The 121,896-nt window shown below is 66.5% G+C and overlaps 3 protein-coding genes across 12 annotated transcripts; 1 reads left to right on the top strand and 2 right to left on the bottom strand.

The window, feature by feature from the left end:
- The first annotated feature begins 1,755 nt into the window (after positions 1–1,755).
- Positions 1,756–42,991, top strand: BRSK2 (BR serine/threonine kinase 2). 8 transcript variants are annotated; one of them, XR_008390229.1, is made up of 22 exons: positions 1,756–1,907; positions 24,779–24,873; positions 25,225–25,310; positions 26,920–27,060; positions 27,421–27,537; positions 28,012–28,045; positions 28,178–28,246; positions 28,339–28,485; positions 29,670–29,701; positions 29,989–30,153; positions 30,247–30,344; positions 30,431–30,581; positions 31,911–31,976; positions 33,451–33,511; positions 34,162–34,369; positions 34,856–34,904; positions 37,868–37,991; positions 38,941–39,121; positions 39,195–39,284; positions 39,449–39,543; positions 41,115–41,162; positions 42,700–42,713. XR_008390229.1 is itself a non-coding variant. In XM_053658077.1 (21 exons), the coding sequence occupies exons 1-21, from the start codon at positions 1,814–1,816 to the stop codon at positions 42,717–42,719; spliced, it is 2,076 nt and encodes a 691-aa protein (XP_053514052.1). In that variant the 5' UTR covers positions 1,756–1,813; the 3' UTR covers positions 42,720–42,991. The 8 variants fall into 8 exon arrangements, 6 of the variants coding, with proteins under 6 accessions (XP_053514052.1, XP_053514050.1, XP_053514051.1 ...); XR_008390230.1 differs by lacking the exon at positions 31,911–31,976; XM_053658077.1 differs by lacking the exon at positions 39,449–39,543 and having other exon boundaries at positions 42,700–42,991.
- Positions 42,992–47,965: 4,974 nt separating this feature from the next.
- Positions 47,966–76,162, bottom strand: MOB2 (MOB kinase activator 2). Of its 2 annotated transcripts, none has more exons than XM_037146288.2 (5): positions 76,054–76,162; positions 54,503–54,663; positions 53,789–53,882; positions 49,152–49,276; positions 47,966–48,966 (listed from the first exon to the last, which is right to left on the bottom strand). In XM_037146288.2, exons 1-5 carry the CDS (start codon positions 76,068–76,070, stop codon positions 48,662–48,664), a joined length of 702 nt encoding a protein of 233 aa, XP_037002183.1. In that variant the 5' UTR covers positions 76,071–76,162; the 3' UTR covers positions 47,966–48,661. The 2 variants fall into 2 exon arrangements, with proteins under 2 accessions (XP_037002183.1, XP_037002182.1); XM_037146287.2 differs by lacking the exon at positions 76,054–76,162 and adding an exon at positions 58,622–58,746.
- Positions 76,163–89,048: 12,886 nt separating this feature from the next.
- Positions 89,049–105,236, bottom strand: DUSP8 (dual specificity phosphatase 8). 2 transcript variants are annotated; one of them, XM_053658665.1, is made up of 7 exons: positions 105,197–105,236; positions 98,942–99,279; positions 97,320–97,461; positions 93,561–93,727; positions 92,940–93,099; positions 92,693–92,816; positions 89,049–92,440 (listed from the first exon to the last, which is right to left on the bottom strand). In XM_053658665.1, the coding sequence occupies exons 2-7, from the start codon at positions 99,170–99,172 to the stop codon at positions 91,375–91,377; spliced, it is 1,890 nt and encodes a 629-aa protein (XP_053514640.1). In that variant the 5' UTR covers positions 99,173–99,279; positions 105,197–105,236; the 3' UTR covers positions 89,049–91,374. The 2 variants fall into 2 exon arrangements, with proteins under 2 accessions (XP_053514640.1, XP_037002184.1); XM_037146289.2 differs by lacking the exon at positions 105,197–105,236 and adding an exon at positions 104,538–104,884.
- Between the last annotated feature and the right edge of the window lie 16,660 nt (positions 105,237–121,896).

The raw sequence follows: 121,896 nt of genomic DNA, 5'->3' as shown, positions 1-121,896 counted from the left end.
GCCCCAGTAACGATGGCCAGGCCCAGCAGAGGGAGACAAGGAGGCCAGGAATTACCTGGGAATTACCTGGTAGGTGCCCCTTCTCTACGAACAGGCCTGCCACCCCTGGTCTCCCTGCAGACGCCCCAGCCCGGTGACTCCAGGCCTGCCTCCAGGCAGGCCTCCCCCTGGGTAGTTTTCCTAGGCCAAGCTCCCAAAAGCTCCTTAGATGCGGCCACGTCCCTCCCCCAGCCTCTGCCTGTGGTGGTCTCGTTAATGTTGTGAGCCCTGGCTGGCTGTCTGGCTGGCATTTGCACACCTTTTGAGGCCTCAGCCCTTATTAGCACAGCCCCAGGGACACACAGTGGCAGAGACAAACCGACACTGGTAGGAGGGCTGCCTCCTCATGGCCTGTAGGGCCTGTGGGTGGGGTGCTGGGAAGATCCCAGCGTTCACAGAGCCCCCCGCCAGGGCGGGCAGGAGCTGGCTGTGGAGAGCTTTGGGGGCCAGGGGCACTTCATCTCCAGGACTTAGCCGCGGACTCCGTGCTCGGTCCAGCAACCCAGGGGCTCAACGGCTTCGCGACCCCCGACTTCGGCAGGGTTGGGGGGAGCTCCCTGCCCCCGAGGATTTCACCTCTCCTCTCCCACCACCCTCTGCAACACGAGTTTAAGGCAGGTGCGGGGGCGCTGGTTTCTACAGGAAATGGATTTGGCGGCCTGGGCAGACGCTGCTCCGGAGCTGTCGGTGCCCATGCGCCCTGGCCCAATGGCCAACCCAACAATAAGTGTCCGCAGGGAGGCCCACTGCCTGGTGACCTCAGATGAGTTCCTTGACCCCGCCATGCTGGTCACGTCGTATACCCGGGAAGACGGTGCGGAGGAGGGCAGCGTCCCCTGCACGGCCTCGGGAGGCGCAAGGTCACGATTCGGCCAAGCGCCCCCGCAGTGCCATCGTCCCGGGGGAAGTGAGGGGATGAGCAAGTCTTTCTGACGCCTGCGGTCGCGGCCAGCAGGCACGGGGCGGGAGCCAGGGGCCGCAGATTGTCCACCCTCATAGGCCCCGGCGGCCCTTGCGCGCTCCCGCCCCGCGCGCTCGCCCTACCCCCGCACCTCCATCCCCGCTGCCTGCACAGTCCCAGGGGCGCTTGGAGAGGCGGGAGGCAAGCTGGGAGGCGCGCTGGGGACGGCCAGGCTCCGCGCCAGCCCGGACTGCCCTCCTCCCGCAGGGACCTCGCCCGGACGTCGCCCGGACCTCGCCCGGGACTCGCCCAGGACTCGCCTCTCGGAGTCCAGCTCCCCCGGCCGCAGCCGCGGCTGGGAGGGCGGAGGGGGGGCGGCGATGCGGCCTCCTCTGATTGGTCAGATCCTCTGATTGGCCGACGCAGGAGCCAGTCGCAGCCGCCGCCGCTGCAGGGGGCTTCGCTCGTTAGAACTCGGCTCCGCTCGGCTCCTCTCGGCTCCGCTCGGCTCGGGGGCCCGAGTGCTAGGCTCTGCTCCACTCGTCTGCGCGGCCGCGAACCGACTGACGGGCGTGCGCTGGGGGCGCGGGGCGCGGGCCTCGGCGGCGGCGGCGGAAGCCTAGTGCCCCCGCCCGCCCGGTCCTCTCGAAGCAGCGGAGGCAGAACCCCTGGCCCTAGCGGAGCCGGCGCGGGGGACGACGACAAGGAGAGGCGCGAGGAGCGCGGAGCAAGCGCGGCCCACCGGGCGCCGCCGACCCGGCTCAGCGGACGGACGGACGGACAGACGCGGACGGACCCGGACGGACGCGGCCCCTCCCTGCCGCCGCCCGCCCGCCCGGGGCGCCCACCTCGCCGGCGCCGGGCCCGGGAGCGATGACATCGACGGGGAAGGACGGCGGCGGGGCGCAGCACGCGCAGTATGTGGGGCCCTACCGGCTGGAGAAGACGCTGGGCAAGGGGCAGACAGGTGCGTGCGAGCCGGGCCGGGGGCCGGGGGACAGGGGTGTTGGGGGGGCCTGGGGGCCGACGTCAGGGGGACCTGGACACTGAGGGGGGCCGGCAGCGCCGGGAAACTGGCGAGGACCGGGTCGGCGGGAGGACCGGAGGCACCAGGGGATAGGGGAGGACCAGGGGCGATGGGGAGGCCCAGGACGCAGGGACGCACAGGCCGGCCGAGATCGGGGAGGCCGTGCTGACCGCGCGCCGAGCGGGGCCCAGGAAGGAGGGCGCCCTGAGTGTGGTGCTGCAGGCCCGGCCGGGCTCCCGGCCGGCAGCCGCGAACAATGGGTGGCCGGGCTCTGGGTCCCGCCTCGGAGCACCGCAGGCCGCGCGGTTGCGGTCGGCCGGGCGCGGTCCAAGGACACGCGGCGCGGGTGGGGGCGCACGGGCCCAGCCAGCGCCCCTCAGCTCTGGCTGCAGGTGCGTGGCCCCGGCCGCATTGTGCGCGGAGCGATCAGGCCCATTGTGCCGCGGGAGGAGGGGGCCGAGCGGGCGCCCATCTGCCGTCTGCCGCGGCCGCGCTAATAGGCGTGCCGCCCGAGCAGCTGCGCCCCCGGCCGCGACCCCAAACTCCGGGTGGCCAGCAGGCAGAGAGGCAGCCCGGTGCGATCTGCGAGCCAAGGAGGCCACCCTGGCCAGGCCGGGACCTCTCTCCACGGTGGGAATGGGAGAGTGCCCAGGCCACTGAAAGGGCTGGACAGCGCCTTTTCCCCCTTCCAGCTTCTGCCGAGAATGTCTCTGCGACGCAGCGCTCCCCGGGGGAGGGAGAGGGAGCCTGGTACCTGGCCCAACCCGGATCCGGGCCGTGGGTCCTCCCAGACTATGGTGGAGCAGACCCCAGGTCTACGGGAGGGAGAGGAGGCCACCAGCTTCCTGGCTGGGTCCGCTCTTTTAGTGATCAGGTTAGGTCCCGACCAGGCATCCAGTCCCCTCCTCCGCCCGTGTTCCCAGAGTCGCTCTGTGGGAGGCTGGGCTCAGCCATTTTCTTTCTTCTCCCAGGATGGGCCTTGCCTGGTGCCCAGAGGCCCAGTTGGCAGAGATCTCTGGGCCGTCCCTGAGACCTGAGACGGGCAGGGCAGTGGAGGGTGGGGGTCCGGGAGGCGGCTGTGCCAGCGGGGGCCCGTAGACCCTCCCAGAGGAGCCGGAGGTGGTGTTTGGGAGGAAAGTGGGCCAGGTCCGGCTCTCTGAGGAGGCCGTGGCTGTGATGTAAGCAGAGAGCGTGAGGTGTCGTCGACAGCCCCCTGTGCCAACTGTGGGCCCCGGCCGTTCGGGCCGTGCCTCGGGGAGTGCACACGGCCAGGCCGGGTCCCTGTTGGAGGAGACGGAGGCGGCAGCAGACAACCAGGCTGAGTCCAGGCGATGCATGTTTCCTGGGAGGGACAGCTGTGGCTGGCGAACTCCTCCGCGGGGAGGGGCCCGGGGCAGCAAAATGCGGGAGGCAGTGCAATAACCTAATTATTGTGCCGATAAGAGGTGATGAGGAGACCTCGGTGAGCGAGTGCTGACAGGGACGGATTGCGGTGCGCACGGGCGCGCGCCGGCCTCCGTGAGCAGTCTGGTCCCGCACTCTTCACGGAGTCACGCTGTCGCGCAGTTAATTACAGGAGGCCTCCACTGTAATTAACAGTAATGAACAAAAACGGGGGTGCTGTGTGTGTGTGTGTCAACAACACGCCGCCATGTGCTGCTCGGGAAGGAGCTCCAGGGGCCCCCGGAGCCGGCAGCATGGCAGTTGCCAAGTGGGGGTCTGTCAGTCCTGTGTCCCCTCCAGCCTCGCTCTCGGGTGGGGTGCCCCTTCAACAGGAAGACCTGCTGTCCCTTGGGAGGAAGGGTCCTCCAGTGAATGGACTGGGGCCTCCGAGGGTCAAGCACCCGGCCTGGCCACTCGGCACCAAGTGCCAAGAGCGTGTCGACTCCCCAGCCTGTCCTTTCACCCTGGAAGTAAATGTCTGACCTAATCGGGGGGCCAGGCTGTGGTCAGGAGCCCCCTGTGCAGCCGAGGCAGCTGCACTTCTGGTGAGCCGCTTCTCCTGGTATTGGGCCGCAGCGGGGGCTCCCGCCGCCCAGCCCAGCCCTCCCGACTCGAGACTGTGGTCACATCAGTCCTCTCTGTTCTGCTCTTGCCCAAGTCCTACAAAGCGGAAGCTGTGGCCCTCTGGGAGCTGGGGGTTGGCAGCAGCACGGGGCAGCTGGACCTCTCAGCCATTCTGTTTGAAGCCAGGGCCAGTCAGAAGGCGGGCCCACTGCACAGCCCCAAATGCTGCCTTTGGGGCCTGTAACAAGGGGCGGGGGATTCTGTCCCTTGCCCAGTACAGGTGCGGGCAGAGCTGCGGCCCTCTGCCTGCTGGGTCCCCAGGGTGGGATGGGGTGGCAGGGTCCACTCTGCTCTGTGGTATGTTTGGGAGGCTTGCGGGCTGCTGGCCACGTTGGGGTTCGGTTGTGGTCCCAGGGTCGTCTGCCTTCTGCCCCCATCTCTGCCCAGCCGCCCTGGACGGCCTGCTGGGGCCTGGGCAGGCAGCCCCGTGGAGGCCCCCAGCAGCTGCGTCAAGGTTTCTGGTGAAGAGAAGTGACTCCGGGGCCTGTCGGGGCTGCTGTGGCTGTGCAGCCGTCCACTGCCGAGGCCCTGCCTGGCCTCCGCCTCCTCTTGGAGAGGCTTCTTCAGCTGGGGCAGGGGGTGGGAGGCACCCCCAGAGGGCCCCAGCGGGGACCCCCAGGCCCGGGAGGCGCGTTGCCCACGCTGTGCGGTGTGGTCCCTCCTGTCCCAGGAAACGGAGGCAGGGCTGGTGTCAGGCTGAGGGAGCTGCTCTGGTTGCCGGAGCCCCCAGGACATGGTGCGGCCGCCCTTGGAACCCCTCTGGTGGGAGGGCAATAGGGAAGGTGGGGAGCTAAAGAGAGAGGGTGGGAGTGAGGGGGCCTCCCTGCTGCTCACCTGGCTGGATCCCCTGGCCGGCAGGTGGGCCCAGGGGCCCTGGGATGCCGCCTCCTATGTTCTCCCCCGAGACCTCTGCTGAAGGTCCCCCTTTAGGGTTCGTGGGGGTGCTGGTGGCAGGCAGGCTGGAGGGGAGTTCGGGGGTAGGGGAAGCCTGTGAAGGTAGGACAGGTGAGAGAGGCAGTGACAGGTGACCTGGGGGGAGAGTTGGGCAGGCCCTGGGGTGACCAAGGCCAGGAGCTGGATGGGGAGGCGGAGGGAAGGGACGTGTCCAGGGTGGGGGGGTTGAGGCAGGAGAAAGAGCCGGCCTCCCTACACGGGCTGGCTGTGCGGCAGGGGGAAGAGGTAGTCAGAGCAGGGGGAGTGGGTCTGCAGACGCTGGCCATGGGTGCCCCGCCTGCCGTGTCTGACGGTCACCTCCAAGGGCAGCCGCTCAGTCATTGCCGTGTGAGCACGAAGCTCACAGGTCAGTACGTCCGGCAGGCCTCTGGCCAGGCCAGGAAGCCGGCTCGCATGCAGTACTTGGTCAAGCACCACAGCTCCTCCGCCGGCACCCGCTGGTGCACAGGCGTGGCCTGAGAGCCCGAGGGTGCAGGTTCCTGTGCTCAGAGTGTGGCCGCCCAGCTTGAGGAGGGGCGCAGTGGGGACCCCCGTCGATCTCCCGGACCCCCACGTGGTGATGGGAAAGGCCTATGCAGTGTCCCTTTGCACCCCAGCCAGCTCTGGGTGGGCTGTCCCTGTGGGTACCGGGTGAAGGGGCTCCTGGCAGTTTCCTGTAGGCAAAGCCGGAGGACCCGGGACCCAGAGCGGCCCCTGCCTGCCGTGACCCGCTGTGGCTCTGGGCACCTGCGAGTGGTCACATGTCCCAACTGCCTTCCCCCTGGTGGTAGTATCGGCTCTGTGGGGCCATGTGTCCTGGGAAGGGCCCACCAGACAGAGCACGCAGCAGCAGTACCAAAGAGGGACCTGCCCTTTGCTGGACCAGCTGCCCTGGTGTGGCTCTGGCTGTGGGTCCCCCCAGGAATCACCAAGGCCTGGCACCCCCGCCAGCAGACGCAGGAATTGCCCGGAGGCCCCTCTGTGGCATAGCCTCTGCCCTGCCGTGGGCCTGGGGTGCAGAGTTGTCTCTAGAATCATCTGAGCAGGTGCCCCCGGCTGTGCGTGTGCCGGCAGGGCCAGACTGGACCCTTGCTTTCCCCACAGATCCCGGCCACTCCGGCCACGGCCCCCAGCTCCCAAGGACAGACTGGTTGCAGCAGGTCCTGGGGCTTCAGGGGTTGAGGCCACTGGACAGGCAGCCACCCTGGACCGTGCTGGGGCCCCCACTCCGGCGCTCCAGGTCCCGCCCCTTCCTGGCTGGTGGCTGAAGGGCTGGGTCTGGCGGGGCGTGGGGACCAAGGGGAGGTGGGGGCGTGTGTGGACTGGGGTCTCCAGGGCTGGCTCCCTGACTGGCCACCTCAAGGAGCAGTGGAGCTTGTGAGGACCCTCTCTCGGGACGGGAGGCACCAGGGTCCCCGGCTCCCCACACCAGCGCCTCACCCGCACCAGCCCAGGGCCCGAGCTCAGGCGCCTTCCCTGCCGGGCGAGCCTTCCTCTGGCTCCCCATTCTCTTGCTGTCACCCACAGTGTCTGTCTGTGGAGTGACTGCTGTCTGCCCTGCCTGTGGGGCAGCCCACTCGGCTCCAGCTGGCTGTGCCCCCCGCGTCTGTGGGGACGGGGAGGGTCCGCAGCTAGCACTCACTGGGGGCACGTGCGGCCCCTTCCAGCTCAGTTTGGAGGGCACCGTGCCTTCGAGGGCCCTGGCCACAGAGCTGGCTTCACTGTGGGGCTGCGCCTGGAGCTCCCCAGGCCCCAGGGCCTCGTGCCTGCCCCCCCTTGGGTGGACAGTGTCCCCGAGGTCTCCTTGAAGGTGCAATGCCGCACTTGCCAGGCCTCTGGTCACCGGTGACGGAGTGGAGTGGAAGCCCTTGTGGCCGAGAGTGCCCTTGCCGCCCACCTGTGACCCCGTGTGCCCCTTGAGATCTGTTTCTGCAGCTACCAGGCCAGGGTGCCTCGTGGCCACCTGGTGGCCTCTGGGGGCTCTGTGTCCTGCTGTGGAGGTGCAGCCCATGGACTGCCTGACGGCCGCTTCGGGGCTCTGAGCCTCAGGCCCCCTCAGGAGCAGGGTGCCCTGCAGCTTCTGCAGGGCCTGGGGGTTGGGGACGGTGTCCAGCACATCTGCTGTGGTTGGGGTCTGGTGCGAGGACAGCAGCTGGCACCTGGCAGGGCGCACCTGGGTCTCGGGGTTCGGGGGTCGCTGTGCTGCCCAGGTCTCTGCAGGAAGTCCTCCTGCCTTGGAAGGTCAGCCGTCCTGGAGGGGAGCTCCAATGACCCTCTCTGGTGCCGCGTCCGGTCAGCTCCACCGTCACCTGAGGGTGGCCGAAGTGTCCCACACCAGGTGGCAGGCCCAGGCTGAGCCTCTGTGAGCCTGGACCGACGTCCCGGGTCCCAGCCCGGAATGGCCGAGCTGAATGAGGCCTTGCCCCAGGGGTGCTGCTGGCCAGCTGCCTCGGACTCTGGACAGGATGGAGGCTGGGCTGGGCAAGGACCGTGGGGACAAAGCAGGGATTGTGTGGCCCGGGCCCTGCGAGGCGGCCCCAGCCTTGTTCTGCGTCCTCTGAGGGGCCAGTGTTCCGAGCCAGCAGCTGGGAGTCCCCCACCCCTGCCCCCATGAGAGTCCACCCAGGAGAAGGGCCTTTTCCTGAGCGTACGTGCTGGGCCTCCGTGTCCTCCCTGTGCTCCCGATGACGGCACCTTTGGGTGCATTTTGGGGTCTTGCAGGTGGGCAGGCACCCTGGCTGGGGGGCCAGCCGGGAGGGCTGGGACATTCCAGGCCTGTGGTTCTGGGCTGGGAGCTGGAGTGATGGGGGTGCCCAGGGCAGTGGCACCATCACCACCCACTCCGGGCTCAGGCTGAGCCTGAAGGCCCTGGGGGAGAGGGCTGGCCTTCCTGGCCCCAGGGCACAGGTGGGCGGCAGCCAGAATGGCCTGTGTGGAACAGCGATGGAGCTGGAGTCCGGACGCTGCAGGCAGCTGCTTCGTCTCGGCACCGTGGGCGTTTTGCGGGGGCAGCGAGGCCACGGGGCGAGGAATGTGGTGTCCGTGCAGGGTGGTTTGGCCGGTGTCCCTGGCTCCTTGCAGAACCGCGGGGCAGCCGCTGGCTCGCCCAAGGGCTGGGCGGGAGCAGCTGCAGAGGCAGCCCCCGGCCTGCTCGGAGCCTGACATCCGTCCCCCTGACTGGCTTTGGCTTGGAGCACAGGCCGCCAGGCCAGAGTGAGGGACGCTGGGAGGCCAGCCCCCCGTCTTTAGGAGGGAGCAGGGCAGGACGACCCCGAGCTTGTGGTCCCCCAGGAGTCACTGCAAAGGTGCAGAGCACTGTGACCTTGGCGTCTGGGTCTGCCCGAGTGCGGCCCGGCGGCAGCCCCGCGGGGTGTTTGGTGCCGAGCCCAGACTCGGCGGGGGGAGAGTCACGCATCTCCACGCCCGGCCTCCTGGTTCGGGCTCTGTGTGACAGTGGGCGGGGATGTGCTCGCGGGGCTGAGCAGGGGCCCGTGTCCTGTGTCACCCCCAGTGGGGCTGAGCAGGGGCCCGTGTCCTGTGTCACCCCCAGTGCCTCCGATGGCCCCCGCTGGGGCAGAGCCGCGGTGCGGAGGCACCAGCCCAGACAAGTGCTGGGTGTTTTGTGAGTTGTCCCCCCGTGGGACTTTCAGGGGGCTCGTCCGTTCAGGCCTGCAAGCAGGGACAGCAGATGGGGACTGTGGCGAAGCGGGGAGTCCGAGAGCAGGGGGCCACGGGGCCCTGGGACCTGGCCCTGAGGGCTGACCTCCCTCACTGCCGCCGTCTGTCCTGGGGGTCCCCCCCGGTGGGCTCCTGCTCTGGCTTCTGGGGCTGTGGTCGGGCCAACCTGGGCCCGGCGTTGAGTGTTCCTTTGTGCGCGGCATTTTCAGACCCCGCCGGGAGGAGGGCCGGGCCGTCAGCCCACCCCAGCCCCAGGACCGCCGCAGGTTTGGCTTCATGCCCTGCCCTCGCAGTCCCGGGTGCGTTCAGCTGTACGTGCGTCTGACAGAGAAACTTAAATGGCACAGCACCCTCGTCACTGCCCCAAGAGGTGGCCACGATTTCCGAGACCCTCGGGAGGCCAGCCGGACACTGGGTTTTAACTATCACTGGCGGTCTCTGGGGGCCCGGGGGGCCGCAGCTGGTGCACCCGGAGGCCTCCCTTGGACGTCTGGGTCTCCGGTCAGGCGGCCCTGAGGCTCCACTCCTGTGCCTTTGTGAGGCGGGTGGTGGCAGAACCCCGAGTGGACAGAACGTGACCGCCCCTCGTTCCTGAGTTCCCACCCCCAAGCCCCGGGGGCTTGGACTGCCCGGTCTCCCTCTCCGCACAGAGTGTGAGGTGCTCAGAGCTCAGGCAGGTGCCGGGGCCCCACCCAGGCCCCCGACCACACGGCCAGCTCTGTCCTTACAAGCCCTTCTGCCAGCCTGTGGCCTCCACACGCGTCCTCACTCCGGAGCTGCCGATTCTTGGACCCGCGATGTTCTCCTGTGCTCGGGGCTCAGGCTGGGCACACAGAGACCCCCCCCACCCCCGTCCCACGAGCCCCCGGCCAGGGCCGTGCCCGACCTGCAGGTCTACCACCTCCCTGCTCACAGGGCTGCCGGGCCCTGCTCCTCTGCCCCTCGCCGGCCCACACGGCAGCCTGCGGCCCCGGCCCTGCTTCCCAGGGTTCGGGGAGAGCAGTGTGGGCTCCAAGGTGGTGGCCCCATCCCCGCCGTCGCACCCCCAGAGCCCGTGGTGGTGGGGCTGGGTGAACTTTTGGGACCGGGGTGAAGCCGCTTCCCGGAAGGCTGGGCTGTGGGTGGGAGCTGTCCAGTGCTGAACCCTGCGTCTCCCCGTCCTCCACCTGCCAGCAGCTCCTCTGTGCCACGGGGGGCTCCCTGAAGAGGGGCAGGCACACTCCAGTGAGGCTCCTTGTCTTGGTCTTTGGCCTGAGGTGGAAGCAAACAAGGAGGTTTTACAGGACACTGGGATGTCTGGGGGTGGCCTTGGGGTGGCGGGGGGGGGGCGACCAGCTGTGGGTTGGGCTTTGGGGCACTGGAGGGAATTGGGCCAGGCTGAGGGAGGCAGGCCCCTGGCCCCCACTCCACCCAACCCTCCCACCCTGAAGCACCCCCTGGCCCGTGCTGGGCCCGGGGCTCTCCCGCTGACGGCGGAGGCCGTGGGGGGAAGGGCATGCAGCGGCAGCAAGGGTTTAGTTGGGGGCTGGCTGATCCCTGAGGCCGAGGGCTTGTCTCAGACTGGAGGCTGCTGCCCCCCAACCTCAAATCCCAAAGGGTTTACAACTAACCGAGGGATCGTACAGACAGGGCAGACCCCAGCAAGTGCCGCAGGGCAGGGGGCGACTGTGTGCAGACCAGCGCTGGGGGCCCGGGGAGGTGGCACCGTGGGCTTGGCAGGGTGGCGGGGGTGCCCCTGGTGATGCCCCCAGACTCGGGGGTGGGCCCACGTCTGTGCCGCGTCCCCGCCCCTCTGCCTGGGGGGTGCTCAGACCCCTGCTCCACCACTCCCTTCTGGGGGCACCGGCCCCCAGGGTCCCTGCCCTGGTGAATGAGGGGGGACACGGGGCCCAGGTGGGTCACTTGGGGGTTGGTAGTGGTGGTCCCCATACCCAGCAACCAGGAATGTGGCCGGTCCTTGCCCCAGCTCACACCATCCCTGGTTCATGGGTCACAGTGGGGACCACCTTTCCATTGGGTGACACTGGTGCTGTCCCCATCGGGAGCCAGGCGGGGGGCAGGTGAGTAGCAGGGGACTCAGACTGAAGCCACGTCTGCGCCAGGCCCTGGGGTGCCAGAGACGCCCTGGGCCTGCCCGGGACTGAGAGGCCCGGGCCCTCGACCTTACCGTCTCACTCCCTGCCCCTCCATCCAAGGGACACAGCACCTGTCACCCCTGTCAGGTGGCCTGTGGCCTGTGGGTGACAGCCCCGCTGGGCCCCGGTGGCTCGTGCAGGGCTGGGTGCTGACTCAGGCCTGATCAGCAGGTCTCTCGGTGCTGCCCCGGCCTCTCTGGCCTCTGCTGGGGACGGTCCTCCCTGGGCAGAGAGACCCAGGGCAGGTCCCTGCCTGTGCTGCTGGGCCTGGGGCTCCGGCCACCGCCCCACACTCGCTGCAGGAGCTCCCTCAGCAGGCCTTGGGGAGGACGGCGGCCGCAGGACCCACCCGACCGGGCGGCCACTCTGCTGAGGGGCCGTCCAGCAACGGTGTGACCGGCCCTTCAGGCAGCTCCGCAGGAGCCCAGCAGGCAGCCAGGCCCCGGAGAGCAGCCGGGGCCGCGTGCTCGTCCCCACACACTGTCCCGGCTCCATGCTGGGCCTCAGGGACCCACCACTGCAGCTGTGCCTGGGGGGCTGCAGACCAGCACCGGCCCCCGTGGGGGCGCCTCCGCCCGAGAGGGGCTGACAGCCGCAGACACAGGTGGGGTGTGCAGGGAGGGCCGTGGGCTCGGGCAGGTGCACGGCAGGTGTCAGCTGTGTGCGGGGGACCTGGCGCCGGGGCTCTCATCCGGGCGGGCGGAACCAGAGCCCGGGGCCCTGTGCTGGCGGGATGGCGATGGTTCTCTGGTGAGTGTGGCCTCAGGACAGGCAGCCTCCTGGTGGCCTTTGGATGTGGGTTCATAAGCTGGGCCTGAGCCCGTGGGCCGGTGCTGGGACAGGGCCTCGGGCTTGCAGGCAGAACAGAGGTGTGCGTGGCACCGAGGGCCTTGCTGCCTGGCCCCCGGGTGGCGGGGCTTCAGGTCAGGAGGTCGGGACAGTGGCCCTGGGGTGCTCAGCAGAGGCTTGTGGGGCCGGGAGCCGCAGCCCGAGCCTGCGTGTTGGTGTGTGGCTGGCATGTCGGGGGGAGTGTGCTGTCCTGGACCAGACTGCTAACCCACATTCCCCCTTCACCTGCCTGAGTACCAGCTCGACTGGGAGGGAAAGAGGTGGCCAAGGCGGACGTCCTCCCCCCCGCCCCCCGGCCCTGAGACCATGGACAGCTCCACAATGGGGCAGGGGTCAGGGTGGGGGTCAGGGCCGGGAAGGCCATCCCGAGGCACCTCGCCTGGCTGACTAGGAGGGTGAGGACCCTCCAGGGTGGGCAGGCGGCCTCTGCCTCTCTCCTCTCTCTCTGCCCTTCGAGCAAGCTGCCCACTGCCCGCTAAGCAGATTCTATTCTTGCCACACTAGGATTACATCGAATAGACCCAGCTGGGCGGGGGTGGGGCTCGGCCCGGTCTCCCTTTTCCCTCACGCAGGCACTGCAGGCGGGGCCTCTGTCCATCTGGCTGTCTGGGGAGCAGGTCCCACTGGAGGATCCAAGCAGGATCCACCAAGCCCCATCCTGGGCCCCTTGGCACCTGGGCCGCTGGGAATGCTGCCTGTCTAGCCCCAGTGCCTTGGGGTCTGTCTCACGCCAGCACCGGCTGGGTTTCTGAGCTTGGCCACCCTGCCTGGCATGTGCCTCGGCCCCACTCCTGAGTCAGGCGCTCCGGAACCGGGCTGGCCGTGACATCAGGAAACCGAACCCGGGAGAGGCTGTGGCTCGTGTCCCCAGCTCCCACCCCTTCGCCAGGAACCAGGAGAGGCGAGGACTTGCCAAGGGACCAGGAGGGCAGGGACCTGGGACAGTCCGGTGGTTTCGGACTCTGTGTCAGCAGAGTTCTTTAAATGAGGATCCAGGATTTTTTTAAAGCTGAGTCCAAATTTGACAAAGCAGAGCAGCCCCTCCACAGACTCTGTTTTCCGGGACGTCCTCATGGAAACCTCACGTGGGGGCACCGACCAGAGGCACCGACCGGGGGCACTCGCCCTTTCCTCGCCTGCCTGCCGCGGTGCAGACGGCCGAGGAGCCTCCAGGGCCGACCTGGCAGCCCTCCTGGGTGTCCCGCGATGGGTCTGCTGGGGAGCCGGGTGGGCAGGCTGCGCTTTCCTCTGCTCGACCACAGGCCTGCGGCCAGCAAGGGAGCCTGTGTCCCGTGTCGGGTGGAGGCGCAGGCGGCAGGGATGTGGGGTGTCTGGCTTCTGGGGTCTGGTGGCCCGCAGCTCGGGCCTGGCGGGGCGGGGGCTGCTGGGAGTCCCGAGGCTTCTGGGAAGTAGTTCCACACCGGCTTCGACGGCGAGGCTTGGCCTGGCTCTGTGCCCGAGGGTCCCCCCTGTGCCCAGGAAGTATGTGTGCAGTGGTTGGGGTTGCAGCTGCCCACCAAGGAGGTGGCGGCAACTGTGTTGGGGTCTGTCTGTCTGTCTGTGTGAGACCCCCTCTGGCTTTCCAGGGGGCACTTCCACCCTCATCACCACGGCCACCCCATTGCCGTCCTGTCACTCCTGGGGCCTGGAGGGGTCCGAGTTCGGCTGGACCACAGGCCGCCCACCTCTGCCTGGGACCCCTGCACTCCCCAGCCAGACTCTTGTCACCGCCGCCAGGTCTGTCCCTGCATTACCCACCCACCCCTCACCCCCACACGGCCTGGGGTGGGTAGCTGCTGGCCATGCCTCCTGGTCACCCTACAGCCTTCACACCGCAGCCGTGACCCCACCCCCGGAGCCAAGACCCACGGCTTTCCCGTCACGGCAGCCCCTGCGCCCAGCCTGCAGGGCTTGGCCGGCCACCAGCATCCGTCCCCAGTCCCGAGGCTTCGGAAACTAGGGCACCAGCTTAAAAAAAAAAAAGACAATTCACCAGATTGAATTACCAAGTAGTTCCTGGATTCAATCAAAATATTTCACTGGTCTAATTTTACAGTATTGAATTGAAAAGCCTGTTAATAAACCTCTAATGTGGTCACGGGCCCCGAGGGGCTAGCGGTGTGACCCCTCCTCCAGCAAGAAGTGAGAAGTGGGGCCTTTCTGGGAAGGGTCAGCCCAAGGGGGGGCACCAAGGAGCCGGGAGGCCGGCCGCCTCCTGGGACTGCTGGGCTCCCGGCCCTTGTGTCCCAGTAAGGCGGTGGGCTGCCCCTGGGCCCAGGGTGGCCGGCAGAGTGGTGGGCCCGGCCCTCAGGGTGGGTGCCTAGCACCGAGGCCTGCGGGGCTGAAGGCCCAGTGGGTGGGCGCCCCTCAGGAACGCTGGCTGGGCAGGTGGGCTTCCCCTGGCTGAGAGGGTTGGGGGGGTGGGTCCTGCTGTGTCTGGGCAGCCCCTGCCTGGAGGCGGGGACACAGTGGGGACCACCATAGGGTGAGGAGGGTGCGTGGGCTTTCGTGGGGCCTCCTGGTATTCAGGGAGTCGGTGCTGGCGTGGGAAGAAGTGGGGTGGGGCGGGGAGGGAGGGGGAGGGGTTTCTGTTTCATCACACACCCCCTGGGTCTCTGGCGGGCTCTTCGGTCGCCATGGCAACCAGGGAGCTGCTGAGGCTGGGAGAGGCTGGGAGACCCTACTTGGCTGGGGAGAGGGAATCCCCACTCCCTTCCTGCTGGCACCCCTCCCCAGGGTGGGGGGTGTATGGCCTTCACCAGGGCCTCCTCCCCCTCCCGGGCCTGCACCCGCTGCGGCCTGCCTGTGAGACGGAGTCCAGGACTGCAGAAGGACCCCTCAGAAGGAACTAGGCCGATGTGGTTTTCGGGGGATTTTGAGTTTCCTGGGCCCACAGAGAGGTGGCCCTGGGACTTTGCCCCCCCCAGTAGGAAGAGAGGCTTGCTCCTGTGGCCCCCCACCTCTGCCTTGAGCCCCACCGGCCCCGCTCCCACTCCCAGGCCACGTGCCTGAGCCTGGAGGGCTGGCCTCACTGGGGACTGTCTGCAGGCCGGTCCAGGCCTGGGCCCTCTGAGGCTGCCCTGCGTGGGCAGTGGCTGCAGCGCCTGCGGGCGGGGCGTTTGCACGTCCTTCTGGGCTCCTTTGAGGACGCCGAGCATTGGCGGTTTCTTCGCCAGACCTGCTTCTCACCAAGGGTCCGCCCCCCGCTTGCCCGGCTGCTGCCCCCTGGGGAACCAGGCAGGTCTGAGTCGGCTGCCCCTGCACCGCCGGGAGGGGAGGTGCTTCTGTGCCCAGAGAAGGCCCGACCTGTAGAGGGGACCGAGGGGCGTGAGCGCGCCCAGCACTGTCCTGAGGGCCGTGCGGTGTCTCGGGTGCACCCCCAGATGGAGGCCAACTCTAGCCCCTCTAGTCCGGGTGGGGGTGGGGGCTGCTGGAGCCCCGGGGTGGAAGGAGCAAACCAGGGCCCAGAACACAAAAGGAAGAGGCAAAGCGTGAGCTCAGGCCTGTTGCCGGCTGTGTGCCGTTGCCTGGCTCTGCTGCTCCGGCGCTGGGCGCCTCCCAGCGGGTCGCCGAACCTCTCTGGGCCCAGGGCCTCGCTGCCCAAGGGGCACTCGGGGATTGGATCGGTGGAGGCAGCAGAGCTGCACTGTGACGGTGGTGATGTGCTAGACGGGTCTGGTGGCCTGGCTGGGGCTGTGCATTTTTGCCACCCGGTGGCCCCTGTCTCACCCTCCCGTCTCCTCAGTCCTGGGTGCAGGTGCAGCCACCTGCCGGTTGCCACCCTTTCAGCAACCAGGCTGTCCTTTTCCCCTGGAGCTGGCCCCAGGGTGGACAGGGCAGGTGGCTGGCTCCCGGGGCTGCTTCTTGATGGATGCGCAACAGGAGAGGCCGGTCAGTGGCCACCACCCACTTGCCAGTGCAGGACAGGTTGGCGCCTTGGCGGGGCCAGCGGACAGGACTTGGGAGGCTGAGGTCCTGAGGTCCTGGGAGGGCTTTGCCTGGCCTTCCTTGCAGAAAGCAGGTGTCCGAGAGGCTGGGCCGGGGGCTCCGGGTCCCATGGGGGCCACACCAGCCACCTGCCCCAGACCCCGGAGCCCCGGCCCAGGCCCGGCTAAAGGCACGGAAAGGAGGGAGTGAGGAGAGAGCTGAGGGCCGCCTGCCTCCTCGGCTCCGTCGCCATGGCAACAGATGGCGGTTTGGCAGGAGAGAGGAGGGGGAGGGCTTTGTATGAGGTGGCTGGGGCTTTAGAGACCAGCTGGGGATCCTTCAGGGCTGGGGCTGGGGGGCGCTGGCATCCGGGCTCAGCAGCCTCCCCCCCCTCGGGCCCCCAGAGCTGCCCCCGTGACCCTGCAGGGCGGGTTTTAGACACAAACCCATCCAAGCTCCCACGGTGCCTGGCCCCCACCCCCCGCCCTGGCTCGTGGGCCAGAGGGCAGACTGGAAAGAGGCTGTCGCTCCTACCTGGACACCCCAATGGCCTGAGTCAGTGGGCAGAGTGGGGGGCTGCAGCTGGGCCGTGGGCATGGCTCTGCCCCCATCCCATCCCCCACGTTGGAGAGAAGGCCTGGCTGGGGCACACTGACCGCAGGGGTGCCCACCCCAGGGCCAAGGCCCGCCCACCGTGAGCACTGCCCCCAGCCAACCCGCTGGACCTCCGGCAGGCTCTCCGGCACTCACTGCCACCCAGGCAGGGCCCAGTGGGTGCGGAGGGGAGCACTCTGCCTCCCCAGGATGGTCACCTGGTCACCCTGGGCCCGAACCCTCCCCTGCAGCCCCTTGTGAGGGCCCCTCGGGGTCACTGTCCCAGGACAGGGTTTCCCCTTGAGGCCTCGGGTTGGCGTGGTGGGGGAGGGGTGGAGTCACCCCCACCCTGGGGTGGGGTTCTGAGTCCAGTTCTGAAGAGTCCCGTGCTCCTCCCTCCAGCTGCACCCCCCCTCACTGTCCCCCACCCCGGGTGTGTTGACATCTGCCCCCAACCCAGCGGGCCAGTCCCCCCCAGGACAGGAGGGGTGTGGCATCGGGGCCTGTGGGGTGGGGCTCAGCCTTGTGTCCGGGCCCTCGTGTCCCCAGGTCGACGCCTTTCCAGGCAGAGCTGGTGGGGGTCTGGGGTCCGTGGGACCTGCTGTGCCCCCCCACCAGCCCCTCATGCCATCTTTGGGGACACTGGTGGTGGAGGGACAGGGAGAGGATGTGGTCCCCTGGGGCGAGCTCAGCCAGGGAGACCAAGGCCCCGGCCAGCAGCCCATGCTGCTGCTGCACAGAGGACTGGGACCCCTTGGTCACGGGGCGTGAGCGGGGCTGCCTGTGACAGTGGTACCTGGCCACCTGGGGGCGGGGTGGTGAGCTCGCCCCTGCCCGCTGGAGGAGCCCCGTGGAGAGCCGGCCCCTTCGCACAGCAGAACCACGAGGTCTGGCTCACAGCCCCCTCCTGGCCCTGCCGTGCCGGGATCTGGCTGTCCGGGGTCCTGGCATGGAGAGAGGGGAGCCCCCACCCGGATCCCACACCCTCAGACCTGACACACCAGCCTCTCTAGGGCCCCCGTTCCCCGTCACCTGCCCCTGCCCACCTTCCAGAGGTTTCCAGGACACTTTGAGATCTGGCCCTCCCATGCCAGGCTCCCTTTTCAAGTCCAGGGTGTGGGGCGGACCGGAGGCTACTCCAGGGAGCTGGTCCCCGTGGTGGTGGCACCCTCTCACCCCGCCCAGGCCCACACCCGTGCTGTCCCCTTCCTGAGCCAGCCCGGCAGAACCGCAAGCTCTGCCCCCTCTGTCACCTGGCAGCAGGGTCCTTGGGACGGCCTCCTCCTCAGCTTCCCTCTCTGAACTCGCACCTCAGGGCGGCCTGCTTGGGAAAGGCCTCCAGGCCCTGCCCCAGCCCCCCGTGTCCACACCAGCAGGGGCGGGGGCGGCGTAGGGCCTGCCCTGTTGCTGAGCCTGCAGACCTGGCACTTGGCACCCCTCGGCGTCCAGCGGGGCCCCAGCATCTTGCCTCTTCTCAGCTTCCACCTTGGAAGTCTGGCCGGGGTCACCTGGGAGTCCTGTCTGTGTCCCCAGGAGGGCCACACGCCCTCAACCACCCTCCGGGTCCTCCACCCTGGGGCTCTGATTGGCGGTCCCCTTCAGGACCTCCCCATCAGCCAGGTGCAGAGCCAAGAGGGGACTTTCAGGTGGGGTGTCTCCCGAATTTCAGGGGCTCTGGTCCAAGTGCCTGCAGACTTTACAAGGAGAGGGTGTTAGGGCGCCCCTGGGTCCCCAGGGCTCCCACCCCTGGATGGCCGTGCCTGGGCCCTGACCACAGTCCCGGGGCTGCAGCGATGGCACTCCTGGGGACAAGGGAGAGGCCTCGGGGACCCGGACAGCCCTGCGTTGTGTAAGGACCAGAATGCACCTCCCGCCCAGCACACACACATTTCTTCCTCGTTAGATCAGGGGCTGCGGTGGGGGGACCGAAAGCAGCATTCCAGTCTGTTCGGAAGAGGGGATGGCAACACCCCCTTGTCCTGATTGGGGGCTGTGGGTGTGTGTGTGTGGGGGGGCAGGGAGTGCGGCAGAGGCGGCCCCGCGCTGTAGGGCGTGTGAAATATTTCAGGGCTTAATTAATTTAATTTGAGAGATTCCTTTTCAGAGCGTGAACAGTTGTCTCCCAAGAGACGCGCCCCCCCTTCCCCTCCGCCTGCCTGGCGCTGGTGGGCGAAGGAGGCGGCGGAGTCTATATTGAGAGGCCCGCGCCGGGGGTGCCCAGCGTCCCCACCTCTGCCCGCTGCTCCCTGCCCCTCCATCAGGGGCTCCTTCCTGACACCGGGGAGCGTGCGTGGGCGTGAACCAGGGCCTGGCCGGTGGCGGGCGGTGGGGTGCAGCTGCGGCGGGTAGGGCCTCCCCCGACGGAAATGCGGGTGTGCCGGTGAGGTTGTGGTGGCGAGGGTGGGGCGCGGGGAGCAGGCGTTGCACCCCCGGCCCCCCCACAACGGTGGAGAGGCTGCGAGAACTGGGGCTCCTTCCTGCTCAGCCCACGACTAGCTGGCGCCGGGGGCGCGCAGCGGGAAAGGAGGCCGGCGGGCGCGGGCAGAAGGCCTCCGGAGCGCGCTGACGAGGGGGAACGAGCGGCGCTTTGATGTCCGCGCCGCGGGCTCCCGCCGCGCAGCCTGAGTCGGAGGAGCGCCCCCGTCGCGTCCGCGGGGCTGGGGAGCCGAGGCCCGAGGCGCGTGAGCTCCTGAGTTTGCAATGGGTCTGGTGACCCTGGGCGTTCCCCGGACTGGACCGGGGCACCCCAGGGTGAGCGGGCTTGCTACGCCCCTGATCTCAGCACCCGCCCTGCGCCCCTCGCTTCCCCGCGCCAGATCGGCGTCTACCTGCGAGGAGTGAACTGGGAGCCAGACAGAGCGCCGGAGCGCGGCGCTCCGGAGGGGCGGGGTGTAGCCGTCCAAGTTTGGGCTGGGTGGGGACAGTCCCCACACCTTTCTCCAGACCCGGGCCGGTCCCAGGTCTGGGCTTGTGGCCGCTGTCCTCCGGTCGGAGGCAGGGGCGTCCTGGGCACACAAGTCGCCGCCTTGCTGTGACCCCTGGGACCAGCGGGCCCCAGTCTAGGCCTCATTTCCAGGGTGGAGCTGGGGTGTGGCCGGAGGAAGCTCCCAAGAGCACCCTGCGGCTGGCGTCCCACAGACTGGAGTTCCTTTGAGCCCCGTCACTCAGCCCCGCGCGGGTAGCCCTGTCCACGGTGCTGAAAGCGGTTCCTGCCCCGGGCTCCCACAGACTGCCTGGCCCCTCGGTGGCCCTGGGAACTCTGCGCTAGCTGCCCTGCGCCTCGGCCACGCCCCACCTCCTTGCCCAGCGCGGGCTCGCCTCCCTCGGCCCGCACAGAGCGAGTAGAGGGGCGCAGTCGGTGCCTGCTCCCAGGGAAGACCCAGGACTGGGCTCGGACGGGCTTCGCCCGCACCCCTTGGGCTTGGACGCCTCTGACTAGGAGAACAGAATGGGGCCGTTGGGAGGATCCACGTTCAAATGCATGATACTCAGGGGCCCTGGTTCTGAGCAGACATTTCTGGCGCAAGGGGCCCCATCCGGCCCGGAGCCCACCGTGCCCCAGGCTCAGCCGTGTCTCCTGCCTGAGTGGCCTGCAGCCCGCTGGCCCTGCCCCTGCTGGCCCCGCACTGTGGCTGGTGCAGAGGCGCCGGACCCACACCCCTCCCCCAAGGCCCACCCTCAGTGTCTCCAGACCCGAGAGCCTGCCCCCACCAGTCCTGATGTGCTAGTGGCAGCTAGGACACTCCTGCCATGTGTGTGTGGGCACGGGAGCCCCCTGAGTACCGGCACTCCGATGCCATCCTCACGGATCCAATGTGCACCGTGTCACGGACACACGAGCCTCGTTCTGCCCATTCTAGAGGCTGGAGCCCGCAGGCTGGCACCCCCTGAGGCCGTGGGGGAGCAGACCCCGTGCCACCACGTCGGGGGACCGCCCTGCGTCCCCGCCCCCTCTCCCTGCCTTCAGCGGAGGCCTCCATGTGCTGTGTGGCCTCAGCACTCAGCCAGAGCCCTGTTTCCAAACGAAGTCGCCTTCATGGGGCCCTGGTACCAGGGCTTGGACGCATCTTTTTGGAGCCACGTTCGGTTTGCGGCTGGGGGGCCCAGGTGGACCCCACTGTGTCCCCAGGGCTCAGGAGAGGCTCAGCGAGCTGCTGTCCCCTGGACCTGGGCGCTGGAAACTCCCTCATAGGACCAGTGGGAGCTGCCCGCCCTGGCCAGGGCTTGGCGGAGGCTGCATGTCCCCCCATGAGACCGGCTGTCCCCTCCACTCCCCACCAGAATCTGGGCACGGAAGCAGCTGCCCTGGGAGCCAGGTGACTCCTGCTTCCCACGAGCGGCTGCCCCTCACTGCTCCCCCCGTGGGGCATGGCCCGCAGACCGGGCGGGGGGTGGGGAGTGGGGGGTGACCTTCCCCGGGGCTCTCTCTGGAGCTCCGGACAGCTAGGAGCCGTCCCTGCAGAGCTGCGCTGGAGGCGGGCGGGGCTGGAGGCCACTTGGCAGGATGCTGTGGGGGGCAGAGGACTGTGCGTCCTCCCTGCGGCTCCCTGGCCCCTCCGTCACCGCAGCAGTGCTATCCCCGCTCCGCCTGGCTGGGGGCCTCCTCTGGTGCCCCCGGTGCTGCCAGGCCGGCCACTCTGCTGACTCATCCTCTCCAGAGCTGACGATGCACCGCCACCCCCACCCAGGGAAGCCCAGGCAGGAGGGGCGACGCCCTGCAGCCCCAGCCGGCGGGGTGTGTCTGCTGTGTGCCCCAGGAACTGCCCCAGCGCCGGGCCCCGCCCCGCACAGAGGCCCGTGAGGCGGCGGGGGAGTGGGCCACCCTGAGCTCTGCTCACAGCCCCAGAGGCACAGCTGGGGAGGGCGGTCCATCCTCTGTCCAGGCGTCAGTGCCGCCCGGAGTGGTCCTGCTGGCCTTCATGGCCGGACCTGGGGGGGGCAGAGAGGGTCCACCCCGCTCCTCCTCTGGGTCAGCAATGGACTCAGGTGCTCCCTGTCCCCATGAGTCTCGAGGTGCTGCTCTCTGTCACCCGGGCCAAGAAGCAGGTGACACAGGGCCAGGGGCCGGGCGCACTGGGCCACAAGGTGGCAGTGTGCTGAAGTGTGTGACCCTCTCCCTGGGCAGGAGGGACAGGGCTGGCCTGTGGCAGGAGGAGACTCAGGTGGTGGGGGGCCCAGGCCTGCGGCAGGAGATGGAGGGAGGGAGGGTAGAGGGACTGGGAAACGGCTGGAGCAGGGCCCGCCAGCAGGTGACAGGACCTCTGTCTGGGGAGTGACGGGGGCCTGCCTGGGGGACAGGAACCGCAGGAGGGGCAGCTGTGCAGGGCCTTCAGAGTAGTGGAGGCGGAAACAGGGCCGCCCCAGGGCCAGCTCGGTTCCCCCGGTTGGGCCCACACCACAGGACGCCACCTGGGGATCTGGTGGCCTGAGTGAGGCATGGCCCAGGGCGGTCCTTCCCCGTGCTTGGCTGGCCCTGGAGGAGCCTGGGGCCCCTGCGTGGCCACCCACAGGCAGGCTGGCTGGGTCCCAGGGACGGTGCGGAGGCTGCCAGGTTGTGTCTGGAGGTTGGAGCGCAGTGGGCGTGTCCCCATCGGTGAGGACCTCTCGGCACGTCCTGGATGCCAGGAGTGTGGGGTCCCGCAGGTGGCTGTGCCGTCACCACACTCAGGACTCGGGCCAGCCTTCAGGGAGGAGACGTCAGAGGTTAAGTGCCCAAGTGCAGGAAGACTGGTGGATGGAGACCGGGCTGGCTCCACCCGGGACAGAGCTCTCCCTGGACAGACGGACAGGTGGCCTGCGCTGACCTGTTACAGGGAGGCTGGGATGCCCTGGGAGGGCCCTGGGGGCTGGCGGCCATGGGGTCACCTGCGAGGGCCGGGCCCAGGCAACCGGCTGGGAGCAACCACAAAGGTCTTTGTAAAAGGGGCGAAACTGTAGGAACCCATCCCAGTTCTCTCTGGGGGAGGCTCGCCCCCGGGGTCCGCCTGCTTTCGCGGGTGGGCTGAGGCTCCCCGAGGGCGGGCGAGCCCCATCCTGCAGGGGAGCAGGTGGCCAGCACCCTCGGGGGCCCCGCCCCTGCCCACCCCATCTGCCTCGGCTCCTCCCTCTCCCTGTTTTCTGTAAAGATGATAATTAGAGGTAAAACACCAGTTGGATAACAGCCTGAGCTTGTGGAGGGCTGGGTGACGGGGGCTGCCTGGACCTCCCCAGCAGGTGCTTTCCGCCCCCCGAGGTCTCACGCCCGCCCCAGGGACCAGCAGGAGGCCGGGAACCCCCGTCCCCTGCAGAGATCCGGGGCTGTGGGGGACCAGCGCACCGGGCAGAGCCACTGCCCAGGGGCGGGGCAGCTTCAGCAAGGGGCACTGCCCTGCTGGACGTCAAGGGCACCCAGGAATCTGTTGGGGAGGGAGCCACTGGAGTTCTGGGACACTGGGCCATGGGTCCTGGCCGCCTGGCTCTGGCCGCAGGCCCCCGAGCACCTCTGAAGGAACACCAGCCCTGGCCCACAGCCTGGAGCTCATCAGCGGCCATGTCCACTGTCCCTTCATCCTTCCCACCTTTGTGGGCAGTGTGCACCAGTCGGTGACCTGGCAGCCGCTCTGCCTTGTCTGTGAAGCTGGGAGGCTGCGGGAGCCCAGCTCACAACGTCCAGGGGCCCAGTTCTGCCTGGCAGAGGGCAGCCTTGCCTGCCTTTCTGCTTTCGGAGTGCCGGCCAGCAGGCACCGGGCTCTCTGCCTGTGGGTCCGAGCCCGTGTGTCCCTCTCTGGGAGCAGGACAGCCCCCTGCAGGTCTGTGGCGCTGCCTCCCAGGGACTCGTGGTGGGAGCATGGGCGCCTGTGCGTGGAGTCGCTGGGCAGGCCTGGCGCCCCGCAACCAGCGTCCTCCATCCCGGTCTGTGCATTTCGGGGGTGCTGCTGTTTCCACGTCTCTCCAGAAGCTGCTGACCGGCCCTTGCACTGTGCCGTGTGGAGACATCTCGGTGTTCCCACGTTTTGCCGAATGAATGGCTGTGCCCTGTGGGGTTTCTTGGGCTCACAGGTGGGCGTTTCTGGAACCTCTTCCCCAAAACCCACCCCGTCGGGCCTCTGTCCTGGGCACCGGGGACCCGCAGGACCCCGTCCCTCTCCGGCGAGTGGCCTTTGCCTCCCGGCACTGCTGTTCCCTGGTTCCTCTTGGCCGGTCGACCTTGTTTTGGGGACTCGCTCGGCAAGTCTGCCTTGAACTCCGGTCGCACCGGCCTGTTTCCTGTGTCTGGGCTGAGGAGGGGAGGGTCGGCGTCCGCCTGCCCTGCTGGGCCTGGAGGCGGGGAGTCCAGGCTGCTGGTGCCTCCTGCCCCACGGGAACCACGGGGCTCCTGAGCCGATCAGAGGCCACTGGTGAGAGGGCCCGGGAGCCTGCAGCGGTTCCCAGGCGGGCGCCGGGCTCAGCGGGCTCAGCCTGCTGGGCGTCTGTCCTCCCCAGGGCTGGAACTTTGGGGCCCCAGGCCAGGCTCCCCCACTCTGAGCCGGGCTGCTGTGCCTCTGGGGGACACGGCCTGACCTCCCCGCCACGGCCAGGGAGCGGCTGCGGCTGCTGGAGGAGCAGGCCTCGTGAAGTGTGCCGGGAGGAGACAGGGTACACGGCCGGAGAGGGGCTGGGACGGGTGGTCGATTAGAGACAGAGGACAAGGGCTCTGGTACGTTGGTAAGAGCTGCCCCCCGCCCCGGTGTAAAAAGGGAGGAGGCTAACCCAAGCAGTCGGGGACGGCGAGAAGGTGTCCCCGTCACGTCAACAAGGGAGGGGGAGCACGGTGGGGCCACCTTCTGAAGCCAGACATGAGAGAGTGGGAGCCCCCAGCGTTCCTAGAAGGGCGGCCCAACATGGCTCTGGTCCCTCAAGACAGCGGGCATCAGCGTGAGGCTGCGGCGCCGCGGTCACAGGTGGCCCCTCGCATAGCAAAAGGTCCCCTAACTGGGCAGGGGCAGGGTGCCGGGGTCCGAGGCCACAGGGAGGCCCAGCAGAGGCCAGCTGGCAGGGGCGGGTGACCGGGAGAGGCGGGAGTGGCACGTCCGGGCACAGGGGAGGCAGGCGCCCAGCCGTACTGACACAACTTGGGGCCGAGGGTCCTCGCAGTGTGGCCAGGAGCACAGGGTCAGCCGGACGTCCCCCCATGGAGGGGCCGAGGTGCGGCTGCCTGGACAGCCGTGGGCTGGGCCGAGTCCCACAGGCCGGAAGGAGGGTGGTGGGTGGGGGCAGCAGAGTGGGGAAGGCCGAGCCCGCTGTGGGAGGGACAGTGGGGGGGGGCAGAGCTGGACACAGGCTCCGCAGCGGGGGCGTCGCGGCCACTGAAGGCCTGAGGGAGGGACTCGAGGCTGGGCGGGGCGCGGGAACACAGAGCTGTTCTGGGCTGTGACCAGAGTGGGGGGGGCAGGCAGTAGCCCCAGGGGTCCAGCTGGAGGCCTGTCGTGGGGGAGGGACGGGGCAGGAGCCAGACTCCGAGTGACAGTCTGGGCTTGGGAGCCAGGGGGGTCCTCCCTGGTCAGGGCCCTGGGTGGGGGGAGGCCGAGGCCACCCCCAGGAACACCCTGGTCCTGGAGGCCCTGGGCACAGCAGCCCAGGGCGCGTCTGATGGGCTTCTCTCCCCTCCAGGCCTCGTGAAGCTGGGGATTCACTGTGTCACGTGCCAGAAGGTGGCCGTCAAAATTGTCAACCGGGAGAAGCTCAGCGAGTCTGTGCTGATGAAGGTGAGGGGGGTGGGGGGCAGGGGGCTCTCTTCGGCAGGGCTGTGCCCCCCAGAGCCCAGCCTGTGGGGTGGCTGCTATTCTTCCTCATCCACTCTGAGTGGGGGCTGGGCACGTGGGGGCAGGCGACGGAGGCAGGTGGCGGTGACGCCGCCCTGGCACCCACGGGGCTGCGTGTGGTGCCACGTGTGCTGTCCCGTCCCACTGGCTGTAGACCCCGAGGCTAGCCTGGCCCCACGAGCCCACGGAGGTGTCCCCAGCAGCCCAGGCTCCTGGCCTGGCGGGCAGGGTGGGGCAAGGTCTCCGGGGACCAGCCCCCACCTGACATGACGCACCCCCCCCACACACCTGCAGGTGGAGCGGGAGATCGCCATCCTGAAGCTCATCGAGCACCCTCATGTCCTGAAGCTGCACGACGTCTACGAAAACAAAAAATATTTGTAGGTATTGCTGGGCGTGCAGGGCTGGGGTGGCCGGGGCGGGGGGCCTGCGGGCCTGCGGGGGGGACAGGCGGCGGGGCTGAGAAGGGCAGTCTCAGCGGAGCCCAGACAGTGGTGGTGCTGGTCCTTGACCAGACCCCGGGACAGGGCTTCCCGGAGGAGGGGTCAAGGGCCAGGGGCCCCAGCAGGGCACCAGCGGCCTGGCCCGTGTTCACCTTCGGATGGGCGGGTGACCAGCTAGCTGCCTGTGGGGGGGGCTGTGAGCAGCAAGGACACCGTCACCCCAGGCGGGTCCGACACTGGTGAGCGGAAGACACTTGGCCAACCTTCATACTGTGTCCAGGGTGCCAGTGGGGGGTTAGCTCACCCCACAGTGTCCCGTGAGAGTGGGTGCGGGCAGGGGCCGGGGCGGGCCTGGTCCGCCTCCTGCAGGACACGTAGGACGCTGGTCACCTCCTCACTACTGTCGAGATGCTTTTGAGGACGGACACCCAGGGACGGGGGGCAGAGCAGTTGGCTCTGAGGAGACCCCCTGGGAGGGCCCAGGAGGACAGCCTGAGGAGGGTCTGGCCTGGGCAAAGACCCCCGTGGCAGGAAAGGATGCTTAGGATGAAGGTGGGCAGGGGGCCATTTCGGGTGCTCTGGAGCCAGCCCCTCCCAGGGGGCCCCAAGTCCCAAGGCTGCCGGCAGCCTGGAGGCAGGGCCCCAAGGTCAGCGCCCCAGCAGGCCCCACTTCCTGCTGGGCCTTCTGCTCCCGCCGGGACCCCACCGGGGACCTCTGCCATGTCTCCAGCCCCTCCCCCACCTCTTCTCTGCAGATGGGCTCCGTAGGCCCCGGGGAGGAGGGCTGTGCCCCGCCACAGTTCTGCAAGACCAGCTCTGGAGGCAGCTGGTTCCCTGCTCCCCTCCCCCCTCCTCCACTGCCCCTCTGCTCCCCTCCCCAAACACTGTAGCCCACCAGGACCACCACCCGGGGGGCTCACCAGCGACTCCTAATGGCATCCATGCAGCCCCCTCGTGCCTTATCAAGCTCCTGAGGCCCCCCAGGCTTCAGTGAGTCCCGGGACCACCTCCTGCCTCACCCCAGACACCTGCTCCCTTGGGCTCCACCAGGGGAGTTTCAGCCCAGACAGCCGCTGCCACCCTCAGAGGAGCATGGGGTCCCCCCACCCCCCGCTGCCACCCTCCCCCAGGAAGGCTTCCTGCCCTCTACCTTTCGACCTCTGTTACCCCACCCCCTGCCCCCTGCCCCCGGCCCCAGCTACACCCTGCTTCAACCCCCTGCGCAGGTTTGAGGGCCCAAGTGTATGACCCACCTGCTGCTCTAGGGGCTCAGCCTGGGCTGGCCAGTGTGGAGCCGGATGGGGAGTGGTTTGCCCGAAAGGGCCAGGCCCCAGCTCCAGGAGGGTCAGCGACCACTGTCCCCCTCTCAGCCCAGCGTCGGGGACAGCTGGGGCCCTGCGCCCAGGCCCTAGCTCCAGGGGCTCCTGCAGATGCTGCCCTGAAGGTGGGCCTGCCAGGAGGGGCGGGCGGGGGCCCTGGAGCTGGGGGCGGCCCCAAGGTGGGCCGGGTAAACGAGTGCGCCCACCTGACGCTCACTGCCCGGCAGATACCTGGTGCTAGAACACGTGTCGGGTGGGGAGCTCTTCGACTACCTGGTCAAGAAGGGGAGGCTGACCCCCAAAGAGGCCCGGAAGTTCTTCCGGCAAATCATCTCGGCGCTGGACTTCTGCCACAGCCACTCCATATGGTGCGGGCCGACCCCACGTGACCCACCCCACCCCCAATCCCCGGTGCCCGGGCGGACCACAGTCCCTCCCCTCCTGAAGCCCCTCTCGCACCAGGAAGCCGCCTCCTCCGCCGCCTGGTGGCGTGGGCCCCGAGGTGTGGGGGGAGCAACGAGGGGGGATGCTCCAGGGGAAGACAGCGCAGCGAGCCGCTTTGGCACGTGTTGGTCCCAGTCCCTCCCAGGCCCTCTGCAGCCAACCGCCAGGCCGGCGACTTCTGATTGGCTGCCTGTAACGTCACCAAACTGGACTGCCATTGGTTAGGCGCTGTGGGACCGGGCTTGTGGGAGGGATCTGGTTAGCCCTCTCCGCCTCCCTTTCAGCCACCGGGATCTGAAACCAGAAAACCTTCTGCTGGACGAGAAAAACAACATCCGGATCGCAGACTTCGGCATGGCGTCCCTGCAGGTGGGGGACAGCCTGCTGGAGACCAGCTGCGGGTGAGTGGGCACCCTGCGCTGGCGGCGCCCCCTCCCGGCCGCGGCCGACCCTGCAGCCCCGGCTCCGCTCTAGCACCCCAAGGCCTGGGTTGCAGGCAGGACCCCTGGCTCCGCTGCAGGCGGCGGCTCCGATGTGCGTTGCGGCGAGGGGGCTGCAGGTCACCCGGGTAGCCGCACGGGCTCTATCCGCTCATTGGTGGTGCTGGGAGGTGACTCCCGTACACCCACGTGGCCCGTCGAAGGACGTCTGTCTTCGCCCCTGAGTAGGGGGTGGGGTGACCGCAAAGCCCCTTTAGGCTATTGGTGGGCTTGAGGGCCCGGCAAGGGAGTGTCCTTCCCAGGCAATGTATGCGGGGCAGTGGGGAGGCGCCCCTCTTTCAGCGTCCACCTGCTGTGGGCCTGGGGCCACCCCGAGGTCCTGGCTGCGCGGACAGAGTCTGGAGCCTGCGCCCTGACCGCTGCTTTTGCCTCCAGGTCCCCCCACTATGCCTGCCCCGAGGTGATCCGGGTAAGTATAGTCACTCCGTGCATCAGACCTTGCCTGTCCCAGGGGCTGCCCCCCACCCCCGCCCGGGCAGTCCTGAGACCCTCTGCCTGGGCCCCTCATTACCTGCGAAGCTAACCGCACCGCCCTCCGCAGGGCGAGAAGTACGACGGGCGCAAGGCGGACGTGTGGAGCTGCGGGGTGATCCTGTTCGCGCTCTTGGTGGTGAGCGCACCCTGTCCACGCCCCGCCCCTCACCCCATGTCTCTGTCCGGTCCCCAGACCCCACCCGCGGTGACCCTGTTCCCTGCCTGCAGGGGGCGCTGCCCTTCGACGACGACAACCTGCGGCAGTTGCTGGAAAAGGTGAAGCGGGGCGTGTTCCACATGCCGCACTTCATCCCGCCGGACTGCCAGAGCCTGCTGCGCGGCATGATCGAGGTGGACGCGGCGCGGCGCCTCACGGTGCGTGCGGCCGCGGAGGCTCGGAGGGTGCGGGCCTGCGCTGCCAGCCCAGACTTCGGGCCCCTCCATGCCGCCTTTCTGGGCAGGGAGGCCTGCGCTTGCCAGTGTGGTGCAGGGAACCCCGAGTGTGCACGGGTGTGTGTGCTGTACACAAGCGTGAGTGCACGGACAGCTGTGCGCGCGTGCGCAGAGAGAGTGGGTGTGTGCCTACATGCATGCACATGTGGTTGTGTACAAGTGTATGTGTGGGTGCGCAGACAGGCGCGAGTGCGCATGTGCGTGAACCTGTGGTTGTTTGGACATGTGCTTGGGTTTGTGGGAGCACACGTGCATGAGCGCATGCACAGCTCTGGACACACTCGTGAGAACGGTTTGTGGGTGTGCGCGCCCATGCGCGGGTGCAGTGGTGGGTGCGTGTGGCCACGCACAGATGCATGCCCCTGTGAGGGTGTGCCGGTGTGAATGTGTGCGCAGACAGGTGAGTGGGCATGTGCACCTGCGGCCTGGGTCCTGCAGGGGCAATTGTGGAGCGATGGCTGGGCCTGGTCGGCCTTACCCCACCCCTTCCCGGCCAGCTGTCAGCGGGCGTGGTCCGGGCAGCAGCCCTGGGTCTGGGGCTTGTGGGCGGCGGGGCGTTGAGGAAAGCCCCACTTCTGACAGCAGCCTAGTCAGGGGCAGCTGGGGCCAGGGTGTTTAGGTCCCTGTGCAAGGGCAGCAAGACCCCCTGGGCTGGCCTCTCCAGGACGAGGGTGGCCGGTGACCAAGAGGCCACCTTCTCCCGCCCTCCCCAACCCGGCTGTCAGCAGGCTGGTGGAGATCTCCTGGGGAGGGGGGCCTCCGCCCCAACCCCTCCCGCAGGCGGGCCGCCCGGGCTTCCCTCTGCTCTCCTCAGCCTCCCGCCCCTGCCTGCAGCCCCCCCCCCCCTGGCATTCCTCCTCCTCCTTCCGAGGGGTAGACAGTCAGGGGGCTGAGAACACAGAACCCTCCACCCCCACCCTCTCCTCCATCTGCACCCTCAACCTCCCTTCACCGCCACCCCGGCCCCCCTCCCGCTCTCTCGCACTCCCACCTTCCTCCGTGGTGGTCCCCCCTCCTTTGCGTGCCCCCCTGCTCCTGCTCCCTCTGGCCTCCTAACGTGGGCTCCCCGCCCCCCCATACTAACGTCCTGTTTCTCTCTCTTGTAGCTAGAGCACATTCAGAAACACATATGGTATATGTAAGTAGCCTTTCCTGCCCCCCCCTCGCCTGCTCTGCCTGCTGCTGCAGCCCAGGGGGCCTGCCAGGGAAGGTGGGGGGAGGACCCGGCCCAGCACAGGCCTGTCCCGGCTGCGCTCAGGGGTTCCAGCAGGCCAGCCTGCGCTGGGCACAGCAGGACTCAGGAGGCGCACAGGGGCTGGGACAGGGAGAGAGCAGCAGGGCTCAGGGCCCCCAGGGGCGGGCTTGGGGGAGGAGGCGCAAGCTGGCTGAGGCCAGTGACCACTAGGGGCGCCCTGTCATCCACAGAGGGGGCAAGAACGAGCCTGAGCCGGAGCAGCCCATCCCCCGCAAGGTGCAGATCCGCTCGCTGCCCAGCCTGGAGGACCTCGACCCCGACGTGCTGGACAGCATGCACTCGCTGGGCTGCTTCCGAGACCGCAACAAGCTGCTGCAGGACCTGCTGTCCGAGGAGTGCGCGCCGGGGCCCCTCGGGCGGGGTGGGCGGGCCGAGGCTGGCCCGGGCTCACCGCACTGCGGGCCCCCCCGGGCCCTCCGCCCCTGCAGGGAGAACCAGGAGAAGATGATCTACTTCCTCCTCTTGGACCGGAAGGAAAGGTACCCCAGCCACGAGGACGAGGACCTGCCCCCCAGGAACGAAATAGGTACAAGGCCCCTGGGAGGCCGCCCTCCCCCCCCTCCCCGCGCCGCCCAGACCCGGGGCTGCTGGCCTGACCCCTGTGCCCCGCAGACCCTCCCCGGAAGCGTGTGGACTCCCCGATGCTGAACCGGCATGGAAAGCGGCGGCCGGAGCGAAAGTCCATGGAGGTGCTCAGTGTGACCGACGGCGGCTCCCCGGTCCCGGCGCGCAGGGCCATCGAGATGGCTCAGCACGGCCAGAGGTGCGTGCCTGCGGGGGGAACCGGTGCCTGCTTGGCTGGTGCCCTGGCCGCCTCAGCGATGGCCGTGCTGGGCCTAACCCCTCTCTGCCCCCCACCCCCTGGCCCTGGGGCTGGGCTGGCTGCACTGGGCCGCACGAGCTCGGCTGGGCTGGCCTGGGCAGGGCTCTGCTTCGTTGGGCAGGGCTGCGTTGGGCCGTCCCAGACGGGACTGGGCTAGGCTGGACTACAGAGGACCAGACTGGGCTGAGCTGGGCTGCACTGGACCGGCCGGACCCGAGTGGGCTGGGCCGAGCTGACGAGGGGTGGACTGGGCTGGATCCTGGTCGATTAGAGCGAGAGCCCAGCAGGCCTGTCCCCGCTTCCCACTGGTCCTGTGTTGGGCTCACCTGAGGCTGGGCCAGGGCAGGGAAGTGGGGTTCTGGGGGAGATGAGCAGGTGCGGGCTGTCCCAGCAGACCCCGGGGAAGGCCAGGCGTCCTGGCCCCACAGCCACAGCTAGCCCTGGGTCCCTCCCTCCTCACTGTGGTGTTCTTGCCCAGATGGAGGCTTCCGCTGGCTGGGGAGCACCTTGGGGGGGGGGGTCCAGCAGCCCCGGCCACCTCTCCTCAGCTGGGTGCACAGGTCGGCCAGGCCTCCTGAGGAATTTGCCAGCAAACGGGCATTGCAGGCAGCTGGGCCGCTGTTGGGATGGAACTGGGCCGGTGGCCCCCAGTGGTTCCAGTCTGTCCCCCTGGGGAACCAGGCTGGCCTGGCCCCTGGCCTGGGGTCCCAGCCCTCTGGGGCCCACTGCCGACCTGTTGTGGCATGGGGTGTGGGCCAAGGGAAGGAGCCGGAGGGAGGTCCGCACTCCTGCCCTGGCCACACTGCCCTGCTTGTGGTGGACGCTCCAACTCCCCAGCCAGTTCCCCGCCTGGCCCGTCTGAACTCCACCAGGGCTGAGTGCCAACCGGGCCATTGTGCCACCCTGTGCACTGCCTGTCCCACCTGCCTGGGCTTGGGGGCCCCTGGGGGCTCCTGTTCTGTTGCCCGGGCCAGGCCGCCGCAGGTGCTGGGGTGCAGTGACGGGAACCAGCCCTTTCCTCCCGGGCCTCCTGACCCTGCAGCTCCTGGTCCCTGGGGCTGGCGGTGGGTGCTGGGTGTCCCTCGAGGCTGGCCAGGCCACCCTGGCATCTGTGGCCCTGGTGCCCCCCTGCCCACATCCCCTGGCATCTGTGTGCCCCGGCCTGGGGCCGGGTGGGCCGCCGGCTCGGAGCCGGTGGAGGTCTGGCCTCCGGGCCGCCTGGCGGTGCTCCGGCAGTAACTCTGTTCTCTCGCTTTGTTCTCGCTGTAGTAAAGCTATGTTCAGTAAAAGCCTGGATATCGCTGAAGCCCACCCCCAATTCCGCACAGAAGACAGGTACACACCTTGCCCACCCGCCCCCGCCTCCCAGCCCTCTCCCCTTCGGCAAGGGAGCCTTCCAGAAGCCGGGGGAAGGGCTGGGTCAGGCCAGGCTGAGGCCCCGGAGGAGCAGGGCTGCCGGGCGAGGCGGAGGGGCTGGGAGACCCACTGTGCTCTCCCTGCCCCAGGCCTCGAGGGGCTGCAAGCGTGGGGCCTCTTCTGGCCCACCCTCGAAGTGGCCCAGGTTGACCTCCCCTGGGCGTCTGTCCAGCGCTGGCACCTGGGTCCTGGAGCTGCCCTCCTGCCCACTAGGGCCCCAGTGGAAGCCACAGCCAGAGGCAGCTCAACTGTCCCGAGCCCACTGCAGGCCCCCGAGCTGGTGGCAGGTGTTGTGACGGTCGCAGGGGTCTCTGCACCCCCAGGCCCCCGGAGCCCCCACCCTGCACCTGCCTGGGCACCTGCCCCACCACCCCTTGGCTGTTGCCCGTTGCGGCTCAGTCTCTGGGGTGTAGACGGTGGCCGCCCCCTTCCTCCCTTGCTGTCCTTCGCTTCCTTGTGCAAAACGACAAGCTCACGCTGGCTCATGGGGGGCGAGTGCCAGTCGGCCTGTGGCTGCTGGGGCATCAGCAGGGTCTTGCCGGCCCCCAGCTCTGCTCTCAGCCTCAGAACTGTGGGCCCAGGCCGGACTCTGAGCAGGCTGGGCTCAGGGGCCAGGGCAGGGCAGGGGTCTCGGCCTCTGTGCCTGTGTGAAGTGGGTGGTAGCAAGGTTGTGGCCGCCGGGGTTGGCAGAGCGGCTGGGAGCCAGGCCAGCCTGGCTCTGCTGCTCCCCAAGGCTGAAGCCGGGCCGGGATTGGCTGGGCAGGCTGTCCTTCACTCTCGTGTCCCCGCCTGGGGCTGCGCACGCTGTGTCCCGTCTCCCTCCCCTGAGGACAGGGGTGCGGTAGGCCCAGAGTCTGTCCTGCGGGGTACGCTGCCTGTCTCAGCCGGCACACTGGCACAGCATTCTCCCTCCGGCTGTGCCCAGGCCAGGTCTGCGGGCCAGTGCAGCCAGCGGTGGGAGAGCCCCACAGTCCCTGCCCAGGCCCACGGTGCGAGGGAGGAGAGGGCAGAGGGCTGGCCTGCTGCAGGCAGCCCTGGGCCGGGCGGGGGGACCGTGGTCTCAGGCTGGCAGCCCTGGGCCAGCTTGGTCTGGGGGTCAGGCTGGGCTCAGGGCAGCTGGAGAGTGGTGGGCAGGCCCGGTCCACAGGCTCCCTCCTCCCTCTGTCCACCCGAGTGCCCTGCAGGCCCCAGCAGAGGGCCCTCTGCTGGCTTGGGCCCCGGGCCGCAGCTGCAGTGTGGTGGGCAGGAGCCCCGGCTGCCCCCCTGGGCCTGGTGGGAGGCGGGGTGGGGACAGCGGGGGGCCCGGGCCTCCGGGGCAGTGTGCCTGTGGGAAGAGGCGCCGGGAGCCCGCCGCCCGCCCCGACTGAGCGCCGCTCGGCGCCTGTGCCCCTAGGTCCAGATCCATCAGCGGCGCCTCCTCCGGCCTCTCCACCAGCCCCCTCAGCAGCCCCCGGGTGAGTGAGCCCCCCACTGCCGGCTCCCAAGCAGAAGGCGCCCGGGAGGGGGGCCCGCGTGTGCTGCTGCCGCCCCACGGGCTCTGGCTGCTCTTGCTAACTGCACGTTCTTTGTTCTGTTCTGTGTGTGTTCTCGTGTGTCCCCCGTTTTCCTTCGTGGCAAACGCTGCCCCCCCCCCCGCCTGCGCCCACGGGTCTTCCTGGTGCTGTGTATGCATGCGGGGTGGGGCGGGTGGACGGGCGGGTGGCGGGCCCCTCCTGCCCTCCGTGCCGCCCTGTAGCCTGCTAGGAAGTTTGTCCTGCCCCCCCCGCCCCCCGAGCTCCCCTTCGTGGCCTGCACCCTGGCCACCTCCGTGGAGCCTGAAGCTTGCCGGAGCGCCTCGCGGCCCGGACACGTCCTCCCTCTACAGGCCGCCCCGCGGCCCCACCCCAAGACCCAGACCTTGCCGAGCAAGGCCAAGCTGACCGACAAGCCTCTGCAGGGCACCAAGTCCACCCCGCTCCCGGCGGGCTCCCAGGCCCGGCCCCCGGGCCCCCGCGGCCTGGGCCCCCCGCTGGCCTCGGCCCCGGGGCTGGCTGCCCCGCCTGCCCCCACCCGGCTCCCGCCCGCTGGGACGGAACCGAACACTAAATCTGTCCCCACCATACAGGTGACCCCTCACCCCTCTCCAAGGGGTAGTCCCCTCCCTACCCCCAAGGGGACACCCGTGCACACGCCCAAGGAGAGCCCGGCCGGTACGCCCAACCCCACGCCGCCGTCCAGCCCCAGCGTCGGAGGGGTGCCCTGGAGAACGCGGCTCAACTCCATCAAGAACAGCTTCCTGGGGTCGCCCCGCTTCCACCGCCGGAAACTGCAAGGTGAGCTCGGGGACAGGCCTGGGGGCGGGTGGACCCCCCCCAAAGCACTGACGGTGGCCATGTCCACTGAGCTGGCACAGGCCTGGGCAGCACCCCCAGGTGTCCGCATGTCCCCCACCTTCCCAAAGTGTGTCCTGCCCGGGTGGTGCAGACCTGCCCGCCCCACCTTGGGGGGCCCCCTGGGTCCCCAGCTCCTCTTCAGCCCAGTGGTCTCCTTGGGGGGGCTGCCCGAGGCCCAGGGAGAAGTGGCTGTGGGGCGGGTGTGGGCACAACGGTCAGGAAATCCACGGGGTTGAGGAGGCAGCCTGTCTGCGCGCCAGGTCAGCAGGCACAGCCCGGCCGTCGGGGCCCACAGCACCACCGAGGGGCGGGGCATGGGGCCCCTGCCAGCTGCTGGGGTGAAGGCCAGAGTGGGCAGGGGAGGTTTCAGCCCGGAGGTCAGGATGGTCACCACACCTTCTCGTCCTGTTGCTTCTGTGCTCGCAGTTCCAACGCCAGAGGAGATGTCCAACCTGACCCCGGAGTCGTCCCCTGAGTGAGTGGCCCTGCCTGAGGGTTGTCTGGGGGCTGTCTGCACCCTCCGGGTGCTGGGACGTTGAGGGCACAGGGGAGGCTGTAGGGGACCCCCGCCGCATCTCTGAGTCACCAGGCAGGGAGCGGCCTGCGTGGGGGACAGCCGTCCTGGGGACAGTCTGGTCTACTCCGAGGCCATGGCCTGTGTGGCTGAGCGCAGCCTGCACACGCGGCAGCCTGCGGGGCCTGGCCCACTCCCACTCCCACTCCCACTCCCACCGACAGCTGGGTGTGGAGAGGCCCCCGGGCCGGCCGGGCTGGCTGCGCGGGGCAGAGCAGAGCCTGGAAGGTGGCTGACGTGCGGGGTCGTCGGTGGCCTAGGCTGGGGGCAGCTCGAGCCCTCGGATCTCATCCCACGAGAGGGCGTGGGGGCCGTGATGACGGGCAGCGGGCTGCGCCCTCCAGACGGTCTGGACGTGGGGGTGTCCCTCACACAGTGTCTGCTGTGAGGCTGGAGAGTCCTACCTTCCCCAGCTCCCATCCACGGTGCGGACACAGGGTAGGGTGCGGGGACTGGCCGGGCCATCGCCTCGACCTCACGTGGGCAGCGAAGGCAGCCGGGCCGACTGTGCGAAGGAGAGGCGGGGACCCCGGCCCAGGCGGCGGCGTGGGCAGCGGGCTCTGCAGCCCTGTGGGGCGACCTTCAGCCTCCAGTCCCTGCTGCCGGGCAGGGTTTCCCGAAGGTGCTGGCCGCAGAGCGGCCAGACGTCTCAGAGGAGTTCCCCACCACGCACCAGGGCCCGCGGTGGCCAGCAGCGGCAGCCCCTCCTTCTCATCCAGTCCTGGCCGGAGGGCCTGGGGGCAACAAGCAGGTGCAGTGGCCCTGGGAGCTGGGGGCAGCGTCACCCCTGGCACCTCCTCCCGCGCAGGATGGGCCTGCAGCTGCCAGGGGCCCTGTGTCCATTGGGGTCACCGTGAAAACCAGGACGGAGCGGGCACAGGCGCGTGCGGCGGGGCTGAGATTGGGCTCCGCGGCTGGAGGCGGTGTGCAGGCTGGCGGGGGGGACCTCGGGTGGCTGTCGCGTCACTGTCTCGGGGGGAGGTCCCCCTCCTCAGGGAAACTCCACCCACACTCTGGAGGCCGGCTGCTGAGTGGACAAGGCCCACTGACGGCCATCAGCTCCACCCAGACTCGCCGACCGTTACGCCCGCAGGACGTCTCTAAGAAGCAACACCCACACTGGCACAGACAGGCCAGGGTGGCACCTGGGGTCGCCGTCACAGGCCTGTGCCCACACGCCCTCCACCAGCCTTTCTGGCTCAGCCGGGCTGTGTCAGCCAGGGGACCGATCCTGCCAGATGCCAGGCCACTGGGGGCCGGCGGCAGTTTCCATCTGTCCCCTTCAAGAGAGGAGCGGGCAGGGCCCGAGCTGCGGGCCCCAGGCCCCAGCACAGCCTGGGGGTGGCACCGGTCCGCTGGGCCAGGGCCCTCCCTCAGGGACAGGGCAGATGAGCCGACAGACGCCAGGCAGGGGGAGGAGGTGGCCAGGTGACGCGCCAGGCCCGCAACTTGTTGCCGTCCGTGTCTTGTGTCGGGATCGCTGGCCAGGCTGACAGAAGATGGGCCTTTATTGGCAGGCGGCTCGGTCACTTGTCGTGGTGGCCCAGGAGCAGCTCTGGGTACGGGCAGGGTGAGGGGAGATGTCACTCAGCCAGGTGACCACTAGCCACACCCCAGGCCAGCACAGAGCATCGCGGGGCACCCGCCACCACCGCGAGGCAGGATGCCGGGCCTGGCTGCTGCTGCTGCTGATCCTGGCTCTGGCCAGCGGGCGGTGCCCTGGTTGTGCGTCCACACCATAGCTGCAAGGGAGGCGGCCGGAAGGCAACAGGGTGTGTCAGCCAGCAATGGATAGCTGCGTGACAAAAGGCTCCAACCTGGCCCAGTGTGACGCGGTGCCCGCTCGCCCTCCAGTCTCTGTGGTCGACTGGGCTCTGCTTCAGGGAGGCCTGAGTGCGGCCGTCCCAACGGCCCAGGAGCAGGACTGCAGTGGGCAGGATTCGGGTCTGCGTGGGTCTCTTACCCATCAGTCTGCCCCACCAGAAGGCGGGACACCAGCCAGCAAGAGGCGAGTCGCAGTCTTGTGACCAGATCTTGGAGATGGCATCCACTTTCCCCATTTCTTCTGGTCAGACAGCAGCCACTGGCCCTGCTTGGGCCCCAGGAGGGCCGTCCTGGAGGGAACCAGGAGGCGGGGGGCTGGCGGGGTCTGTCGCACACTGTGTGGGCGGTCGCTGCGGGGGAAGGCTCTACCTCCAGGGGGGCCCCAGACCCAGGACACAGAGACGGGGTCGGCGCGATGACCAAATGGAAGCCCTGAGCACAGTGGTGTAAGGGGCCGGCTGGAAGGCGCTGCCAGCTCTGGGGTGTGGCCCTGCCCTGCGGGGTAGCTGGCCCCTGGGTCTGGTGGGACTCCAAGTCCCACGAGGTGGCCTGAGCTGGGGCAGTGGGAGACAGGCAGCTGGGTGGCCACCCGGCCCTGAGGATGGAGACAGAGGGTGGCCTAGGGGACTGTTCTGCACCAGGTCTCAGCTGTCAATAGCCACCCCCATTCCCCACCCCCCTCGCTCCCCGCTCCCCTTGGCCCTGGGTGGGGGCACTGTCCTCAGGGTGGCTGGGGGACGGCTGCCGACCCAGTACCCCAGGGGGCAGAGAATTTACCATGTAGGGGCGAGGCTGGGGGGTCAGGGGACACTCTCCTCCCCTTCCTGCTGGGGCTCCAGTGGGCGCTGCCTGGGCCCGGCCAGGGGAGAGTGGGCGTGAGGCCCCGGGGCCGTGGGACTGGCCATGGGGCTGCAGAGTCGGTGAGCAGGGGGTGTCGGAGTCCAGGGCGGATGCAGGTGGCGGTCGGGGGGTGGGGTCATGGTCGGGCCGGGGATCATAGGCCAGGGGGCAGGTGTGAGCAGCCCCCTGCCCACCCCCAGGCTGGCCAAGAAGTCCTGGTTCGGGAACTTCATCAGCCTGGAGAAGGAGGAGCAGGTCTTCGTCGTCATCAAGGACAAGCCTCTGAGCTCCATCAAGGCCGACATCGTGCATGCGTTCCTGTCGGTGAGCCTCCAGCCCAGCCCAGATGGGGTCCCCCCCACCTTGACGAGGCCCCCCCCCCCCCCCCCCCCCGCTGGCCCTGGCCCAAGGGACCGGCTCTGTGAACAGGCCCTGGTGGGGCTGCGCCGGGCCTTGGGGGCGGTGACCCGTCCTGGAGACCGGCCGAAGTGCAGGTGGGCTCCACGAGCTGCCCACCCCGGCTGCAGCCCCGGCCCCCTGAGGGCTGTGAGAACAGGTGGGGGCTCCCCCACCATTTGTCTTCAGGAGCCCGGAGAGCCCAGCACCAGGCAGGGTGGTACCCTGGCCCCTTTGGCCTCCTTCACCCTGCTCTGTCCCCCGGGGCTCGGGGTCTGGGCCTCTGTCCCCCCGCCTCCGCCCCCCAGGCCCTTCCCGGTGCTCCTGGGACAGAGAATTCCCCCGCTGAGTGACAGAGACTCAGCCACTGCCCTCTGCTGCCCAACCTGGGCTGGCCCTTCCAAGCCCAAGTGCTGTGCCCTCCGGGGTGGAGGGCCCTGTCCCGGGAGTCACGGTGACGGGACGCTGCTTGCTGGGTCGTTGGGGCCAGTTTCCTGCGCGGCTGTGGACGCGCAGAGGGGCCGGCCGGGCGCTGACTGCAGCGGCCGGGAGGCAGCAGGGCCCTGGGGGCCGCCTCGTGGTTGGCCCTGTGCCCCAGCCTCGGGGGGCCTGTGCTCGGGGCTGGTGTGGGCTTCAGCCCAGCCCTCCGTCCTCACAGCTAATCTGTGGGGGTCCCCTCTGAGAAGGCTCCGTCCCCGGGGGCCTGGGTCAGGCCTGGTCCCAGCTCCCGTGACCAGACCCCTGTGGGTGCTGCTGGCTGTGGCCTCCCTGGGTGGGTTTCACTGACCGTGCAGGGCGGGTCTGCCCCGTGGGCCCCGGGTCGAGAGGACACCGTGGCGGGGGCCGGGCCCCGCTCACCCCGAGCTGCCGCCCCCAGATCCCCAGCCTCGGCCACAGCGTCATCTCCCAGACCAGCTTCCGGGCCGAGTACAAGGCGACGGGGGGCCCGGCCGTCTTCCAGAAACCGGTCAAGTTCCAGGTGGACATCACCTACACCGAGGGCGGGGCCGCACACAAGGAGAACGGCATCTACTCCGTCACGTTCACGCTCCTGTCAGGTGAGCCGCTGGGCTAGGGGCACGGGCGCCGGCTCCAGCCGGCCTGCCAGGGCTCATCCCGCTGCCCCCCCAGGCCCGAGCCGCCGCTTCAAGAGGGTGGTGGAGACCATCCAGACGCAGCTGCTGAGCGCACACGACCAGCCCCCCGCCCAGCACTCATCAGGTGAGCAGGGCTTAGCCCCAGGCCGGCCCGCCACGCGCCCCTCTGCCCCGAGCGCCGCCCCCAGGGAGCAGGGCCCCTGCGAGGCAGTGGGCCAGCCCCGGCTATGTGCCCAGGGAGGTAGCGCCCAGCACACCGCACTGAAAGGCGCCTCTTGTCCACTGTAGAACCACCCCCACCAGCGCCAGGACTGAGCTGGGGTGCTGGGCTTAAAGGCCAGAAGGTGGCCACCAGCTACGAGAGTAGCCTCTGACACGGGCAGGTAAGGTGTCGGCCCTGCCGCTGGGGCAGGGAGGGGGCTGTGATCAGGCCCCTGGCAGGAGCCGGGCTGGCCCTGGGAAGGGCGCCCTGTGCCCGCTCCCACAGCCGGCGGCCAGCTCCTGGCCCTGGACAGGCTGCACAGGCCCCGAACCCAGGCAGAGTCTACGGACACAGGGAGGGCTGGCCCTGGGCCCCTAGCCAGAGCGGGCTCTGGGGGAGCCCTGGCCCCACGGGGCCCGCTGCGCTGTGCCCTCCAAGGCTGTAGCCCTGGTGCCTGCACCAGTGGACAAGAGGTGGGGCTGCTTGCTGCCTGCCCACCCTCCCCACGAAGAGGGACCAGTGACTGGCCTCGAGCAGGACAGAGGGGCCCGAGGTCCAGCCAAAGCAGGGGCTCCCTAACTGGGTCTGGAGAAGCCACCCAGGAAAAGGGGCCACCCGGAGGCTCAGGAGCCCAAGGGGCCTGGTGCCCAGTGACCAACGAGGGTGTGGGGGAGCCCGTGGCGGGGGCTGGCACGGGCCACCGTCCGTCAGGGAGGGCACGCAGGGCCCGTCCACGGGGCGCTGGGGCGTGGCATGGTGCTGGGACCTGTCCTGAGGTGTGGGGTCTGGGGAGTCAGTGCCTGGCCCAGGTCCTGCCTCTCGGTGGCCCCCGCCCTCCCCCGCCGGGTCCCCGTCCCCTCTCTGTGGGTCCTGGAGGCCAGGCTGGCCCGCGCGTCCACCTTGCCATCCTCATCCCATCGTCTGTCTTGCCACATGACACCCACTTCACCCTGTCACCCAGGCTGTGGGCCCCACCCCACCTGCCATGGGGGCAGGGGCAGGCAAGTCATTTCCACCAAGGACGGGGCAGTGCTAACGGGGAAACTGAGGCCAGGGAGGCACGGAGCCCAACTGGGGAGGGGGGCGGGCCAGCACGTCCGTGCCTGCGGTCACCCGAAGCGTGGTCGGCCCTTGCCCGGTTAGCTCTGGGCCCAAACCCATGTCCTCGGAGACTCCCAGGTACCCGCTGCGGTGCCCGCCACCTCCCTTGCCCTCCGTCAGTGAGTTCTGTGTTGGGGACCCCGACCTGGGACCCCACCCCCAGCCGCCCTCCCACACTGGAGTCTCGTGTCTACCGAGCTCAGTCCCAGAGTCACCATTGGAGGTGGAAGGAGGGACAGTTGTACCAGGCCAGGAGACCTGGTGCTCCCCAAGTCGAGCCCCAAGGGAGCAGCCCTCCCCAGCCTTGCCCCCCCCCCGCAGCCAGGGCCACACTCTCAGGCCCGGCACCAGGTGGGAGGGTCAGGACAAGGGCCTGCTCACTGGCAGGGCGGACACACAGGAGGCCAGCCTAGACCACAGCCAGAGGCCCGGGCCTCCCGGCTCCAGAGGGTGTGTCCTGGACCCAGGGCCGGACAGAGGAGAGGAGGGCCAGGCAGGCCCGGGGCACCCAGGGGCACCCCACTCCACACTGGATGCCTGCATCCTGAGCCCCTCCCACCCCAGGGCCCGGCCCCACCCAGGCGCCCAGCTAAGGCCCTGGCGGGAAGCCTGTTTCACACATGTCCCTCCTCTCTCCATTCTGTGCTCCAGACCCCACTAGCTGTGTGGAGGCGGTGACGGGGAGGCTTTCCAAGTGCGGTAAGAACCCTTGCCGCCCCGGGGGCCCGGCCTCTCCCCCCACCTGCACCTGCTCCCTGCGGGGCGCCGCCCCCGCCACCCCGGGGCTGTCCTGGGGTCTCTGTGGACACACGGCACGCCCAGCAGCCCACCTCTGCCAGAGCAGCCTGTCACCCACCCCAAGGGCAGCCACAGGCAGCCCCAAGGCCAGGGCGGGCCAGGGAGGGTCACCTGTGCAGGCTCTGGCCTGGTCAAAGTGGACTCCAATCTGGGCCCAGACGGCCTCAGGCCCTGTGTGCACTGCAGGGGTGCGGGGCTGCTCCTGCAGAGACCCGAGAGCTCCCCGGGCCACGCAGGCCTCCCCTCCCCACTTGCCAGCGGAGAGAGGCGGCCCTCAGCTCCAAGCTCAGGGAGGGCTCAGGCGCAGGGACGGGAGCTCCCTCCTCCCGACCTCAGGACATTCCCCACTTGGGCTGCCTGCCCCTGGCCATCCCACACCCAGCTGTCCATGCTTGTCCACCCATCCATCCACCCATCCATCCATCCATCCGTCTGTCTGCTGTGTCCACACTGCGAGCCTGGGCTGGCCAGGGGAGGAGGGCGGCAGGCCCATGGACTTGTGCAAAGAGCCAGCCATCGGTCCCAGAGTCCTGCTGGGCCTTGTCCTCATGGCTCTGTCTTCAGAGTGGGCTAGCTGGCCGGCCGGGCTGCGGGCTGACCAGGGGAGACTGGTGGCCGAACTCAGGGTGTGGCTGAGCTGGAAGGGGGGCCTCTGCCTGCCCTGGGCTCCGGCCCCACAGTGCAGAAGCCCACAGGCCCCATCTCTGGTTCCCCCAAACCACCACCCGCCCCCCCGCCAGCCCCTGGCACGGAGGACTCCCCACCCTGCTGGCGCCCGCCCGCTTGCTGTGGCCGAGCCCCGCCCCCGAGCCCGTCTCAGACCTCATCTCGCTGGGTTTTTCTCTCTCCTCCGAGGCCTCCTGTTCATTCGTTTGTTTGTTCTTTCTCTCTCCTTCCTTTCCTCTCTCTTGCCCTTTTTTTTCTTTTTCCTTCTCTTTTTTCTCTTGTCTCCTGTTCTGTGTGCCCAGGCAGCCCACTGAGTAACTTCTTTGACGTAATTAAACGGCTTTTTTCAGACGAGAAGAACGGGCAGGCGGCCCAGGCCCCCAGCACGCCCGCCAAGTGCAGTGCCCACAGTGCCCTCGGCGACTCGGCGGCCGCTGCCCCTGGCCCTGGAGGGGACGCCGAGCGCCCAGCGGGCAAGGACACGGCCAAGACGGGGCCGCCCGCCGCCCGCCGCCAGCAGCCTTAGCCACATAGCCCCTCCCCAGCCAGGCCCTGACAGTGGCCACCAGGGCCCCTGTGCCACCGGCCCGCCGCCCCCCTGTGTGGACCTGGGGCCACGCCCTCCCCTCCATCTAGACTGTGTGAAGCCAGGGAGCAAAGGAAGGGGTGCCGGGGACCGCAGCCCACGGCCGGGCCCGCCGCGCCCGAGCCGCTCTCTCGCTGTCCCCCCTGCCTGTCTCTGACGACGCCACTGTTTCCGCTCTGATACCAGGAATTATCCCGAAAAGTTAACATGTCGACCTCCACGAGGCCGTCCCCTGGGCCCCACGCCGGACGCCGGCCGACAGAAGGCAGCTGCGTGGACCTGCCCCTCCGCTCCCGCCGCCGCCACAGCCTGCCCGGGGGCCAGGCCCTGCCCGCCCTCCGCTGCCCCCGTCCGCCTGCCCGCGCGGCGCTCTGCCCGGTTCCTGCTCCGCATGGCCATGGGGAGGAGGACCTGGCTCCCGGGGGAAGCCGCCCCCGCCCTGCCGACTGGACTTGCAGCGACTAGAGCCCGGGCGGGCCCTGCCTGCCCACCAGGCCGCCTCCAGGGCTGGGCCCGTGCAGGCGAAGCAGCCACAAGGCGGGCGGCCGGTGCTTGCAGCCGCTCCTCGGCCCCCCTCCCCGCAGCACCCCCTCCGCCCTCGACACCGCGGCGCGCCCGCCCTGCCGCCGGCTGACACCTAGTCCTCTCGGCTCACCAGCGGCAGGTGCTCTCGGGCCTGGTGTTCGGTCCTGGCCCGGGTGGAACTGGACCGGAGGCAGTGGGCTGACCGGGAGATCAGTATTATTTATTGGCTGTTTTAACTTATCGAGTTCCTTTACTTCTCTGTTCAGGGAAGGGGCAGCAGCAGCATCCTCCTGCCGTCCGTCCGTCCGTCCGTGTCCTGGGCAGGGTGGGTCTGGGGCCGAGGTGCCCTGAGGACGGAGCCTTGGGACGTCTGGGGCGGCTGGTGGATGCGGCACTGGCAAGCTACTGTAAACTTTAAAGAATTCCTGCAAGATATTTTTATAAACTTTTTTCTTGGTTGTTTTTGGAAAAGGGCATGGGGGAGGGCAGCCGCCGGGTGGGGCGGGGCTGTGTTTGGTTCTTGCTCTCGGTCCCCTCTCTGCACACACACACCTGAACAGCGGCGCCATCGTGCCGCCTGCTCGTGCCTCTGCGTGGGCGCTGCTGCCCAGGGCCCTCGGCCAGGCCCGGCCGGGCACCCTCGTGGTTCTGGGTCCGAGAGCAGGGCAGGAGGAAGGCCCTCACCCGGCCCCACCCACTCACAGGATGGCTGGGGCACTGCAGGGTTTTTTATTAAAATGACAAAAAGTGAAAAAAAACCATAAGCAAGGACAGGAAGTGAGCAGGTCCTCTGCGGCGTGTTTTCTGCGCTCGGCGAGGTGGTGGGCCCGGCCGCCTCGCGCTGTCCCTGCCCCCCGCCCTTGCTTGTGTCCCCTCCCCCCGCTGGCACAGGCCCGGGCGTGAGGACCCCGGCCTGGCAGCATGCCGTCCCCGTGACGGGCCGCTCTGCTTCTGGCGTCGCCCACCCTCTGGCCGTGGGGGTTTTAACGCTGCTGTTACGTGGACGCCCCCACCACGAGCTGGGATTTCCACACGCAAGGAACACGCCTATCGACACCTCTCCCAGCGAAAGCGCACGGTGCCGCGGGAGGGCCGTGTGGAGGCAGAGGACACCGAAAGCAATATCTCGTTGACCCACCCCTTTCGTGCGTGGACGCGTGCACACGCAGACGCCACGGACACGGACACACCCCACCCCGCGCACCCCTGTCAGATAACTGTGAGCAACTTTATTTCCGGAACAATAAATTCCTTCCATAAAGACACCGACGTCAGTCTCCGTGCGGGCAGGGGGCGGGGGTGCGGGCCACCGACCTGGGCCGCAGCTCTCGTCCCCACGGCGTGCCCCTCCGTGCTCCGCCCCTGCTCCCTGTGCGGGCGTCCCTGAGCTGCAGTGCCCTCTGGGCCAGGCTGGGAGCGCGGGGACATGCAGACCTGCGGCGGACGAGGACCACCGCCCAGGGTAGCCACGCCACTCGGCTGCCACCCCGAGACCGCAGTGGTCAATCTGGCGCCTGGGCTCCTCCCCCAAGGGTTAACCGCCCTTTCGATCCTGTTTGGAAAAGTCAACAGGGTGCTGCAGCCCCTGGAAGATATGGGCCAAGGCCAAGGCCGGCTTCCTTCCCAGGGGGACCATCCGAGCAGCTACACCACAAAGGGCAGGCTCGCCCGTGAGGAGGGCAGCAGCGGTCAGGGGTGCCCTTCGGGGCCTGGAGGACGACCGGCCGGGGAGCACACCCCAGCCCAGGAGTCTGAGCACACACCGTGCCGCCCTCGGAGCCCCCGGCCCCACGCACCGGCCCCACGTGCGGATCGGGCCAGCGGGACCAGGGCCCCGCCACAGCCGCGTGGACACCGGGACGGTCCTCCATGGTGGCAGCATCTTGTGCTTTGGGCATGTCAGCACCGTCCCCAAGTCACCCACCCTGGCATGGCCACCCAACCTGTCCCCCGGGGGTGGAGTCGGCCGAGTCTGGCCCGTGTCTCCTGAGCTCACCCACTCCTCTGGCTTTGCAGGGCGCCGGCTGGCGCGGCAGAAGGCCCTTTGGAGAATGGAGGGCTCCACGCTCCATGGCAGATGCCCAGCGTCCTGTGGGGGGAACGTGGTGGCTGGGACCCAGCCCGGGACCCCAGGCTGCTGGTCGAGGAGGAGGGTCCCGACCCTGCTCTGGCTCTGCCTTCCCGGTGTGGGGCCGAGGGCCCACGCCAGCCTCCCTGTCTCCCCCCACCCCCGCCCTCTGGACACTCAGTCCTTTGTGCCAGGCACATGACTGGGGTCTGTCAAGAAAGTGCCACAGCACACCCGCCAGGCCTGCCGCCTGCCCCGCAGGCAGGGCCTCCTCCTCAGCCCCACCTCTGACCTGGCGCCCCTCTAGGCTGGACTCGGCAGGAGCCAGGCCAGTGACTGTCAGCGCTGACACTGACTGACGTGAAGTGAGGGACGTGGGGAGTGAGACGGCAGTCGGGGTGCACGGGGCGCCAGGCGCCGGGAGCCCGAGGCCCCGAGGCCCGGCTGCTGCGGCCTTATGCGTGTTCCGAGAGTTGGGCCAGGAGGGCTCGGGAAGGCAGCAACACAACCCGCACACGGCCGGGGCTGGGAGCAAGGGCCGGGGCCCCCACCAACGGCAGGGTGCCCAGCACAGCAATCACGGGGATGGGAGAGGAAGACAGGACGGTGGCTCGGTCCCTACAGGGCGGGGTGCCAGGGGCCGGCACCCGAAGGGCTGCTCCACTGGGTCCTGACTGGCTGTGCCCTCGGGTAGCCGCGGAGGCCGAGGTAGAGCAGCCCTGGGTCCCGCAGGGCCTCAGGACCTGGGGTGGGGCGGAGGGGCGGCCTCCACATTCCGCGGGTCGGCATCTGGCCACAGCAGCTGTGCCCACGCCACCAGTGCCAGGGAGCGACCGCTGCAGGGGGCCTGGCCCTCCCGCTCTTGCGGCTGAGGGCTCCCTTCCCTCCGCCGTACCCTGGGCCACCAGGACTTGAATCACCAAGTCCAGTGTCCCTTCATTGACATCTCCGCCCTCCCCGCCCACCACCAGCAGGTGGGTTCGGCAAGGGGCAGAAGTCAGCAGGACACAGGGCGGCCAGTGCTGACCTACGGGGAGAGAGGCAGCTGGGACTGGTGGAAACGCCAGCACTGGCCCCGGGCCCAGGCAGGACTGTGGAGTCTGTGCCTCGCGGCAGGGTCCCTGGGTCTGGCCCTGGGCTGGGCGCCACCCAGAGCACCCCCTCGGCACCTGCCTCAGGCCTGCGAGCTCCAGGGCCTGTGCTGCGGCCGTGAGCCTCCCGCGGCCCTGCCAACAGCAGCTTTAGCTCGGGGCCCAAAGCTGAGTCTTGTGAACCGAGCCTCACGGAGCCACATGAGGGGAGCGTGCGGGCCCTCGAGGCTCCGGGGAGCAGGCTGTTTCCTGGCCGTTGCCAGCTTCCAGGGGAGCCTGCCTTCCTGGGCGCAGATCCACCTGCCGCCTTCCCAGCAGCGTCGGCCACCTGCGAGCCTCCTGCTTGCCACCCGAGGGAGCCCCACAGTCACACCGGCCCCCACTCCCCCCACCTCCAGCTCTACCTGTAGCAGTGAGACACTTGGTGACCTTTGCAGGTGTCAGGGACCAGAATGAGGACACGTGGGGAGGTGCCCATCACCCCCCCCCAGGTCCCCACGTCTCGGCCCGTCACGACGGCATGTCAGCCCCACGCTCGTGGAGCTGCGCGATCGGGCAGCCTGGAGCCGCGCGTGCGGCCTTCCTGTCCGAGAAGGCCCCTCCCTTGGGGCCTCCAGCAGCACCCTCGGCACCTGCCTCCAAAGCCAGGGCAGACCAGGTCCCGGGTGCCAGCGGTGGGCACACTGCCCACCTGGTGCCCAGCAGGGTCAGAGCCCAGGTCTGGGAGCCCACGGTGGTGGGCGGCTACTGGGCCCGAGCCTGCCCTTCCCGAAGGTCCCTGCAGGGACAGGGACAGGCCAGTGACAGCTATGTCGACCTCACTCAGACTCCCCAAGAGGCAGGGCTGCAGGCGTTGCAGAGGTCTGGCCTGGACAGACAGGAAATGGGGGGCTGCCCCAGCCCCCCGAGGCCCTGGCGAGGCAGGGAGGGAGGCACACGCCCCAGAGAGATGGCCAGTGGACGCTGCAGGGCAGAGCAGGGCCCAGGAGCCTTCATGCAGGATGGCCTTTCCCAGGGGTTCCAAGCATCAGTCAGCAGGACACATGGGTGGAACCTTCTGGAACAACTCTTGACGTGCACCCTCGGACTGAGTGGGCAGGGCTGGGACTTCCAGCAGCTGGAGTTGGGTGGCTGCTGCCGCTGAGCCTGTGCACCCGCAAGGCAGTGCTCTGGTTCAGGCTGCGGAGGGGGCCACTGTGGGGAGCCCCAGGGCTCTCGGGAGGGGGACAGCCCTCAGGGGCGGGCGAGGGCTGCTGACGGTTCCAGGGAGACAGAGGCCAGGTCCCCACTGGGGAAAGGGTGCACAGGCGGTGAGTGTGTCTGAAACCAACCACCAGCGAGGGCTGCCCACATTGCCAGGAGTGACGCCAGACGGGGTGGGGGCCTGCCAGCGTGCCCGTTCTCTGGCCATCCGCAGCCGGGTGAGCCCCGGGGCCCAGTGGGCAGCCTGTGCCCACCTCTCGCCCCGTGCCCCACGGCCGGCTGCTGGGGAAGCCCCAGCCACTGCTGCCCACACTTGAGGGTCCTCGTCACCTGCACGGGAGGCACAAGGACAGTGGCCCAGGCCCCCCACCCTAGCTTCCTGGGGTGGTCTTACCGCAGACAGGGTCAGTGGGCAGTGGTGCGTGTCCATGAGAACACCAAACCAGCCCCAGGGCGTGAGCAGGGCCACCTGTGGGGTGGGGGACGACATGGGGGGAACGAGCAGTAACTGTGGGGCCAGGTCGCCTTCGGCCCAGCCCCCAAAACACCGAAGACACACAGGCGATGACCTGAGAGAATCTTTTTATTCAACCGCACAGAGGAGCCGAGCGTGGGGCTCCACCTCCTGCCCACGGCGGCGGCGTGCGCACATAGGAGGCGGCCCCCGACTGAGCGCAGGAGGTCTGAGCCCAGCCGGTCCGGGTCCCTCCTGGGCAGCGGGGGCAGGAGGGAGATGTGGGCTTGGGACCCGTGCAGGGCACCACCAACCTGCCCTCACCCCCACACCCAGATGCCAACAGCCAAGCCCCAGGCATGGCAGGGGCGGTGGAGGGACAGGAGGGTCTGATGTAACCCAGCCTGACACACGAAGAAACCAGCGGGGCCCAAGGCCCAGGACCCAGCAGGAGCCCATCCCACGCGTGAGCGATTTCTCTCAGAACGCACGCAGGCAGAGCGCCCAGGGAGGCAGGGCCAGGTGCCAGAAGACCAAAGGGAGGAGCCGAGGAGCCCGCAGGAAGTGGGGGAGCGGCAGTCCCGGGAGCTGTGCTGAGCGAAGGCAGGGGTCTTGGGCACTTCCAACAAGCGAAGCTCGCCCATCCTGCAGGGACAGGGCGCGGGTCCCGCGCCCCAGATGGCGTGGTCCGCCCAGTGTTGCTGCTCAGACCTCCCTCGAGTGCGCCCAGCACGTGAGCGCACACGGGCGGGCACACGCAGGCACACGGGCCATCTGCACATGCGCAGGCCTGCCTGGCAGTTCGGCTCACCTCTCCTTCACGTGGTTCTGTGCCCCCGGGCCCCCGCCGCCGGCCCCGCCCCCGCCGCCGGCCCCGCCCCCGCCGCACAGCGCCTCCGTGAGGTCGTCCATGACGGCGGTCTCTTTGGGGTCCAGCAGGCCGAACTCCCGGGCGAAGAGCATGAAGTGCACGTAGAGCGTGTTCAGGTGCCCGTGCAGCTGCAGGGCCAGCGTCTCCTTGAAGTGGGACGAGTAGATGTGCGCCAGCACGTGGAACAGGTGCCTACAGATGCGCTTCACCAGGGACTCGAAGGAGCCGGGGAACTCTCGGCCTGCGGGCGGAGCGGCTGCCATGGAGTCCGCGCTGCTGCGGTGCCCCGCCCGGCCCTCCGCCAGCAGCCCTGCAACCTGGGGGCCCAGGGGCTTCCCTCAACGTGGCCTAGGCTGTGGGGGCGCACAGTCCCTCCTGTCAGTCCCCGCCCCCCCCCACTGCACACGACCAGGTGCTGAGACCTACCGTACTTTGTGGGGAACACGTCCTCATCCGTCACCAGCTTTTGCACAGAGCTCATGACAAAGTCCACATACTGGGGGGCCGTGCACTTGACCTTCTTCCCCCTCTCGTCATACCAGTAGTACTGTCTGTGGGGACAGAGGAGGTGGTCACAGCATGGCCCCCCCACTGCCTCCACGGCCGGGGGGCGGCTGCAATCTGGAGGTGGCACCGCAGGGCTGGCCTCCCTGGTGGGGGTGCGGAGGCGCCCACGCCTCTGTTCCCAAAGCCCCCGGGGACCTGCAGCCGTTCGGAAGAGGGGGGTCCGCTTGCACCGACCAATCAGCGTCCAGGACACACACCCGTCTGGACACGTGCAAAATAAGTCCGCAGAGGCCCCGCCCCCACCACACCGCACAACTTCCGGTTGTCTGCTCCCCAGCGCGACTCCCCCACCTGCCCAGGAGGCCCCGCCGGGCGGGAACCCAAGGCCAGTCCACAGCCACTCTGCAAGACGGTAAGCAACCCTTCTCCCTCCTGCAGGGCCGTGGAGTCCCTGTGCCGGGCAGAGAGCCTGGCCTCTGGCAAGGAGGCCCCACGGGACAGGGCCCAGCACCCCGAGGGTCCTGAGCACAGGTCAGAGTCTCAGAAAAACAAGCGCGGCTGCCAACTGGGACACAGACTCCCACGCCAGATGCCAGGAGGCCTGAGGACAGCTCCCAAGGGACACTGGGCGCCAGGTCTGAGAGACAGTGTTCCCTGTCGCTGCTCCTGTCCCCATTTTATGTCACATCACACAGTGCAGCCGCCCTACGGCTGAGGTCCCTCTTGGCCAGCCTCCCAGCCCGGGCCTGGCCCTGCCGCTCAGCCCCCACACACTTGGGCTACTCCTGGGCACACCACGTGCCGCCCAGCCAGGCCACGGTGTGGGGACCCGGGTCCCTCCCCCTCCCTGCTGATGGGCTGCTGCCGGGACACACCTGCAGACAGACACGGGCCAGGCGTGCACACGAGCACGAGTCCCCACACTGGGTGCGGGAAGGTGTCCGGGAGCAGGGTGCCGATTCCGAGGCAGACCAGCGCCGCCCTCCGTGAGGAGCGCCACACTGCCCTCCAAGCTGCCATCCCAACGGCCTCTGCACCACTCTGTGTCCTCGTGGGCACCTGGCGAGCCGGCAGGCGCGCTCGCAGCCCAGTGCCCACCCCCACCCCCGCGCAGTTGTCTGCAGTCTCTCCCGGTTCTCTCCTGCTGCCCCCACAGCGCAGTTCCAGCTCCCACCAAGCCCGACATCCTGACTCGTCCCTGGGCCGAGGGCCTCGCCCCACGCTGTCTCGCAGAGCCCCTCCCGTGGCACGTCCAGGACCACTGCTTCCCACTCACACGCAGGGTCCCCGTGGCGCTCACTCAGGCTGAGGTTTGGCCACAGATGTGTTTTCTTCACACACTACCCATCTCTCCAACAGTGCCGGCGGGAAAGACCACCTTCTCTCCACTGAACTTCCTCCGCGTGGGCCAACGCCCACGGCCATGTTTGCGTGCGTCGGTTTCCGCCCGCCTGTCCCCAACAGCCGTCCTGACTGCTGCTCTTTCTGGGTGTCGCTGCGGCTCCTGCAGGGCCCTCTGTCCTCCGGGCGAATGCTGGGCTGGCCGCGGCTGCACAGGGGGACCAGCCCACGGGCGGGGTGTGCGCTGGAAGGGTTCTCGGCCTCCTCTGCGGCGTGCCTGCCTGCACCCCGTGTTCCTGCACGCTGCCGGGGCCCAGACTGACTGGTGCCTGCTGCCTGGCCTCGCTCACCCGGCTCGTTCTTTTGGTTCTCCGCTGGGTGTCCTCGGCGCTGTGCATGGTGAGGTACGTGGCTTCCCCCCACGGCTTTTGCTGCCCCACCTGCACTGCCCCATGGGATGCCTTCCACAGGGCCGGGCTGTCCACCCACCCTGCAGAACTCGGTGCCACCTGCATGCCGCCCTCCCACCCCTTACACTGACCACGGGGACGCTTCTCCTCTGTGTCTGTGTCTGTCCTGCAAAAGGCCCATCCGGCTCATTCATCTTTCCAGGGAATCAGCTTTTGGCTCCATCGATGTTCCCTCCTGTTTTCAGAGAGCGATTTCCGTGGTTCCTGACTGGCACGGGGGTCTGGCCTGGTCCGCTCGCCCTCCTCATGCAGCCTGGTGGTGCCCCACTCGCAGGAAGCCGCCACACTGACGCTGGACTCAGAGCGGACACTCGTGGGCACAGCCCAGAGCTCCCGGGCTCCAGTGACCCTCTGCCTCCGCCGCCCGGGCCGCCGCACCAGGCCCATCTCAGTGATTTCTGGGGTTTTTTTTTTCCCTTCCGCCCAATTTGGGTTTACTTTGTTTTTTCTCCAGTTGCTTAACATGGCAGTTTAGATCATAAGTTTGAAAGCTTTTTCTTCTAAAATACACATGTGACCCCATAAATTTCCCTCACAAGTTGCTTGTGCTGCACCCACAGTTCAGACCTGGGCTGCCGACGACACCTTCCTGTCACCCCGAGACCTTCTCCCCGACCGCAGGTCACTCAGAAGCCTGTTGACCCCACACTTTGAAGACCTCCCTGCTGTCTCTGTTCCCGGTGGCCAGATCAAGGCCATCACGGTTGGGAATCGCGTACCTCTGACCCGGCGGCAGGTGTCCAGGGCTGTGCCGGGAGCTGGGATCGGACCCGTTGTGGTGGCTCTGCCCTGTGCACGCACCGGCGTGCCGTGCTGAGGGCACGTCGTCTGGACCACGTGGCAGCTCGCCAAGCACGTGCCTGAGCCCTCCTCTCCTGGGGACCTCCCCACACCCAGGCCCGTCCACCACCACCAGGTGTGGACGCCCACCCGAGACAGCCTGCTGCCCCTGCTCCTGGCTCTGCCCACACGCCCCGCCCCCGGTCAGCTGGCTGCCGTGAGCATGCTCCGCAGTGCACCGCCCGCACTCAGGAGCCACTGGTCAGTCTCCGACTGCTGTGTGCCTGTCCACTGCCTCTGCTGCACCCACACATGCTCCTCCTCCGCGCTGCCCTGTCCCCAAGCTCAAATCCCACTCGGGAGAGCCCCCGGGGTTCCCGAGGGCAGGTCCGCTGCCTCGCTAGGGGCGGAGCTCTGCAGCGACCGCCGCCTCATTCCCGCCGCGCCTGAGAAACAGCAGGAGCTGCCGCTGCCCCAGAGGCCCCTGAGGACGGCCCTTGCCAGCGGCCCTCAGGGCTGCGCACGGCCCGCTGCTCCTCGGGCCTCCCGTCCCAGCAGCGTGATGAGGACGGTCAGGCTCTCAGAGTAGGCCCGGTGTCAAGTCCGTGCAGCTCCCCGAACCCACGGGCCTCCCCAGCGGCCCTGTCTTCCCTGGGACCTCACCACAGCTGGCTGCTGTGTGTGGAGGCAGCTCCAGCCAGGGACAGCAGGTGGCCCTGTGACAAGCTGCCCCTTTCTCTTAAGTGGCGAGTGGGGTCCTATCGGCCGTGCATCGGCCGACACACAGCTGGACAGCCAGCCTGCACAGGCCGGGGCAAGAGGCGGGCAGACGGTATCGGTTCCTCCCGCCTCCAGCTGCACACGGGCAAACCCGCACCCCCGTGCCTGTCGCCCGACACCAAACCCGTGCTCTCCAGTGGGACGGGGGTGGGGCTCTTGTCCAACACACGGGCACTGAAGGGCAGGTGGCGGGGCAGTGAGCAGGCCCGGCTTCCCCGCCTGCCTGCCAACGGGCCCCTCAGACAGTGCCTGGCCGGGTGCGTAGTTGGCCCGCCTGCTCCCGAGTGGGCTCCAAGCAGGACTCCCAAGGCCCGCCCCGCGCACCCGCAGCATCTGCAGCCGGTCTGCACTGAGGGGGCCTCTCCCGTCCCACGGGCGCCCTCCTTCCCAAGTCCACCTCCACTCTGCTCCCTGCCCTGCCCACTCTGTCCCCCGCACCGAGCCACGTCTCACTGCGACTAGCCAGGGACACAGGTGGCACCTCAATCATCTCTCGATGGCATTTCCCCGACAGACAAGGATGGGGGCCGCTGCTGGGCGCACCTGCTCCCACAGGACGGGCCCTGGGGGCAGAGAGCCGAGTGCCCCTGTCTGGGTCCGAGCGCGGCAGGGACCCTGGGCGGCTCGCACAGGGCCGCCCGAGAGGAGTGCCTAGGCCCCTGCTTGGCCTCCAGGCCCCTGCCAGCACGAGTCCAGCACCCTGGCCTCTGCTTCCAGAGGCTGGGACCCCTACCACACTGCACTCGGCAGTGGGGCTGGCCCCCCAGGGACAGCTGCTCACCGAGGACAGACAGGCAGGGGGGTTCCCGGGGGACCGCTGCCCACACCAGGCTGCCCAGGCCAGCCCACCCTCGGGGACAACTGGCTGGAGCAGGGAGGACCAGTGCCTCGCGGGGCTTGTGGTCTTGGGGAAACCAACGAGGGTGCCTGGCAGGAAGGTTCCCATCCCCAGAACAGGCCCTATTAGCCCATGGCCGCGTCCTGGTGCACCGCACACTGGGGGTGCACCGCACACTGGGGCTGCCCCGCGGCAAGTGTCCCTTCCCAGCCGGGCTCTGCTTCCTGCGCCTCCACTGGGCCAGGGCTCCCGCCATGGAAGACCTGGCTCAGGTCAGTGGGGGTCGGGGGCAGGGCCAGGCCCCGCAGCCCACCCGAGCCCAAGCCCAAGCCCAAGGCGGCACTCACGTGTTGCACACGGCCATGGTCTGGCAGGCCTCCGCCGTGCAGAACTCCGACACGGTGCCGTACTGCAGGTTCACGTGGTGGAAAAACGTGGTGGCTGTGGGAGGAGAGTGGGCGGCATGAGTGCTGCTGCGGGGCCCGCTGAGCTCTGTGCTCGGGGCCCGGGCAGCCGGCGCCTCTGACCAGAGACAGAGGCCCGGGCATGGAGCATCCGCCGACCACGGTCGGACTGCAGATGTAGCCTGGGCAGAGCGCCAAGCTGGGCGGGGGCCGGGGGCCCGTGAGACTGAGCCCCTCCACGAGGGGGTGCTCCCCACCCTGACCATAAGCAAGGTCCCTGACCACAACCAGCTGGATTGGGGGTGCCACCTGAGCACCGACTGAAGCAACTCCACCCTCTGCCCACCGAGCCCACCGCCCTCCCCGTGGAATCCCACCTCGAGTGCCGGTGGCCCTCCTGAGGCTTCTATGCGCCCCAGACGCCAGACCAGTCGGGGCGCCCACTGAGTCCCCTCCACACCCTGCAGGACTGGCCACGCCATGTGTCAGCTTCCAGCTGACCTGAGCAGGGGGCTCGCTGGGGGCTGCCGCCCGGGGCCACAGGCCACGCAGAGAGCCCGCCCTCTGCAGCAGAGCTCCGTGGATCGCCGAGGACCCAGGGGGTAGCCCCTTCACTGTCTGAGGCCAGCGGCCCACCCACCCCATGGCCCCACGCACTGTTGCTGGCCAGCCACTCATTGAGGTCGATCTCCCGGGGCAACGCCACCAGCTCCTTGAACTCGCAGTCAGTGATGCGGGATTTGGCGAGCTCCGGGTCCAGGTAGGCCTTCTTCTCCTCCGCGGCCGGCTTCTTCCCATTGGGCTTCGCTTTGGACTTCCTGCCAGAGGAAGAGAGCCGTCACCACATGTACTAAGTGCAGACGGGGGCTCCAGGCCCGCCCCCAAGACAAGCAGGGTCATCTCAGCCAGTGCGGTGGGCACCGGGGGTCTCCCAGAGGCAACTCGGGAGGCTCGGCCTCACCGGCCATCGTCTCCCTGCTGCTGGGAGAAGGGCATGCAAGGACACCAGCTGGTGGCCTGCCGCCTCGGGGCCAAGCCTGGGACTCTGTGCCCTCCCCGGCGTGTGACACCCCAGGCCTGCAGCCAGCCTGGCCTGTGCTGGGGACCTAGCCCCTCAAGGCAGGACCCCTGAAGCAGTGGCCAGCAGGTGGGCGTCCTCACTGAGCACCTGCTGGGGGCTGACACCCCGCTTGCCTGCCCTGGGGGCTTCCCCCCACACCTGTCCCGCCCCCCAAAAGCAGGGTGCGGGTTTCCAGGGGCTGGTGGGTGGGAGCCAAATGCCACAGAAATGTGCAGAAGTGGCCAGTTCTCGCTGAAGTTTTCTCCTGTTTAGGAAGAGTTCTTTCCCACAAAAATGCACTATTATTTACCCCAGAACAGCCTTGTGCGGCTATTTTTATGCAGACGAGTATGTTTCTCCAAAGTGCCTGTTCCCATGTGAGGAGTGACCCTAGGGACAGACCACTGTGCCCCCACACTCCCTCCTGCCGAGCTCCTCCCGCTCAGTGGGACCCAGGTGTGTGGGGCTGAGGCGGGCCAGCCAGGCAGTCTGCCCCTTGAGCTGCCACTGGACACAGGTCGGCGTGTCTGTCATATGGTGCCGGGCGCTGGGATGGCTGTGGGCCTGTGACCCAGGAGGGCTGTGGTCAGGGTGCTGGCCCGGCCCCTCAGTGCACTCCCGGGTCCCCGGACTCATGGAGGAGCGGCCACACGGGGTGGGTGGGGATGTCTGCGGGGGGAGGTCTCTGCAGATCCCCGGCCTGACCCTTTCTGTCCTGCTCTGAAAAGCTGCTGGTGGCTTACGTAAGAGACACAGGAAGGAAAAACGCTCCCTGAGCCAGAGAGGCTCTCCCTTCGGCTTCTCACAGCGGACCTTCTCCTTAAAAGGCGACATGCACTGGTCTCTGGGGACAGCACCGGGAGGGGCCGGGGCCAGGCAGGGCCATGCATTCTGGGGACGGGGGTCAGAACCTGACCCCTAAATCCTCACCCTGCCGGGGGGGGGGCGGTTCAGGCACAGCACAGACACAAACACTCACACGCCTCAGGCCCTTCTGGGGCCCAGAGTAGGCGAGGATGTCCCCTGGGAGCAACTCCCTTAGGCCGGCACAGGGAGCAGCACGCAGGGGGGACTGGGAGCCAGGGAGGGCCTAGTGCACCCTGGGAACCGGCTGGCACACTGGGCCGCTCCCCGGGAGTGGTGGGCGGGCGGCCGTCCTGCCAGCCCTGGGTCTCTGCTACGGAGCGTCAGAGGGCCACGCGGCCCGAAGGCCCTCATGCCTGTGGCCCTGGTAGGAAGGACCAGCCTGCCGGGCACCCCTGCCAGGCAGACTCTGCCCTGGGCCACACACCCAACCTTCCGGTGCCCGGCTCATACGGGCCACACGCGGCCTCGGCCTCCAGGTCTGGAGACACCCACAATCATGAGGACGGGGAGAGGCAAGGTGGGGGCCCAGGCTGTGACCCACCTCCCTTTGCTGCCATTTAGGAGCCGGGTCACCGGGGACTCACAGAACACGTATGAACAGCAGCCCACGGGTGGCCGTGACAGGAGTGGCCACAGGAAGCACCCCAACAGGGATGGCCACTGGTATGGGCACCGCCTGCCGGCCTGCTCGCCTCCCGTCTGCACGACCCTCCCCATGCTCCTCGGCCCCTCACCCAAAGGCTCCTGCAGCCGCCGGACACCGACTCGGACCCACCGGTGCTGGGCAAGAGCTCAAGGGAGGAAGTGGGGCCCACTGGGAGCGGCCCAGGGTGCTGTGGGTGCTGCTCTTGTGGCTCCGAGACAAGTCCAGCTCCAGGAGGCTGGCCACCCTGCGGCGGTCCCCACCTGCCCGTGCAGTGTGCCCGAGGGGGCCTCGCCAGCAGGCCCGACTTGGTTATCAGAGGGGCAACAAATAACGTGGGGTGCTGAAAAATGGATGCACCTTCAAGGCATCAGCCGTGCGGGGAGAGCAGCTGGAGGTCCCCAGGCTCAGAGTGAGTGGCACTGGCGGGCGCACCACTCCCTCCCTTTCCTAGGGGCCCACCTGGCCTGCTGTGTGTCTGTGTGTCCTGTGCCCCCCAGTCCGTCCCTCATGGGTGCTGGCAGAGCTAGGGCCTTGCCAGCAGGGGGGGGTCAAGGCAGGTCTGGGAGAGGGGTCGTGGGAAGGAGACATGTGGGGGCCTGCAAGCAGGGCGGGGCCAGGCCAGAGGCGGCCGTTTCCACAGACAGCCCCCTGGGGCAAAGGAGGTGGGAGGTGCAGGGGGCGGGGGCCCCCAGAAACTGCTCCACGGGACGGGCCCCTGTGGGCTGAGGGTGAGCTGTCGGGCGCAGAGGCGGGTGGGGGGGGCCAGTGGGCAGGTGCAAGGGCAGCACAGCCCGAGTCTAGGTTCCTGCGACCTCCTCCAGGACACAGGCCAGCACCGTACCCCGAGATGGCCAGGCCCAGACACGTGGGGACTGCTGGTCTGCGGATCTGCACCCCCCATGAACGTGCTGCCCCCAGGGCTGGTGAACACAAGGGCTCGCTGCCACCCTGACGCCCGGAGGCCTGATGCCCACCGGGCTCCTGTCAGTCCCCCACTGCCTGCGGCTGGCCCGATGCCATGGTGGCCACCAGGTCGTTTCTCTTGGCTTAACCGCCCCAGAGTCAGCACCCCAAACACAGTGGCTCTCACAAGCCCGAGTGTCCCACCGGGAAGGGACTGCCCAGGCAGCCGGACGAAGGCACATCAGCAGTGTGAGCGCCCGATCCCGAACTGCAGCAGTGAAGCGGCGGCGGTGGAGCACAGGTTCCAGGCGCTCGCTCACACCTGGCCGGGTCTCCCGGGCCCTGCAGAACGGCCAGGCCCGCCTCCCCCGGGGCCCATGGGACCCGGGCCGTCACACACCATGGCTGGTGGGGGGGCTGCTGCAGGGCTCAGCTCTGCCCACTGCGCACACAGGTGTGCAAGGCCCATAGCTTGCGTGCGTGTGAACCCCTACGCCACCCCGGACGGTCGCCGTTCCCGATCGGACCAATGCCACTGAGAGTGCTGCCGATACAGCCGCCCGATGAGGGCCCCTCGCTGGTGGTGGGGGGGGGGGCGCTGGTGTCCACCTGTGACTCAGCGGGAGCCCCTGGGGGGCGGGTGGCCGACCCACTGTGCACAAGAGCCCCGTGGAAGGGACAGTGGGAGGCCCAGACACAGACGGGTCCCTCCGCTAGGCCCCTCACTGGCTTCGTTCACTCACAGTGAAGGAGGAACTGGAGTGGGAAAGCGAGACCCTCTCATTTAAAGACATGGACCCAGGAACCAGACAGGCAGACCCTGACTGGAGCTGACTGGTGACACACGCCAGAGCTGACCACGGCACTGTCCCAGCCCCTCGAGGCCCCCAGCGGGGCCCACTGCACACACACAGCCGCTGCCACTCCGGCAGACAGGGTGCAGCGGGGGCCCCCCAACCCACGTCTCGGGCATGGGAGGCCCCATCAGGGCTCCGGACAAGGCCACTCCTGGATGGGCGCCCGGCACGGCGGTGAAGGGCCTGTCCCACAACCTTGGGAGGGGTGCAGCAGGGCTGCTGTGGCCAAAAACACTGCCTGGTGGGCCAAGCTCACTGCCCAGACGCAGCACGCCCTCCACCAGCAGCAGGAGCTGTGGGCAATTAGGGGAGACCTCCTGCAAACGAACTCCTGACCAGACCCCAGCAGTGGTGCCCCTCCTCAGCCTGACCCCAGGGGCAGGGACTGGGGGCAATAAGACAACCAGCCCTCGGCCCCCCCCCCCCCCGGCCCCAGGGTTCACCTGAGCACTTTGCCAACTGCCTGAAGCACCATTTTACAGCTGAGTCCGGTCTTGGGGGGCTGGCTGAGCAGAGCTCGGTCTGCGGGGCGGCTGCTGTGCTCCCCCAGCATGCTGGGGCGGTGCGGAGGTGCAGAGGGAAGTGGGAGCCCAGCCGCTGCACCGCCCCTGCCCTCCCAGGCGCCCCGCCCAGAGCACGGCAGCAGCCAATGAGGACGCGGGGAGCGGAGGGCTCCGCCGGGCGGCTCACACAGCCGCCCCTTTCACAGGCCCGGCCCCCAGGGAGATGAGGGTGTGTCCCGGTCGGCTTTTCAAAGTGGCGCCTGGCGGGCGGGTGCTCTGCGGGGAGGGCAGAGCCCCAGGGAGGGGCCTGTGTGTGGGGGGTGGGGTGGGGGGGCCGGGTGGCACACTCCGGGGAGCGGGGAGCAGGCAGCAGCCCCGCCCAGCATCTCCGCCGGCCCACAGAGCCCCAGGCCTGACCCCAACCCTGGGAGACAAGATGCCAGGCGGGCGGTGCAGAGGCCCGCTGCGCGCCCCCCTGCAGACAGCCTTGGGGAGACAAGGCCGGCAGGCTCCGGGGCACCCAGACCAGGTGCTCACAGGCCCTGCGGGGGCAGCAAATCCAGACGGAAGCGGCCCCGGCACCCGTTGGTGAGTGTGCACAACCTGGGGGCCGCCGCCTGCCTTCTTCAGGGCGCAGGGAGAGCAAACCCTTGCAGAGTCAAAGGGGAAGATTACGGCACTCAAAAGACGGGGAATTCCAAAAAGTACAGACGGCAAGTTCTAGAGCCTAAGGCTGCAACATCTAGAATGAGGTCTTGTAGAGCAGACTTAATAAGTTAAATGAAAAGTTCACAAAAAAGTTACATAAAATTTGTTGAATGTAGTTAACCTGGGTTTGGGGAAAGCTTATTACTATAAGTGTTTACATCAGAAAAAAAGGGCTTAAAACCAAACAATCTACAAACCCACCTGAATAACCTAGAAAAGAGTGTGTAGAAAACCCAAAGCAAGAGGAAGTAAAGATAATGGTAAAAGCCCGCGGCACAGAAAACGGACAAATGCAGACCGGAACACGAAGTGTCAGAAACAGATGAACTTCCCAGCCAGCCGGTCACAAAGGCAGAGACACAAAAACCGGCACCGAATGAGGGACACGCCCACAGGCCCCAGAGTCACTCGAGGACAGGGAAGGAAAAGGCACAACGAAGTAGCTTCCTGCACAAACACAAGTCACCAACACCGACACGGGCAGGAACGAGAAGCTCGAGTTTACAGCGAGAGCCTCTCCACGAGGCAGTGCCAGGTGTGGGTCCCGCGGGGGCTCTGCCGCCTCCCAGGGAGCAGCCACAGGGCCCGGAGAGCAGAGGGAAATGGTGACCCCACGCCTCCGCTGGGGCAGGGAGGGGGAGTGAGAGGCCACCCTCATGGACGCTGATGCCACACCGCCCAAAATACACCGGCAAACTGAGTCCCACCTATGAGCATGTGAGTGCACAGGTACAGGGGAGGGTGGTGTGTGTGTGTGTGAGCAAGTGGGAGGGGTGCATGCTGAGTACGTGTACGTGCGAGGGGTGTATGCATGTGGGCATACATGTGAGGCACATGTGTGCACACGCGTGTGAGGTATGTGAGCGTTTGTGTGCATGAGGTGTGAGCACATGTATACAGGTGGAAGGCGTGTGCAAGTGAGCACATACCCACACGTGAGAGGTGTGTGTGTGTGACTTCAGGCAGCTGGGCTCCGTCCCTCCTACCCCCAGGCCCCCCAGCTCAACCCCTGGGCCCGGCCCACCCCACCAAGTCGGGCTCCGCCTCCTACTCTGCCCGGTTTTCCCTGCTCCGCTCACTCTGCTCCTGGCGCACACAGTCCGGCGCATGCATTGCCATCACCACTAGCGGGAGCCTCGTCCAGAATGCAGGGCACTGCCCTGCTCGTGGGTGGCTGCACCCCAGCACCCACAAGCACCCCAGAATGTGTGGGGTCCGAGTCCTGTCCGACTCCAGCGCCTCCGCCTCTCAGCACTGCTGTCCCCGAGAACTGCCGACTGGACCGCTGCCTGGACTGCAGCATCCCCGTGCAGGGCCACCCGCCCGCCTGGTCATGGCTGTGCTGACGCCCCCTGCAGTCCATCGGAGCCGCCATACAGGCGGCGGGAAAGGCTGGGAGAGGCTGAGAACGCCCTCGCAGGGTGTGCGTCCAAGGGCACAGACGGGGCCAGGAGGGTGTGGGCGGTGGGGACGGCCGACTTTGGAGCCACTGGTGCAGGGATGGCAACAGCCTCCCAAGGCCGGACGTCCCCTCCACACGGTACACGGGACAGAGGAGGACTGATCCCTCCCACAGCGGCCGAGGCCATCTCTGCACCACCCCGCGGGCCCAGCCATCAGGGTCACCACGGACACAAGGCCTGGCTCGGGCCTGCCCAGGGCACCCAAGCCTGGCCCGTCCGTCCTACGCTGGGTGGAAAGAGCCTTCGCCTGCCCCCTGGAGCCCCATGCGTGCGGGAGGGTACGCAGCAGGAGGGCACCGCCACCCGGAGCCCCGGATGCTTCGCCTCAGCACCCCAACCCGGCCCCACTGGCCGCTGCCATGCCTGGGAGTGAGGCTGGTCCACAGGGCTGTCCCCAGCAACCCTGAGCACCTCCCAGGTGTTCGCTGCCTCACACCCCCACCTGCCGTTTCAATAGAGGTGGCAACTGAGCGTGGATGGCAAGGAAGTTCAGACGCAGTGGGGACAGCCCGCCCAGAGCCCGTGCCCTCGACCAACCCAACCCCACCCCCGAGACGGGCCTGCACACTCAGAAAGGAAGGAAGTCGATTTCTGCGCTGGCCCAAGTGCCAGGGCTCCAGGCAGAGAAGGCTGTGCAGGGGGCCTTTCCCCTGGAGCTGGCTCAGGGGCCGTCAGTTCCTGCTTCCAAGGGCCAGCTCACCCTGCACCCTCCCACCCCGGATGGACGGCAGGGTGGGGATCGGACAAGGAGAAAGCCTCAGCACACCCCTGCTCCCGCAAGCCCCCAACACCTTATGCGGAAGAGGAGACGCCACCAGCAGCACGGGCCCTGCGGACGGCCAGCCTGCGGGGGAGGCGGAGGGCAGACTCGGGCGGGGCCTGCTCAGCGGGCCACCCAAACTTGCAAAACAGCCCTGTGCAACTGGGCTCAGGAAGTCGGGGAAGACCTTCTGGGTGGCAGCAGAGGACCTGCAGGGGTCAGGCTGGAGGTCTAGTGCCCACTGAAGCCCAGCCACCGGGGTGACCGTGGGAACTGCAGGACACCAGAGAGCCACCGGACTACAGGGGAGGGAGGCAGGCTGCACGCTGCACCAGGGCTGAGGGCCCGGGTTGCAGTGCAGGGTTCGGAGGTGCATGAATGCCCTCACGACCATCACCAAAGCCATTCTGTTTCAAGTTCAAGTCAAGCCAAACTCCCAACAATTGAAGTGGCTGTTGGATCCTGCCTAGTCATCCCGCCTGGCCCCCGGCCACTGCCCGACCACAGAGGGCAGGGGCACCCAGGCCACGCGGCAGCCACCTCTCACAAGTCTTCCCTCCGGACCCGCACTGGATCTGCCAGACAGGCGCCTGCAGCCCCGGGCAGGGACGAGGTGGCCCCCTGGTGGAGGGGCCGAGGCCCCGGAGCAGCAGCAGAGCCCTGGCACCAGCAAGAGGCGGGCGCAGGGAGGACCGATGCTGGTGCCCTGCTCTCCTCTGTGAGGCCGCAGGGGCTCAGAAAACCCAGTGGACTCATGGCAGGGGGCCGACTGTCACTCCCCTAGCTGTCACCAGCCAAGCAGGCACCGAGCCCAGGCAGCCAGGGCCCCGGCTGCCCAAGAAAAGGGCCACGTGGGTCCTGCCAAGTCACCCCGCCCTCCCGGCTGGTATAAAAGCTTCGACTGCAAGATTTAGCCCAGGCTCAGGCCACAGGAGGACGGCTGGGAGCAGCGACTGGCGGGACTGGCTCTGGGTCCAGCAGAAACGTTGGGCATCTTTCATATTTTCCCCCAAACACTGAAATCCAAGCAAGAAAACAGCCCTGCCCCAGAAAAGCACTAGAGTGCCGAGGGCGGCAGTGCCCTCGCTGTGCAAGGCAGTGACAGCAGTGCCCTTGCTGTGCAAGGCAGTGGGGACAGTCCCACAGAGCCCATGGCCAGCCCCTCTGCAGGTCCCTGGGTCACGTCCCCGTCAGTCAGCTGCCCCTCAGAGATGACGCCCCTCCAGGAAGGCCAGCTCCCTGGCCGGGAGAGTCCGGGGAGCACAGAGCAGGGGGCTTGTGCCCGAGAGCTCACACGAGGCTCCGACCAGCACAGCCCCAGGAGCCCACGTGCACCTGGGGCTCAGCGCTGGCAAGGGCGCGGGGTTCTGAAACCACCAAAGGGCCCTGTTCCGGGAGCTCTGCCGGCAGCCAACCTGCAGCCCGTCGGGCCTCACCCCAGCTGCTTCCCCGAGGGAAGGAGACACGTTCGGTTGCACACAGGAGACGGCAGCCAGGCTGGGAGCCGGGGGGCCTGGTTGTCCTCCCCAACTCCCCGCTGTCCAGGTGAAAGGGCACGTGCCCCTGTGCTTGGACTCGGAGGGGAGGCATCCGGAGTGAGGGGCCCAGAAGGGAGTGGAAGGCCATGATACCACAGCCCGCGCTCCACACTGACCCAGGAAAGCCTGAGCAGAGACCCTCAGCTCAGACCAGTGGCTGGGGACAGAGGGTCTGGGCCACCCACAGGCCCAGCCCCCATCCTCAGAGGGCCCTTTCGAAAACCCAGGCCTGTTTGAGGTCACTTCTGGCACACGGTCCCCAGGCTGCCCTGCTGCAAGGGTGCTCAGACCCTCCGGCCTCTCTGAGGCCCCATGTGCCCAGGCCGGCCTGGGGGTGGGGGGGGGAAGCCCACAGCCGTGCCAGGACCCCGCCTCGCTGTGTCTTCAGCCCCACAGGGCCTCCGCCGAACCCCAACCCCCCACGCCCCTCCTGCTGCGTCCAGGGAGCTCAGTGGGAGCAGGGAGTGTGCCCGCTGGCCCCGGCTGGAGAGCAGGGGCAAGGGGTCGCCACGTGTTTCTGAAAGAACAAACTCCTGATCCACCAACTGGGACACGCACAGACCAGGGAGAAGGACGACCACCCCACCTGCAAATCAGCCATGGAGGCGAGACCTGCCCCCGGTGGTCAGTGGACCAGGGCGGGGAGGATGGGTGTGCCCAACTCAAAGGGTCTCCCCCCTCTCTGACCAGGACACAGAGGGCCCGATGCTCAGCCCACTCCCCGCCCCAGAGCGTGGAGCCCCTCCCCGCGGGAGGTCAGCTTCCAGGGATTCACGGAAATACCTGCTCAGGACGAGCCCCAGTCCCGGTGGCCGAGGAGGACACCAGCGCCCACCTGCAGGCAGTGCCTGCGGGCACAGCAACCGAGGTGACTAGGACCTTCCCACGGGACAAGTGGCCCTCCACTGTGGATGCCTCAGCCTCCAAAAGCGCCTTAGGAGGGTCAGCGCCGTGCGCACCGGGAGGAGAGTGAAGAAGGCCGGAGGCACGTCTGCGCCCATCATGTGGAGTGAGGTGTAACGTGGCTCCCAGAGAGCTGATGCCAGGAACGTGACAGGGGCTCAAACTCGTCTGAAACAGCGCGGACCGGCCTTCGGGAATTTCCGTGACGGAGGGCTGCAGCTTGCTTTTTCACCGCAGGGGTGTCCCACACTGGCAGGGGTGACCCAGGGGCCGGTGGGGCTGCCCCCTCAGTCCGCCGCAGTCCCCTCTGGCTCCCTCAGCCCTGGTGCCCTCAGGCGCTTCCTGAAAGAGGTTCGTGGGAGGAGGGGTTCCGGGAGGCAGGGGGTCACAGAAAGACGGGCCGCAGGAAGGGCGAGGTTTCGGGGAGAGGCTGGACACAGGAAAGGGGCCGTGGATGACGGGGTGTCAGGGAAGTGACCTCTCTCCGGAGCCGCCACGGAGGCTGCGCCCCAGCTCATGCGCAGCAGGCGGCTGGCGGGAGGCCCATATCAACACGGGTGCCGCGGCTACTGGGAGCCCGGGTCTGAGTGCCCCGCTGGAACTGCGTCCGAGCCCCTGCCTCGTCCACTCTCTCCGGGAGCTTCAGGGACCGCTCTGCACAGGGGCGCTCCGACACGTCCCGGCTGTGGCCCCTGCAGCCTGGACCCGCTGCCCGCCCACGTGGAGACACCCGGGCTCCTGCAGGCCCTGCGCCCACCCCCACCGTGCAGCCAGGTGCTGTGGGCACCGGCCTGCGAACCAAAGGGACCCCAGTAGGGGACTCGAGAGAGGCAACCACACGCTGATATTTCTCTCCCTCTCTTTCACCCCGGCCCCCTCTCTAAAACTAAAGAAATAAAATACATACTTTAAAAAGGGTCTCGTCTGCTTCCCGCTGTCAGGAGCCCATGGCAATGGCACCAACTCTCTGCTGCTGGGCCCCCCGCAGCCCACACCCGACCGGTTCCCCCACTCGCGGGGAGATGAGACCACTTCACTGCCGTCCCTCTGAGCAGGTTTCCGACGGGACGCGGCCTCTCGTGTCCCCTCCAACGCGTGCCCGAGCTGCTCTCTGCAGACCTGCCTTTCTTTGTGGGCACAGCGGCCCTGCGCCCTCAGCCCGCGCCACCTGTTCCGTGGGCCTTGGTCTCGGCCCTCCCTCAGGACACCTGCCACGCCCAGGCCGGGCACGCTTCGTGGCGGGCGTGGGGTGCGAGGCGATCGTCGACAGCCCCAAGGAAAGCACAAGCCTGCTGCCCACCGGACCCTCAACCCCGTGCTGGCTACGCCGACGCAGCTCATCTCCGCACGAGAAGGTGGGCACGCAGGGACAGGCACGCACACGCCTGCGCAGCAGACAGGGCCTCTGACCGGCTGCGACGCAGGCGGCACCACTCCCTGCCCCCCCATTCCAAAACGCCCCGAAGCAGGCCTGTCGGGCTCAGGGGCCCTGTCGGGGTGGCCCTGGCCGCAGGCGGGAGGGCACTGTGGTGACGTGCACACACCGTGCCTGAGGCCCTCAGTCCCACCCCGTGAAGCTGCCAGCTCTTGTGTGCAGTGTGGAACGACCCCCACCCAGGTGGTCTGGTCCAGAGCCAGTGCTCCCCCCCACAGCAGTCACCTGCATGGCGTGGGGGGGGGGCACTTGGCCTTCCTGCAGGGTCAACGGTGCCCCCTGGTGGACACGGAGTCCACTCCACCTGCAGGGCGATGGACTGTGGTCCCTGGTCCAGGGCAGAGAGGGGCTCTGTGGAGCGATGGAGTGGGGGCAGGCCTCCCAGTCCCTGTGAGCCTGGGGGTGGTCCCCCACAGCCAGCCAGGCCCACCCACTTTCTGCGCTCACACATCCCTCAGCCTCTGAGAGCCATGTTGGGAGGTCTTGAAGGCAGTGGGAAGATGGGGGCGCTCGGACACACCCCAGCGAGGACTCGGGCCTCCAGCCCAGCGTGTCCCAAGAGCGGGAAGCCGGCGCCAGCTCCCGGGTGGCCCTGAGTGTGTCCAGTCAGCTGTCCGAGGGGCAAGCGCCTGGGCCACCAGGGGCAGCCGCAGCTCCGCAGGCCCCGGAACGCCCGCTCCGGGCGGGCAAGGACGAGGCGCCGCTTCTGAACAGGGGGCTGTGAGCGGCCACTGGCAAGCCCACCCTCCCTGCTGTGCAGCAGCCAGGGCTGTGGGACGAGAGGCGCCAACCCTGCGCACCAGGTCTCGCTGCTCGTGGCTACGTTGCCTGTCCACCCCCCCACAGTGAAGTGCCTCACCGCTGAGGGAAGGGGTGAGCGACACGCGTCCTTAGCCGTGACCCCATGAGTCCAAACACAGTGCCCGGACGGTGCGAGTGGCCGCAGAGGAAAATGCGTGAAAGGTGACGAGACTGAAAACCACGCTAGGCCCACACATGATGAAACGCAGGTGACAGACGGTGTTCGCTGCGCCCACTGAGTGGGGGCCACACGCTGGCTGCCCCATGGCCCCCACCAGACAGGAGCTAACAGAAAACCCCTCTCGTGGCGTGTTCTCCGGTGTGGTCCCCAGTCCAACGGCAGAAAATGCGGAGGACGCAGGGTGAAGAGCAGGGTGTTGACCCCACGAGCTACACCCTGCGGCCCTGGGGAGCCAGCTTCTGGAAAGGCACCGCGAACCCGCTGAGCCCGAAAGTGCGTCCGCACCCCCAGGCCTGCCTCTGGGTCACGACGTGGTCCCCCTCTCACTCGTGGCCATGACTGGCTGCCTCTCCCACCTGCCAACCCACTGCAAGGCCGAGGCCTGTTCCCTGAGAGGGCTCTCAACCCAACTGGTGTGGCCAGGCCGGGCTGAGCTGGCCTGGTGGACACGGAGTCCACCTGCAGGGTGACGGACCCCCATCCGCTCCGTGCCCGCCCGTCACTCGGAAACCCTGTGAGCAGCAGCACCCTGTGGTGTGCAGGGAGGAGGGCAGAGCGGGCGTGCGGGGCAGGAGGCACGCGGAGGGTCCAAGCAGCCCCTCCGCTGGGCCTGCAGCACCACCAGGGCTCAGGGAAGTGCACCCGCGCTGCCTTCAGCACCTGCCCGCACACGGGGGAGGTGGCCGGCGCACAGCATGGCATGTCACGTGCCTAAGTCCCTGCCTGCAGGACACAACACTTCCTAGAACTGGGGTACCTGCAGGTGAGTTGGTGTGACAAAGGGGACGACATTGGAAGGGAGTGGCCACTGCCAGCAGGGAGGGGACATCTCCAGGAAGCAGGAGATGGGGGTTCTCTCTGGTTAGGGGACAGCAGTGCCAGGACCTGAGTAGCACCAAGGGACAAGCCCAGCAAAGATGTGGAGGGCACAGCCGGTGCCAAGTTCCCAGGGTGCAGAGGAGACGCCCCTGGCAGGGGCTGCTGCTGGGCAGGCAGGCGCGTCAGGGTGACAGGCCAAGACTGGGAACCTCTGGGGCACTGTGGGCAGCGGTGCCAGTGCTGAGGGCTGCTCTGCCGTGGAAACGGCTGAGGGGCAGGGCACCAGGGGGCCGCCGGGATCCCATGCCCGGCCAGAACGCAGCAGACTTGCGCTGTCTGGGAGGCGGAGCTGCCCGCCAAGTGAAGGCCTGCAGCCGGGCGTGAGCGGGGGAATCGCTGGAAGGTGCCGGCTGAGCTGACCTCATGCCATGGCGAGGTGTGGGTGTAGTCCCAGGGGAGCAGGTCCCAGCTGGGGTGGACGCAGCCACAAACACGCCCACAGGTCGCGGTGGCGGAGGAGGACCCGCGAAGGGGCCCAGAGCACTCTGGAGGGTGCCAAGCCGCTCGAGAAACGAGCCCAGCCGCAGCTCTGCTGCTGGCGGCGGGTGCCAAGGACGCCTGCGCCCACAGAGCGCGGTCCGTGTCTGGCCACCGTCTCCCTGTCGCTTCAGGAGGGGGACTCGTGGTTTTCAGGTCTGTGCCAGCTGGCGTGTGCGAGGCTGAACCTCGGGGACCAGAGCCCCTCCTCCTGCGTGAGTTCAGGGCGGCTGGGCAGGCACAGCCTCCCAGCCCCTCTCCCAGCCCAGCCCCATGTCCTCCACAAGGGCCATCCAGGAGCCCCGACAGCAGGGACAAGGGAAGGGAGCGCCTGCGCACTCCAGCGGGAAGTGCGTATCCTTTCACGGCCCCGCTGCTTCCCCGCCCTGTGCCCCGAGACCCCTCACCCAGCGCGCACCTGCCTCTCTCCCTCTGGGCTCCGCACGCAGCAGGTCAGACCGCGCACTGCCTGCCTCTCCCCGACTGACTCTGTGAGCACGACGGCCTCCCGGTCGGCCTGTGCTGCTCCTGGTGGCGGGACTGCCCCGCTTTTTGAGGCTGAATCACCCACCACGTGCCCCGTTTTCTTCACCGCCCGCCTCGGTGAGGCGGCACTCTCCGGGTGACGGTCCATTTGGAGGCCGAACCGGGAGTGGGGTGACGCCAGGTCGTGGGGCAGTCCTGCTTTTCACTTTCTGAGGCCCCCCTTCTCTGCGCACCCACCAACGCCTGCTGTCTGTCACCCTGCTGACAGGGGCCATTCTGGCAGGCGGGGGCAAAGCCGTGGTCAGCTGTGGTTTGCCCGCCCCCGACGACCGAGGATGCCGGCCCCGCCCCTGCCCGTGTCAGCCCTGGCATCTTCAGGGCGCTGAGCCCTGTCGGGCACGTGGTCTGCAAACCCTCCCCGGCGCCCCACCTGTGTACGGCTGCTTTCACCGCCTGGGCCTCGGTGTCACACCCAGAACTCGGCCCAGACCTTCCAACGGTCAGCTCTTCCAAAACCGTTTCCCGACAAGCCTGTCCTCCTCAGCAGTCCTGGCTCCTTGGCCCTGACCCGACTGACCTCCAGGGCGGGGCCCCATTTCTGGCCCCCCCCTACCGGTCCCATTGCTCCAAGTCTGTTTCTGTGCCGGTGCCACGCTGTTTTGAGGATGGCAGTTTGCACTGCTGTTCAGCGTAAAGGAGCGCGAGGCCTCCAGCTGTGCGGCTCTGTCTCCAGACAGCTCTGGGGGTCTGCTGTGGCCCCCGCGAGTGTGAGGGCCGCCGGCTCTGCCCCCGTGGGAAGCGCATGCCGCACAACAGGACCGTGCTGGCCCTGCAGGCCTCTGGGCTGTGTGCTAGCCACGCCCCCCACCCCCGACCAGGTGCACAGAGCGTCCGCGCCTGTCTGTGTTGCCTGCCGCTGTTTTCGCCAGCACTCACAGCTTCAGGGGCACGGCTCAGCCTGGAGACCTGAGTACTCCGCGCCTCCAGTGCTCTCAGAGACGGACTGGTCTCCGAGTTTCTCCTTCTGACAGACATGCGACAGGCGTCACCCTTGCTCCCACAGCACCTGGGTCCTGAGGCTGGAGTCCACATGCTCCAACAGGCCCTGGCTGGTGAGGCCGCCCAGGAGTCTGGCAGGTAGACGGGGCTCTCCAGGCCAGGAGGGTGGCGTGCACACTGGTCCTAGGGCCAGTCAGACTGCAGTGCTGCAGGTGACCACAGGGTGGGGGCCGCGGGCTGGAGGGATGGGGAGACTTGGACGTTTCAGGCGTGGGGGTCCACAGGGTCTTTTAAGCAGGAGGGTGGCACAGCCAGCTCTCTGGTGGTCTGTGGAGGACCCGAGTCAAAGAGAAGGGTCCTGCCCGCCCCTCAGCCCTGCCCCTGGTGCCCGGGGCCCAGCGAAGTCCGGGCCATGGTGTGGTCGTGCAGCCTCCAACCAGCTCTGGACGTGGCCACGGCCACACGAGCAGCCAGGACACACTACCCAGCCCGGCTCCAGGCCTGGGCACATGGGCACGTGGGCGGACTTCAGCCCAGGTCCCTACAAACACCGTTTTAGGGACATTTCATTGTCTGTATCAGAAATGAAAGGCCTGGACTCCTGGGAAAGAACCCACCGTGGGAAGCCGCAGGGGGCCCGGCCTCACCCAGCCTCGTCTCCCACAGACGCTCTGGGAGCGCAGCTGTGGGCGGCAAGCCCGACGTCCCCTCCCTGCCAGGTGACGTGGGGGACGCGCTGCTTTCTAGAAAGGGACCAGCCAACACCATGGACACACCCGGGGTGAGCCCCCTCGGCCCCCAGGCCTCAGCTCTGAGGGTGCCTGCTCCGAACCCCGACAGAAAGCTGCTGCCACTCCCTGCAGCCGCACACGCCAGAGGTCACAGGTGCTCTGGCTCACACTCTGTGCCCCACGTCACCATTTATAACAAGCTGCCTCACTGTGTCGTCCCCGGAGAACACGCCACAGCCCAGGGATGCGAGGTGTGCCAGGAGAAAGACCGCAAAGCAGCGCCCGCCAGCAGCTGCCAGGTGCAGGGCAGCACGGAGTTAGACCTGCACGGATAAGCCGCAACCTGGGCACCGCGGAGCTGGTGCTTCGGAGCACAGGCCACGCAGGTCAAACTCCGAGACGACGAGGCTCCGAGGACACACGTCCCTGGCGAACGGGCCGCCAGCCCAGGCCTGGCCCGGCGCAGAGGGTGGAGGGAAAGACAGCCGGCCGGCTGCTCTCGAGCTGCAAAGCCGCCTGCCTCAGCAGGACGCTCCGCCTGCACGCCACACAGAAAAGCTCCGTGAACGCCAGGGACGCACGGCCGCCCAACACCGCAGCCGTGTGCCAGACAAGAGGGCGTGGGCGGCAACTACCCACGTGATGCCGGGCCTCGTTCACCAACAGCTGCCGGTGGCCACAGCACGGCACCCACCCAGCCAGCGCGCACCTCACGCTCGCACTTGCAGGGACCCGGAGAGCAGGAGGCAACAACCTGGCGGCAGCCCAGCCCGAAGCCCTGTGGCTCCGCACCAACAGCAGCACAGGCCACAGCTGGCCGGGACCCCGCCTGGCCCACCGCCTCCCTCTCCTCTTCCCGCCCCCACGCATGTGGCCCCAGGCCTGTCTGAGGGGCCTGGACACCCATGGGGGGGCCCCGCCTGAAGTCTGTGGGGACGAAAACAAACACCACAAAGACAGACGCCCAAGGGACTCCCGCCCATCAGACAGGGACGCCTGTCCACCTCCCCGCCCAGCAGGGCGGACACCAGCAGGACCAGGACCAACTCCCAGACAGGCTCACAGGGTCAATGTGCCCAACGCCGGGACAGAGCCTGGGCTCAGCCTCCTGTACACGCAGGCAGGTCCAGGGCAGAACCCAGGACGTGGGCACAGGGCGCCTGTCTCCAGGCCCACTGCGGGGACAACACAGGAAATGCCAAATGCTGGCTCAAGGGCAACACCACTAGGGGCCTCCTGGACACACCGCCCAAGCCAGAGGCCGTGCAGCTGGCGACACCCTCTTGCACCTCGGGCACCATCCTGAGCCACCGCCAGCTCCTGACAACAGGGTCTGGTGGTCAGCAACACTCCCCCCACCCCCACCCCGGCCACCTGGCGCACTCTGCCCTTCCCAGGATCTGGGGAAGAGGCCTCGGTGAGCAAGCAGCTGGCGATGACCCCTGGGGGTGGTGAGGCCAGGACAACGGCTGGAAGCAGGCGGCTGGCAGGGCCAGCAGCAGCCCCCACCGCCTGGGGCTCACCCTGAAGGCCTCTGAGAGTGCCCCACCCAGACTGTCTGGGGGCTCCATCCTGCTGGTCTCTGACCAGCAGCGCAGCTTTAAGGATACGGTGCTCCAGGGGCCCCAGCAGACACTGTGGGCCAGCAATAGCGTGTGAGGCTGAGAGCACCCAGGCCCAGGGGCCACCGGACATGGGCTCCAGCCCCTGCGCTCCCTTTTGGGGGTGGGGGTGGGGGTCCTGAATGAGACACCGGCCACGGGCAGCCCTTCTGCTGACCCAGGTCCAAAGGTCGCTTGGTCGGAGCACCGCCTCCTGGAACTTCGGCCGCAGGGCCTGTGCACACCCCGTCCTGCCCCTTCTTCCTGGGCCACGTCCTCCCTCCTGCGGCGGCCAGAGGGAGCAGAAACTGTGCCACTGTGGCACGGGGACCACGACACACCCAGAGGGCAGCCGGGACCGAAGGTGCCGCAGACGAGGACGCGGCCCCTCTCATCACGGTGGCGAAGGGAAGCTCGGCCCAGATGCCCACGGAGCACGCACACGTCCACACGCTGGGGCGTCGCTGGGCCACACGGGCGGACAGCTGCCCCACACAGCAGCATGGCTGCGCTTCACGGGGTGACGCTGCGTGACCCAGCCGGAGCACCCGACGCTGCGGTCCCTCCAGGTGAAATGCCCAGGACAGGCAGATGCAGTGATGGGAGCATTAGGGGCTGCCTGGGTGGTGGCAGCCAGGGAGTGACTGCTGACAGACAGGTTTCCTTGGGGGCCACGGCGATGCTCTCCAATTAAACTGTGGTGAAGTCGGTGCAATCCTGTAATTTCACTAGAAACTGCTTAATTGCACGCTGAGAGGCGCCAGCTCCGTGGTACATGCGTTACACCTCAGAGGCCGGCGAGTTCAGTCCGGGTCTCCTCCTAATCTGACTCGGCTGCCAGCCACGCCATCCTCCGACCTCCCTCGAGGCAAGAGTCCCCACCTCTCCCTCCCGCAGGCAATGGATGAGGGCTCCACCTGAGCGCAGGGTCCCAAGGGCAGAGCCATACCCACCGGAAGCCACGGCTCCTCTGCAAAGACATGCCGCTGGCCCGCAGTACCACGGCCCCGCACTGCATGAGACGTCACCAACACCGGAGGCCGGCACAGGGAAGCTCTGACTGACACCTGACCTGCCATTCGGACGACAACAGGGGGGGCTGTGGCAAGCCATCCACGGCCCCACACAGGGGAGGGAGCTCCTGGGGTGCACCTGCCACCCCTGGCCGCGGGTCCAAGCTGGAGGGTGGGCAGGGCCCTGCAAACAGCACCCTGCTGGCCCCATGCGGGGCCAGTGGGAGGACACAGGTTTGCTCCCACCAATCAGGAGAGAGAGAAGGTGCATTTCCTCTTCAACTTTTCCAGATGCTTGTAAGCGTCTGGACTGTGCTTTCAGTTGCTAAGATTTAAACAGTACTTCCCCTGCCCTCTCACAAATGCCCGTGGTTGCCAGTCAAGGGTCGGACAGACGTCCTCCCCGACCGCCAAATGCTGCAGTAGGCCCCGCACTGCCGCAACCTTCTGGAGTCTGACGTGGCCCCTGCAGCCTCTCTTCTGGGGCTGGCTTCCCTCCCAGTGGCCAGGGCCACCTTGTCATCAGCTGCCCAGGGGCAGACAGCCAAGGACCGAAGAGGCACACAAGTGGTGACCCTCTGCAAAGAGACTCCCGCACACCTACTACAACAGCCAGCTCCCCGCCAGGCATGAGAAACTCCCAAGTGGCCGGGAGCGTGCCAGCCACACGTCTCGAAACGCTCCTCAAGCCAGTGCCAGCGACTCCGGCAGCAAGTCCCAACGTGCTGCTTCAGGCCTGGCTTCCCAGCAGGTTTCCTGCAGGGCCTCCCTCTCCTTGGAGGCAGCCAGGGGAGCGGAAGAAAAGCCGCCCCCTTACTTAGCAAAGCTGCTCCATGACAGAGACCATTCTGGTTTTGACCGCGAGCCCCAAAGAAGGGAACGTTACTGCCACTATACAGCTGAGTCCACACTTGGGCACCTGAGATGAACCGATGCAAAGAAACTACTTCTTTAAAAAACAAACACCCCCACACACACTATTTAAAACACAGAGACAACTACATCCCAAACTACCCAGTCACCAATGAACGGTGCGGATTAGTAGGAACTGCAGGAAACCCTAAGAAAACAGCGCACTTCCTGAGCTCTCCCAGGCTGAAACGCAGGCACGGGGTAACAGCCAGCTCAAGCCCCAGCACCAAGCACTTGCAGGGCACCCACGGGTGCTGGCGGTCCTCGCCTGGGCGCAGGGCTGGGCTAGGGGGAGAAGTGGCCCAGAGTGGGGGACGTCCAGGGGGCTCTGCTCCTCATGCCCACGCGGCTATACCTAGGCCTCCACGCCTTCCTGCTCTCCAGAAAGCGCCCGATAAAGGCGTGGGAAGGACCGGAGCACAGGCCCCAGTGCCTCCTGACACCGCTGGAGACCAGCTCTTGAAGAGGAGCATTGACAACACAAGTTGTGCCACCTTCGTTTTGGGGGGGAGGGTGTCGTAGTTAAAGAACCACTAAAGAACCAAAGAGTTACAGCGTCTGATGCAGTCCACTGAGTTTAAAACCACGCACACAGAGACAGTCAAACTCCCTCCTGAGCCCTCTGTGACACCTCCAGTGTCCTTTCGGGACAGCTCCTTCCTGTCCCAAGGGCCCGTGGGAGTGGCAGCTCCAAGCCTCGACCCTCCCGGAGCTGCTTCCCCTGGGCTGGCACCTGGGCCAGTGCCCCTGCCCTGAAAGGGGCCTGGGACAGGAGCGCTCCCTGGCTTACCCAGACGATGGCCCCAGAGCAGTCCCTAGAGGCCTCACTGGGTACTCACAACGGTGACAGTCGGGTCCATTCAGCACAGACCTCGGTCTTTCAGGAGATGGCCCACTGCTCCGTTTCCAGGCACTCGAGCACCTGCTCCGGACGGGCGGAGACGCAGACACATCGCACAGACAGCGGCCCTTCCTCGGCACCAGATGATCAAGCCCAGCGTCCCCCACACGGCCCTGGGAGGCCAGGCTGCCTCCAACACAGTCCCTCCCCACAGCTGCAGAAGGTGGGTGTCTACGGGTCGAAGCAAAGCAAACATAGCTGTGTGCCCTCCAAGGCCTCCTGCAAAACACCTCTGCTAGGACTGACACCTCCCGCACAGCGAGGCCGAGGCCGGCACTGCGAATGCCCTCCCTGTCTCCCTCTCTGTCTCCTCGGTTTCTCCTCCCCCCGCGGCACAAGTACTACAACTTCCGCCTCGTAAAAGGCCTTCAAACTCGAGGTCTGCAGCCCTGAGGGACCACCTGCAGCCGCAGGGAAGGTTGTGCTGGCGGTGCTGCCTCTGGAGAAGGGAGATGAGCCCGCCACCCCATGGCTGGTCCGCAGCATCCCCCACACGCTGCCGTGGCTGCCGCCACATTAAATGCTTCTCTCTGGCCTCTCAATTCATCCTTCGACCCCTTACCCCCCACCCCCTCCCCCTTCCCTAGACGCCACACCACCTGCAGGCAAAGGTCAGTCTAATCTCTCCTCTTGGTCATCCAACACTTTGCAATGGGGAAACAAAGACCCTTCTTCTTGCCCTCCCAGGACTTGGGCATCCAGACAAGCCGGGCCACAGCTCCAGAGCATCGGCTTCCTCCACCCCCAGCCGCTGAACAAGGACCTGACACCCAAGCGGTGCTATTAAAATTAAAGCTAGGGAGAGACGCAGCAGGACCCCGCAAATGGATGAAAGTGCCTCCCCTGCTTGGTCCTCAAAAAACAAAACGGTTAAGAAAAGATCAATCTAGCACATAACTTTTTAAGGGCGACGTGACATTTTGCCTCATTTCTCCCGTTTCCAGCTAAACACAAAAGCAAACGGGAGGGAAGCCCAGCCCACCGCTCCCGGCCCGCTGCTTCCTTCCTACCCCACCCCACCCCGCGGCCGGATCCGCTGGCCACCGCGCGGCCGGAGCCTCGCCCACCGCACCCTCCCCACCCCCAACCTCACCTCGCTCGCCCTGCTCCCCCGAGCCCGGCGCACGGGTTAGGCTGGGCTGCTTTGCTCCGCTTTCCTCGTTTTTAAGGAACTGTTTCCTGCCGGTCCCAAAGTTATTTCTTTCAGAAGCAAGTTCCCCGCGACGACCAGCTAGAGCAGCACCCTGTCCGACCTCTCCCCGCGCCCGACTCCCCGCAGCGCGGTGCGGCCGCCCTGACCCGGCTCCGCGGCTGGGGCGCGGCGGGGCGGCGCGAGAGGCGGTCTCCCCGCCCGGGCCAGGCGCAGCCCCGCTCCCGAGTCCCGACAGTCCCAAGTCCCGCTGCGACCCGCCGCGACCCCTGGCCCCGCGTCCCAAGCTAGCGCCCCGCTCCCAACCCCGCGGAGACCCCCCTTGCCGGCCCAGCCCGCGCCGCCCGCACCGGATGCCCTTGACCGGTGCTGCCCTCGGCGCGCCCCGCCCGCGGCCCCGGCCCCCCGCCCGGCCGCCGGGCCGACCGACTCACCCCATGAGCCAGTCCATGGCTGCGCGGGACCCGCCGCGCCCGCCGCCGTACACGTTCGGCCCTCAGCCCGCGGCAGCGGCAGCGGAGGCCGGAAGTAAACACTTGCTCGCACACTCCCACACGCGCGTCGCGGGCGCTGCCGGAAGTGACGCTAGCGCGCCGCCTGCTGGGAAGCGTAGTCCCGGAGGCGCCCTCGCCCCGCCCTGCGCGCGGGGAGCCTGTGTCTGGCTTTCCCGGTCCTCGCTGGGTCCGACCTCCGAGCCCAGACTGTCCTGCTTCGTCGGACTGCGCCCGGCCGCCCGGACCCCCTGGACTGTTCCCTCACGTCTGGTCGGCCCCTCGCGCCACCCGGGAACAGCCCCCCCCACCCCAACTTTCAGAGGAGGCCCTCCAGCCCTCCCCTTGCCTCCAGGTCCCCTCCGGGCACCTCGCCTTCTCTCCAGGCTCGGAAAGCCTCAAGTGTCAGTCAGAGCTCTGAGTTGCCAACCTCAGAAAAGTGTAAGGTGAAAGAAGTTTATTAGGGACGGATATTGGTGGCTCCCAGCATCACCGGGAGAGTTGGGCCAACGGAGAACTGAGCCGGTGCACTGATCCTGAGCCCTGGCGTCGGGCCACCCCCCTCAGAAGAGACTAGCAAGTGAACCCTTTCGATCCTGGGCCCCTCCAGCGGCGGGAGGCCGAGGACAAGGTGTGGCCAATGAGGTCAGCCACAGGTCCGCTGGGGAGGCCTCCCTCCCGAACAAGGACCATGAGCCGGCACCATGAACCGGGGAAGAGGCACCATGACCGGGGAAGGCACTAGGAGCAAAAGACAGAGTAAAAGACAGAGTTTGGGGCGTGGGCGCCTTCAAAAGACTGCCTTCCTCCAGAGTTCTAGCCGAGTGGGAGATGTAGACCCTTCTGCCAATGACAGCTGAGCCCTGCCTACCAGTATGTGAGCCACAGAACTGGGACAGTGGACTGGTCACAGGTGCCACCGCACCAATGCCCCCGATGCAAGGCTGGGGACCTGCACTGGAGCAGGGCTGCGGCAGAGGGGGCACGCTTGCTGGAGGGATTCCCGGCAGCCGGCCCACTGGGGAATGAGAGGCTGGCAGCTTTGTGGAGTAAGAGGCAGACACTGCCTGCTAAGTTGGGGATTCCTAGGAAGGAAGTCAGGCCACCCGATTTCGCTGCTTGCTTGGCACTAACAAACACTATTCCTCCCTCACCTACACTTCCACTGTAGTGCAACTGCCCTTTATATACTTGAAACTCGGAGGCCTGCTCCCTGGTGGGCTGAGGGTCGCCAGCGATGGCTAGGATGTGCGGAGACCTCCCGTCCCTTCGTGCCTCCGTGGCCCCAAAGCCCCTGGCAGAAACTGCAAAGACTCCCACCAGCAGCTGTGTGAGATAAAAGAGTGAGGGGAGACCAGGGGAAGGAGAGAATCCACGTGACGTGATGTCTCGGGAAGGAAGGACGTGGGTGGGGCGGATTCGGGCGGGTCTCCCTCTCTGCAACTAAAGAAGCTCCTCCTCAGCCCGCGTTCGCTCCGCCTTTAACCAGCCCCGCCTCAGGGTGTGTCTCTGCCTAGCTCCGCGCCCTAGACCACTGCGCCAGTGGAACACTGCCTGCTGGGACCTCCCACCAGCAGTTGTTACCAGGGCTTGCTAGTCCGGGGAAGTGCTTCAGGCAGCCACCCCGCTCCAGTCCCGGGCTCCTTTCTTCCTGTCCCCACCGTGCACCAGCAACCCTGAGTCCCCTTGGTGTCTCAGAGTCAGATCCCAGCTCTTCCACTGACTGGCTGGTGGCCTGGACAACTTGTTTAACACCCCTGTGACTCAGTTGCTTCATTAGTGTAATGAGAATGTTTCCAGACGTGTCGTAAGAAGCTTCGGGAAGTCACAGGTGGAGGCTGACCGTGGGGAAGCAGGGAGGTGCGCCCCACCTGCCACGCAGCTTACCTGTGCTCAAGGCCGATCCCACCCCCTGGGTGAAGATGCTGCCGGGCACACCCCACTTTGCTGCATCACGTCCCCCCCCCCCGCCCACCACGGCAGTTCCAACTGCACGGGAGCCCGGGGTCCCCTGGCCTGCTCTCGGCCTCAGACGGAGCCCAGGGACAAGCCGAAGCCTGCATCTCAGAGACTCCTGGTTTATTTCCGAACAGGACACGGCTCTGCTCCAGGAGCCCGGGGCCCTCCTGCCTCACGGCCTTGTCAGAGCCTGTCATGCTCTTCACGCACCCGGTGGCTGGTGGGTGCCAGGTGGTGGGACCACCTGGTCGGCAGCCTCAGCCCCACTGCCCCCTCAGTGGGCCCTTGCCACTTAGAGAGGGACAGTGCAGTCAGGGAGTACCAACTGGCCAGAGATGGTAAGCTGCCTGCCCCAGGTCCACCTCTGTCCCCTCCTTCCTCCCCCCTCCCCCCCCTTCCGGGGAACAGAGGAAGGTTGGGCGTCAGAGGTCAAATCGCCCCCCCCCCCCCCCGCAAAAAGACCTATTGAAGTCCTAAACCCAAAGTACCTCAGAATGTGACCTTATTTGGAAACAGGGTAATTGCAGATTACATCAGTTCAGGTGAGGTCATACTGGGGAAGGGCGGGGTCCTAATCCTATATGACCAGTGTCTTTAGGAAAAAGCCAAATGGGGGCCCGAGGGGGACAAGTGCAGAGGGCACAGGCACTATGAGTCCCAGGCAGAAGCTGGCCCCCAGAGAGCTGAGCAGGCCCGGGCCAGACCCCTCCTCCCGGCTCTGAGGCCTCCCCCCACCCCCTGCCGCGCCCCCGGGCTGTGCTGCCCCAGACGTGGCGGCGGCTTTCTGACCTCACAACTGAGACAGTTCCTCTCTGCTGCTTTCATCCCGCCCATCTGTGGGGCTCCGCCGCCCTAGGGAGCCAATGCCTGCCCCAGTCTTCGGCCTGGCCGTTTCCTGCCGGCACCTGCCTCTGTCCAGGTTCCTGGGGCGCGGGGAGCAGTGGGCCAGGGACAGCAGGGCTTGGCTTCCCTTGTTTTAGACTATGGACCCCGCGAGGGCAGGACCTGCAGGAATCTCCCCAAGGAAGCTGTCCTCCCCCGCAGGGTGGGCCACAAGGCTTCTGGGAAAAGGATGGCCACACGGCTGGGTGTTAGTGGGCACGGCCGGCTCTGTGAGGAAGGGCGGGCCCTGCCTGGACGCAGGCTGAGCCCTGCTGGGCCCCCTGCCTCCTGGCCTCCGGCCTCGGGCCTGACCCTGTCCGTCCCACAGCCCCGCCGACCGCCCCCACTCCCAACCTCTTGCAGGCCCCTGATCGCCCTGTGGTGGGGCCGAGGGCCCACCTGCAGCTGCCTTCCCTTCCCCCACAGCCAGTGGGGCCGTGGTCAGTCCATCTGAGCAGAGCACCCCCACCCCGTGCCAGCTGCCCCACTGGCAGGCCTTGGCACTGGGCACGGGGTGGGCCTCGTGACACACGCTGTCCTGCCCCCCCACCGGAGGCCAGAGAACAATGGCTCCTCTGGCCTCCCGAGCTGGCTCCTGTGCTTGGGACAGTCCCAAGCAAGGCCGAGGGCAAGGGCCGCAGTGCCAGCCGCTCGGAGAGCCCGCCCAGTCGAGGCAGCCACTCCTCCTCCTGGCCCCAGAGGGCCTGCATTTTCCTGGTCTCAGAGAGGCTGGGGTCTGCTCTGGGCAAGGCCCTGCAGAAAGCTGGTCTCCCTCGTGGCCCCCTCAGCCCCCTGCCTTCCCCCTCCTCGGTCACTGGCCCTTGTGGGCTTTAGCGAGCTCTGCCGACAGGCCCTGGCCCGGCTGTTCCGCAGGTGCAGGAGGGCTGAGCTGCCTGGAGAGATGGTGCCCGGTCCCCCACCCCACAAGGAGCAGGAGACCCCCTTGTGGTCACCTGGCTTCAGTCTTGCAGGGGGGACCGGTGGCCACAGGGCAACCAGGGCTCAGGGCCTATCAACATCACCTGGCATCACTTCTGGGGCGCACAGGCTTCCCTGCACCTTCCAGGCGGGGGACCCTCCAGGTGGGGGCCTCAGCGTCCCTGTCCCAAGGTGTGGCAGAGCCACCTGGCCCAGGCTGCACACCTGGCGGGCCAGTCCCTTTCTCCCCCTCCTCCTCCTCTGAGCACCCTTCCTGGAACCTGCGGGTGCCTGCAACACCCCTGTGCGGAGGTGGCCAGCCAAGGCCCCCAGGACAGCGTTTGTTTTCCTTTAAAGGTGTTATGTGTTGCCCTGGCTGGCGTAGCTCAGTGGATTGAGCGCGGGCCCGCAAACCAAAGGATGGAGGTTCGATTCCCAGCCAGGGCACATGCCTGGGTTGCAGGCCAGTTCCCAGCAGGGAACGCACAAAAGGCAACCACACATTGATGTTTCTCTGCCTCTCTTGTTCCCTTCCCCTCTAAAGATAAATAAATAAAATCTTAAAAAAAAAATAAAGGTGTTATGTGTTTATTTTTAGAGAGTGGGGAAGGGAGAAAGAGAAGCACTGATTGGTTGCCTCTCACACGCACCCGAACGAGGGATCGAACAAGTCCAGATGGGGTCGAACACACAACCGAGGCATGTGCCTGACCGGGAATCAAACCTGCAACCTTTCAGCTGCCAGACATTGCTCCGACCAGCGGAAACACACCAGCCCACCGGGCCGGGCAGGCCTTCCACTTTCAAAAGAAGATGCCATGAGGGTGGTCAGGGGGCACCGTCCAGGAACAGACCTGGACTCCAGCCCAGGGCTGAAGGAGCAGAGCCACAAGGGAGCCCAAGGCGGGGCACTGGCCCTCAGGGGGATGGGGTGGCTCAGTGCCTCCCTTGCCTCGCACTGGCCTCGACCCCCAGCCCCCATTCCCCACGGACTCCAGAGAGGAAAAGCCCTAGAAGACGGCAGCGCGGCCTGTGAACTCCAGCCCCATCTCCTGGGGGCCCTGCCCCTACTGCGCCTGTTGGGTTCAGTGTAGACGACTCCTGTTCATCCTTCAAAGCCCTCTGTCCAATGCCCCTTCCTCGGGGCCATCTTCCTGCTGTCCCCTTCCTCTGAGCAGTAGTGTATCCTGCGTGTACCTGTCCCAGGAACCAGGGAGTGTGCCACACGCTCATCTTCCACACACAGGGCTCCCCAGGGCGTGAGGGGTGAGGGGTCTGTCTCAGGTGGGTCCCCAGCACCAGGGGCCTCCGGTGCATGGGAAGGGAACAGTGCACAGAGCTGGGAGTGGGGAGGCGAGTCAGTGACACCCTCTCCCTGCCCCCGACTCCTGTGCTGCAGATGAGGGGCGGAGGCCCTGGGTGGGGCTAGGGGCGCTGGCCCAAGGTGCAGAGAGGACCCCGCGGGGCTGGGCTGGACACAGGCTCGGACTCCTGGTCAGGAGGAGGCCACGGGGCGAGTCTGTTCCCACCGCTTTCCCAGATGCGGCCCCACCGGCCAGTTCCGATCCTGGGGCCTGGGGGAGCCCAGGCCAACCCCCTACTACGCCCAGCCGCCAAGAATGAGCTAGAGCTGGACCAGGGTGCAGGGGCGTGGCCTGCAGGAGAAGCTGACCTGGAGGGAGACTTGTGCCCTGAGAGGGGCTCTCTGGAGACGGACACAGGGCGGCCTGGGGGCGGGGGGGTTTGGAGGTCAGGGCCTCAAAGCCTGTCGGTGTCTGGGTACCAGGATGGCTGGACCTGTGGCTCAGAGGGCTCAGCGGGGTGTTCAAGGGCCACCATCAGCCCCTCTCCAGTTGGGTGGGGCAGGGTACCCAGAAACATCTTGGGAGAAGGAAAATGGGCAGCCAGGCAAGGGGGACAGCATAGGCCTCACCCCTGTCACCCACCCCTGCAAGGGTTTTCACAGGACGCCTCCCCAGCCCCTCCCGGACCGGGTAGCGTGCCGGGTGGATGGATGTCATGACTGTGGGCTCCAACAGGGCACGGAGGTGCCTCAGGTCAGAGGTCAGGGGCCACTGCATGCCCATGCTCCCCTCTCCCCCAGCCCACCCCTTGTTCCTCAGGTGGGCTGGGCCGGGCAGGCCGAGGGTCCCTAAGCCATGGCCCCCGGCAGGCGGCAGTGGAAGGAGCTGGGTGACCCGGCCCTGCACGGCCGGCTCAGGCTGCCCCTCGTCACCCCATCTAGTGGGCCATGCCACTAGACGGGAGGTCCCCGAACTCTCCGAGTCCCCATCAGCAGCTGCCCTGACTGCCTGGAGGAAGTTGGAAAACACAGACTGCTGGGCCTTGCGCTCCTGAGGGCCTGGTTCGGAAGTCTGGGCGGGGCCCCGGGACCTGCACTCGAAGGTGTTCCCAGGGGCCTCTGACCAGCAACCAGGTGAAAGGCCCTGGGCCCGGCGGCCCCTGATGGCACTTCCTAATCAGCCTGGTGCCCGCTCTGGTCTGCAGAGAGTGCGGCCGGCTGGGATCCACAGGCTGGGGCAGGGTGCTGAGGGGCTCCCGGGGCCCTGGCAGAGTGCAAGCACCCTCCCTCCGTCCCTCCCTTCACTGACATCTGTTACGGACTGGATTGTGTCTGCCCCCCAAAAGATGTCCTGATCCCCAGCAGCTCCCAGTGGGACGGGACTTGGAAATAGGGTTTTGCAGATGAGGTCACTAGGGTGGCCTTGGTCCGATCTGAGCGGTGCCCTCCCAAAAAGGGAGGTTTGCAGGGGGAGGCAGGACCTCTGGAGTGCCGGGCCCTGCTGGGCCGTGTGGGGGAGCGGCAGACCCCCAGCAGAGGGTGGCAGGCGGGTGCGAGCGTCCCCGCAGCTGGCTTGGCAGCCGACGAGAGGCACAGAGCGCACTGGCAGGCCGGGGAGGGGCGAGTACCAGGAAGAGAAAAGGGCACGGTGGGGCAGAAGGGATGCTGCAGGCGCGTGTCGCCGTCCAGGGGTGGGGGCGAGAGCCAAGAACTGCACTAGGACTGCTTCCTTCCTGCAGGGGTGGGGGTTGTGTGGGGCGAGGGTTGCAGGTGTGCATTGGAGGGGGCAGGGAAGGATATGGAGGTGTTGAGACGAGATTCCATAAACTGTATGCAGCACCCAGCGGCTTGGCAATTCCGGGTCTAAAGGTCAGGGATGGAATCCGAGCTGCCCAGCAGCCGCAGGCGGAGCTGACCTGGAGGCAGAGAGGCTCAGAGCCCGTGCAGGCTGTGTGCAGTGTAGGCCGCAGGTAGGGCCAGTGGAGGGCGCGGGGCTGGAGGTGGCGGACGACCGAAACCCCAGCTGCCCTTCCTCCCAGTCTGCAGGGCCCCGGACAAAGGGGAGGTGCAGAGCCGGAGAACGGGCGAGCCTCGGTCCCCAACGGCCGGGCCCTCCCCGGGCACTGGCAGCAGATGGCGCTGCCGGGCTGCTCTCGGTTCTCCGGGCTCCCGGAGTGCGCCTTGGGGCGGCCCGGGAGCCCAGGTCGTAGCCTGAGACCAGAGAGGAGCGCACCCTACGGCCCCAGTCCGCAGGCTGACTCCTGTGGGCCGTTGGCCCCGCCCCAACCGGGCAGGTGTTTGCCCACCTGGGGCCAAGACTGGGGGCGCAGGGAGGGCCCGGATGCGCGGGGACTCCGGCGCGGAGCAGGTGCTCAGGGTGCCGCCCTCCGCTGTGGGCCGGGCCTGCGAGGGCGTGCGTGGGGGCGGGTGCCGGGGGCAGCGGTGCGGCGCTTTGAGGATAAAGGGTGCCCCGCTGGGGAAGGGGGTGGCGGGGGAGTGGGCGCGGCCTTCCCGGGGTGAGCTCATCTGGAGCCGCACGGCGCACCCACCGCGCCCAGCCTCCTGGCCCTAGAAGCCCGGGATAAGCGCTGTACGCGCTTGTCCGGCAGCGGCCTGGTCTGCCAGGAGCTGGGTCAGGGGACCGGAGTGTGATGAGAGCTCCTCCCCGAGGGTCCGGAGACCGGATGCGCCTGCCTCAGCCACCTGGGCGCCTCAGCCACCTGGGCGCCCCAGCCACCTGGGCAGACGTCACTGCCCTCCCCTGCGCCCCGCGGCTGCCAGTGGGACCGTGCCCACCGCCCTGCTGGTGGGGCAGCCACAAGTCCCCCTGCTGGGTCTTTGGCCTGGGGGGGGGCAGTCTGCCACCTTCGGGAGGTGTGAGGGCCCCGGAACGTCCCCTCCTCCATCCCGCCCTACTGCCCCAAATCCTGCCCTCCCGCAGTTTCCTGTTCGGGATGACTCAAGGGGAAGGGCCCTATTAGCTGGGCGTGCCATCCACTTGTTCTTTATCAGCCGCTCCCCTGCCCAGGGCTGCCCACCAGCGGAAAGGGAAGCAGAGAGGGGCAGGCGCCGGGGTGGGGGGCCTCAAAGAGGAGGAGGGGTGGGAAGGAGGGCTGAAGTCACTGGGGAGGGAGGAGGCCCTGGAGTTCCCCGTTTGACCTCTGGCCGAGGCCTTGGACACCCTGTGGCTCCGCCCTGGAGGCCTGGGGTCGCCCACTCTTGGCCCGGGTCCCTGGATGCCCAGGCGAGGGGCAGGAGGAGGGGGGGCCTGAGCAGAAGGCCACGGGCACCAGCAGCCTGGCTCTGGGGCCCTAGGTCCTCCCCGTCAGCATCGGGCAAGTGTCCTTGGGCAGGTTGGGGACACCGCTGAGTCCCCTCCCAGCCAAGGAGGTACCTACGCAGTGGTGCAGGGCAAGGTATGGAGAGTGGGCCCCCTTCCTGCCAGGCCTGGGCAGGCCCGTGTCCATCGGGCCAGGGCCCGGGTCCTGTGGGAGGTTCACTGAGGTGGGGGTGGAGGAGGGAGAGGCAGGCATCTTGGTCCACCTCTTCCTGGGAGGCAGAGAGAAAGGGCCACTGAGTCTGCAGGCCGCCTGGTACAGAAGGCTGGTGGGGGGGCTTTGGTGGGCACCTGCTCCTCACTCATCACCACTTCAGTGGGGCTGGCAGAGTTCTGGACTTCACCCCACCTCCCCAAACATTCCCCCATGGGGATGGCGGGGTGGGAGCGGGGTGCTGGGCAGTTGGGACTTCGTTTCCCTCCTGGGGCATCAGGTGCTCAGGCCCTCCCTCCCCCAGACTGGGCTCCGGGACCCCGGCCCCTCCACCCCCGTCTGTCCCCCACTTCTATTTCACGTTCTCCTTGGCTATTTACAGGCATGTCCGCAGACTGCATCAGGCCGAGCCTGGCCGAGCCTGGCCCTGAGGCTAGTGGTGCCATCACTCTCCACCTGGTCCCCCGCATCACCTGCCTAGTGGAGCTCATGGGGCCAGGTGAGTGTGTGCTGGCAGAGCAGGCCCCAGCTGGGGCTGAGGTCCTGGGAAGGAGCCGCAGGCTGGGGGTTGGGTGGGGGCCCCGGCACCCCGCCCGACGCAGGGCAGGGAACGGACTTGGGGGAGCTTTGCCTTCTGCTCCCCAAAGCCCCCGCTGGGCCACCCTGAGGACAGGCCTTGCTGCTGTGCTGAGTCTTACATCCCATCTGTACAGACGTCCCCCTACGGGCCACAGGGGGTCACCCCCATCCCACCCTTGTCCTTCCAAAGCTCCCTCACAGAACCCCTTCTTGGCTTTGGGGAGCCCCTGTCCTCCCACTTCCCTTCCTTCACCCAACCCTTCCCCTAAAGTTCCCAAGGAGGGGATGTTTGGGTGGCCTGCCCCTGGCCGCCTCCCCTGCCCCGTGACGGCCTGGGGTGGGGGCACCGGTCTCTATCCCAGCCCCGCCAGGACTCACTCTGGGCTCTGGGTACCGGCGCCATATCTCAGCCTCATCTTCTGCCTGACCAGACTAGCCCCCGGGCTCCCTTCTCCTTTCATAAAGCCGCTACCCCGACATCGAGCCTGGCCACTCCTTGGCAAAGGGCCCTTTGTCTGCAGACCCCTGCCCTAGCACTGACGGAGCAGTCCAGACCTCCACACCCCCTCGCCAGAGAGGCTGAGAGTCCTCCGTGGGTGGGCACGTGACCTCCGCCAGGTGGGGAGGACACCTGTCCTGGCCCAGGCTCCAGTCCAGCAGAAGGAACCCCTGCCAGAAGCCCGGCCCAATCGCCCCCCCCCGCCCCGGGCTCTCTGGGCTCCTTTCGGGGAGATGGGAGCCCAGCTGCCCAGTTCCACGCCCAGATCCTCAGGGGCCGGGCTTTCCCTGGATGGCAGGGGCCACACTGCTCAGGATGGATTGCTTTTCTGGGGAACACTGGGAACTCCCCGTCCTGCTGGCCATTCAGAGTCATGCAGAGCTGCACCCACTTCCCGTGGGACCTCACCGGGGCAGAGGCCCGCAGGGCGGCCCCAGCACGTGCCCCTCCGCTCTCCGAGGCCCTGGCGGCACGGCCCCAGCCTCTCCAAATGCAACCTGGCACGCAGGCACTGCCCCGCCCCTGGCCCAGGCCTCCCTGAGACCCAGGGGGTCTGCACATCAGAGGCACCGTGACAAATCCACGCAGGCACACCACAAGGGCTGTCCGAGTGGGGAGGGGCCTGAGTGCCACGGAGGCTGGCCCCTCCCAGCACACTTCCGGGGTCTGCTCCACCGGGCAGAGCACAGCAGGGACCTGAGCCCACCCTCAACTCTCTGGGGCCAAGTTGGCCCCCACCTTGCACCTCGGAGAGGGTTGAACCAGGCTTCTATGGTGGTGTCCAGCCTGGTGGTGTCCACAGGTGGTCTGTGGTTATTTGTTAGATGTCTGCGGGGCGCCTCCTTCCGGGCCCAGTGCCTTCCCTGGTCCGGTGGGGCCGCGCAGTAAGCACCTGGCTGCGATGCAAGGCAGACAGACAGAGTAATAAAATGTAGTAAGACCCTAACTATTCATCCGCCTTCTCTCCCTCGACCTTGCCTTCCTCCCATTTACCCGCCTGTCCACCCTCCCACTTTCTATCCACCCACCCCTCAGCCACCCATCATCCGCCCATCCGCCCATCTATACATTCAGTTACCTACCCACCGCCCTTCCCTCTGCTTGCCCACTCATTTATGTCCCGTTCAGCCACTGACCCTGACCCAGCCATCCAGCCACCTACTCGCCCGCCCTCCTCACATCCACCCCCTAGCCACCCACCCACGCGCCCGCCGCCCTAGTGGTACAGGTGCTGGATCCCTGGCTTCATTTAATTTAAGTGCCTGACCCTGAGCTCTGGGATTGCTAAGTCGGCTGCCTCCAAGGCGTCCATTGTGCTTAAACACATGGCCAGTTCCACCGGCCACCCCCCCAAAGTCCCCTTTCAGAAAGCCCTGGGTGACCTGGATAACTGACCACTCTGGGGGCCCTGTTCTCCCCTCCCTGCACCTTCTTTCCTGCTCTCCTGTTTTAAATGTGCGGAGAAGGAGCGAACCTGCAAAGCCCTAGGCACTCCCGACCCCGGTCAAGGTGGAGCTCCATCCACGCTGCCCCCGCACCTCTCCCTGTGGCCCTGGGCACCAGGTGGACGCACCCTCTATGACCTAACAGACCGACGAACCTCGTTTTCCGAAATTCCCCAGGGTTGGCGCTGAGGTGCGACTTGAGTCACTCTAAGAACCACGGGGTCGGCCAGCCCAGCCCTGGTTCTGGTCTGGGACATGTCTGTGGGGGCCCAGGGTGGTGGGCCAGATGTCCCTAACCAGCAGCACCACCACCGATGGGCCAAGACCCACACCATGCAGCCTGTTCCCACTCTCTACTCACTACCCCGAGCCTGCAAGGCCTACAGCTGTCACCTGACCTGGGGGACACAGAGGCGGAGGGGACTCACCCAGCATTTAGGGGAGCAGGGGTCACGCTTTGGCTGGAGCGGGAGGAGGCCAGCCACGGTGGCCCGGCTTGGTTGCAGCCTTGCCTCACTACCTGCTCTGCTCAGCCCTCCAGTGCGTGGAACCATAGCTGCCTGGTCGACCTGATCAGAGGTTGCCCACCCCTATTTGGGGCCCCGCACTGCCCCAGGGTCCCAGGTGTCAGCGCTCCAGCAAGTCACTGCCCGTGGGGACCCCGCCCCTGCTGCAGGGGCTCTCCAGCACCTGGCTGGGGGTGCCCATGGCCATGCTGCTGGAGACAGCCACCGGCTCTTTCTCGTCCTCCTTTTATTGACTCCAAGGGGCTGCCAGAGTTATAAATAGATGTTCTGGAGCTAAAAATAGCTTTGCTGGAGCTGCTGGCCGGTGTTTCCAGCTCTCGGTCTCTTTGAGAACTCTGAAGGATACAGGGTTCAAGGATCCTGGCTCCTCCAGCAGCCCCTCTGTGTGCAGACGAGCGCGCACGTGCGCTCGCACACACAAATGCACACACATAGGTCTGGTGGTGTCGCCAGGTCAGACCCCTACCAGGTCTCACACAGTCTGGGCCTCAGGACCACGGGAGGGGCCTGTCCCGAGCTGCCTGGAGGCGGAGTGAAGTTTCTGAGAAACACGTTGGGGAGGGGGTTGCCTGGCGCACGGGGGTGCTCAGCAGCAGGAGCCGCAGTGTGGCAGCGGCGGGGCAAACCCAGGAGGGACCCGGGGAAGTGCTGTCGCCACGCCCGTCCCCGGGAAGCAGCGGCCGCACTGCAGGCTCAGGCGCACACGCACGCATGCGCACACACACCCGCCCCGCCCCGCTGCCCTGGCACGGGGGGGGGGCCTGCAGGTGGGCGGGGCTGCCTCCAGGGAGAGGAGCCCAGAGACACCAGGGGCCCTTGTACCATGTAAACGCTGACTGATGTCAGTAAGTCATTTGCATAACATTTAAAGAGCTGGCGCAGACGCTCCAGTGGGCCAGGCCCTACCTCTGATGAGAAGGGAAAGCCGGGGTGAGGTGTGCACACGCGTGGGCCCCCGCGGGACCCCAGGAGGTCTGCGGGGACGCACCGGTTCCCAGTTGTGCCTCCAGGAGACCGAGGTGGGGGGGACTTGAAGGGCAAAACTGAGTTTTTGTTCACATGGTTGTAAGTTATTTACAACATTGCTAGCGGCAGCAGTGAGGGGATGCTGCGTCCGGGGCTCAGCTTAGGCCTGTGCTTCGCCCTCTGCACACTGGCCCTCCCAGCGCCTCCCCCAAGCTGCCCTCTGCCCTGTGGGTTCGGGGCCCAACATGCTGGGTTCCTGGCCTCAGGGTGTGGGGGTGCCTTCAGGACCCCCTCCCTGCCCTCCCTTCCCCCCACCCCCACGCTGAAGAAAGAGGCAGCCGGAGGCTTGGAGAAAACATCCATCTCAGGATTTATTACAACACGTTTTTTCCAAATACAAAAGAAGGGAACAGGACAGTGGCCGCGTTGGAGGAGGGGTCTGAGGCAGGGTTGGCGGGTGGTCCAGTTCAGGGACTGGGTGCTGTGCTATAGGGGTCAGGAGGGGCCTGCCGCCTCTCCTCTGCTGGACTTCCCAGCAAGTAACAGGGGGGGGCCTGAGCCATGTTGGGGCCACACCAGTGCCAGGCACAGGGCGGGGGGCACGGCAGGAAGGTAGGAGGCAGAGGGAGACGTGGAGAGGACTGAAGCTCCTCCCCTCCCTGCCTGGGACTGGGTGGAAAGGACCAGGGAGGCCCCCCCAGCACAGAAGGGGGACCTTCTCCTGCATTGCAGCTGCTCACTTTGGGGCGCCCAGTGCTTCAAGAGCAAGAGCCCCACACCCCCCAGGACAGACACCGCTGTGTGAGCTGCTGCAGCCTGGAGAGAGGGTGAGGGAGGGAAGGGCCAGCACTCGGACCCGCCTTCCGAGTGCTGAGCCCAACCGGCGGCCCAGACCACTGTCTCCTGGACAGCACAGGGGTGGGGTGCAGAGGGGGGGCCGGTGCATCCTCCATGCCCGGGTCACCTCAGAAACCCAACGCGATAGACGAACAGGAGGCAAATTTACATAATCAATAATAATAATTAACCAATAATAATAAATACTTAAACTTCTAATCCATAGATTGCAAATACAACAATGATAGCTTATTTCTTGGGGAACGGGGTGGGGACAGAGAGGACAGGAACGGGACTTCTGCTTAAAGGAGGCATGACAGGGACACAGGGCGGTGGGTCTGAAGAACAAACAGAAACAGCCAGGGGGGGTGGCTGGCGCGAGGCAGGCACCTCCCACCCTGCTCGGGGACTCAGTCCTGCTGGGGCCGCCCTCCTGCCAAGCTCCGGGCCTCGGCCTCTTCCCAGGGTGGTCGGGCCCAACCCTTAGACCCCAGACTTCTGAAGCTCAGGGGACATCTACTCCTGCCCCCAAAATGCTTGGGTCCCAATAACCCATGGGGTGCGGGCCAGGGTAGCTGGGCCCCTGTTCTTGCCCTGACTCCCCGGCCGGCCCAGCCGGGCCAAAAGCCTTCTGCGGTGGGGACCAGCACATCCCCCTGACGAGTCTGGGAGACCTTGGAGGGAAGAGCTCCTGGGAATGGGGTGTGCGGGAGTCTCCTCCTCTGAGGCCCCTGTGGGGGTAGGGCAGACTGGGGCCGAGTCCTGCCTCCGTTCAGGTCAGGGGTCTCCTGCCCCAAGCTGGCTCTCTCAAAGCTAAGGATGCCACCCCAGATGCACAGGGTCTGACCTGGCTTCCTGGCCCCTCCCCTGAGGGAATAAACCTGACTTCTGAGTCTGGCCTGGGGCTGGGGCTGGTGGAGGGAAGAACCCAGAGCAACACCCTACACTCAGCTGCCTGGGGAACAGGGGAGCCAGCAAACCCTCTTCCTGGGTCCCCACACCTGCAGGTGGTGCTGGGGGCACCCAGAGTGGAAGGGAGGGAAGCAGCCTCTGAACAGCCTTGCTGAGCATGAAAGGGGACCTGGGCTCAGGCTGGGGTGGGGGCGCTCCACCTCCGTCCCTGCCCTGGGCCCCACGCCATCTGACACGCAAGAGCCCTCGGCACGAAAGTCCTACCCGGTTCTGTTTCCCAGGCCTTCACACACACGGGGGCTGAGCAGGCCCCGTGCTGGCCAGCACCAGCCAGGCACGAGCCCAGGATCGGGGATGGGCGGCGGGGGCCCCTTCCGTGGCACCCAGACATGGTGCCTGGAGCTGGTGGCGGGTGGCAGGGACTCTGGGACCACCGCCCCCAGGGCCCCAGAAAGGAGTGGAGAGAGGAGAGGAGGCAGAGAGGTGGGCAGGGAGGGCAGGCGGGAAGTTTCTGCGGCTCAGTTTGTGGCAAAGTTTTTTTTTCTTTTTCCCCCTTTTTCTTATGTAAAAAGTGCACGAAAGCCCTGCAGCCTCTTTGCAACGGTTAGTGGTGTCATCTGGGGTTAGGGCTGGCGAGGAGGGGACCCCAGGCCTGGCACCCCAGCTTGCCACTTGCGGGTGGCCTCATATTGCTTAGAAACGTGTCTCAGTTTAAATACCGGACTAAAAATAGAGCTTGGAGGGCCACCCTCACTGTTGCCAAATCATGGCCAGAATGAACAGCTTCAATAAATAAAAAATTGAAATATTTACTTCTTGATAAAAATCGCAGTAAAACCATTTACCTTTCTTTGCATTATATATAATATATATTTATAGGGGGCCCGGCTGCTGGCGGCCCAGCCGAGGGCAGCGGAGGGCTCGGGGCGCTGGGTCCCGGCCACCGTCAGGACACCTCGATGACCTCCACGCTGCCCGAGAAGCTGGCCTGCTTGCCCAGGGCGGCCAGCTCCTCGCCGCGCGCGCACCCCTCCACCATGCACTCCTCGAACTCCATCTGGCAGCTCCGGCGCTTGAACTGTGTCTCCGGGGCTGGCTCTTCAGGCCAGCTGGTCCGCGCGTCCCGGGACTCGGCCCTCGCCGCCTCCCGCCTCCGCAAGTCGCTGCCGCCGCCCGTGCCCTGCGGGCCGGCCAGGCTGAAGGGCGCAAACCGGGCGCCCTGCGCACCCTCCGGGCTGAAGCACCAGGGCCCATCCGGAGAAGGCGTGCCGGGGGAGTCCAGGGGCGGCGCCCAGGCCCCGGGGCTGGCCGGCTGGCCGGGGCCAGGCAACCCGGGGGCGGACAGGGCGGAGAGTCCGTGCCGTGGAGTCTGCCGGGCGGCGTCCCCAAAGTTCAGGCCGAGGCCATATCCAGGGGAGCGTGCGGGGGAGCCTGCTGGAGGCCGGGGCCGCCGGCGGGGTCGCGGGCGAGACTCAGGCGCCGGGTCTGCGCTGTCGGGGCTGGGCGAGGGGAGGCCTAGCGTGCCCCCCGAAGGGCTGTCCAGCTTGCAGAGCTTGGGGGCCTCGCCAGGGTCGGAGGGCCCGGGGCCGCTGGGCCGCTGGCTGGGGGCGTAGGCGGACTTGATGTCCAGCGAGAAGGAGCGCTTGAGGCGGTTTGTGTCCTGGAGGCGGTCGGAGGAGAGGTGCAGGCCTCGGAGGCCCTGCTGCAGTGCGCTGGTGGCGGGGGCCCCGGAGGGTGAGGGGGGCTCCCCGCCGTCGGCGGCGCTGGTGGCACTGGGGGCGCCCTCCCCGGCCTGGCTGGCCGCTGCACCCCCCGTGGCCGCGCTCTCTGAGGTAGGTGGTGGCAGTGGCGGCAGTGGGGCCGCAGGGCCCGGGAGGGGCTCGGGCGTCCCCGGGAGCGTGGCCCCCCCGCCCTGCAGGGCGGCCAGCAGCTTCAGGCTCTGCTCGTACTCTAGCAGCTGGCCCAGGAAGTTGAAGTTGGGCGAGATGGACGGGCGCCGGTCCTTCACGAACCTGGGGTGAGAGGCAGCGGGGTGACCAGAGGGCTTCTCGCCAGAGCGGGCCACCCACCCGCCTCTCCCCTGCACCCACGGCCCATTCCGGAGCACGCCGGCTGCTGTGCAGACCCGCCGGGCTGGGGCCGGATTCAGGCCTCTCCGCCCCTCCCCCTGCCCGGGGCCCAGAGCCCAGGGCTGCGCTGATGCTCCAGGGCAGAGAGGGAGGAGGTGGTCTCAGGTCTCAGGTCTCAGACGGAGGGTGGGCTACCTGTAGGCGTCGTCCGAGGACATGCCCATGGTCTTCATGATGTAAGCGATGGCGATGGTGGCAGAGCGGGAGATGCCGGCTAGACAGTGGACAATGACTTGGCAGCTGGACAGCTTGGCTTTATCTGCGGGCAGTGGGGGCACAGGGACGGGTGAGTGCGGGAGTTGCCCAGCCCCTCCTCGCACCAGGCAGGGAACCCGCCCCGCGCCCCGCTGCCCGCGGAGTGGGGGTAGGGCGCCCCTCTCACCGATGAACTCGATGGACTTGTCCAGCCAGGGCAGCAGCTTTTCACAGTAGTTGTCGTTGATGGGGATGCGCATGAAGCGGCTCTCGCAGATGAAGTCGGGCTTGGGGCAGGAGTTGCTGGCATTGAGGACGTAGCTTATTCCGTTTTGGGTCATCAGATCCTGGAGGGGCCGGAGGACAGGTTGGAAGCGGGTGCAACCGGGCAAGGACCTCGCGAGCCCACGGCCCTCGGCCTCCGAAGTCGCCCCGCCCACTCCCACCCCGGCTCGCAGTCTCGGCAAGCCCCGCCCACAACCCCGCCCACAGCCCGCCCCTGCTCCCAGGAATCTCAGGGCTGCCTGGGCGGTGGCTTCACCCTCTTTCCTCGTCACCATTTTTAAAACACGGGATTCTTTTCAGCGCTGGCCAGGGGCCCAGTGACATCAGCAGTTTGGCATGTGGGCTCTGCCGCCCAGGGGCAGTGAGCTGCTTCTCCACCCTGTCCTGCCCGGCCCTTCCCCCAGCTCGACTCTGGTCCTCCTGTGCCCCCAGCCTGCGCTCGTCCGTCCCTCCCGTTAGCCTTCGGCTCCCTTTCTCCCCCAGACAAGCCCAGAGTGTCCTTGCCCCGGGGCCCTGCGCACACCTTGTTCAGGACATCCTTCTGAGAGCCCAGGTAGAGGTGGGGCAGGATGCGGGTCAGGCCCACGCTGGGCACGGGCAGGCAGGGCTGGGAGAGGCTCACGGGCAGCAGGGCAGCGGGCTTGCCCTCGCAGAGGCCGGGGAAGCAGGAGGAGAAGGTGGCGAAGCCCCCTGCAGGAGGACCGAATGGAAGAGACTGTCGGGCAGGCCGTTGTGGAGGGAGGGGGCCCGGGGCACCGACCACCGCGGGGTCGCAGCCACACCCAGCCCGGCCCCCCGCGGCTGACCCTCCGATCTGAGCACCCGGGCTCAGCGCCCAGGGCTGGAGGGCCATCTCAGCGCACTGTGGCTCCTGCGCTGGCGCGGAGCACTGTGTCCGCAGCCCGCCCCTACGCCCACATTCCTCCTCTAGCAGGACGCTGTTGTGACGCCAGTAAAACGCGGGGTCGCGGTGGCAGTCAACAGGCAGCACCGCAGGCCCGGGCAGGGGCGGGCTCCATGGTGGCGCCGGGGGTCTTCTGTGGGGCTACTGGGGCCAGGCCGGGGCTTCCCTCTCGCCCTGGGCTGATGCAATGCCTCCTTGCCTCCATCTGGCTCGGAGCCCCAGGCCCGGTGTGGGTTCCAGGACCCGGAGGCAAGAGTTTCTGAGGGCCCCCCCTCCTCCCGGGCATGACATCACCTGCTGGGATTGGCACAGCCCATGGGGTCCTCTGTGCCCCACGGTGGCTCCACTCCACCAGCAGAACCGGAGGAGCCGGGCACCCAGGGCACTGGGAGGACAAGGGGCAGGCAGCGGGCACTCAGGGTCCCTGCGGCTGGCACACACACTGCCACCCCTGGCACTGTCCCTGCACAGCACATCTGAGTCCTGGGCCACGGTCGGAGGAGGGAGCCCCCCACTGGCTGAGATGGCCTGAGCTGGGGTCTTCCCCCGTGTGCCTCTGAGTCAGTGAGTGCCCACAGGCAGGGCTGTCCCCTGTCCTGCCTGCCACATAGTGGGAATGGACTCACTTCCACCCAGCCTGGCCGGGTGACCACTGAGTTGGACCAGCAACTGGGCAGTGCCCGGTGGCTGCCAGCTCTTGGGAGAATGAGGAAGGCCTGCCTGGTGGGCCCCTGAGGCTGACCACGCTTCTGGGGGCACAAGCCCTGTGGCACCTTCGCCGCTCCCTGCCCAGCAGCTGCCATTTCCAGCCCCAGTGGACCAGCCTGTCTCACCAAACAGGGGGCCACGGCCGACCCTGCCCCACTGAAGGAGGCAGGAGCGTGGGGTGGGGTCTGGTGCCTGGGAGCAGCTGGTGCCAGAGACCTGCTGACTCCCGAGGTTGGAGATGCTGGGCGCGCCACCTGCACCCTGGTCCAGCTCCCCGGCCAGTGTACGCTGACCCCCCAACCAGAATGCTCCCAGAGCCCCCAGTGAGGGTTTGACTCTGGGCAGGATGGGGGGCATGGAGATGGGGACCTCCAGGAGGGGGAGGGGAGGCTCAAGCCTTTGAGGAGAAGTCATTTCCCTCCAGGGAAATGATTCTTGACACCATGGCTCACAGGTTACCAGGACAGGAAGCTAAGCTGGAGCCTGGAGTTGGCTCCTGCTCACCATCTGGAGCCAGGGACCCTTCCTGTTCAGAGCAGTGTGGCCAAAGTGTGCTGGGGGGCAGCAGGAGCCCCTCCCCAAGAGGGAAGTCTCCACGCAGGTGCAGAGACCTGCCAGCCTCTGCGGCAGTTTCTCAAAAACGCCCCCCAGGATCCTCCTGGGCACAGCTAACCAGCGTGGGGAGCCCCCCCCCCCCCATAGATGCCAGGTATGGCCAGAAAGCAGGGCTGCCACAAAGCTCTAAGCATGGGAGCTGAGGAGCGAAGCCGTGGCAGCAGACCTGGAATGTGCAGGTCCCAGCACTCCGAGGTACCGGACGCCGCCGCGAGGCCCTAGGCATCCCTAAGGGCACCTCCACTCAGAAGCGGCCCCTCCCCAACTAACCCGCTCCCTCTGCTGCCTGGAGAGTGCGGGAGGGTGCAGCGGCTGGCCTGCCCCTCACAATGAGATCCCGGATTCCTCGAGCAAAAGCGCGCGCCCGGACGCGCGCCCTGCCCGCCTGCACGCGCGCCCAGCCGCCGCCCCAGCCACGGCTTCTGCCACCGCACGCTCCAGCCCTAAAGATGTCCCCACCCCTCCCTCCATGGCGGGTTCCCACCCACCCTCTTTGCTGAGGCTGCTCCCGCTGTGGCCCTCAGCCCGGGTCCGAGGGCGATGCGTGCGGGGCCGAGCCGCAGGAGCGCACTGGTCCAGCGGCGGCGGCATCCCTGCATTCCGCAGTGCCGCGCGCGAGCAAACGCCGGCTCCGGGCTCCGGACGCTTAAAGGGCCAGGCTCCCCTTCCCATCCCTGCCCGCACTGGACGCCACAGCCTATCCGCAACGTGGGGAGGGGGATGGGGATGGGGATCACAGCCGCAAGTTCTCGCACCCTAGGGCGCCTGACCCCACTGCCTTCTCTCGCTTTCACCCACCTCCTTGTCATGGGTGGGGGTGGGGCCCTCTCCCGGCACGGTGGTCCTCATCTTGGGGCTCCTCAGAGCCCTTCTTCACCTCTCCCCCCAGGGGTCAGCCCGCAACTTCTGGCTCCTCCCTCTGTGCTGGGTTCCTGCGCTTCCCCCTTCTGGGTGGACAGCACCCACCTCCCTGCAGGGCTTGGACTTCCTATTCTCACTGCTCAAGGGTCCGCTTGCCTGGATGGGGTGGGAGCTGTGAGCAAGGCCAGGGGGCTGTCCCTAGGCCTGGGTCCTGACTTGGTGTCCCTGGGAGCCACCCTTATACCATGAGCGGCAGGACTCCCTCCTGGCTGGGCTCTGGGACAAATGGGAGCACACAGCTTCACTTTGAAGGGTTGGGCAGTGAGGGGCTCTGGCCCCTCAGGGACACACATCCTGCATGTCACCCGGGTGAGCTTGGGAGCAGCCCAGGGGGGACTCACAGGCCAGTGGGTGCTGACTGCCAGCGTCCCAGTGCCACCCACGGATGCTGACCCCTCCGACCACACAGGCCCAGCCATGCAAGCTCTGGGCCACGCCAGACACATGTGTGGAGGGCGGCACACGTGCCTGTGCCCCCCACTGACTGGCCGTGCTGGGCTCAGACCCGGCACCTCCTCCAAGGGGTCTGCCCTGAGCACTGTGGCTATGGAGCTCGGCAGGCTGACTCAGGAGCCAGCTGGGCCATCGAGCTGGTTTGTGAATGTGAGGGAGGGGGACTTTCCAGCCTCCGGGTTGGCCTGGCTACTGGGGGGGGGGAATAGGAAGCCCTGCAGGGACCCCTGAGGGTCTCCAGGCTGGGGTCATGAGCATCCTGGCTGGGAGGGAGCCCTGGGTGCCTCCCTGTGTGGGGACCATCTTAGGCCAGATTGGGGTTTCCAGATGCTGGGGCCTGTACCTTCCCCTGGGGCAGCTGGTGGGGGACAGTCCCCAGCAAGCCACACCTTTGCCTGGATGTCTCCCCCCCGCCCACCAGAGGCATCTTGGGTTTCCATCCATTCACCTCTGCACCTGATACTGGGGGGAGTCTTGAAGCATGGGAGTCCGGGGGAGGGGATGGTGGAGCCAGGAGAACTCCAGAGCTACCAAGGTCCCCCCCCATCCCAATGGACGCTCAGAAAGAACAGGGTGGACCCAGGACCCCAACTCCCGAGGTACCCGACACCCAGCCGAGCAGACAGTGGGGCGGAGAGGCGGAGGGAGAGGCACCCTGCATCCCCAGGACACCGGGCTCACCTGTGAGGATGGCCACACTGTGGAAGCAGCCATCCAGCTTGCTGAGCAGGATGGAGAGGAAGCTGTCTGCAGCCAGCAGGCTGGCGTCCCGGGTGCTCTGGTCGTAGACCACCACGTCCTGCGGTGGCTCCTCGGCCTCCACCTGGGGGCCGGGAGGGCAGAGGTCAAGGTGCCGCCAGGCAGGGGCTCAGGGGACAGGGCGGAGCGGGGGGGGGGCAGGCACCCAGACGCCCATCCTACACCGGTCAGGTGCAGGGCCCACGGGCTTGCAGGCTGAGACTGGGGATGGGCGGGGTGGGCGCAGGGGGGCAGTGCTGCCCGATGCAGCCTCTTCTCACTCACACTCACAGGACAGAAGGGCGAGGCCCACGTGGAAGAGACACGGGGGAATGGGACACGTCCCCAGGGGGCCCATGCGGGGACCCTCGGACACAGGATCACACAGCCACGGCCTGAGCTGGCTCCCACGTGGGCCAAGCACGTTTCCGGGATTCGGAGGCAGGGCACCTCTGGGCCAGGCTCTCCTCTTCCCACACCCCAGCCAGTCAGCTATGTGGAACTGAGGGCCTCAGCAAGAGCCCCCCAACTCCAGGAGGCAGCAGCTGGAGAGTGGGGCTCCACCTGCCCTCCTCCCCCTCCAAATGCCCAGACCGGGCCAGATGTTCCGCAGCTTTTGCTCAGAGAGCGGCTGACGCCCCCGCCCCCAGGCACACTCAGCCCTTAAGCCAGCTGAGCCCCTAGCCCGGCCGGATGATGTCACCAATAGCCAATGGGATGGAGCTCCAGCTAGGGGTGATTGATGACCGGATTCCCTCCCTGAGGCTTCGGGGAGCGGTCTGCCCAGTGTGGGGGGCTCCCGACAGCCGGCCGTGTCACCTGGGTCTGCTCACAGCCAGCTCTGCCCTCTGTACTGTGACCCCCAGCAGTCCCCGTTGCCCCTGCCTTTGCAGGTCACGGCCCAGCCGTCCCTCCCCGGCAGACCTGATGCTGCTGGGAAGAGACAAAACTGTCCACGGCAGGTGGCCTGCGACATTGGTGCGGGTCATAGAGAGAATTCTGTGAGGGCCACACAGGACTCCAGATGGGAATGAACCGGGGGCTGGGGACTGGGACTGCTCCTCATAAGCTTCTTGGTCCCTCCTGTCCTCCTCTGAGGCCTCGCGGTCCCCCGAGAGTGCGCCTGACCCGGCTGCCACCTGGGTGCATGGCCCCTGCCACTTGGGTGCAGCTTGCCCTGTGCCTGACGTTTGGCTCTGTCTCACTCAGCCGCACAGCGCCCTCTCTGGGCCCCGGACACGGGTTTGTCTGGACAGCTCCGTGTGTGTGTGTGTGTGTGGGGGGGGGTGGAGGGGGAGGCAAAGGCTCTGGGAGGGCGGCTGGTGGGGGTGGGTGTCAGGGTGGCCCTCCCTGGGGCAGGTGGGCCGTGCCCAGCTATGGCCAGCAGTGTGGGCTGGCTCCAGGCATTCTGACCCTGAGGAGCCAGGTCTGGGTTCAAGGGCAGAGGAGGGGAGGCTGTCCAAGCCAGGGGTCCCTGAGTAACGGGGTGAGGAGCTCAGCCCTGGACCCTAGGGCCCAGGCAGGGAGGGGCGCCACGAGCATGGGCGGGGCCTGGGCGCGGGTACCTGGCTGCGCACGGCGGGCTGGATGAGCTCGGCGATGGTCACCTTGCCCTGCTGCAGCCGCCGCCTCACCAGCTTGGAGCCGCAGATGTTGACGGAGCTGAGCACGTGCCAGCGGCTGTACTCTACGAAGGAGCGGCTGTCGATGACCAGGGGCCCCCCGGGCCCGCCCCGCAGCAGGCTGGCCAGCTTCTTGGCGTCCATCACCTTCCTGGGGAGCCGGTCCCCGGCCATGGTGGGCAGTGGGCAGTGGGGAGGGGGTGCCCCGTGAAGTGAGCGGGGGCTGCTCCAATGGCCTGGGTATGGCCTAGAATGCGGGGTGACCGGGCATGGCGCCAGCCCTGTGGGGAGAGGTAGCCGGTCAGCATAGGCTTCACAAGGGCCGTGTGCAGTCCCAGGACACGGACCACCTGGTCCCGACCTGTGCCCATGGTCCCCTCCCATCTGGGGGCGCATCCGTGCCCTTCTGGCTCTTCTGTGAGAGAGCATTGGAACCTGTGACACACGGAGCTGGAATGTTCTGGGAACCTGGGAGGGGGCCGCCAGCCTGCAACCTCCGGTCACCACGGTGGCCTCGGGGAAAGTGGGGGATCAGAGGGAAGGGGCTCCGGGCTTGGGCTGGGCCACGGAGGCGTCGGAGGAGGCCTGAGCATCCTGCCCTTGCAGCTCTATCAACCCCTCCCCTCTCGGGCCCCCACTCCTTCCCAACTCCTGGGACCCCTCGCTGTCCAGCCCCCTCCACAGCACACCCCCCCTCTCTGATCCCGAATAGCCCGGGAGCTCTATAAGCTGATAATCTGGGTGGGTACATGGGGGTGTTGGAGTTGCCTCCACAGGCTGGCAGACTCCGGGGAGCTGGCGGCCCCAGCAGGCGCTGGAGAGGGCTCGGTGGTGTGGGGGCCCCTCTGCAGCCGCCGCTCTCCAGCTCGCCGGGCCATGGCCTGGAGCGGGCCACGCCTGCCGCACAGAGGGTGTGCAGTCGGTGCCATCCCGCTTGGTGCGTGCCACACCCACAGCCGGCTGCTCCAAGCACAGTGGGGGCCTGGGGTCTGAGGGCATCATCTAGGGGCTATTAGGTCCCACAATGGGGGGTGGGGAGCAACCAAGGACAAAGGTCAGCATGGTGACCCTCGGGGGTGCTGGGACCCTCAGCATGGTCTCCAGAGGCCCTCGGGCTGAGGGGCGCACAGATGGGGGAGGAGGTTAAAGGGACTGCTTAGGGGTAAAAGACCCCTCCTGGGGGTCTGTGCCAAGCCTCTGCCGCTGCTGCCCCACCTGCCAGGCTCCACCTGGCCTGTCTGCAGGTACAGCCAGCCTTTCTCTGGGCCCCCAGACGCATCACGGGCCCTGGAGGTGTGCTGTGTCAGGAGATGAGTTTACTTTGCAGATAGGTAAGCTGAGGCTCAGGGAAGAGGTGGGACCAGCCCAAGGTCACACCAAGGAGACTGGACAGAACCCCAGGCCTCATGCCATCAGTTCTCCCCTCTGCCACACTCCCGCCAGCTTGGGAGTGACGGGCGGCTGGGAGAGAGGTATCCCCTGGGGCCCGCGGGGAGGGGAGCCCTTTAGCAAGCCCCCAGCCTGCAGCGCTGGGAACACTGGTCAGACTTCAGAGGGTGGTGACAGACGACACTGGAAGCAACAGTGGCAGCAGCCACTGTTTGGGGTCCACCCTCGGGTGAGCCCCCAGGCTGGCGGCAGTGATGCCGGAGTCCACAGAGAGGCAGGCGCAAGGCAGGTGTGGGCGGAGTCCACCCGCGGTGGCGGCAAAGGCGGACCACCGAGCGGGTGCTCAGGCACGTGCCTGGGACGGCCCTGGTCGGTGGGCGGGGCAAGGGGGTCCACCCACAGATACCTGCCTCCCAGGCTCCTCTGCTGTGGGGGTGCAGCCGGGGCTGTTGCCCCTCCTGAGGGGGGGCCTGCCTGCTGCGGGGTCCCGATTTGATTCCTTTGCGGGCAGTTTTGGGCAGCTGTAACCTGAACCTCCTCACGGTGTCACGGGCCACAGCCCCCGGGGCCCCTCCCACATGCCTCTCCTGCAGGTCTGGGCACAGCCTCCTGCCCTTGGCCGTGGAACTGAGAGTCCAGCTCAGAGGCCCAGGACCCGGAGCGGGGACACCGTGGGGAGGGGCGGCCCTCCCTCCGCATGCCCCTTAGGCAGCAGGGAGCAGTTACTTCCCATCTAACGCTGCTGCAGCCGCCATGGACCGCAGCGCGGGGAGGAGGGAAGGGGCTGGGAGGGCCTGTGCGCCCCTGCCCAGGGTGTGGAGGTGTCCACCCCGCAGACGGGAACGCAGTCGGCAGGAGGGCAGGGCAGAGGGGAGGCTGGGGCTGGGCTGGGCCGGGGCTGGAAGGGGTGTGGACAGCCTGCTTAGGCTGGTACCTGGTGCCCCCCTGCGTCCGCAGGATCCTCCAGCGTGGCCCTATTAACCACTACAGTATTGTTATTTGCAGCCAAGGGGGACTCATTAGCCAGTTAGCACCTCCGTTGTTGCCATGGCAACAGCAGAGGTGCCAGGCAACCGCTACTCCTGCAGCAGCAGCAGCCGCTGAGCAAGGCTGGCTCTGTGCAGCGCAGGTCCCCTTCCTCACAGTGACCCCTCTCCCTGTCTCCGCGGGTACCCAGGTGCTGGGGCCTGGGACCACCCCTGCCAGGCCCCAGGCGGCCCCTCTCCTTTCTGCTCTGCTTGGTCCTCACCCTCCTCAGGGTCTGGCACCCACCCTGCAGACTCCCACCCCTTGAAGAACTTCTCTGAACAGCCAAGCTCTGGCCCAAGCCCCTCTTGCGCTGAGCTGGCCTCCTGGGAGCACACTGCTACCCACAGGGCCTCCTTGGAGACCTCTCCCTCCCCAAAGTGGATGCTGTGGACTCGGACGCGGGGCTGGGCACCAAGTGGGGGTGGAGAAGCTAAGGGCAGCCCCGAGCAGACGACTGGGGCCGGAAGAGGCAGTTGGGCACAGCGGCCATAGGCACGACAGGGTCATGGGCCTCTCTGCCTTCAAGGACGCACCCCAGGTTCAGACCAGACCCCACTTCTGGGAACCACGGGGGGGAGCACCACCTCATGTTCCAGAGCCTGGGTGTGGGGCGGCGGGGGCAGGGGGAAAATGAGGGCAGCACAGCCCCTGCACCAGCTCCAGAGGCAGGAGAGTCCTCCCCGTCCCAGCTGGGTGCTGCCCGCCGCTGAGCCTGCTGGGACATGCCCTGTGCACACTGACTGCACACAGGCCTGTGCTCACTGCTGTCCCACGACTCCCCTCACCCCACCCCTGCCATGTGCGGTCACACGCAAATGTGTGTGCACACACCCGTGGTCACTGGCCTCATGCGTCCTCACTTTCTGCGCGCCGGATGCCCCCAAATCCCAGCACACCCCGCCCCTGGGGCCCACTCCTCAGCCTCACACCCTTGGCTCCCAGGGCCTGCTCCTCACAGCACGTCCATGTCCTTGAACGCACGCGTGACCGGGGAACTCCCAAAGGACGGCACCCTCGACAGGGCACTGCCACTTGGCGTCGGGTGACGGGGAGCTCACTGCTCCCTGAGGTGGCCGCCAGGCCTGGGAGGATGGGGACTGTGGCTCTTACTCAGGAGGAGTGGCGCCTGGCACACCTCGGTGGCCTCTCAGGAACAGCGGGCAGCAGAGGGGCAGCTCGCCAGCGCCCGGGGCAGCAGCAGCTGCATGGAGCCCTCCAGAGCCGGGGCCCGAGGGCTCACACCAGGTGAGTTCACGGTGCCCACCCCACGCTCATCAGGGATTCCAAAAGCTCACACCGCTGCTCCCCGCTCAGTTCCTGGGGCGAGCATCACAGGCCCCAAGCTTGTCCTCCCCCAGCCAGGGGAGGCTGCGGCCTTGGCAGACAGTGGGTAGGGGCCTTTTGCCCCTGGTTCCCAGGGGTCCAGGCTGAACCTGGGTGGGCAGGGGCTTGGCATGTGGGCGCTTGACAGGGCACGTGCAGGACGCTACCACATCTGGGTCTCCCTCGTTCCTGCCAGGCTCGTCCCAGCCTCACTGATCTGCAGGACCTGTCCCCATGTCACATACCCAGGCCAGCCCAGGTTCTGCCAGCCACTGCACACTGTGTTTCACATGGGAACCAGCTGCCCAGGCAGAGCTGCCCAGGAGAGGTGCCTCGGCTCACGAAGGGCCCGCTCCCCCTGCGTCGGGCTGGGCCTCTCCTCTCCATCCCTGTGGAGCTGTACGCGCGCGCATCTCAGAGATGTAGGGACGGGGACACCCTCGGACTTCCCTTGGCCACAGCCCACGGTCCCTGGAGCCCTCTGTGCAGCTGAAACTTCTGGCCCCAGAGCTACCAGGCCTGAGCCGGGAGGTGATGCGGGGAAGGGGCCCGGAGCACAGGATGCTCTCCAGCATCTTCTAGGAGGTGGCCTCTGGCGCCCAGGAACCTCCCAAGGGCTGAGGGCAGGAAGGGAAGAGAGTTTGCCTGCCAGCAACTCCCCCAGCCCAGGCCGACTGCAGTGGACCTCAGGGTGCGGCCGCATGTCCTTGGCGGGTGTGATGTGGGAGACATCTGTCCTCCCCAGCAGGGTGGGGGCGCTGGGTGCTACTCAGTGTCCAGCACTGCTCTTCTGTCAAGAAGACCTGGGGCCAGGAAGCACACTGCTCCCCCCGCCTGCAGCCCCCCCCCAACCGCACAACGAGAACACTGGGGACACCACTCTGCTCCAGCCCCCAGCTCCCCTCACTGCATCGCTGCAGCTCCTGGCCCCCAACTGCCCCAGTAGAAGCCGGAAGGCAAATTCTCCCGGAACGTGAAGACCTGGTGTGGGCCGGGCCCCGGGTGTCCTTTCCCCTCCAGGCCGGACTATGACATCCCCTCCCCCCAGGTGGGGAGATAGGCGGAAGGCGGCCGGCTGCACCCAGCCTGGCAGTGCCAGCCCCTCCCCCAGCTCTCCGGCTGCCTCTGCTGCAGCCTGGCCGAGCGAGGTCTTTATTCCGCAGGGGCCCGCCGAGCGCCCCGAGGTGGGGGTGCCTGTGGCGGGCTGGGCACACAGGGGAGATGGATCTGCAGCCCCCCCCCCGTCAGGTGGAAGTAGCCCTCCCCAAGGGCAAAGGCCCTCCGCCCCCATGGCCAAAGCCTCCGCATCCCCGGCAAGCGCGCGGCGCAGAAGACCTTCTCCAATTCTGGGCCCCAACGTGTGTGTGTGTGTGGGGGGGGCGTTCGAGGGGTGGTGGGGCATCATGGCCTCGCACGGTGGTCGGGACTGATCCCCGCTGGCCCTCCTGGGTCCTTATTCATAACCCCTCCCCCCACCAAGATAAGAAGCAATCTCGGGAAGAAAGGCGGCTTTTCGGTGGCAGGGCGTGGGCCGAGCCCGGGTCCTCTCCGCGTTGCGAGAAGCGGGGCAAGGTCTTCCCTGTCTAGTCCATGGCACCCCTGCGAGCTGGGTTTGGGGACGCCATCCCTCGAGCCGGGACCGTTCACCTCCCAGCCGCCTCCTCCTCCCGGGCGCCGGGCGGGCGCAGACCCCAGCGCTCCGGACCTGGTGCCCCCACCCCCGACCAGGCCGGGCGCCCGGTTCCGTGCCGGTGAACCTCCTCTCCGCCAGCGCCCCCCGCCCGGCGACCCTGCTCACCTCGCTCACGCTCGCCTCCGGGGCGCACCGGGGCACCGCGCCGCGCTCAGCGCGCCGGGTCCGCTGCGCCGCCCATGGGCCTGGCGGGGGCCCGCGCAGCCAAGGCAGGGGCCGGGGGAGCGTGCGGGCCGCGTCGCCGTCGCCGCCGTCGTCGCCGCGGCCGACGCGGGGAGCGCTCGTTCGGGCCGGGGCGCGCGCACTGCGGGCGGGCACGCGCACTCGCGGCGCGCATCCCACCCCGCGGCTCCGCGGGCGCGGCCGGTGTTGCTCCGGCTCCGGCTCGGCTCCGGCTCCGGCGTCCGGGCTGGGGGCGCGGAGCCGGTTCCGCTGCGAGTGACAGGCCCCGGGCGGAGGGCGGGGCCGCCGGCGGGGATGAGGTCATGCCGAGCGAAAAAAGCCCCTGACGTCACCTGCAGCCAATCAGCGTGCGCGGCTCGGGGGCAGGTGACGTCAGCCGGAGCCCGGCTTTGGGTGCCGTTGAGACGCAGCGGCCACAGGGGGCGGGGGCCCGGCTCGCCGCTGCCGCCGTCCGCCCTCTGCCCTCGCCCCGCACCCGGGCACTGAGTTTTAAAGGGGCCGCGCGGTGTCCCGATGCGAGGCTTAGGACCCCCACCTCCAGGAAGCCTTCCCAGCCCGGGCACGGGGAACCCAAGCCTCACCGCACGTAGACTCTCGGAGTGTTGTCCGGCTGATCCGGTCCCGCGCGGGGATCCTCTCCCCGCAGGACTGGCCGGAGCTGGCGCTCGCTCCCCGCCTCCTGCGCCTCTCCCCGTCCCCCCGGCCCCCCGCAGCCTTTGTTTGTGCGGGGCCTGCCTCCAGGAGAGCCTTCGCTTGCCCGGGGCCTGGCCCGGGAGTGCCCACCATGAGCCTGGCCCTGCCGAGCTCTCTCCCTGCAGCTTCTACGCTCACCCCTCTCCTCGACTCCCGGAGGTGGTGACCCCGGCCTCCAGGTCGCCTGGGAGGAGATTGGAAGTTCAGAGGCGAGACAGTTTGCCTCGGCCACACGTCTCGTGAACTCTGGTGTGTGTGTCGGGAGCAGTGCAGCGCTGTTCCGCCCAGTCCCGTGATGACCTCCAGCCCTTGACGCTTCCAGTGAAAAACAGTCCGTCAACGGCGCTCACCGGGGCCCACCCCGACAGTGTGCGCCCTCGCCCCATTACTCCCCCCACCACCGCCCCGTTCCCAATAAAGACTGGAAGGGCCCGCCCGGGGAGGGCCCGCCCGCCCCCAGCCGGTCACTGTGGGAACACTACCGGCCTACCGCTTGGACGCTCGGCGTCCAGAGCGGGAGCAAACATAGGTAATTACACCTTGGGCTAGTGTTGGGCCGGAAACAAACTGGGGCCAGAGACACACTGGAGCAGGTGGGTGTCCTGGAGGCCACCCCAGGAGGTGACCTGCAAACAGTGGCTGGCGGCAGAGCCGGCCTGTGGGGCGGCAAGCGCCAACTCGGGCAGAAGAGGACCTTGTCCCTCTTCCAGGAGGAGGCCGGGGTGCTGGAGGCAGAGTGGGCAAGCCGCCACACATCTGTTGATCCCTCCGATATCGACCGAGTGCCCTCTCCGGTCCGGGCCCCGGGCCACGCACTGGGACTTATTTCTGAGAACCAAGAGCCCAGCCCCAGGAGCTGACAAGCCCTGGGGGCCTAGAAGGTAATTGCTTTGGGGGGAGGTGTGACTGGACAGCCCCCAACATTTCTAACCCCTCCCCCAGGGCTGCCCAGCGGAGAGTATAGGTGATCACTTCTCCAGCCTGGAGCTCCAGCCAGCACAGGTTTCCCGGAGTCACCTGGGCCCTGAGAGGGGCTCCGGCCCCAGGATGCGCAGCCCCTTCCCATGGAGAGAGGTAGCTGGGGGTGGCCTTCAGCCATGGCTGGTTGAAAGGAGGGTCACAAAAATGAAGCGGGCAAGACTGCCCTGTCCCCTCCGGGCCCGGGCAGGCACCCAGGACCCCGGAACTCTGAGTGGGAAGGGGGGAGGGCAGCGGGCAGTGGGTGCGTGCTGGCCAGGGGTTAGGAGGACCCTCGCCTTCCCCGTCTCACACCCAGTTCTCCCAACCAGACTGTGCTGTCCCAGCCCAGCACACAGTAGGAGTCTAATGAGTGTGTGGGGCCTGGTCCCTTTCTGGCCCGAGGAGCATCCAGGCAGCTGTGTGTGGGGGTGTGTGTGTGTGGAGTGGCTGGCTGAGAGCCGGCTCGCAGGGGAAACGAACTTTTGGGGGGCTGGGGGACAAAGCCCTGAGAGTCTCAGGCTACTTAGCAAGGTTCCCCTCCTTCCCTGAGCCAGGCTGGGCGGCAGAGCTGGGAGAACCCTGCTAGCAAGAGGGATCCTGGCCAGAGGTGGACGCTGAACTCAGCAAGGGAGATGTCCAGCAAGGATGCAGGGCCGGGTCAGCAATGAGCGGGGTGGACAGTGCGGTGGAGCCTGGCTGCCCTGAGCTCTTTTCGTGTCTGAGAAGAGGGGGAGGCTGGGCCTCGGGAGGGGGCAGGTGAGGGCCTCGGGAAGCCCTGATAGACTGGGTGGGTGCAGGACCTGCAGGGGTGAGGCTGTCCCTGTCTTTCTGGGAGAACTGTCATCCGAGGGGTTGGGGGTTACCCAGCCCAGCTTGCTCCCCTGGCCAGGCCCCAGCAAGCCCAGTAGGGAGGAGGAAGGGGGTGTGGGGGTGTCCAAGTGGGCTCCCAGCCCGGGTTCCATCAGCGCCTGCGTGTGGCCCAGGGCTGCCTTTGGCCCCTAAGAACTCCGGCTGCGCTCTGGGGGGTGCCTAGCTAGGCCTGAGCAGAGGGGCGGTAAATGGAGGGGCTGGTGGTGATGTCCTCGTGGCACCTTCTGGAAGCTGCAAGTGTGTGTGTGTGTGGGGGGGGGAGTGACACACAGCCCCCAGGCTGTGCCTGGCCAGGGGAGCATGGTTAGGCCCTGAGCTCTGTATAACCCTGAGGGCTATTTCTCCTGCAAAGGGGCCCTTAGCACCAGGCGACACCGGGTGTTCTGTCACAGTCGGGCAGATGGGTAGGGAGGTGCCCTCTCTGGAGGGAACAGTGACTTTGCATGGCCCTAGGTTCTTTCCGGGGCAGGAGCTAGATTCCCTGCCTGGCCCCTGAGCCTCAGGCCCCCAGACCTTCTCAGCTCTGCTGGGCAGTGAGCATCTCCTCTGGGCACAGGTGTGGAGGGGCAGGGGCGCCCTGTGGAGGAGGCTGAGATGGGTCCCAGCGGTGGACCGCAGGTGAAAGGGAACTCCTGGGGGGCGGTTACAGTTTCAGGCGGGGCCTGGCTTGCCGCGGTGGTCGCCGTGCCAGGTGAGGCAACGTCCAGGGGCGCCCTGGTTCCCCGCAAGTAATCGCGGCCAAGCTAGCCTGGGCGTGCAGACCGTGCGCAGAGCCAGGGAGGCTGGAAGGCCGCGACCGGGGACGAGTCCCGCCGTCGGGCAGGTTGGAGCGCCGCAGTCTCCGCGGTCCGTGCGCGCCCTCTGCCGCCGACTCGCGCCCGCCGCGCTTGGGGAGGATGTCGGGACGCGCGTTTCTGAATGCATCTTCTCTGCGCAAAAGCGGGGTCGGTTCGCTTTTTCTTGATGATTTGCAACCTAGTAGGTATCTAGTAGCCGTTTACCCACCTTATCCACGTGGCACTACCTGCCTTTTTCAAAGTCAAGGCCTAGGTAATAAAATGCGCATCTGGGCTGAACGAGTAGATAGATAGCTTTGAAAGCTGAACGCACTCGCCTTACCAGAGCATTTCCGTCAGCTCAGAGTGTCCCCCTCCCAACCTCGCGCCTCTTTCCAGGCAATTGTCCCCTCACCTTCTGACCTGTCACCGCAGGGTAATGTCGCCTGTTCTTGAACTTCATAGAAATGGCAACATGCAGTGTGCATTCTTTTGTGTTTGGCTTTTTTTCACTCAAGGAATGCTTTTGAGATTCCTGCCACGCCGTGGCCAGTCTCTGTGTGGTATTTTGTATCTTATGGGTGTGTGGTGGCGTTCACACAGACTCCATTTTGTTAGACTTTCCCTGTGTTTTGGGTGTTAAGAACAGTACAATGAGCAGTATCCTTCTGTATGCTTAAGAAAAATCCGCACCAGAGGATACGTTTATTGATTTAAAAGAGAAGAAGGGAGAGAGAGAGAAACATTGACCCACTGACATTGACCCACTGTCTCCCATGTGCACCCCGACTGGGGTCGGACCATGACCTGGTGGAGCACGGGACCGCGCTCCAACCAACCGAGCCACCTGGCCAGGGCTCTGTGTGCTTTTAGTAACACATCACGGTTGGTTTGATTTCCAGTTTTCTATTGCAGTATTTAAAAACTTACAGATGAGCACAGAGAGCGTATTTCAACAAACCCTAATGAGCCCCTAGCCCCTGCACCCCGCGGTGTCCGCCTCTGCGTCAGGTGAGACACAGCTGGGACCCAGGTGCAACCCCGTTCCCCTGCTGGGCGTCTGCCCACTTCCGTCCTTCTGATTCACTGCATGTATGAGTCCCATGTACAGCAGCGAATATTTCCCTGTGTGTGTGTGTGTGTGTGTGTGTGTGTGTGTGCTTAAAAAAGATTTTGGAGAGAGGGGAAGGGAGGGAGAAAGAGTGGGAGAAAAACATCAGTGTATGGTTGCCTCTTGTGTGCCCCCTACTGGGGACCTGGCCTGCAACCCAGGCACGTGCCCTGACTGGGGATCCAACCTGAGACCTTTTGGTTTGCAGGCCTGCGCTCAGTCCACTGAGCCACACCAGCCAGGGCAGCACTTGCTTGTGCATTTGAAGCTCTGTGATTGGTCACCTAGAAACGTGGGCTCCTGCCCTCCTTGGTAGCGAGGACCCTCTGGGCGTTGGGAAAGCCTCCCTGTTTTCTCCACTCACGGGGGGCGGGGGGGTGGCCCAAAAGTCCGCATCTCTGACGGTGATGCAGTGACCAGGGTCTTGACTCGATGGTGTTTGCCTGGCACACCTTCTGCTTCCCACCTCCCTGGGGCCGCGTGTGTAAAGTGTGCCTTTGGTGCGCAGCAGGCCTTCCAGTTTTCTTCCCAGCTCCAGCCTGGCATTTGCCCCCGACCGAGTGTTGAGATGGCTTGCGTTTTATTGTAACTACCGTCGGGGGTTACCCACGCCGCTGGACTTGCCCGCATCTTCCTGCTGCGATTTTCTACTGCTCCCCCTTCCTTTTATTCCGTTTCTCCCTTCTGTTAGCTTCTGCGTTACACACTCGCCTGTCTTTCTTTAGTGGTTCTGCTGGAGGTTCCGGTTTACCTCCTGCACAGGCCACAACCCGCCCTCAGCCCCATGACTTCCTGGCAAGGCAAGAACCCGAGGCCTGTGGCGTCCCGTCCACCCCCCTGTGTTTCGCTTGCACACATGGGACAAGCTCATGGGATGCTGACGTGTTGTTCTGAGCAGTTAATTTTCTCTTTTGCTCACTGACACCCCCGCCCCTGCAGCACCATGCTTGGCGCGCGCTCCCGAAGGTCCTGCTTCGGGCGCAGTCCCGCCGCCTCAGCAGGAAGGGTGGCCTGTGGGCAGGGGTGGTGGTGCTTCTCACCTGAAAACGGCTGCACTCGACTTGCGTTTGAAGGTTGTTTTATTTCCTTTTTTTAAAAAAAGATTTTATTTATTTACTTTTAGAGAGAGGGGGAGGGAGGGAGAAAAAGATGGAGAGAAACATCCATGTGTGGTTGCCTCTCATGCGCCCCCTACTGGGGACCTGGCCCGAAACTCTGGCATGTGCCCTGACTGGGAATTGAACCAGCGATCCTTTGGTTCTCAGACCCACGCTCAATCCTCTGAGCCACAGCAGCCAGGGCTGAAGGCTGTTTCTGTTTGGTTATAAAATCCCCAGCCGGCCGGTGTTTTGCTTTCAGGACTGTAAAATGTCATTCTATCGCCTGCTGGCTTCTGTCATCACCATTCAAGAGTCTGCTGTCAGAAGTGCGCATGTTCATGTGAAAGGGTCTGGTCGGTGTCTGCCAGCAGGCGCGCCCGGACGCCTTCCTTGTGCAGGGCGGACGAGAAGCCGAACACCTCTTCCAGGCAGAGCCTGGGCGGGGCTTGGCTCACCGCACTCTGGCGGCCCTTTCAGGTGCAGCGCTCTGGGAGTTGCTTTCGGTTAGTAAGTAGCCTGGCTGGTCGCTGCCTCCTTAGCACCGCGAGGCTATGGAAATTCAGGTCTCCTCCTCCAGCGTTTTCAGCTTAGCTGCTTAGTTTTCTCTCTGGGCAGCTTCAACACTAAGAGAAAGCCTTAAGGGGCTAATGTGCACAGGTCCGAGGCAGAGACTTTTCTGCAGAAGGACATTGGGGGCTCTGTGCCACCAGGCCAGGGGAGAGTCGGGCCACCCTCTCTAGGGCTCGCTGGGGGCCGGACGTCAGCGACTGTCCCAGTTGTCGGCACCAGCCCCTGTGAGTGCCGGCAGCTCTCAGGTGTCCTTTTCTCCTGGCAGAGTGCCCCTCCCGGGTTGAGCCTGGCCATTGGCCCATACCCAGCAACAGCAAACTCCCTGCAGGGACACAACACGGCCCTGGGTGTTCCGTCCACCCCAGGGCAGCTTTGCCACACTAGGTCTTTCCCACCTGGTCCGCCTTGCGTCCACCGTTCTCCATCCTCACGTATAGATGTATTTCACTTATTTTTTAAAATATTTTATTTATTTATTTATAGAGGGAGGGGAAGGGAGGCAGGAAGGGAGGGAGAAAAACATCGATGTGCCAGAGAAACATCCACTGGCCCAGGGGCCGCAACCGGGCGGCCCACAACCGAGGCCCGTGCCCGGACCGGGAATTGAACTGGCGACCTTTCGCTTCTCTGGAAGACATTCGGCCCCACTGAGCGACGCAGGTCAGGCCTACATCTCACTTTTGAAAACCCTAAGATGTACTGATGGTTTCTAACCTGCGGGTTTTGCTATGCGTTTGGCCAATACTAATTGCTGCGGCGAGATCGTTGACCTTCCCGGCATCGCATCTCCTCCCGAAGCTGAGATCGGCGCCCAGCGCCACGGCTTTTCCAGGAGAGCGTCGCGCACCCCTTCGCGGTGTGGAGGTTAGGACTGGGCGCAGGGCCGGGCTGCGCGATCCGCAGCGGGCCAGGGACCAGGCGCTTCTGTTCCGGGGCTGTCCGAGGCCTGCTCTCCAGTGGCTCCGAGGTCAAGGCTGAGGCCACGGCACACCCTCCGCGGGAGGCAGGGCGCGGTGTCCCAGTCCGGGAGGGAGGCCCTCCGTGCGCGGGGCAGGCGCCGGCCTCAGGGACGCGCTTTGCTTTTTGCGCTGGGGAGGGGATGGGTTTGGGCGGGGGCGCCTGTGCAGGCTGGGGGTTAAGCGGCTTGGATCTCCCCGCCGGCGGCCTTGGGCTTTCTTATCAGCCTGCCCAGCGCTGGGGAGGGGGATCCCCGAAAGCTGTCAGAGATCCGACGGAAGACGGGGGGGGGGGCAGGCTCGGCGCACACGCTGGGTGCTCCGGGCCTGCGGAGAGCGCCAGGCCCACAGGCGGAGCGCCGAGGGGCGGCGTCCTCTCCGTCTGGCGGCTTCAGGAGGACGACTGGGCCGCCCCGGCCGCAGCGGAGCCCCGAGCCGGGAGCGCGGGCTCCAGACGCGCGCACGCGCTCGGGGTGCCGAGCCCGGCTCGCGGGGCTGCTTTCCCACCGCCGACCCTCTCCCGGGAGGGAGGAGCCAATGGCAGTCCACTCCGCACGTGTGCACCCTCAAGTCCGCGGAGGGAAAGGGTTTGCTCGGGCTGCTCCGCTAGTCGCCGCGGGGAGCGGGCACCCGGGGTTCGGGAGGCGAAGAGCAGAGCGGTGTCGGCAGAGGGCGCTGTGGGGCTCGGGCGGGGCCCCGGAACCCAGTCCGCAGCGGATGCTATTCCATCGTGCACCGGCCCCCACCCCGGAGGAATGGAAGCAGATAAATACGGCATCGCAATGTGCAGCAGTGGGGAAGCGGCTTTATTAGATGCTTAAAGGACAGGAAAGACCATTAGGGGCCGCGGAATAAGCAGAAAAGCCTGTGCTGTCCTCACTCAGGTGTCCTCATTGGAGAAGGGGGCAGACGGGCAGGGCTTGAGGACAGGCCTTTGCCGCAGGTGGTGGGAACGTCTCCAGCGGCTGGGAGTTGGGGGGAGCTCTGGAAGTCTTTCTCGTTCATAAATGCCCACGGAATTTCTTGCAACAGGTCAAAGAGAAACATTCATATGCGGCAAGAGAGGGGACAGGGAAAAAGGGCTTGGGTGGAGAGGGAGGGTCTTGTTCAGGGGGTGCTGGGAAAGGCGGGGACCACTGGGCTAGAACCTGTCATTCCTGACTGGGGGGGGGCACCAGCTTTGGGAGGAATCCCAGCAAAACCCTGAAATCAGATCTTGCACTGGCAGCAGATGGGGCTGCAGCAGCTGGTCTGACAGCAGGGTTTGCAGCAGCTGGACTGACAGCACACGGGCACACAGCAGCTGGTCTGACAGCAGGGTTTGCAGCAGCTGGACTGGCAGCACACGGGCACACAGCAGCAGGAGCCGCAGCCTCCACAGCTGCCCTTGCAGCCCCCACAGGAGACACAGACCCCCTTGCAGCCCCCACAGGAGCCACAGCTGCCACAGCCTCCCTTGCAGGCCCCACAGGAGCCACAGCCCCCCTTGAGGCCCCCACAGGAGCCACAGCCCCCACAGGAGCCACAGCCGCCACAGCCTCCCTTGCAGCCCCCGCAGGAGACACAGACCCCCTTGAGGCCCCCACAGGAGCCACAGCCCCCACAGGAGCCACAGCCGCCACAGCCTCCCTTGCAGCCCCCACAGGAGCCACAGCCACCCTGGCAGGAGCCTGAGCAGGAGCAGGCGGGCACACAGCAGCACACAGGCTTACAGCAGCAGACGGGCACACAGCAGCTGGGGCCACAACCCCCACAGCCAGAGCCACAGCCCCCAGCACAGCCACAGCAGCCCATGGTTCTCTTGAGTGTGGGTGGGTTTGGTAGAAGTGCAGGTGTAGAGGGAGGTGGTCAGGTGTGGGGCTTGCTGAGCTGCAGGCCTTTATATACCTGCCGGGTCAGGAGAGATGCTGGGCACATGGTCACTTCCTGGTTCCTGTTTGTGCCACATTTAGGAACCCTTTCACCTTGTTTTCCTAGATTTTAGGTGCATGTGCCATTACCTGCTCTCGGTTGTTCGTCGGGACCCAATCCTGCTGCTGAATCCAGGTTCAGACTTGAGGGAGCCCGCTCCCCCAACCCGAGGGCCCAGCACACTTTATTAACTACAGAGTCTCTTTTGGTTGTAAAACATGAGGTATTTTAGCTGTGGAAAGGGCATAGATAATATGTCAAAGAAGCATGCACAAAACATCCAAATTCTGAAGAACTATAAAGCTAGATGAAGCCTCCTTCATGCATCTGTCCATGTTGTCCATCCGCTCCCCCCATGGTGAATGTCTGAGTTTGGAGTCTATCACTCTTATGAGGTCTTTACATTCTACACAATATGTATGCTCTTTATTTTTAAAAGAGGCTTATTTATTATTTTTAGAGAGAGGGGAAGGGAGGCAGAGAAACATCCATGTGTGGTTGCCTCTCACATGTCCCCCTCCAGGGACCTGGCCTGCAACCCAGGCCTGCGCCCTGGCTGGGAATGGAACCGGCGACCCTTTGGTTCACAGGCCAGCACTCAGTCCACTGAGCCACACCAGGCAGGCCTGAAATGTGTGTTCTTTAGACATGGGTATTTTGCATGCTCTGCACTTGGTGGAACCTCAGGGCCGGGGAGCTGGGTAGGTGGTCGCTGGGACGCTGGTGGGCCCCTTTCCTCTAATCGCTGAATGGACCGCCTCATGTCCGTTCACCTGTGGGTGGACGCCTCGCTTCCGTTTCGTTGCTATTTCAGCCTGTCCTGGTTCTTGGGAGCCCCTGGGGCACCCGAGGGCGGAGCTGGTTGCTGCATGTGGTGCTCCACCAGGGTCCTGCGCAGTCACCCGCCCTCCAGAGACCCTGTCCCCTCTGGCGTCCCCGCCAGCTCTCGTCCTTGTCAACTCACCTGCCTGCCCATGTGGTGCTGTCTCCTTTGACCTCGCACCTCCCAGTCCCGGGTGTGCCCACGCCTTCTTTCATTCCTTCCCCGTTGGGGTCCTGTTAACTTCCTCTCCGCACCCTTGGCCCATTTACCCAAATCTGCTGCTTCTTATCTCATGGGCTTCTGAAGTTCTTCCCGTTTTTGGGTTCTGGTCAGTAACGTGCATTGAAACTATCTTTCTTCATTCTGTGACTTTTTCTCTTTTTAGTGCTTCCTCCACACCCGTGGTGGCTTCTGATGCCAGGTTTTAAAATTTGAATGTAGAAAAATGTATTTGTCTTTTGCTTCAGAGTTTGTATTTTTGTTTTTATTTGGAAAATGCCCCCCTTCTCAAGACCCTTAATTTGATATAATCCCCTAGGAGTTTTTTTTCCCCTGAAGGTTGAAAGATGGGAGTTAAAAAGTAATTTAATTTTGTGTGTTTCTGAAGTAGGGATTCCATCTACTCAACTTTTTCCCACGTGAGTGACGGACCTGCCCCGGGTGGCCGTCTCCCGGGGTCTGCGTGTGTGGCCTTGGCCTGTTCCCGGCCTCCCGCCGGCCCCGCCGCCCTCCAGGACGGTGTTCCGGCGTCCGAGCCGGACAGTGGCCCTGGCGCGGCCCCCGCCCCCAGTCTGCAGAGTCAGCTGTGCGGTCCCCTGAAGTGGCCGTGTCATTTTTGGGGCGCATGCTCTGAACCCACAGGTTCATTTATGGCAGAACTGGCAGTCGAAAGATTTGATTATTCTTATCCAGGAATGTCAAACGTTTCTCAGTTCATCTGGAAGGCCTCGGAAGATCTTAGGGTAAAGTTCAAATGCCTTTTGCTCCATAAAGAGCTTGCATTTGTCAGATTCACTGTTCTGCCCCTCCGCTGGGCGGGGCGGGGCGGCCGCCCTCACACACGGGGCCGTTTGGAGTTTTGGCTCTCAAAGCAGCAGGACCTGCGTTCGGTCGCACCTCCATTTTGGGGGCTCCTTCCTGTGACTGGAGAGGTGCTACTTTCCTGACGCCCATGTGGGGGGCCTCTGTCCTTCAGCGCGAGCTGAATCCACTGCTTCGACAGATTTAGAAGTGCCAGCCCGTGCTTTTCACGATTGTTTCAAACAAAACGCTGTAAATGCAAAGACACCTCTTCGGGCCCCGACCCGGCTGGGCCAGGAACCGGGCAGACGGCAGCCGCCCACCCCCTTCCGCGACACATCTCAGCGTCTCCTCTTCCTCTCTCCTCCGGCTCGTTATTTATTTACACAGCCAACGCGCGCTTCGGCACCCACGCGCCTGAGTCTGGGACGCGCCTCTGAGCTTGGCGGAGGGCCAACCGCGCTCTGTTAGCAGAAGCTTCCGAGGGTGCTCACCGCTCGGCTCGGCAGCTGCCCCGTGATCTCTGTGATCTTGACCTCAGAAACTGCCTCTGGCGTTCTCCTGGGAGTGGCTGGGACTGCTCAGTCGAGCGGCTGAGTGGGTGCAGGTCAGTGGAGCAGCGAGAGGTGCTGGGTGCTGCAAGGCAGAGCTGGGTGCTGGGAGGTGCTGGAGACCAAGGCGGGTAGAGCTGAGGCCTGGGCCTTCCACTCGGCCCATCTGGAGGCTCCGGGTGGCTGGAGGGGATTTCGGACGAGCCAGAAGGGGGAGCCACGGCTCAGACCAGGTTGTGCTGAGAGCCAAGGTCTGGATTCTTCAGGACCCAGGGAAAGGGGAGGAGTGTGGAGGACACCTGGCCACCTGTCAGGCCTGGACCAGGGCTGAGCAACCCAGCAGCCCAGGTCCTTAAGGCGATCCAGGTCTTGTGGGGCTGGAAGGTCAGAAAATGAAGATGCAGGAGCCCCCATCCCTGGACATTCCCAGCAGGGACGGCCCGGCGGGGAGACCTAGAAATCCGCCTGGGGGTGCCGGAAGCAGGGCGGGCTGTTCCCAGTGACCCCGGACTGGGATGGAGAAAACCGCCGTGTTCTTCAGAGGGCACCGTCCTTCGCCTGGAAAACCTCGGAGAATCAACTTGTAACAATACATATTCCCGATGTTTCCAGGTCAACAAGCAAAAACGCAGCCCTCCCCCTTCCTTCACCGTAAATAATTGGAAAATCTAGCAGCGTGCACAGCGTTAATTAAAAATAGCGACAAAAGCTATGCACAATTAATCCATAAGGAATGCCTGTAGCCTCTATGAGGAAAATGTAAAAATCTTAAAAAAGAAAAAAGGCGTGGGCAAGTGGAGAAATGCACCATGTCGTGGGTGCAAATGCCTGACCTTGGATGGAGGCAGCTCTCCCCGAATTAATCCGCAGGTTCTACGTAGCTCGGGGTGAGGTCCCAGAAGGCTTGGGTTTGGGGTTTTCCCCGAGGAGGTGAGGTTTACATGGAAAGCCCACAAGTAACTGAGACACTTAGGAGTGATCAACAAAGGGTTGCGTGGGCTGAGGTCAGGCCTGGTGCAGTCTTGGATACTAGAAGTTTGCCGTTGGCCCCGGGACAGATAAAGACAGGAAGCAACAGGACAGGAGCCCAGACGAACCCTGAGGGCTCTGGAAAGGTGATTTGTAATGAACTGAATAGGGCAGACGGCCCACTTCCCACCGAAGTTAAAACTGGGCGCCTACCTGACCCCCCCAAGTTTCGAATGGATTTAAAATCTAAAAGTAGGTGTTACAGTGAGAGGAAGAATAGGAGAAGCGTAGGAGACCGTGCTGGGGGTTAGGCTCGTTATTTTAAAGGTAGGGCAGGTCAAAGAACCCGTGCACCACAATGTTCATAGCAGCACAATTTACAATAGCCAAGAGTCGGAAGCAACCTAGGTGCCCGTCAGTAAATGAATGGATCCAAAAATTGTGGTACATATACACAATGGAGCTCTATGCTGCAGAGAGAAAGAAGGAGCTCCTACCATTTGTGACAGCATAGATGGAACTGGAGAGCATTATGCTGAGTGAAATAGGCCAGGTGCTGAAAGACAAATACCATATGATCTCACCTTTAACAGGAAGCTAAACAACAAAACAAACAAGCAAGCAGGAAAAAAAAAAAAAAACAAAGACACTGAAATAGAGAACAAGGGGATAGTGACCAGAGGGGAGAAGGAAGGGAAGTTAAGGGGAAAAAGGGGGAGGGATTTGGAGGAACAAATAGGAAGGACACAGGGATGAGAACTAAGGGGGGGTGGAAATGGGAGGGAGGTGGGGAGCAAGGGGCGGGGGAGGCTGGGATGGGAAAAATAGACAAAAAACTGTACTTGAAAAATAACTAAATAAAATTAAAAAAAATAAAGGTAGGGCAGAAATTCTTACATCTGACCCCAGCGCATGAGTAACAGCTAGGAAAATGCTGGCTGTGGAGGACACCGCTTCTAAACCGCGGAGCCACGCCGTCTCTGGTGCGTGCAGGGCACCTCCGGGCAGCGCTGCAGGTGGGAGGGCACTTGGGAGGAGGTTTTTGCCACGTTTACAGCCACCGGAGGGTTGGCGTCCAGATGACGCGCAAAGTCCTACCGGTGAGAGCAGCGGAGCCCCAGGGGGAAAGGGCCAGAGAATAGGACAGGGACCTCACGGGTAGCCAGCAACGGAGCATCACCCTGACTTTCGGTTGGAGTAAAGCGAAGGACGAGGAAATGACCCCTTGCGGTCGCGGAGGGGACAAGTCCCCGGTTCTGCGGAGGCTCGGCCGGGTGGGGTTCAGTGCTGTGTGCGCCCTGTGACGCGGGGAGGGGAGGGCAGACAGGTGCCCTGGGGAAGCACTCACACAGATCTGGGGAACGAGGATACCGGTGCAGGCGTCGCTCAGGCGGCGGGGTCTTCCCGGAGGGGCCGCGGAGACCCTGGCGCCCTAGTTCCCGGCCACGTCCTGCAGCGGCGAGGCCGGTAAACCCCAGAAACACCCGATTTGCTGGCAACGCGACAAAGAGAACACGCTTCGTAATCATCACGAATGTGAACAAACATGCACACGGAAAGTCACCCCACGCCTGTCACGCCGGCACGCGCGGGTGTGCCCGTGATCCGGAGGGAAAGCGATGGCCAAGGCGCAGGCGCGCTTGCTCTGGGTGCGGAGAACGGGCGCGGGGGCCGGGGGTGACGCGGGCGGACGTGGACGGAGCCACACGGGGCTCCCCCAGCGACCGGAGCCGTCCGCACACACGGCGCGGGGCGGTCTGAGCCCTCGGACGCTCTGGAAGGTGCGAAAACCCTGGCCCACCGCAGAGGGGGACTGTGCGGGCGGCGAAACGGCGGGGAGAACGGAAGACAGCCGCGCGCAGGCGGCGAGGTGACCCCTCTCGGCAGGTCGCATAGTCTCCCCCGCCCCGCACGAGGGAATGGCCCGATCTCTCCCGACCCGCTCGCCCCTCCTTTAGGGCCTCCGGGCCTCAGTAAGAGGCCGCAGCAGCCAAAGCGCTTTTGTTTCTCCGTTTCTAACCATTGGGGGATTTCTGACCGCCTTTCTGGTACCGGGTTCTAGTTATTTCCACGGCGGGGACAGGAAATGCTCCCTGTGGCCCTAGCCCTTCCCGGTCTGGCCGGCTCGCCTGTGGCCAGCCCTGGGCAGCTCCTGCGGTGCGCTCAGGGCGAGGAAACAGCGTGCATGCGGCGGGAGGCGGTGCAGCGCTCTCCACGGGGCCGGTGGGTGGATTTCGGGGCTCAGACACTCTGCCAGGCCCCCCGCCCCCCGCCTCAGGTGGGTCAGCTGTCAGTCCGATTTCTCCTGCGTAGATTCCTGCCCCAAGCCAGATGCTCACCTGGCTTTGCTGCAAGTGTCGGCCATGACTTCTGGTTCCTAGCTGCTCGTTTTGTCTGCTTTTATGTGCAGACACAGAAATAAGTATACAGGAGCCACTTCCACTCATGCGACCCTTCCAGAATCCTCTGACTGGGATTTTTGACCAAGATATCTTAAGTGGTGTTTTCTTTCAACACCATCAAATGGACAATCCCACGTTCCCTGGTAAGATGAGACCTTTGACACGCTCTTTCCTCTCCTGAATGGAGTAAAAAAAAAAAAAAATCTAAAATTTTATTCCTAGATTATCTTGCCCCCTGCTGACACCCCTCCTTCTTCGGCAGTGTGCTGGCCCCTCCGCCCGAGATCGGCAGCTCCTTGCCCCTTGCCGTGTGTTCCCCTGGCCTCCATCCCTGACCTGCGTTTCCCAGTTTTGCGTGTTCCTCTGTCCTGTTCGATGTTTGCTTGGCTGGGGAGCTTCCTCCCATCACCCGGAAACAGTGTAACTTCTGGAGCCTCGCCTGGGCGACCTGCTCTGACAACATCCCTCAGGGTTCCCCCAGACGTGCCCCGTGCGCCTCAGTTTTCCAGGAGGGACGCTGTGGGCAGCGCTGCAGCTCTCGGGTGACTCCACTGTCACCCCTGAAATTCTCATTTTGCCTTGGCACCCAGGGGGGACTGTGGCCCTGCGGGGAGGGCCTGGTGTTTTCGTCCTTGGGTGGCCTTGGGTAGGCCTTCCCAGGAGGCAAAAGTGAGGTGGGCGGCCGTCCCTCATCAGCCGGGCGCTGCTGCCCAGTGCCTGCTCAGTAGCGTCTGTCTGTCTGTCTGTCAGCACCTCCAGGCGCGGCGCTCGATGCCCACGGCTCCCAGCGGAGCGCCTTGTCCTGGAAGTGGACGGAAGTCAGTGGGTGGTGCTCCGTGCTCTGTGACCGTGCCAGGCAGCGGTGACAGATCCGAGGTCACATTTGTGCGGAGGGTAGTGGTTTGTCACCACATGGGAAAGAGTTACACCAAGTAGACAATGGGATTTCAGGGATGGGGACGTTTTATTAAAGGGAAATTCAGGTATTTTTTTTGAACAGAAAAAGCTGGATGCAAAGGAAGAAAGAAACTCATAGCAGAGGCCAGTCACAGGGATGGGGGACGTGGCCGGAGGAGCGGCGACGGAGGAGCCAGGTCACAGCAGCCCTCGGCTGCCACTCGGACACCAAGCCCTGGCTCTACCAGGCCCAGCCTCGCCTCTCAGCCAGCCCGGGACGGGCAGCAAGCAACCTACTCATGCGTCGGCAGGTTCCGCGGGCACCGGGCACGGGCATCGACTTCCAGGCAGACGGAGGTAGACAGGCATCTCGTGGCCCCTGAGTGAGGGGGAGAGGGGTGGGCTACGGAGCTGAGCTGTGGGGGGAGGTCTGAGTGACGAGGACGAGAGGGTGGTGGTCCCTCAGGGAGGGCGAGCGGAGAGACCCGACTAGGAGTCTGCAGATGCTGAGACTGAAGGGGTGGGTTTGGAGCCTCAGATCTTGCACTGGCAGCAGATGGGGCCACAGCAGCTGGTCTGACAGCAGCTGGGTTTGCAGCAGCTGGACTGACAGCACACGGGCACACAGCAGCTGGTCTGACAGCAGGGTTTGCAGCAGCTGGACTGGCAGCACACGGGCACACAGCAGCTGGAGCCGCAGCCTCCACAGCTGCCCTTGCAGCCCCCACAGGAGACACAGACCCCCTTGAGGCCCCCACAAGAGCCGCATCCCCCACAGGAGCCACAGCTGCCACAGCCTCCCTTGCAGCCCCCACAGGAGACACAGCCCCCCTTGAGGCCCCCACAGGAGCCGCATCCCCCACAGGAGCCACAGCTGCCACAGCCTCCCTTGCAGCCCCCACAGGAGACACAGACCCCCTTGAGGCCCCCACAGGAGCCACAGCCGCCACAGCCCCCTTTGAGGCCCCCACAGGAGCCACAGCCCCCCTTGCAGCCCCCACAGCCGCCACAGCCCCCCTTGCAGCCCCCACAGGAGCCACAGCCCCCCTTGACGCCCCCACAGGAGCCACAGCCCCAGGAGCCACAGCCACCCTGGCAGCAGCCTGAGCAGGAGCAGGCGGGCACACAGCAGCACGCAGGCTTACAGCAGCAGACGGGCACACAGCAGCTGGGGCCACAGCCCCCACAGCCAGAGCCACAGCCCCCAGCACAGCCACAGCAGCCCATGGCTCTCTTGGGTGTGGGTGGGTTTGGTAGAGGTGCAGGTGTAGAGGGAGTTGGTCAGGTGTGGGGCCTCCCGGGTGGGGGGCCTTTATATACCTGCCAGGCCAGGCTGATGGCTACTGACTTCCTGTTTCCTGTTTGTGACATTTCTCCCGGGCACGTTGCATGAGTGTGAGTGAGCGTGAGCGTGAGTGTGAGTGGCTGTGTGCTGCTCAGCCGTGGCCTCCCATTGGCTCTGTCTGCTGTCCTGGGTCTCATGCTTCTAAACTTGACCTGTTCCTGTTGTGCGTGGTCGTTATTCACAGGAAGTAATTTCTGGAATTCTGAGCGTTTGGAAATCCCCTGGGGAGGGGACTCCTGTGTTCTCAGGTCTGTGCTGTTCCACCTGCTGGGCCCACGTGCAGCCCGACCCTCAGCCACCGGCAGGAGCCGAGGCTCGGGACCCACT

The sequence above is a fragment of the Artibeus jamaicensis genome, unplaced genomic scaffold (genome assembly GCF_021234435.1).
Source record: "Artibeus jamaicensis isolate MK-2021 breed Jamaican fruit bat unplaced genomic scaffold, CSHL_Jam_final scaffold_537, whole genome shotgun sequence".
In the NCBI taxonomy this organism is placed as follows: domain Eukaryota; kingdom Metazoa; phylum Chordata; class Mammalia; order Chiroptera; family Phyllostomidae; genus Artibeus; species Artibeus jamaicensis.
Note: the sequence above shows the minus strand (reverse complement) of the source record. Positions and strands in the feature narration are given on the sequence as shown.

What these genes read in the sequence shown, in the direction of transcription:
- BRSK2 (XM_053658075.1), top strand. Translation starts at nt 1,814, where the DNA reads ATGACATCGACGGGGAAGGACGGCGGCGGGGCGCAGCACGCGCAGTAT. An exon ending in GCGAGTCTGTGCTGATGAAG is followed by an intron (nt 24,874 to 25,224) that starts GTGAGGGGGGTG and finishes ACACACCTGCAG; the next exon opens with GTGGAGCGGGAGATCGCCAT. An exon ending in TCCTGTTCGCGCTCTTGGTG is followed by an intron (nt 28,247 to 28,338) that starts GTGAGCGCACCC and finishes CCCTGCCTGCAG; the next exon opens with GGGGCGCTGCCCTTCGACGA.
- MOB2 (XM_037146287.2), bottom strand. Translation starts at nt 58,731, where the DNA reads ATGCTGGGGGAGCACAGCAGCCGCCCCGCAGACCGAGCTCTGCTCAGC. An exon ending in GCAGTTGGCAAAGTGCTCAG is followed by an intron (nt 54,664 to 58,621) that starts GTGAACCCTGGG and finishes TTCCTCTGGCAG; the next exon opens with GAAGTCCAAAGCGAAGCCCA. An exon ending in CGTGTTCCCCACAAAGTACG is followed by an intron (nt 48,967 to 49,151) that starts GTAGGTCTCAGC and finishes CTCCGCCCGCAG; the next exon opens with GCCGAGAGTTCCCCGGCTCC.
- DUSP8 (XM_053658665.1), bottom strand. Translation starts at nt 99,172, where the DNA reads ATGGCCGGGGACCGGCTCCCCAGGAAGGTGATGGACGCCAAGAAGCTG. An exon ending in CAAGTCCATCGAGTTCATCG is followed by an intron (nt 92,817 to 92,939) that starts GTGAGAGGGGCG and finishes CACTGCCCGCAG; the next exon opens with ATAAAGCCAAGCTGTCCAGC. An exon ending in TCCTCGGACGACGCCTACAG is followed by an intron (nt 92,441 to 92,692) that starts GTAGCCCACCCT and finishes CTCTCACCCCAG; the next exon opens with GTTCGTGAAGGACCGGCGCC.